Below are 144,179 nucleotides of genomic sequence, written 5' to 3'. Positions count from 1 at the left end.
CCAATCAGGGTTTTATTTATTAACAAATCAGAGCAACACATTTAACACACAGACCATCCCACAGCAGGTTTCTACCTCAGGGAAATTTCTAAGAGTCCAGAGTCATTGGGGCATATTGAGACGCCCCTCTAAAATGAAATTTAAGTCAAAACATCTGGTCCATCCCACAATCAAGAAAGAGACACAATGCCTAGTGGTCCTCTTTAGGCTTGGGGGTGGAGAATATATTCCTCACTTAGGAACGTTCCTCCTGCCCTTTATTCAGTGCCTCTTGTGGAACATCCCTGTGACAATGGCAGAAGGCAGTCTTCCCAATGGGCAGAACTCAGGGCAGTGTACTCACTTCTGTGGACTTTGCTTAGATAGAGAAATGACCAGATGTGTGACTGCACCAATTATTGGCTGTGGCTAACGGTTTGGCTGAATGGACAGGACTGAAAAACTGCTGAAGTCTGGAGAAATGGCTCCACGGTTAAGATAATTTTCTGCTCTTCCAGAGATTCCAAGTTCAGTTCTCAACACCCACACGGACTGGCTACCTATTGTCTATACCTTCAGCTCCAGGGGATACAACAGCTTCTCCTGGTTCCCACATACACACACACACACAATAAAAGTAAGACATAAGTTTAAAAGTAACAACTTTGAAAAGGAATGCTGGAAAAAAATCATGAGGAGAGGATAGCATAGTGTCTCAGAGGATAGAAGTATTTGACACAAAAACGTGACTACCTAAATTTAGTCACCAGATCCCATGGTGGAAGGGTAGACTCCCAAAATTTGTCCTCTGACTTCTGTATTTGTGCAGTGGAATGCATGCTCTTCACACACACACACACACACACACACACACACACACACACACACACACAATTTAAAATGCTTTAATAAATTAAAAAAGAAACAGGATATACCTCTTCAAACAAAACAAAAAAAATAGTGAAAATATGTGTACCTATGTGAATGTACACAAAAGGATGACTGGAGAGAATGGTGTGTTATTAAATAGAGAAGATTGACTGCTTGTGAATACCAATCAGTATCTTCCCCCACCCACCCCTCTCATTGCCCAGTGTGCTCACGTATAGAGAGCCCACGGTGATAGCAATGGTGGCTCTTCTGGACATAACGTGGGTTTACACTCAGCAAAACTAATCTAACTGTAACCATTGCTAAGTCCCCAGTCATCCAGCAGCAGAGACAAGACCTACATCGCATCCCCAAAGTGACACCATTCCTTCAGTGCTCAGCCATCCCATTGGTGACTGGTTGATTCCATGGAACTCATTCAACATGAAAGGAGCTGTGCTTTTCTTTTTTAACTACAATGTATACTCTGGTTATAGATTTGTCCTTCCCTTCATGTCCTCCTTCTGCCAAAATTACAATCCATAGACTTATAGAATGCTTTAGTCACCATCATAGTAGCCTATGCAGCACTGTCTATGGTCAAGGAACAAACTCCATAGTACAAGAAGTATTGCCAATAGGCACATGGTCATAGTAGTCACTGATGTTACCACATTACCCATCATCTTCAAGTGGCTGGTAAAGGGTGGAATGGCTTTTTGAATATGATGATAGTGCTCACTAAGTGGCAAGGCCTTGTAGGACCAAGGCAAGGTTCAAAATGAATGTAATTGGGAAGTGGCATTTATGTCACCTGAATTTTGTACCTAGTTTTTTCATCTAAAAAAAGGAATAATAGCCTCCTGGGGTGGTTAGAAGATTATCAAATATGCATGTATGTAGGTGTCCAAAAACAGCATCTAGAATACATTAAATATTAAAATTTGTATAATATTTATTTATTCTCTTTGTGGTGTGTATTCCTCAAACCCATATTCTTTCCAGGCAACCACAATAATATTTTTTTTATATTGACATAATTTTTTGTTGTTAGACATTTGTACACTGTGTAAAAATGTATTTGCTGTGACTGGTATAGTAAAAAGTTGAACAGCTAATAACTAGGCAGGAAGTATAGGTGGGATTTCCAGGGAGAGAAAGAAAGAGGAAGAGGAGTCTAGACGTGCAAGAGACTGGAGGAGACAGGGAGGGAGGAGGATAGATGGAAAGTGACAGAATGGAGATTAACAGAAATGGCTTAGGTTATAAAAGCTAGGTAAAAACAAGCCTAAGCTAAGGCCAAGCTTTCATAATTAATAAGTCTCCATGTCATTATTTGTGAGCTGGTGGTCCAAAGAAAATTCCAACTACAATTTTTTATTGATTCTCTGGGAATTTCACATCATGCACCCCAATCCCATTCCTTTCCCAATCCTTCCATGTCCACCTTCCACCTTTGTAGCCTCCCCTGATCCCACCAAAATAAAATAATAAAATAAATAAAATAAAAAACAACAACAAACATCTGCTCCTCCATTCCGCCCCCCCCCCACTACAATGTGTCACACAGTCTACCCTCTTGCCCAAACAGCTTTACTTTCAAGTGTTCATTGCTGAATGTGTTGTTGATCAGGGTCAAGGCCTCTGGCTTCTGGTACACACCATCATTACTGGACCCTCACCAAAACTCCTCCTAGATCTCCTGTTGTTGGCTGAGTCATGGAGATCCTTCAGCTATGATTCTGCAGAACTGGTCTGTTCACGCACTCCAGCAGGCTATAGATGGGGTAGATGTTGGAGTGAGAGCCAACTCAAAGCCCTGGGTATGGGCCTGGGCAGCAGGTGAGCTGGTCAGGCTGGGCCTGCACTGGGCTGCTCTCCTCAGGGTAGGGTCAGGACCAGCTCTCTTGCACCCATGCCATTAGGACCAGCTACCCCACTGCAGCAAGAAGGGGAGGGCAGTTTTCCCAGGGCTGCCAGAGGACTTGGGGCCAGCTCTCCCATGCTCATGACATTAGGGCCAGTCCAGACACTGGAGCCAGGGAAGCTCTCCAGCTGAGTCAACAAGCAAGGGGGCTGGATCAGCTCTCTGGTGCACAGACCACTGGGGCCAGCTCTCCCATACCCCTGGTGGTAAAACAGGCCATGGGCATCATCACATACCCTGGCTACAGTAGGGTCACAGACCCAGAAATGGCCTTCGGCTACAACTTGGGCCTGGACGTCGCCATGGCTTTGGTTGTCAGCACAGGCTATTCAGATCAGCATGGTCCTCAGACATCAACAGCCTCGGACAGTGGCCAGACCTAGGGCATTCACATTTGTATGGCCCTTGGTGGTAACACAACCATAGACATCAACACAGACCCCAGCTGCAGCTGGGTCCCCAACATCACCATGGCCCTGGGTGGCAGCATAGGCCACCCACATCAGCCTGTTCCTCATCACAGTAGCATCTTTAGTTACACTTTTATCCACAGTGCATGAACCACTCTCCTTCTCTCCCATCTCTCTACCACATACCTGTTCATCACAGTGGTGGCCACCCACCTGGGGCCACTTGTAGCTGGGTAGGCCACAATAATCTTTTTAAAAGGAGATTTGGAGGTTATGATATTCTCCTGGTTAATATCCTAAAATTTCCTGTAAAATTAAGTCTGTTTACCATCTATATCATCACATGTTTTAAAGAATATCTACCCTGGTCAATTTATGTGATACTGCTTCCTTCCTGTACTAGTCAAGGGGCCTGAAGGGGCCTAACAACCCACTCTAAAAGGCGATTGAAGAAACTTTACAGAAATGAAGGTGGGGTTAAGGAACTAGAAATTTGAAGGTCCCAGGCCTTCTAACCAAGCAGCAGCAGAAAGCTGTTACTGCCCTAGTCTCTCGGGAGAGAGGGAAGAACAAAGAGAGTGGTCACCACAGCTAGAACAATGAAGCCTTTAAGTCAAAGGAAGAAGCCACTGTGGAACCTCAACCTGCAGGACTTGGAGACAGAATGAGCACTCTGGTCCTTTCTCCTCTGAACTCCAGCCAGTGCCTGAAACAGAAGCAGGACAAAGCCACCCTGGTTTCCCAGAACGATGGTGTCAGTACAAGCAGCTCTGTCTTTAGGAATGCAGACTCCCTTTCCCAAGGTTTTAAGGAGAGAAATAATGAGAGAGGTAATTTCTATTTCTGTTCATCCAAATGGAAAGTGCTAGCGAGGCTGAATGGATAACCAGCCATGAGTTTCTTGCTCAGTCTTTGTGAGCTTCTTGCTTCTTTCAGTGATAATCTGCTGTCTACACTAGTACATTCTCTCCACCCCATATCACTGTTTTATTGCATGTTGTATACTCTTCCCAACATAACACATGTTCTGAAATAATTTTCTATTTCGTTTTTGTTCTCTTCCCTGCCCCCACTGCAACTCCACAAATCCTGCGGCTTTATCTTACTTTTTCAGTACCTAGAACAGTGCCCCATACCTAGAAAATGTTCTGAAAATATTTTCCAAGAATTAACATAAGAGAAAACTGTGCCATTTTGAGAAGATGCCTACAGAAAAAAAAAAAAAAAACCTTTTCACCACAGGGAGAAATACAGAATATAATTCTAGAAGTGATCAGTATTCTAAAATGCTCTAGATGGTTTATACCATCTATCTTAAAGGAATCATGGTGCTGTGGGTTCAGGAAAAAAAAACTCTAGTTCCACCACTTTGATTTAGTTGTGAAGACAAACTGGAAACAAGGAGTTGGGCAAGAAGAAGAACCAGAAACTACCTAGGATGTGTCTATCATGGTCTCTCTCTAAGAAACAAAGTACATTTTGGAATATGTGGTTTGAGGACTCTATTAAAGATTTTAGGGAAGTTTGTGAAGAGTCTGGAGAAGGCTGTCCTGTTCCTTTATATCATCAGTCACCTATGAGGCTACAGGCAGCAGATTTAAGGGAGAAAGGCTGGAGGAGATGTGTGAGACGCTTCAGCATCTACATCACAGAACTTCGGCTGGGCCACACCCTGTAAGTAACTGTCACTGTGGAAAGCACACCATATGAGGTGCTGTTCATTTCTGGGCAAATGATGAACCACAGTGTTGTAACTTGTCACACATTTGACCAAACAATTCCTAACCCTACTATGCTCGTTTGAGCCAGAGACACAGAGAGAGCGTGTCTGTTCCCCATTACTGACTCGCTGATCTGGCCGTAAGAGCAACTTGGGAAAGGGGTGCACGGACCATGTCACATCAGTCACAGACAACAAACTACCACAAGAATATCCTAATTCATAAATAATAGCGCTTCTGAGAATCCACATGACACCCCACATGTGGGATAGCATCTGAAAGTGCTGAGTACTGAAATCACATGCAGCCAGGCAAGTCCCTGCTGAATTCACATCTGAGGAGCTTTGCATGGATTGTTTATTCCAGCAACTTTATGGAGTAAATTATGTACAACAAATTGGTTTCAGATGGTGGACATGAAGTGCTGATGTGCAGTATAAGGAAGGTGCACTCCCGCTTTGACCCAACCTCTTCCCCTCTCAGACATCTCAAGTCTTAACTTGAAACGCAGTAGAGATTAAAAGCTAGTAAGTGAAGACTAGAGACCTGGAAAGTGGGTATTGATTGTTCACTCATCGTCTGTGTTGTGATTTGGGGTTGTTGTAAATGAAAGCATGAGAAAGTCCATCCCTCCTGATGCACAGTAACCCGAGTCAAACGCCTTCCTGACATCTGCCTGTCCAGGCATTCAGCTCAGTTCACACACAGAACCTCATGACTTAGGCCACACGGGCCAACATTTATACTCATGAAAGAAACTAAGGATGGCGTCACACACCTGAAATCCCAGTACTTTAGAGGGGATGCAGGAGGATCAAGAATTCAAGGCTTGCATATGCTACACAAGACATCCTGTTTAAAAAAGAGAGGAGGAGGAGGAGTATAATCCTAAGAGGAATGCCTTTTCCTATCCCTCTGAAGCTAAATTTTTTTGAAGAATTATGTTTAAATTAACAGTAAAATGTATTACTTGGTATACAGCTCTATGAATTTTACTAAATGTAGAAGCTCAGAAAACCACCACTACAGTCAGATCATTTCCATCCTCCACTGCTCTTAGGTACTGGCAAATCTTGGGTCTGTTATGTCCCTTTGGTTTTATGTTTCCAAGAATGTCTTCTAGCATTTGTCATGGCACTTTTCCTTCACCAACGTGTTGTGCATGCCAGCCCCTTCCTACTGCCATCTTTCTGCTGAGTATATGAACCATTTACCCTCTTTCTCATTGGAAAAACTCTAGGAAGTTTCTATTTTTGTTAATTATGAATAAAAGTGCTGTAAACACATGTGAAGCTATTGTACTATGTCTGTCAGTCTTTGTTTTTTTTAATATTTCTGTTTTCCTACTGCAAGCTAGCTTCTGAATCCTAAATTTGGATTTATCATAGTGCAGTCCTACTCTGGTACCAATTTCCTACATTAGTTACTTTTCTCTTACTATTATCAAACACCACACAAGGAGCAACTTAGGAGAAGAAGGTTTTTTTTTGGTCTACAGTTAAGAATGTAGCATGTCAGATAGAGAAAGCATGGAGCCAAAAGTGTGAGGCAGCTGTTAACACTGGATCTGTAGTGAGGAAGCAGAGTGCAGACAGTAATTGGTGCTGGGTTACCAAATCTCAAGGCTCACCCCACAGTGAGCATTCCCTAAAGCAGTGCCCCAGCTCCTGTAAGTTCCAGAACCTTCCACAACAATGGAACCATCCGGGGACCAACATTGTAAACACATGAGCCTATAGAGGCCATTTCACATTCAAACCACAAGTTCTAAATATCTTTCAAAGGTCCAGTCTCCAAGCACAATCACATGGAGGTTCTGGCTTCCATACTTGAAGCAGAGGGTAGTGGTGGGGGACATAGTTCAGCTTCACATAAGAACATTTCAAACGTGTTTATATTGTGTGCTGAGCATGTTCCCCCACTCCCACCCACCCTGCCCTGTAGATGTAACCAACCGTCTTATTAAATAAGAAACACAGAACCAATGCAAAGAAGAAAGCCAAGAGATCAGACACTGGGCTCCTTTTGGTTTGCATGCAATTTTTAAAATCAAGTGAGGGACTGGCAGATGGCTCAGTTCTTGCCTTGGAAGCATGAGGACATGAGTACAGTCCCCACAACCCACACAAATGCCTAAGGGCAGCAGTGTGTACTTCAACCCCCAGCAACGAGGACACAAGCATATCCCTGAGACCAGCCTGCCCAGCCTAGTAGGTGAGTACTAGACCGGTGAGAAATCTTGTCTCAAAAGAGGTAGAAGATATCTGAGGAACAACACTGTGGTTGTACCCTGGCCTCCACACAAAGGCATACACACGATCATATGCATACAGAGAGACCAGGAGAGAGGTTGCATTTAAATCTCTATTTCTGACAGAAAACATAGGAAGTGCTAATGGGGCAAATGTTAATTGACAGCTACTCTCTGGACTCAGGTCTCTACCTCACCAAAGTCTCCCATGTTGTGGTCGTGTTTGGTTGTGCCTGCTTCACTTGTTATCTGAATACTCACTTGAGCTCGTGCTATAGAAACAGACAATGCAGCAGACGCTGTCTTAGCTGTGAAGACACAAGAACTATGCTCATTACTATGCACTAAATGATTGAAATACTTCAATGGCATTAAAGAACAAAGTAACATAAGAGGTCTGAGTGAAATGTAATTGACAATCACCTTCAAATCACAACCAGCAGAGAAGATGCTTGGAAAGTCTTTCAGACAGATGTGTATGAGTTATAAACCCAAATATCCTAACACCTGAAGAGAAGCCTGTAAGAAAGTTTTTGTGTTGGCACTGAGGCAACAGTGAGTGCCCTCACTGTTAAATGTGTCCTGTCCTTGGTATAACTAGAATAAGGAGTCTAAACTTTCACATACTTCTTAACTTGAAGGATGACATCCAAACAATTTGTTTTCTTCTTTTAGGTATTTAAGCCTTGCTGATAGATATGATTTTGAAGAGTAGCCATGTATCTTGTGAAATCCTCCTAGAAAGAGTGGCATAAGGAAGGCCTGTAGCCATCTCTGGTCATGCCTATGAAAAAACAAAAGCCTTGATTTACAAGTAAGGAAATGATTCCAGAGATGACTAGGGTAGCGAGAGAGTAAAGAAAAGATGGCAGAGGCAGAAATCCGCAGTCAAGGGTTCTGGCTCTTGGCTGAGGAGCTGTAGCACCTTGGAAGCTCCACATGTTTGTTAGATGGAGTTGAACAGAGAGGCAGGGTTATTGCACAGCTGGACAAAGAGACAGGGTTATTGCAAGCAGATAAGTAAGGAGGCAGGGTTTATGGTATACAGCTGGATCAAGAAGGCAGGTTTGGCTAATCTGGGGGGGAGCAGTCTTCAGGCCATAAATATCTGTGGGGGAGCTATGGTGGACATTTCTACACACAATGTCAACACTTGCACTCAGTCTCTCATGGATGGCTTTACCATTTCTCCGTGGAACCATGGGGCTCTGGGACCTTTGATGTGGCCTGGCTCAGGTCAACACATACAGTACTCAGGACTTTACTCACTCAGGGCTTTCTCTGCTCCCTACAGAAACAGATTAAAGAATTTACCTAAAACCACAGAGTCCAGAAACTACTGCCTGGCATGCATTGACCTCGATTCCACATTCTGCCTTCACACTGTCATCTTCAGATCTTCTCTACATGAGCTATTCAAGAAAGCCATTCATGTTGTCACCATTTGCACAAATATCACATACTCTATATCTAGAGGTTTCCCTAACAGATGTATCTTTAACCAGGGGGAGTGTTGGTATCCTTCCTCAGCAGCTCTTTATAGCATACATTTTGTTTCACCTTCATGGTTTCATTTAACTCGGTTTTGTTAACTGGGAACAGAAAAAAAATATCACCAGTTTTTATTTTTATCATTTCACTTTATTATAAACCTGAAGTGGTACTGATTATGTTCGGATCTCTAAGTGGAATTTAACAAGCATTTTCTTCCTCTAATCTCTCCCCTCATGCATTCCCAGAAGCACACAAGCCATCTCAACCACTCCCCAGTTCCCTTTGGAATGCCCTGAATGATTCTGAAAGACTTTGTCATTCCCCAAACACCACCCTAAAACGAATCATTGGACTCCAAGCCGCTCTTCTTGCCAAGTTGAAGGGAGTTCAAATGTTCTATCTAACCCGCATCTAATGGCTACAAAGCTGATGATGTGTGTGCTGTTCTGAAAATAGCAAAGCAAAAGTTCTGTGTCAACAAGGGGTCTTCTGAGAACTTACTGTGCCTGCAATGTGTACATGTCTGTCCATGTATCTAAAAGTCAACTTTCATTTTAATAATGTACAGCTTGAGTTTTCTCACATCCAAAACAATTAGTGCTGCCTAATTCAAGAGTGTTTCTCTACTTTATACATCCAAGCAGATATAAGGAACTAAAAAAACAAACCAGGGAAAAAATAATAAAACATTTTGAATGAAACATTCTATGACTCGAACAGAGAATGTAGAAAAGGCATTTCCAACATGATAAAGGACTGGTTGGGATTTCCCAAGAAATGGCTGCACAATTGTAGTTTTCACAAGGACTACACACATATTCACAGGGTGCTTTGGCAAAGGGCACACTTCTCTCAGCTCTAGACTCCACTTCCAGACCCAGCTTATTCCTTGGCTTATATTACTAAGCTTCAAAATGACCCCTATTTCAAAGACCCTTGGGGACATTTCATGCCAAGTCAAGTCCCCATTCCTATTTTAAGAACCATGTAAGTTTATAGTCGCACTCCATGAATCATCTCAAAACATGACTGTACTCCCACCCCAATACTGTTTTGCTGGCACCTAGAATAGTGCATTGCACAAAACAGACACTTAGTAAATTGAGTACTTCTATGAAAAAAAAAAAAACTTCTAAAAAAGTCTCACAATGCCAGTGGTGCATTGTGGTAGGTTTGAAGAAAAAAATGACACCCTAAGAGACTGGCACTATTAGGAGGTGTGGCTTTGTTTGGGGAGGTGTGTTCTTGCTGGAAGAAGTTTGTCACCATGGAGTCATGCTTTGAGGTCTCATATATGCTCAAGATACCATCCAGTGTCTTAGTTCTCTTCCTGTTGCCTGCAAGATGTAGGCCTCTCAGCTACTTATCCATCACCATGTCTGCCTGCATGCTACCATGTCCCTCCCACCATGCTGATAATAGACTGAACCTCTGAAACTGTAAGCGAGCCACCACAATTGAATGTTTTCCTTTACAAGAATTGCTGTGGTCATGGCGTCTCTTCACAGCAATAGAAACCCTAACTAAGACAAGCAGTCCTACAAATCTCCCTAAAGCTCTGCAATTTTCAACATTTTCATTGCTTGAGATCCTAAATGGGTCTTTAGTTCACTAATTATAAAGCCACATGGCCAGGAAGAAAAGAAATCCCAGAGACCAAGAAGCTCTTTGTAGCTGGAGTTTTCTCTGATTCTGCCTGGGCCCACAGCTACTCAGATCTAAGTAAACACACAGAGGCTTATTTTCAAACTATATGGACTAATGGTTCAGGCTTCTGAACTTCGCCACATGACTTGTAGCTTACCAGTACTTTACATCTTGCTTCTCCTGGTGGCAACTAGCAGGGTCTCCTCTCTTTGCCTTTCTCTCTGTAGTTGGAATGCCCCACCTAACTTTATTCTGCCTCATTATTGACCAAACAGTTTTATTTATCAAGCAATCAGAGCAACACATATTCACAGCATACAGACCGACATCACATCTTACCTGTTCAGTCAGTTCCCATCTACAGTTCTGGAGCTAAAAGGAAAATTGGAAGTTGCTTTTGAGCTACTTGTTTTATACATGTGAAAACTGAAGTCGAAGCTCTCAGGGTAGGTCATATGGCTTAGCTTTAGCTGGGCGGTGTCACAGTTCCACTCTTCATTTTCAATATCTGCTTCTTTAGTAGAGAGTCTTTATTCTCTCCACAATGAGTACTTGACAGACTTGAGGATTTCTTCTTTAATCCACACCAGCACCAGTAATGGGGTATAGAAGGAGCTACAATTTGACCTTACCTACCAAGAGCCAGAGGTTTGCATAACTGAGAAGTGTGTGTTGGCAGATAGACATGGTCTTTTATGGAAAGGAAGGTCTTTTCCACCCACCTGAAAATGCAGAAAGGTTTTGTTCTTAATTTCATGGCTAGCCCTGGTAGGAAAATGTATGATTTCCTAAAACTATTAAAACAAAGAAGCAAATCCTTCCATTTGGCCACAAGGGGGCAGCTGGGACATTTCTTCCTAAATCTTTGAGTTCTAAACCACTGTGAAGAAATGGGCACTGGGGCCTCTGCTTGCCATGCAACTTAACATCACCTTTCAACTGAGTTCTCAACATGTCACAGCATTTTCTCACGGTGTTTCTTGGAGTGTATATTGTTTTGTTTTAAAACAAATTATTTTTCAATTTCTTTCCAGATCTAGAGAGCCCTCTGGTTTAGAACTTTGTGCCAAGATTACCATCTACAAACATCTTTGGAGACCAATAAATCGTTAGGCTAATTTGGAAAGCCGCAGAAAATGTTTTATTTTAATTATGTTTGACCCCAGATAAAAATGAACAGTAATGATCATCTGATTCTGCCACACTTAATAAAGCTTGCTCTAAGTGCTTTGAGATTCGCCAAATACTTGCCTCATCACCTAGGCTCCATTCGTCATTCCCATTTTTGTGATAGCCCAAAAACTTTCAAATCAAAATTTATTGTGGAATTTTATCACTGAGTTAAACAGTGGGAGGTCTGCAAACATAAAAACAAGCAGAGATTAGTGATAGTGAAATTCCATGTCTTTGTACTTCTGCAAAAACATAAATCCACTGCCTTTCAGGGACATAAAGAGTTGAGAGTTAATTTAAAAAACAAATACTAGGTTTCATATGTATGTGCAACTGGAGGGGTGGGGTGCATTTTACTGATAGTGACAGGTACTTTGATAATTGGGTTTTCACCACTTTTTAAAATGGACACAAAAATGTGTTCCAAGGTTTTGTGACTCCTTCCCCCAATCATCCTATTTAGAATTGTACTAAGCCCCCTACACACACACACATCACCCCCACACACACACACCCTCCCTACTCTGATTCCAATTCAGTGAACAGCATCTGACATGTTTCTTTATTTGACCTCTCACTAACACCCCTTCCTCAACTGCAACAAAATGCCTTATAACCCAAAAAAATTTTGCCTGCTTCATTTAGTGCTGCATTCTCTGTTTATACTTGTGCCTGGCACACTATGGAAACTCGGTAATTTAGCAAAATGGTGTGATTGACAAAGGGGGAAAAGTAGAGTATTCCTAAGATACATTTAAAAATGGCTAATTTATTTCCAATTTTCAGAAAACTATTTATAATAGATAATGTTCTCATTCAGAATTGAAATGTTTTTAAAGCAGGCATCTTAAACCCATCCTTGGGCTCTTGGTCAATGTGAGAACACCCTCTGGAATGCCCAGACATAGATGGATCCTGCTTCCCAGTTCATCAGAGCTGGGCCATGTTATTAGCAAAGGTGGTCCTCCTGAATTCCCATAGCATTACACAGAAAAAGCCCTACCATACTGTAAATGTCACTGACCTGGAAGTCACAGCCCATAGTTCTCCTTTTGCTTCTGCCACTGGCAAGCCAGGAGTTAGATCATCCATTTAAATTGCTAGTGTGCCAATGTCCTCATCCAAAAAAGAACAAAGGATATGAAACTAACCACCAATTCAAAGGACTTTTGAGTCTCATGAATTATAGAAGTATTTAAAAGTACAAAATATTTTTCAAATATTAAGTATTTTGAAAATCAGTGTGTCCTATTCTTTGTTAAATATACCTCTACTTTGTATGGCCACCCACCTTTTACTTTTTTAAGTCAGGGTCTCACTATGAACTGGAGCTCACTATGGCTGGAGCTCACTATGTAGACCAGAGCAGAGTCTCCTAGAGATCCACCTGCCTCCATCTTCCAAGTGTTTATCTATTCTTGATGGCTTAAGGAACAGCCCTAGGCTAGATGTGTAACCTAACCCCTAGACTTTCCCTTTGCCGTAGCTGATTTGATTGACACTGGAAGTTCCTGCTGGTCCTATCTCTAGGGTAAATCTTAACTGGAAACCAACATCATATAAAGGAACTGTGTCATTGTAAGGAGGAATGTGTGTCAAGCTACAGTCCCAGTGCTGGAAAAGGAGCTTTTGCAGCTCCCACTCCATAGACAAATAGACATACTCTTTTTTCAAGATGGTAAGGTCACACACTTCCCTCCTAGAAGCATGTTCACAGCAGGTCATCAATAAACACTTGAGTGGAAGAATGAATGAGTGACGAAGGGCTTTACGGCAATGCTCTCCTAGTTGTGGAAGAAGAACTCCAGTGCCCGGACACTCTTCGCACACCCATTCCTCACCTCCTGATGTACATTCTCATTTATTCATTCAGACTGGGAAGTCAATTGCTTTCCTGACTTGTACTTGCTTGCCATACCCAGGGGACACTACATTCTACTGCCATACGGTACCCTCTTGGCACACATCTGCAGTGATTCTATATCCTGAAGGCAGGACTTCTTTGCTTTGTTTCTGTTTCAGTTCATGGATTGTCCAGACCACAAGACCCTCACTGTGGCTAACTGAAAGCATATAATTTAGCCACAGCTAGAATGGACAAAGCTCTGAATATGCACAGAACAGTGTAAGTAATCCTCAACTTCAAAAATAAATGGCATGTTTCACAAATTTCTTTGTAACATTTTCTAGCACTTGGAAATGCACTTCTCTTTGGGAACAAGCTACTTATTCCGAAAGTGATTCCTTCAGAAATCTCCCTCTTTTGTGTTGTCTTTAGCACAGTAGAAACAGAGAGAGATGAGAGTCAGCCTCTTTCCTCCTGAAGAACATGGGGAATGGTGGCAGAAGCAAACAGTACCTCTACAGTGTTGCATGGGTGAAGACCAGACAGTCCACAATACCCTGAAAGCAAGGAATCCAAGGTGGGTCCTCTGCCTGGGTCAATCTGGAAGGTTCCACAAAGAAAAAAAAAATCAATCCTGCTGACGCTGAAGAATGAGGAAGCAGGCAGCAGGCAAATGAGTGGAGAAGGGTGTTCCTGGTATGTGGTTGTCAGATTGCCAAACCAACACCCAAGCATCAAGTTAACCCCTACTTTAGCTCTGCCAGTGGACAGCACTATGTCAAAAGTAGAAATGGAGTAGGATTTTGTAAACTAGCCTAGGAAAACTTGTGTTGGGTGATCAGTCTAAGATTCACAGTAAGACAGCCCTGGTGCTGGGTTCATTCACCACACTAACCCACCATTATCTACCACAACCACCAGGACAGCATCTAGGGCAAAGAAGGAAAGCAGCCCCTTCTCTGGGACTGGGCTGGTTGCTCTTGTGCTTTCACTATCTCATTAAGTTTTAGTGTGAATTTGAGGTCACAAGTCAGGCTTATTAGAGACTGCACCTCAGGACAAGTCCACACCCCGAGGAGCTTAAAAACTAGCTGTGTAGGCAAGGCTTGTGTATATAAAATAGCTAGGAGCTGAGGGAAGTAGCTGCCAAAACAATGACACATGCTGTAAGCACTGTACCCCAAGCTTCACTGCCTTCTCCTCAACAGAGCTCAGTTTCGTCCAACAAGTGTTTTACATTAAATGCCCACTCCAGGTCTGCTGATGACATCAGGCAGCACTCAGCAGCAAAAGGCAGTGTCCACAAAATTTTGCAAATTTAAATCAGTGTTCCTCCCAGAGATCTCACATTAAGTCAATGCTGAAAAGACTCTGGGGCATCTAATTAATAGCAATTCTTTTTTACTCGATATGGGGATAGGTAGCCCTGAATAGGGATGAGAATTTCCCACCAGTCAGAACTGCCCTAGCCACAATTAACCTCCTTGGGAGATAGCAAGTTTCCAGTAAAGCTAGAAAATTACTTGGCAATGATCTTGTAGAGGTGATGCAAACGTTCAACGACCAGTGGGCTCCCTGCCAATCCTGTGACTGTGAGAACTTCTGTGCGCGCGCACACACACACACACACACACACACACACACACACAAATTCACACACACACACACATGCAGGCATGTACATGTGCACACACACAGCCCAGTAGACATATCTGGGCAACCACATTACAACACCCCCACCACGCTGAGCAGCAGAAATTGTTAGGCTCATTTGAAATACCAGAGCCCAAATAAATGTTGGCAAGGAACTAGAGGATGGGAAGATGCAACTACCACCAAGAGCCTGAACAGACAGAATGTAGTCAGGATGTCCGAGAGCCTCAGAATGTCAGAGCACAAGGGATTCATGGTCATTAGACAAAGACCTATCAAAACATGTCACCCGTCGACGAAGTGAGCAGCAGGACTCTAGGGAACCATCAGAAATCCCTCTAGTACCACTCCTGGAGAGCCCAAGTCAGGGGCCATCCTGGTTGTACATGACTCTGAGGATCCTTCAGGCAAAGACATTGCCAAAGATGTATTCAGGAATACTTCCTCCAGAAGAAAAGCAGCAGTTTATGGATGGACCAGTCACAAGGGCCTCCTGAGTATGATGCACAGCCTCAAGGATGGACTGGAAAAGAGGAATGTTGTCTGAGGGTCCATCCCAAGAAGCAAGTTGTTTGAAAACCTGGCATGGCATCACAACAACTGGCAAAGGATGTCATTTCCTGATCCTGACACCGAGTCACTGCACTGGCTGTAATTCTTATTGTTGTAACTCTTCAAGTAAGAAAGAGAGCAAGGTTTGAATCTAGACCTAACCAATTCTGAGACGAGACACTGAACTCCTATGAGCTTCAGAAAGCAACACACTAGCTTAGCAACTTTGCACAAGGTCCCTTCCTGCTCTGAGCTCTCAGTGCCAGTGAACAAAGAAGAACTTCTCACAGGAGAAGAGGCTATTGGCAGGTCATTTCATACCTCGTTGGAAGAAACTAAATAAAATAAAATAATCTTCATTCCTACATTTCCATCATGACTTCTTTTCCCATCTTTCTCCTCCCCCTCCCCTCACTGAATTTGGTTTAATTAGTTAAGACAAATGAATGGAAATGAAATCAATACACCACATAATAATAGCATTTTAGATGAAATGAAGCAAATATATGGTGTTTGATCATTATGAATGTAATTCTACAGGCAAAGCCCATAATACTAACACAGGTTCTGCCCAGGGCCCAGAGAAATCCATCAAGAGAAGGCAAATTGTTTCTTTTCAAAAAAAGCTATCAACTTAACACTCCAAATCATTTGCTATTCTCAAGGGTCTCGCCTAGTATTGCAAAACTTGATAATTACTGGTTCATGACTGATTTAGGAAAAACATAGACTTAAGTAATCAGCCCAGAGCAGAGCCGCTGACCGCAAGGCTGGCAGGCAGCTCCCCTTGCTTAACATTATTCCTTTCACGAGTGCTTACCATTTAACAAAATCAGGCTCTTAGTGGTTTGAATTCTCATCAAGTACAGAAAAACCAGTTAAGGTTCAGCCACTGGTATCTTCTCTTTCATTCCGACCTGAAATCCAGGAAGCTGAACAAAGTGATTCCAGAAATCAGGATGGATTGTTTCCTGTAAGGTATCAGCTCTCAGACTCTGAACAGACACTACAAACACAGAAATATCTTCTCTGTAAGCAGACAGTACTTCTGTGGAAATTTGGAGGAAGAATTTAATTACAGCTCGGAGCCAACCCTGTGGGCCACAGGGAGCACATTCCCTTCACATACATTTGGCCAACAGACAGCAAGTGAGGGAGATGAGAGATGTTCATCTGCACTTACCCCTGGGGAAAAGTTGTTTGTTTGTTTGTTTGTTTGTTTGTTTGTTTGTTTTTTGTTCACGTAAAGGGTATGTAAATTTCCATCTGCAGAGGCAACTGTTCCCGCTCAGCTGGAATTGTTTTCTTACTCAAGATTAAGAAATTAAGAATATTTTCTTATTTGCTGAGGAATGACAAAGAAAGGCATACCAAAAATAGTGTCACTGATTCAAACAGACGGCCTCTGGCCTCAAAGATCGTATCATCAAGTTTTCTTTTCAAATCTTTACTTGTCAACTTTCTGCTTCCAAATAAATATGCTTTTGTTAGTAAAAAGCAGACCCTGCCACCAACTTGGTTTCTTTTAACAGTTTTTAATACACATATATTTTATAAAAATGTATACACTATAGATCTATTTACACACCATCAATATTCTTGTAGGGTTGAAGGACAAGTAATTAAGGAGTGAAATTTTAAATAAGCATTTTAGCAGGAGTATGAAAAGTCTAGTTGCAAAGAATAAAAATGTGTAAACAGCAGAATCCTATTACAACTTGACTATATGTTTATATATATGAGATTTATATATATAAAGCATATATACATACATATATATATATATATATATATATATATATATCTTTGAGCCAAAGATTCACTTGGAGAAATTTATCATTATGATAAAAACTCAGGTAAAATCTTTATGTATATAGATATTATTGTGGTACTACTTATGATAGAAAAAGCAGAAAAGTGTCACTGCAGAAAGAAAAATTATATAACTAATAACAGAATATTATGCAACTATGACAAATATCTATTAACACTGTGATAACATGAAAATGTTCATATAATATTAACTTAGGAGACAATAAATATATATCACATATATGTCCAAAACATTTGTTCATAACTATGGTTATAAAACTAAAATTTTCAACATTACAAAATATTAAAATGAAATTTTGGCAATAATTTTTTTCTCCTTTTCCCCACATTTTCTGGAATTTCTTCAATGTGCTCCTAAAGGAAGCATTTGCCATTTAATGGGCCAGTGAGATAGCCTAGTACATAAAGGTACATGTCTCCAAACCCAAGGACCTATGTCCCCGTCCCCAGAACCCTCACAGTGGAAGAGAGAACAGACTCCCAAGTGATTGGATATACACACACATGCACACACACATACACTAAAGAAATAAATGCAAAATTAACATGAAATAAGGAATTCTAAACAGATACATATTAAAAATAAGGTTCAATATTTCATACCAAAATAGATTACAGACAAGAGACTTCCCATGTAAAAACATATTTTAGTGGAATTGGTATGTGTTGGATTAGCTTGTCGATTCATTCATTCTATATGGTGATATTTTAATTGTACTGGAATGTGATTTTATTTGTATGTTAATAAATAAAGTTGCCTAGGGGTCAGAGCTATTAAAGCCATAGCAGAAACAGGGCGGTGGTGGTGCATGTCTTTAATCCCAGCACTTGGGAGGCAGAGCTGGGCAGATCTCTGTGTGTTCAAGGCATGGAGGCACACGCCTTGAATCTCAATACCAACCATAGAAGACCTGGAGGTCTGTACAGACAGGCAGTGACAAGGAGGTTATGTGGTTGGGTTTACAACCAATGAGAAGGCAGAACAGAAAGTCTATAAAAAGACAGATGCACAGGAAGTAGCACTCTTGCTGAGAGGAAGGACAGTAGTGGCAGTGAAGGGTAAGCTCAGCTCTCAGCTACTGCTCTGACCTCTTGGGCTTTTAACTCTGCAATTGGCTCTGTGTTTCTTATTTAATAAGACTGTTCATCTACATTTGGCACCCAACATGGCAAAAATTCATTAAAAACTGCTTGGCTTGGCTTGGCAGCGGTCTGGTTTCCCACAGCAGTGGGCCTGACTCCCTAGCTCGGGCCTAGCTTGGCCTAGGCCCCAGGCCCACTGACCATAGCTATAAGTGGTTACCCACAGCTGGAGCTACTTGCTTAAAGCTGGTGCTATGAACAACTCAGGCCCGCCCTGCCTGAGCTACCACTAATTGCAGTAGCTACACGCAACTGTGAATAGAGCTGCTTTTGGCTGAAACGCCAACGCACATGGCTGGAGCTTATGGAAGCCGGAGCCCAGGCTCAACTCGGCTCAAGCGGGAACACGTGGCTGGATTTAAACTTTTAGCCAGAACATGGCTACACTTTCTCTCTCTCTCTCTCTCTCTCTCTCTCTCTCTCTCTCTCTCTCTCTCTCTCTCTCTGCTCTCTACCAAGCATTCACACCTTGGATGCTAGGTGGCTGTTTTGAAATTCCCTCAGATTTCTACTGTTCTACGCTGACTTGGTAAGTCAATTAAGATATCAGATATTTTAAAGGAAAAAACTATTTAAATGAAAATTTTTTTCCACATTTAAAACAATGGGTTTTATGTGTACATTGGAAGAAAATTGGTCTTTGTTTGATAACATTTTAGGCAGTCTGAAAATGGAACAACTATATGAGAAGATTAATGTTGATGGAATTAAGCACATGATTACTTTTCTTATCCTTATTTTACTATTTAAAAAGATAGTCAATTTAAGTGCCAGGATAAAAGTTCTAGAAAAAACCCATTTAACATGTTAAAATGAATTATAGAGAAATTCAGATTCAGACAAAAAAAATTAACAATGAAATCATTTCAGGATTGGATTATAAGGTTACAGAAAGAAAGCCTGTTTTCACACAATCACCCTTAATTTATCCAGTAACTTTACAGCAGCTACCTGGTCAAGTGAATGCACAAAATATTTCAACTCCAGTTGAAATGCTAGATTTATGAAGATTTAAGGAGGCAATAGTATCATATGACATGCATTCCACATATGTAAAGCAAATGTTAAACTCCTGGTCAACTTAAAGTAGGATTATACCGCAGGACTGACAGGAGCTGGCACATGCTGTTCTAGAACCTGGACAACAGCTGTAGTGGCAAATGTGGTTCAAAGAGGAGGCTAAAAACATAGGAAAACAATGGAGGGATAAAGGTATACAAATCTTCCAGGATCAGCTTGTTAGAGAAAGCCGATATGCTGCAATACAAACACAATATTTATATGATAACCAAACCCTAATTCTATGTTGAACGGCAGCCTTGAATGCATAGGACAGAGTTGAGGAACCAGGAAAAAAAAACTGAGTCATTTACAAAGGTTATACAGGGCCCAGAATGGTCTCAAATTCAGAAGCTAGTCAGATAATAATCGAATCTTTGGCTTTTGAGAATGTGAATCAGCATGCAAAAAATATTCAGGCCGTTAAAGGCAAGATCTGTACCCTTGGAAGTTTGGATTAGAGACATGTTTAATGTTGAGGCTCATGACCATGATGATATGTGGTTAGGAGAAGCAATTTCAAAAGGTTTGAGGAATGTTAGATGTTTTGAATGTGGGAAACAAGGACATTTGAAAAGGGACTGTAAACAGGTCATTCCTAGAAACAATGTTTCTTCAAGGAACAATGGCAACAGGACGCCCCTTCCTTCTGGAGTATGCAGAAGGTATAGTAAGGGAAAACACTGGACCAATGAATGTAAATCAACAAGGGATAGGCAGGGTAATCCTTTGCCTCGGTCTTCAGGAAACTCCCAGAGGGGCTTCAGGCAGGCCCCCACAGCAAATCCAGTTCAGACTGGAAGTCACATATGAAACAAGAGAGTTACCTAGTCCATAATACACACTGTAGGCTGAATGAACCCTGGGGAGAATGAGGAGTCATTCAAGAACTCGAAGGAGGAGGAACTTCTAATAGATCAGGAATGTATGCAGCAGAGACTGGATCAGGTCATGGCAAGCCAGAATGGACAAAGAGAAAATATAGACGAGAAATCTGACCTCAGAGGGCAAGTGATAGAAATGTACAGTAGCAGAGACACACATAGAGAATATGAGGCTGCAGATTAGGCCCAGGCCCAATTTGCTCTGCTCCAAATATGAGAGGTTGGGATAGCACTTCAAATATTGCCAGGTACCCATGAGACTATCTCTAGCCTGCTGTCAACTTGAGGCATCTCCTCTAGTCCAACCAAGTCTGTGCAACTCCATGCATGGACCACCTCCACCCTTCCCTCTGGGTTGCTCGCCCTGGCCTCTTTCTTGACTTCCCCCAACTGTCAGATTACAGCATTTCTGAGGACTGCCACAAGCCATGTGACTGACAATGGCAGCTACTCTTCATCTCATGATTCTGAAGGCTAGATGTCTAAGACAGTGGTGTCAGCAACCTCACGCTCTGCAGGAAGGCTGCAGGACATTTCTTTGCCTTTTTCTATCTCCTGATAGTTCTGGGAAATCCTGAATTCCTTAGTTGATGCACACATCATCCCAATGCCTGCCTCTGTGTTCTCATGGCTTTCTCACAGTGTGTGTGTGTGTGTGTGTGTGTGTGTGTGTGTGTGTGTGTGTGTGTTCTCTGGTTATGACAATACTCACTGGATTAGGACCCACTCTAAGACAGTATTATTTCATTTTATCTTGACAAATCACAACTGCAAATCTCTCCTCCTAAATAGGTACTATTCTTGGGTTCTAAGTGTATATGGGGGGGGGGCACTGCTCATCTCTACACTCCCCTCATCCATCCTCAGAGTAGCCATCCATTCTAGTGCGTCCTAATCTAGCCTTAACCGATTGTCTCTGTTCAGGCCTCTGAATCTGCATCTGTAGCCTTAATCTCAACCCTCTCCAAGTCCCTGCTTCCATCTCCCACTGGGTTTGATATAGGCCCTTTAAACAAAACAATGACTTCCAAAAGGTTGTCCAAATCCCACATTACATCCTGTACTTTATGTTTTAATTGAAGTAAATGCATCTGGCCTCTCAAGTCAGAAGCACGAACTTTATCATCAACTTTTCCCTTTTCCTAGTCGACTCCACCACATCCATCAGGCAAAGGGCTCTGTGGAGTCCACCACACAACCTTCACTCAGTGTGACCTTCCCTCTACCTCCATCACTAAAGCTCTGGTTTGAGCTCTTGCCCTGTCCTTAGACTATTTGGACAAGAAAAGCTTCAATTTGTTAAATTACTATAGAGAGGCTATCATGTGCCTGTCTCTGGGCATACCAGTTGGAATTCCACTCAGTTTTACCCCTGTGGTGTCCAGTCCTTTACCTGTCCATTAGACTGAAAACAGACTTGCAAAGTCACACTGCTCCTTCTTTTGAGTCCACTTTCGTTACAAAATCAAGTCTACATCCTCTCCCAGGTGTGAAAGACTGCACAGTCTGCCTCCATGCACACACCTACCCTGCACCCGCCCTCATCCCTGCTGTGGTAGGCTTATTGTGCTTTCCAAGTCCATGGCTGGGAGGAGTGCTTTGTTTGATCTAAAGTGATTTTCATTCCTTCTATACCCCAGGAGACCCTTATCTTCCTTTAATGAGCCACTTAAATGATCCCTCATCCTTAACTCCCACCAGAATTCACTAGGACCCCACCATGCTCTGTGCCCCGCCCCCCACCTGACTTTGTTTAAATCTCTGTCAAACACAGTTACTAAAATTATTTTCAGTACTATCTTTTTACCCACCCATCACCATCCCTCACAGTCTATAGAGGGCCAGTACCAGGTAGTTTGCATTGATCCCTGTCTGTGTGTCACGTTCTACTTCTATATCTGAGTCCTACCTATCCTTTCAAGCCCAGTTCAACCCCAGCCTCCTCCTTGGCCCTTCTCAGACCAGTATCTCCAGACTAGCCATGTCTCTATGTCTGTATAGCCATCACACTTACTCCTGTCTACCAGCTTAGTCGGCACTTAACAACATGGTACCTTGAACTACCAAATGTTCCTGTCTTCTCCTCTGCTACTCTTCAAAGTCTATTCACTGAAGCTTAGTCTCACACTTTGTATCATATTTGGTGCTCTAGAATTTTTTGTTAAACTGTAACTTTCTCTTCCAGACAAAATGAGAATGATGACTCCAGAACAGGATAGAACAAGTGTAGGGTGTCTTTCCTCAGAAGAAATTAAGAGAAAAGGGGAAATAGATATAAGTGATACCAGAAGATAGAGTCCTAAATAAGAGAGCTGCAGATTTATTTTTTCAGATAAATAAATCATAGAAAAATAAAACAGCATACTGAGCTAAGCATGCCACAAGATCATCAAATATAGCCAAATAAAAGCAGATGTGTGTGCATTCACTGTCCATACAGAAACAGCAAAGAGAAGGCACACATGTGGATAATTTCCAACATATCCAACTCTTAATTTACATAGCTGCTGTACAATGGCTCCCCAGAAATGTTGGGAGAAAAATAACCAGTGTGTGAGTAGTTCTGCCTCTGCCCCTCACATGACCTCAGCTCCTGATACTAAGGCTAGTGGTGACAGTTAAATTCATACCGGTTTCCTCCACACTTCAACAGAAAACACCAAGCTGCTCAGAGAGGACACATGGCGTATCCATTCACTGCAGCATGTATTTGTGATGTGATACAAGCTTTGGGGCAGTCTCAGATACTTTCAAGAGCATTGACTTTATATAATTTCTATTGTGCTATGACTTAACACCCATCTTTCAGTGAGATGTGACTCCATCACAGTTTGATGTTTTGGTGGATACTCACCTTCCCACACAAGGAGCTCCCTGTTACTTCTCCTAACACTGCTTGGTTGGGGAATTTGGTCATAGTTGTCCCTCATTGCTGCTGAATTGCTGGATGTTCTAATACAAATGTAATCACCCCTTCTAACTGCAAGTAGGTAGTAACAATATAAGCTTTTATACTCTACAGTGTTTAACTCACAAAGCAGACATGCTTACTTACTAACAGGCCATTTTATCTGTGGTACCATCTCCATAGTCAAACTCCAAGGCTAAATTAAATGACTTGGATAATAGTATGTGTCTTGTACTTCTATCATGTTTTCTTGGGTGCACTTAAACTGTGAAATGACCAGAGGAAGGGAGAGGCTTTTGTTGACCCCAAATTACTCATTAAATATTAAATAATTGAATGTTATCATATCCATTTGAGAAGGAGTGGAGAGGCTCTGTTTAAAGAGTAATAAAAAAGATATTGTCATCAACATTTTTCTACAAAGATAATAAAAAATTCACTTGGGAAAGAGACCCGCCTTTATCAGCAGCCTGGGAGGGAACATCATACCAAGCAAAGATCCATAAACCAACTCCTCTAGAGAAAACAGAGATCCAGAAAGCAAAATCTCCCAGGACTAATCAGCAAAATATAGATATATGAGGAGATTAATCAAAATTTCTTCATGTTTAACTAAATTATCATATATCATCTCTAATTTTAAAACAACATTTTAAAAGTAAGATAAGCCTTTCACTGCTGGTTCTTAACATACCATTTCTTTCACTCCTTTTATTTCATTCATTTAATTCAGTCCACAAGTCAGCAGGGGTCAGGTGGCCAGGTGATGACTGAGCAATCACTGGGTGTCATGGACTTATAAAAATCAGCTCTTTGGATAATTTACACTAAAGATTAATACTAATAACTCTTCTTCCCTTAAGGGTGGTCTTAAGAGTGGGAGTCCTTCAGATAGCTTGGCTAACTTACATGTGGCTCCTGACAAGAGCAAATTATTTCAAACCGCACGTGTCCCACAGTGAAGAGATCAAAAGTTAGCACAATCTCAGTTTAAAAGTAAGCTCCTTGCTATTTTTACTTTATTGGTCAGCAAGTACTTTTAAACTTGCCAGTCAAAGTTTTTGGACATTAAAACAAATAAATCCACTGTTTTCTCAAGCATAAATGATATGCAGTGAGCCTCTGAACACAGAGGTTCCTCATTCTGCTTTGGGTTTATTTTCTTGCTCATGTTTAACTGAACTGCCTCCAAGTGATTTTTAAGTATTAAGGTGAACACAGCCGTCCTTTTTCAAGGATATTTTGGTCAACTGTTGTAAAGCAAAAATGCAAATCACTTTTAAAAAAGCCTGATGTAAAATTAAAAAGTACAAGTCAAAAATTACCCAAATCTTAAGCTCACATAAAAACAAACTAAATCAAAGAAAAGATATTTAAAATTCTTGACAGTAGTTTCAAATGATCTGTGGTACAAACTCCCCTATGCACAACTTTCTTAGATTCCATCAGCTCTTGTTTTTCTCTCGACCATAAACCACCATTTATCTAGAATGCATTCAAGCAGAACATTAAAATATGCAGGGTGGTGTTTTTCCTATGCCCTCCTTTCCATCAATGTACAGGTGTTTATTGAATACTTACAATGTTCCTATCACTGTGTTGGAAACAGTGGTCATATGAAAAGTACAGTCGTGGCTTTATGAGAGACAGCTAATGAGCAAATAAACTTCCAGAAATGCCATCCATAAAGCAATCCTGATCACTCTAATCTCCATCTGCTCATGTAGGACTACCAGGCCAGGCACTAACATCTGAACTCCTAACTGTGCCTGAAAAGCACAGTGAAACCCAGAAACATCAGAGAAGCCCAGGCTTCTGCCACATTCTCTTAGTTTCAGCTGAATTTCTAGTTTTTGGAACTTCTTAAATATGAGTAATAATGTATGTGTTCTGTTAATAAAACTCATTTCTATACACTATAAGTAAATGAAGCCTTAATTTCTTTTTATCTTGAACAAAGCCTAAAATAGAACTTATAAGGTCAACAAATGATTGCTAAATGATTGAGATCATTTCAAGACTTGAGATGCATGCTGTTCTACACAAGTCTCACAGTGACAGGTTTCAAATGAAAGTTTAATTTTGCTTCTTGATACCATAAATTCTATTTTTAAATAGAAATTATTCCAGGTAAAGAAAATCCTGATTAGAAAACATAACTTTACTCTAGGATGAAGAGCCTTGTAATCTTCCATAGAGCTTATCCAAGCATCCCTCTTTCCATCTTCACAGGAATCCCTCTCTCCATCTTCACAGGCATCCCTCTCTCCATCTTCACAGGAATCCCTCTCTCCATCATCTTCACAGGCATCCCTCTCTCCATCTTCACAGGCATCCCTCTCTCCATCTTCACAGGAACCCTCTCTCCATCATCTTCACAGGCATCCCTCTCTCCATCTTCACAGGCATCCCTCTCTCCACCATCTTCACAGGCATCCCTCTCCATCTTCACAGGCATCCCTCTCTCCATCTTCACAGGCATCCCTCTCTCCATCTTCACAGGATTCCCTCTCTCCATCATCTTCACAGGCATCCCTCTCTCCATCTTCAAGGCATCCCTCTCTCCACCATCTTCACAGGCATCCCTCTCCATCTTCACAGGCATCCCTCTCTCCATCTTCACAGGAATCCCTCTCCTCACCATCTTCACAGGAATCCCTCTCTCCACCATCTTCACAGGAATCCCTCTCTCCACCATCTTCACAGGCATCCCTCTCTCCACCATCTTCACAGGCATCCCTCTCTCCACCATCTTCACAGGCATCCCTCTCTCCACCATCTTCACAGGCATCCCTCTCTCCACCATCTTCACAGGAATCCCTCTCTCCACCATCTTCACAGGAATCCCTCTCTCCACCATCTTCACAGGCATCCCTCTCTCCACCATCTTCACAGGCATCCCTCTCTCCATCATCTTCACAGGCATCCCTCTCTCCACCATCTTCACAGGTTCCCTCTCTCCATCTTCACAGGCATCCCTCTCTCCTCCATCTTCACAGGCATCCCTCTCTCCATCATCTTCACAGGTTCCCTCTCTCCACCATCTTCACAGGCATCCCTCTCTCCATCATCTTCACAGGCATCCCTCTCTCCACCATCTTCACAGGAATCCCTCTCTCCATCTTCACAGGCATCCCTCTCTCCACCATCTTCACAGGCATCCCTCTCCATCTTCACAGGCATCCCTCTCTCCATCATCTTCACAGGCATCCCTCTCTCCACCATCTTCACAGGAATCCCTCTCTCCACCATCTTCACAGGAATCCCTCTCCTCACCATCTTCACAGGAATCCCTCTCGCCATCTTCACAGGCATCCCTCTCTCCATCTTCACAGGTTCCCTCTCTCCACCATCTTCACAGGTTCCCTCTCTCCACCATCTTCACAGGAATCCCTCTCTCCACCATCTTCACAGGCATCCCTCTCTCCATCATCTTCACAGGCATCCCTCTCTCCATCATCTTCACAGGAATCCCTCTCTCCACCATCTTCACAGGCATCCCTCTCTCCATCATCTTCACAGGCATCCCTCTCTCCACCATCTTCACAGGAATCCCTCTCTCCACCATCTTCACAGGCATCCCTCTCTCCTCCATCTTCACAGGCATCCCTCTCTCCATCATCTTCACAGGCATCCCTCTCTCCTCCATCTTCACAGGCATCCCTCTCTCCATCATCTTCACAGGAATCCCTCTCTCCACCATCTTCACAGGAATCCCTCTCTCCATCATCTTCACAGGCATCCCTCTCTCCATCTTCACAGGAATCCCTCTCTTCATCTCCACAAGCATCCTTCTCTCCACCATCTTCACAGGCATCCCTCTCTCCATCATCTTCACAGGAATCCCTCTCCTCACCATCTTCACAGGAATCCCTCTCTCCATCATCTTCACAGGAATCCCTCTCTCCACCATCTTCACAGGAATCCCTCTCTCCATCATCTTCACAGGAATCCCTCTCTCCATCATCTTCACAGGAATCCCTCTCCTCACCATCTTCACAGGTTCCCTCTCTCCTCCATCTTCACAGGCATCCCTCTCTCCATCATCTTCACAGGCATCCCTCTCTCCATCATCTTCACAGGAATCCCTCTCTCCATCTTCACAGGCATCCCTCTCTCCTCCATCTTCACAGGCATCCCTCTCTCCACCATCTTCACAGGCATCCCTCTCTCCATCATCTTCACAGGAATCCCTCTCTCCATCTTCACAGGCATCCCTCTCTCCATCTTCACAGGCATCCCTCTCTCCATCATCTTCACAGGCCCCATGCTTGTGGAAGTAAGAAAGGCTAATGCTCCCCTTCCAAATTACTATGTATCTGTTCCTAATTCTCAACTAGACTAGCAATAATTGTGACACAGGGGAAATTCAATATGTATAAGATTTGGATTTTACCCAAGGTCATCAAAAATATTTAGCTACATAAAATCTTGTGTGTTAATTCCCCATTTTACAGTATCTCAGAAATTTCTGGAAAATAAAAGATGCTATTCATCAGATGCTGACAAATAAAATTTGTTAAAAAAAAATCTATCCTGCTTCAAATAGTAAAAGGAAAATGAAAGTACTTTAAAAGTACAAAACCATACATATCCATATTTGGTTACTACATAACTAAAATATGCTTATAACTTCTCAAAAACAATGTTTTTTTATTGGTAAGAACGCTTGTCTTTATTACTTTGGGTTTTTTTTATTTATTAACATATTACCCAGCTATTGGGGCAATAAGGTAACCATGAAAAAAAAATAAAACTAGAGTTCTCGTGGTTCATCAAAATAAATGCCAAATGAACTAAATACTTATATATTTAAAATATGAGACTATAAGATTACAAAAGAAAATACATGTAAACATTTAAATGTTCTTAAAGTAGGGTAGGACTTCCTGAGCTTGACATCAAAATTAAATGCATAAGCAAAAATGCTTAAAATCAAATATTAAATTTCTAGATTTATAATTCCAGCAATATGGCATATTCCAAAAAGTCCTTATATAGATAATATCTTAAATTTTCACCATAAAGCCTTAAACAAACTTTAGAAACATGTCTTAGATAGCAAGAAAATGAAAAGGACCCTTCAGAAATGAAATTCACTTAAAAGTTAGATTCTAGAAAAATTAATCAAGCTTGAAAATGTACAGTTGCTAAAATGTTACATGTTGAACACATTGATTTCTGGAACTTCAGATATTTCTCTATTAATGTGGGATAAGATCAATAGAAATTAATGCTGTCATGTGCCTTAAAGCTGAAATCTTGAATGGAGATATTCCAGTGACCAAAGTGAGTTTAGTAAATAAATAAAAAGAAATAAACCTCTAATCCACAAATACACTAGATCATATAAAGGAGAAAATGTCATGGGGTGATATTCATTTGGGTTTGATAGCAGAACTCCAATTATCATATGCCTAAAAAGCATCAAAGATTAAAATAAAGTTGTGCTTGATTTTGTTGTACTGAACTTATTTCATGCAAGAGCAATGAAGCCCTTTCTATAGGAGGCAACTTTACCCTAAGCCCTGTAGATTCTCTTAGACAGAGCTTCAGTAACTGTGTGTTCACAAAAAGTAAATGGTAGTGAACAAGAGTCAGAAGTAAAACCAAGCAACTCAAATAGACCCATTACCGTACCTGGGATAACCAGATGCTAAGTTAAAGCATATAAGTTTGCTGCATTTAAAGAAAAACAATGCAGATAATGAAGAAATAAAAACCTATAAAATGGACATTCTTTATATAAATCTTTATGATAAATTATTACTTCTAGAATGAAGTAATAGCAGTTAGGATTAGAAACACAACTTGTCAAGTTAACAAACAAGACAGAATTTGTTGTACCCATTTCTCAAAACCCCAGAGACCACCAAGGAGCCAGTTTCCGATGCAAGCACGTAAGAGTCCTTTTATTCAGGTTCAACCTGGGCCACCGCACAGCAGATGGAAGGAAATGTGGCAACGGCCATGAGCCCAGGTGTAGAGAATTTTTATAGGGAAAAACCACAAGCTGGGAATTGTCAACTAGGGATTGGATAGAAGGGATATGGGGCAAGGCGATTTTTTGAAACTGTTGGTCTAGACTTTGGGCATGAAGCCACATTTGAAACCAATGGGTTAGACTTTTGGTGGGGAACCACAACCTGCTGAACAGGATTATCTAGATATCTTCAAGGGCCATAAACTACAGACAGGATGTCTGCAGGAGCATACTGCTCTTTATCTGTTTGAGTTGTCATGGTACATTCCTGAGGTTCTTCCTGGAACTGAGTACAGCAGGTGGTCTGAGATGGTGGTCCTTTCCCTGAGATAGAGCCTGTAAAGTCAAGTCTAGGCCTTCACAAATTAAAGCTAGAACAAGTAAAACCAACCAAGTGTAAACAACACAGCTGTAAGCAACCAGGTGTAAACAACATGGCTATAAGCAACCAGGTGTAAATAACATGACTGTATGCAACCAGATGTAAATAAAAAAAAAAAAAAAAAAAAAAAAAAAAAAAAATAAAACATGACTGTATGCAACCAGATGTAAATAACATGGGTGTAAGCAAACAACCAGGTGTAAACAACATGGGTGTAAACAACCAGGTGTAAATATCATTGGCAACAACAATCAAAGACTGGCAAGTGAAAGAGAGGTCAAGAGGTAGAGAAGAGTGTGAACACACAAATATATCTAAGATCACAGCTAAAAACAGACAGTGGACGATGAAACAGAATCCCTAGACTTAGAGAAGGGAATAAATCCTGATTCTAATTGTAACAATATCATGAGTGATCAATGAAAGCAGGCATGGTGAGAAACCATGGCTCCTGAAATGAAGAGATCAATGAAAGATCATATGTACAACAAAAGCAGTTCCAAAATATTTCAATAGAACTAGAAAATTCCTGTTACTTAGTCTTTCCTCTGACTATTTTAGCACACCACTGTGTGGCAACGTGCTGTACAGGTACAATAGACAGGGCATGCCATCTGGTCTGTGGAAGCACACTCTGTGCAATGGCAAGACAAATTGACAGCACACTTCTTGGAACACAGTCCTGTGGTTAAGTGGCATTGGAGGTGTGGAGACCAGAGGTTGACATTGTGAAGGCCTAGACTTGACTTTACAGGCTCTATCTCAGGGAAAGGACCACCATCTCAGATCACCTGCTGTACTCAGTTCCAGGAAGAACCTCAGGAATGTGCCATGACAACTCAAACAGATAAAGAGCAGTATGCTCCTGCAGACATCCTGTCTGTAGTTTATGGCCCTTGAAGATATCTAGATAATCCTGTTCAGCAGGTTGTGGTTCCCCACCAAAAGTCTAACCCATTGGTTTCAAATGTGGCTTCATGCCCAAAGTCTAGACCAACAGTTTCAAAAAATCGCCTTGCCCCATATCCCTTCTATCCAATCCCTAGTTGACAATTCCCAGCTTGTGGTTTTTCCCTATAAAAACTCTCTACACCTGGGCTCATGGCCGTTGCCACATTTCCTTCCATCTGCTGTGCGGTGGCCCAGGTTGAACCTGAATAAAAGGACTCTTATGTGCTTGCATCGGAAACTGGCTCCTTGGTGGTCTCTGGGGTTTTCTCAAAATGAGTGCAACAACATTAGGTGACCTCCTCAATTGGTCTCCACCTTGATTTTTTAGATAAGTTCTCTCACTGGATCTGATCAGAATGTTCTAGATTCATCACTGTAAGTATTAAGCACTTAATTATTTCAAAATAAAAAGTGTTATATCTAGTAAACAAGCAATTTACATTTTTAAAAATTTATAAATAGATTTAGTAGAAAAGTATGCCAAACATTAAAAATACAACAATCTATTCAAGATTATGGATGCTCAAGTGAAAATATGAAAGGGCCTTCAAGCTCCTTAGTCATGAAGTCAACATAAATGAGAACAGCATGTGACACTGTTTCATTTGGAAGAATGTCGACAATCAAATACATATTGAAAGATGAGTTATCTTTCATAAATACATACATTTATATATACACTCATGTATATAGCATTTTAAGTCTAGAGTCCACATATGAGAGAAAGCATGTACTATTTGTCTTTCTAGTATATTACATTTAACGTAATGATCTCTATCCATTTTATTTCTATCTACTTCTATCCATTTTCCTGCAAATGTCATAATTTTATTTTTCTTTACTGCTGTGTGAAGTCCCTTTGAATGTATATACCACATCATTTTTAACTCCAAGCTGTTTCCACTTCCTGGCAATTGTGAACAGTGCAGTAATAAACATAGATGTGAAAATCTCTGTGGTATTTTGAATTCTCTGGGTACATACCCAAGAGTGGTGTAGACAAGAAGAATTATTTATTAATGTACATTTTTTGTTTGAACTATTTGGTAACTCATATCAGAAACCCTAATCAGTACTAGCAACCTAGAAGTTGTGTTTCTAGAAATTTGTTCTAATTTGATAATATATGAAGAGTCTTGTTTGAAAACTGTTTATAAGGAATGGTCAGATATCTGAGTGTTAAAAGCATCAGCTGCTCTCCCGGAGGACCTCAGTTCTACTCTAATCACCCACATGGCAGCTCACAACTGTCTGTAGCTCCAGTTCCACAGGATCTGATGCCCTATCTTCTGGTCTCCAAGAACGCTGCATGCACATGATACACAGTCACATATGCAGGCAAGATACCCATACACATCAAAATAAATAAATAACTTTATTTAAGAAACTGTCTATAACAATATAAAGTTAGAAATAAATGACCAATAATTTAGGACCAGAAAAATAAATTATTGAAATATATATACAAACATTAAATGACAACATACAAACCTAATCATGCAAAGGAAAAGTGTTGATAATATGTTAAAAGGGAAAGAAAATCAACTGGACTACAAGTAGGCATACTATGACTATAGTACATGTATAATTAAAACAATAATAAAGAATATTCAATAAAATGTTGGCACTAGTTACCTTTAGATAGTTCATTTTGAAATTATTTTAGCATATCTTTTGGTTTGTCATCATTTTCTACACTATGTATAATGAATAATTTTAAAAGAAAAAACTTTAAATATAGTCCTTAAAATATAACATTATATATAAACCAAATCAGATAATACTGCTTTCAGGAACCTCATATTTTACTTTTGTGGAAAATTTGGCACTTTTCAATGGCAAGTGCTGAAGTCTCAAGGACTATAGAGTATGAAGTCAAACTCAAGAGTTTTAAACCACAACAGATGAGGAAGGTCACCAGTGAAATGGTTTATAAATACCCTATGGAAATGTGGCCATAGCTTTAATATAAAAAATTGACAAAGTCATAAAAATAAAAGACTTGCTGTCACTGAACTCTTAATAAATTTTTCTTAATTTGTCCATTTTTTTTTCTGATTTTCTCCTGATAGTAAGTTTTAAATATGAGCATCTTGCCTGGATGAGGAACTTTGAAAGCTATAAATTGTTTATACATTGTACTTCCACTATGGGCATTTGAACTATCCCCTGACAATACATGGTTAATAATGTAATGAGACGAAAGGAACCCAAGAGGCCAGGAAGATTAGTTACAGAACTCAGGGCCTTTCACCACTCATTCATTGTTTGGAACTTAGCCTAGATCAGCAATGACTAAGAATCATAACCTACACTTCATTCCCAGCAGTTGTATGATCCCTCTGCCTGAAGAAAGTGTTCAATCTAAAGAGCTGCCTGCTAAGGTGGTACTACAAGAGCCCTCAGTGCTACAGAAATGAAATTCAAACCATGACTTTCCCATTCTATAAGCAACTATGCATGTATGAAAAGAAGAAACAACAAAGTGAGGGTATAGGAAGGCAGATTTCCAATATACATCCTATCATTCAGCTCCAAGCTTTCACTTTCACTAAACATAGTAAACCATGTTGTAATTACAAAGAAAACTTGATTAGTCCAAAGATGTCTCATGTCATTTTAAATTTGATGCACTACTGAGAAAAGTTCAAGCATTCTATTCCACCTAAAGGACAGCTTAAACCCCCCGAGTGCAGCCCCAGTCAGCATCTCCCTTCTCATACATTTTACATTTTCAGAGCAAAACATTTTCCTACTCGTGTTAAAAGTTGTATTAGAAAATAACGAACAATTATGATGTAGCTTACTGACAAACATTTGCTAGAATTCTTTAATCATTCCTTATAGTTCTTCATAGCAAAGACCCAATGAGCTGTGTCTGACTCCACCTGGCTTTCATTCAGAGACTAAATTTATGAGGCAAGGCCTGGTCTTTCCTAGAGATACCACCGCTTTGAATGGTGATTGAATAAATGCTAAGTATGCATGGCAAGGATCCCAAAATCTGACAAATTGAGAAGATTACTTGTAGAAATTTAAATTCCAGTTGAGAGAGGCATCCCATAGTTCCCAAGGCCCATCACTAACTGGTATTTATTTATGACTAAATAAGATGAAATTAATGTGTAGGAGCCTAGGGGCAGGGGTGAGAGGTTACTGGGAGGATAAATCTGTCAGCCATTTGGGTAAATGCAACATTCAGAAGCAGTATTTTCAGCTACAATTTGATAAATTTCTAGCAGGGAAACATTTGTGTGTGTGATTTATGAAATGCAGAAGTCTAAAAAAGGACCACAGGAGTGACACAAAACAAGGGCCCTTGAAAATTCACTTGTTTCAAACCTCTTCCCACCAAACTCCTCAAGGAACATTGTATGATCAGAGAAAATGGAAAAAAGACGCTCACTGACACTTAGGGGGAGATGCTCCCAGAATGAAGCCAATTCTGCGTGACCCCAGGTGGTGGCCTGCTATTTTTTGCTCAATCAGAGCTCAGACTTGAAATATGAAAATAAACTAAGCTTAGAATGCCAGGCGCTCTTTAAAAATAAAATATTGCAGGGGGATGTGAGGGGGTGGTTAACAGTCTGGAAAAACCCTATAATGAACAACTAAGCCCTCTCCAGGCTTCTAGAAGGTATAGCCACAGAAGGATTCAATTAAAACTATTGTAGGTTCTACAGAATAACACAGTTACTTGGGGTAGCATAAATGCTTTCACCTTTGAGAAGTTTAAAAAATTCAGCTACTAGAGAAATAGTTTTCTGCTTGGGCTACTTGGGCTACTTGAGACACAAGCCCTGTGCACACTGAAGATTTAAGTGGCCGAGTACATCTTAGATGTGTGTATGGCTTGGGTTTCTGGATCATATTAAATAAAAACTGTTCAAGGGGTCTAATGAATATTTTGAGTTTCTTTTTTCTTTGTGGCCATAATTGTTTTAAATCCATCCCTTTCCTCTTATGTTCTCTGAAAAAACAACAACAAAAATTAAACACTTTAAGCTTGACTCTTTCCCTCTCAAAAAGACACTTTCTTGACAACTCACAAAATTATGATTTATGAGTGACTGCATTATTATGTGACAAGTAACCTGAGTGACTTGTTATTCTTTCAGTGAGAAACTATAAAATGCTGGAAACAGAAAACAACATCATCTAAAATACAGCAAAATCAAGAGTCAACCTTAGCATATGCCAATATCTCCTTCCAAAAATAAAAATATAACAAACAAAAAATATAAGCTTTTCCCAGTCAGCACTGGGATGAGCCAGCACAGCTCTGACAGTGCACAAGACCTGAGCCATTTGACTTTGGACCTGTTGGAGAGTTGAGTTGGTTCGGGTATGTAACAGACCCTTACTATCGTAGCTGTCACTGGCCACCTGAACAAGATACAGCAGAATTAAAAGCCTCCCTGAACAGGCAGGCTCAGGGCCATCTCAGTTCTGAAGGCCCAGGTTTCCCAGTCAGTGTTCTGGACATACACAGCACTGGTTCCTACCACAGAGCATGGCCCTGATGAAAGGCAGCCTAGCCGAAGGCTCACCTGGAAGGGTGTGGGCTCTCACCAAGTAAAAGCCACAACTGTGACAAAGCAACTCACTTGTGTGGATGTCTTGCTTTCTGGTTTCTAAGGATGTTCTCTACTGATTGGCACCTGTTTACAGTTTACTGCTGCTTCTTCCTTCTGAAGTTTACTTCTGTGTTCTTAGCTTCAAAGCACACATTTTAAATCACACACTGAAGTTCTTCTAAAGAGAAACTACAGGTAACCCCAGATTTTTGTGACTTCTGCAGCATGTCATAGACCCCAAATAGTGACTCTAGGTCATTATCTTCCTTTGTCATGTAATTATAAAAGAGTCAAAATTAGCATATAACAAGAAATTAACCCAAACCATTGCATATTATGGTAAACCTATCATTTGTTGTTACAATAAATCTCTAATTCCACACTAATTCTGTACACTGATGGCAGATGAATTTGGAATCTTTTGTAGACAAATAACTTCCTACCAACAACTAATCACTCTAGTCCAGTGATTTTCTTTTTAACTATGTCTTTTTTTTAACTATGTCTTATTTTTTAAGATTTTAATATAATTACATCATTTTCTCCTTCCCTTTCCTCTGATCCAGATCCCATATACTTTTCCTTATTGTTTCAAATTCAGGGCTTCTTTTTTCAATGTTATTATATACATACGTAGATATATACTTACATACATGCATACAGACACACACAAATACATACACTCATACATAACATAAATACACACACATACATACATGCATGCATACCTACATATACACACATGCATGCATACATACATACATACACAACACACAATCCTAAATGCATAAACACTACTTGCTCAGTCTGTATAATGTTACTTGTATGGTATTATATAACCAGTTGGTGTGCTATTTATCCCAATCTCAGCATTTCTTAGTTGCTTGTAATTCTATATATAGAGTTGAGAACCCATGGGCTCCCCCACCCCCATCCACATCCACATTTGCATGTCTATTATTGTTATCTTTGTTCAGTTCATGTTTAAGCAGTCCTGTTGGTGAGACTCTATGGGCATAGCTTCTGCCAACACTATAAACACAATCCCATGGCAAACTGCCTGATCCTCTGGCTCTTACACCTTTCCAACCCTCTTCTGCAATGGTTCCTGAGCTTAAGTGAAGTGTAGAGACCCACAGAGGTTTCCTAGTGAGAACTTACTCAAGGTCCCAGAATCTGAGCTTGCTTTACCCAGCAGGACTGCATAATGGGGTGATTTTAACCACGGGCATGTTTACCAGGAGTTTGGAAGGATCTATACTTGGCTGTGCAGTGTGCTTTGATCTAGGCAAGCAGGAGGTCTCTTGCCCCACCCCTTGGCATTGTTATAAAAAGCCCTTTTAAATAAACTGAAAAGGCCACTGAGTATTGACCCAGGTCTTCCCAAAGCTATCCTGTGTTTCTGTCTTTCTTCTCATCAACTAGATCTTTCTTTCTATCTAATATTTTCTTATCCCTTGCTCCTTCTCATAGGAACCTTTGAAAAGGTAAAAGCTGGCCTCCCACAGATGGCACCAGAGCTTGGGATATGGGTGCAGAGGAAATAAGTAAGAGAGGGTAGGGGACACCGTGGAAGCAGTTGGACACGTCTGGTTATAAATTAAAGGTTAGGTGGTCATACTCTATTCTTCAGAAGTAAAATTGTAAATATAAAGCAAAGTTAGACTGTAGCAAGTATCTGTCTTTGTCTCTATGTCTATGTTTGTCTGTTTCTCTTTCTCTAAAGTTGTAAAAACATTTGATGAAGTTTAGTTTGAGAAGTATAGGCTTAGGTATATTAGGATAGAATAAGCTTTAGGTCTAGGGGTATGGTGAAGGTTTCATAAGAAAGTCACTTAGGGTAAGAGTAGTTTTCCCCCTGAGTAAGAGCAGAACCTGGGACACACAAAGCAGTGTCCAGGACCTAGCAGCCACTGTAAACTTAGCAGTCCGAGTGGCTTAAGAAGCTTCAGAAAGCAGCAGCAGTAGAGCATGAGCAGCTGCCCCAGCCAGGTGTTGGCAGCTGAGACTCTTGGGGCATCATTGCAGAGACAGCAGATGCTGGGAAAACAGAACAAGCATCAAGGGTCTGCAAGCTTTCTGTTGAGAAGAAGCCAAAGTGAGGAGCCAAGCAGAGATGCAGCACTGCAAGAGAGGCACACAGCAGGCAGCAGCAGTGGCAGTGGCTTGGAATGTAGCAGAGATAGTGGACCGTAGAGGTGAGAGCCCAGGAGAGACACCACAGGAGAGGCAGCAGCCAGGCAGGCAGCTGAGACATGCCCCTGTGTGGAATGGCAGCGAGAAATGCTGAGGTGATGTAGAGCCATGCTCCAGGCTGAACAGCAGGGACACTGGAACCTAGAGTAGCTCGAGCTCCCAGTTTCAGAGACACTTGGTTGAACTGCAAAAAGGGTTTGGCCATGAATTTCTTTGTATTTGGAACTTTAAAACTGGTTTCAGAAAGATTTCAGTGGAACTTTAAACTGGTATTAGAACTGTCTTTTTGAACCTTTTAGACTAAAATGGGATGAACAGGAGTGGTTCAATTGCAATGGGACAATTTTGACTTTACTTATTCATATTGACTGTATCAACTGTGACTTAAGATGTTTTGTGTGTGCACATGTGCTTTATTAACTGTGGTGATTCACAAACTGTTGTGTAGAAATGGAAATATTATGTAGGAATGAATGGAACTGGTTTTGTGTAGAAATAGAGAAATTTGTTTTTTCTACACAGGCTCAAGATGCAGTTTGAAAAATTATAAAGAAAAGCAAGAGTTAATATTCTTCAACCTCTTTAATTAAAAAAAAATTTTTCTTGTCCCTTGAGTGGATTAATGTTAGCCTGTGTTGGTGTACCTTATGTTTTGTATAGTTCTATTAAGAGATTGTTTTAAAGTGTAAAGAGTTCTACTAAGAAATTGCTTTTGAATGTTTGCTAAAGTTTGTAAAGTACAAATAGTCATATTGAGAGTTTGCTTTTGGATGTGAGTTTGTAAGAATTGTAAATATGTATAGTACTAATAATGCTAATAATAACTAATAATATGTTAACCTGTTGATATTAATGAACCATGGTTTGGTGAAACTAAGGGAGTCTTTAGGTTTGATCTGGTTGCATCAAGAGTTTACTGATTTATTTGATGCAGTTGCATCAAGAGTTTATTAATTTAAAAAAGGGTTTAGTGCAGCTGAGGTTGCTATAAATATCAGATTCATTTAAAAAGGACATTCCATCTTAGTCATCCTCTACTCCTTTACTGGGAGATGTGGCAGGCCTAGGGAGCAGGAGTATTGCTGTAGCTGTTCTAGCTACTTGCAAGCTCTTAGTGGGGGAACTGACTCAAAGCTGCATAGGGTTAAGCTCTGTACTTTCCCCTGCCAGAGGCTGGTAGTCAGAGATGGGTAAAGTCCTTCTTGCTAGCTGCCAAACTAACACAGAGTACACTTGATGGAAAGTTTATCTCCATGACAGGTAAGGCTGATTAATGTAAAAGAAGATGACCTAAGACAGGCACAGTCTATCTGAGAGGTCTGAGGAGCCCTTTAAAATATTAAGAAGGGGAAGTTGTAGAGACCCACAGAGGTTTCTTAGTAAGAACTTTGTAGCTGGAAGATTTCCTGTGTCCCAGCCAGCCGGTGGTCAGGACAAATGTCTCCTACTCACGTCCCCCAAGTAAACACACAGAAGCTTATATTAATTGTAACTGCATGGCCATGGCTCAAGCCTTTTGCTAGCTTGCTTTTATATCTTAAATTAGCCCACAACTATTAATCTATGTATCACCACATGTTCTGTGGCTTTACCTGTGTCCTATTACATGCTGCTCCCTGGACGGTAGGCTGGCATCTCCCCTCACATTCTTCCTGTCTCTCCCTTGGATTTTGCACCTGCCTCTAAGCTGCCTTGCCATAGGCCAAACGGCTTTATTTATCAACCAATCAGAGAAACACATATGCACCGCATACAGAAAGACATTTCCCCATCAGAACTTACTCAGGGTCTGAGAATCTGAGCTTGCTTTACCCACCAGGGCTGCATAAGTGGATGATTTGACCACAGGCATGGTTACCAGGTATTTGAAAGGGTCTATACTTGGTTGTACATTATTGCTTTGATCTAGCAAGGGGGAGGTCTTTTTGCCCCACCCCTTGGCATTGTTATAAAAAGCCCTTTTGAATAAATAGAAAAGGTCATTGAGTATTGACCCAGGTCCTCCCAAAGCTATCCTGTGTTTCTGTCTTTTTTCTCTTTACTATCTTTCTGTCTAATATTTTCTTATCCCTCTCTCCTCGTCATAGGAACCCTTGAGAAGGTGGGAGTTGGCCTTCCACAGTGAAGGGGTTGTTTTGCAGGTGCATCTGTTGGGACTGGGCTCTACAACTCTGCATTCTGATTGGTTGTTTTCTGTAATGGTCTCCATCTATTGCAAAGATTTCTTCTTTGATAGGAGATGAGAACTATAGTTATTTATGGGTATAAGGACAAATATTTAGAGTGTAGTTAGGGTTGATGCTGGTTTAGCAAAGTGGCTGTTGTAAGATCCATGATTTCATTAGCCATGTATTTCTAGTACCAGAATACAATTTTCCTCTCGAGTAGGTATTAAGTCCAATTAGAGAGCTACTGCAACTGCCAAGATATTTGTGTGTTTATTGCATCCTTGGGGTTATCATGCCATGGTGTTAGTTTTGTGGTTTATAGGCACCGTAGCTAGGGAGGCTCACTGGTTGCTTTCCTCCTTCGGAAGCTTTCATGGCACCTTCTGGTACTAGAAACTGCCATGGAAGCTAGTCCTCAATGAGGAAGCTTTCAGGTCAGTTCTCTAGTCCCTGCATCTGAAGTGCATGGTGTCTTCATCAATAGGAAGACCTTACCTTCCACTTCTGGGGACCAACCAAGGGCAATGGCGATGGCCTGTAATGTTTGGGGAGTCTTTTGAACAATTATGACTGACAGCTCAAAAGAGCTTCTCATGCCTCCTGTTGGGGGTTTTACTAGATGGCCTCTGGCTCTTACAGGGAGCATTGTCCACCCAGATGGGAAAACTGGATTTAAAGTATATATGTATATTTATACAGAGAATTCTGTGTGATACAGGGTTGTGGTTTTTGTTTTTGTTTTTTTGTTTTTGTTTTTGTTTTTTGATAGTTAATATTGTGATTCCTTATGATCTTTCAAACTATTATGTTACCCTCCTATTTTCTCCTTCTGTATTTATCTCCCTAATTAGAGCTCCCTTCCTCACCATTTTTAGACTAGTCCATTGTTTTTTATTGGCTTCTCAGCCTGTGGTAGTTAGACTTCCAACCCTACACAAACAATGTTCTCTTCAAAGAGAAAAAAAATCCAGTCTATATTTTTCAGTTAAAATGAATCTATCCAATTCTCACTTGGCCCAGGTTGACTATTTTGATAAATAAAGGTCTTCATGACCCAACCCTAATTTATTTTTCCAATCTTAATTCCTTGTTTTTCTCCTAATTATCTGGATTTTCTTTGTGATGAGCTGTATGTGGCTTCCCTGAAGGCTCTGGGGGTCTGTGCAAAGCTATGGCTAACACTCTATTCAGAGCTGAAGCAGGTACCTCATGACCTCCCTGTACTGTGCCTGCCTCTTCCTACAAGTCTCTGCCACATGACATGAAGTTAGAACTAACTGCTTAGATAGATATCTGAGCCTTCACACTACAATATTCTTACAATGTTTCATCCAGTGCTATCTGTAAAAGAGCTGAGGATCCAGAAGAAATTCTTTAAAAACACATAAATGACAATCATTGATAATTTTGTATAGATGCTAAAGTTTTATTTTCTATTCATAAAGCCCAATTACAATATCCATATGTACTTAATAATTTTAAATAAAATATATTAGCCACCTCATAATCACCTAATTAAATTTAATTACCCAGTCAAACACTGGCATATAGGTATAGTAGTAAAATTAATAATTTAGTCTATATTACCACTCATAAATAATTTGGTTATTAGGTTTTACTTTTCACATAATTTACTGACTTAATAGACTACATAAAGACCAGATAGTAGCAAACTTTATAATGATTTTGTAATTTAGGAACACTCTATTAATCAGTTTCAAATGTATAACCAAGAGGTTTCTCCTATAAATATTATTTCCACAAATTGAGTGCTAGTCCACTTAAATGTATTATTATTAATAAATAATATCCAAATACAGCTTCACTATGATTTGCAAAGAATTTTATGGTTTAACCATATCTTAAACATTTTATATATTTTCAAATTTCACCATTTTCCAAATCAATTAGAAACTCAAAATAATAAGACATATTTAGAAATGTTCAGTTTGAGAAGTGTAATTGGAAAGCTAAAACATAAGCAAATGTACTTGTAAAAGGAAGTGGCTGACCATTTGTTGCTAATCATTTTTGACAAGGAGACAAGAGAGAGGGAAGTTTTCATGACTGTATTCTCCATGGTGTGTATTCTGAGATTCTTCAGCTAAAGCCACAGCTTCCAACACAAACATGAGCATTCAGTTATTCATCCAGCACATTCTCGTCAAGAATCACTCTCCATGACAATCAAGACATAGCACTTCTCAGGAGGAACTTAAGACACAGATGGAATGAATGTGTGATATCAGCTTATCATTACAAACAAAATACAAGCTAGATTTCTTGATTTACCACAATGATATATCCCTTTACTTAATTTTACAAACTGTGTCCCAGGTCTAGATAACTATTATATCTTTCAAATTTGTATTAAGTGTAGGATAAAAAGGGCCAAGGAAAAACACCCTGCCCCTCACTAGACTGGAGACCTGGGCCAAGGAAAAACACCATGACCCTGACTTGACCTCAGCACCAAAGATGGAAATCCTACCAATCCCTGAGCTTGCCCCAGAGTCAGACTGCAGAATCCCACCAATCCCTGAACACAGAATCCCCCAATTTCTGAGTTCTTTGAGCATGAAATCACATCAATTTCCTGAGCTTGCCCCAGAATCAGACTACAAAAATCTACTAATCCCAAGATACCCTGGAAAGCTCCACCCACCCCAAGAAACCCTATATAAGCACTCCCCCCTGTTCAGTTTGCTGCTGCTTCTCACCCAAGAGGCAGCCATCCTCCTGGATTCTTCCTTCCCAATCAATCTTTTGAGTGAGGTTTGTTGTGTGGTGTGAGGTTTTTGCTGGAGTGGAGGCAGTAACAAACTTTCCACCACAGCCAAGCAGAGCAGAGCTGTAACAACTTCACTGTGGAAACCCTCCCCTGTGGAGCAGGGCTGCTACACTTGCATTGGGGAACCCTTTCCGTGGAGCAGAGCTGTAAGCTGCTATGCTTACCGTGACTTTGTGGTGTTCCTTGACTCCCAACTGCCAGGATACCTTTCTACCCAAGCTGCAGTGCTTACATTATGTATCTCAAAAGATAATAGTCAGTATTTTAGATCCAATGATGTTAGAAGCAATTGATGTCATTAACACTTAGACATTATCAACTTCTCAATCTCCTTCCATTCCCACTCTCAGCCCTTACTCATTTTCTCCTATGTTCCCTCCAGTTCCTTTGTCAGCTAATTACACCAACATCCAGCTGGTCTCCCCAGAAAGCAAGCTGAGAACCACCTGTGCTTTCTTCTTCCCACCACAGCCATGTCTTGAGTATCCTTCCTTAACACCTAACCTTACCTCTGTAATGTTTGATGTTGTCCCTACACAAAAATGTCAAGCTGGCTTCCAGATACCTGGAAAGTCATACCTCCCTCAAAAATTCATTCAGCAATCCTTTTGAGGCAGGTGTGGGATGGACATAACTGCCATAAAATTCTTCCTAAGATTATCTATTCTGCCCAAACTATTCTGTCTAGCTATGGATAAATAAAAATCCACCTTTCCATTACTGTTTCCTCTGTTGCTGTTGAAGGAAATCCCCATCATGACTGTGCTTATAACACTTAACTTCAGACTCCTACACCTGAAGTTAGCCTCTCTTCAAAACCACTTCCTTTACTCCTGTGAGTCCCACACCAAGACATCACTGAACACTAGTACATGCTTGTAGTCCTTATGTAAAATATGTCACTTAACCGAATGTTGACTGCCTCCTGGGTGGGGGGTTCAAAAAAACAAAAAAGAAAAAGTTTACCACCATATAACGAAAACCTCTTTTCCTCCTGTTGTCCTCCGTGATGAGTAAATTTTTCTTCATTCCAAACCTACTGCTCTGGTTTTTTTTTTTTCTTCTCATTGATGATTTTTCTAATCATTGTTTGAATGGCTGTCGTCATAGTTGACCCCTCTTACTAGCTAATAAGACTCCTTCTTTTGCTCTACAATTTTTGGTACTACCTCCTTCTATAACTAGTCAGTGTTGCTTCTCCAAAAACTAAACAGATTCAGCCTCAAAACATCACAAAAATATTCAGTGGGGGTCTGGGTTGAGATGAGAGCCCACTTAAGTCCTGCTTACATGGCTAAAACAGCTTCTGCTAGCCTTCCCATCTGCTTCCTTAGGCTCCCATTGAAGCAACCATGTCCTACACAGCTCCCAACATCATTGACAATATCCCATAATTCAGTCTTTACCACGTGGCTAGGCTTATCATGGCAATAACATCACTCCTCACCATCAATGTTACTGTTCTCATCACTATGACAAAAATTCCTGATCAAGTCAAATAAAGGAAAGAAGTATTTATTTTGGTTCAAACTGTGGTTCAAGGTTACAGGTCAGTCACAGTAAGGAATGAATGTCAGAAGGGTATGAAGTGGTTTAAGGTCACAGTCCATCATGGCAAAGAGTGCATGTTGGAGGGGTGTGAAGTTTACAGTCCGTCACAACAAGGAAAGCATGTCAGAAGGGTGTGAAGTGGTTCAAGGTTACAGTCCATCACAACAAGGAATGAATGTCAGAAGGGGGTGTCACCAGACAGACAGAGAGGAAGTAGCATGGGCAGTACAGAGTAAAGGTAATAAAGTCATGGACAAAAAGAGGATTGAAAAAAATTAATCAATATAAGTTTAGAGCTAGTTCAATACAAGCCTAAGCTACTTACCAAGCTTTTGTAATTAATAAGAATTCTCTGTGTGTTTATCTGGGAGCTGGCTGGGCAGGATAGACAATTCTACCTACGCCTGTCAGATTGATGATCAAGGTTAAATTCCTCTTTCACAAAACTAAAGAGCAGAATGCCTGTCATTGTTGGTATTTCTTGGCTTTTCTCTTACTCTCACCACAGGCATAGAGGGTCACCTTCTCAGTTCCATTTTCACACCCCATGGACTGTCCTTGCAGTTCACAAACTGAGTGACTGCACTAACTGAGGAACTTCCAATAATGCAGGAACAGTTAAATTCACTTCCAGTGATTGCTCTTCAAATCCACCAAGTACTGAATTTACTAGTCATGGCTGAGTGTAGTATACTATGTTATACAGAATACTGCTGCTCTGTGAACAAATCTGAACAAGTTAAAAAAAAGCTCAAATGCACTGGGGATCCAGGGAAACGAAGAACAGAAGGAGGGTTTAGCCGACATGACTTTAAAACAAGCGTCTGATCATGGTTGTTCTGACTCCTTGCTTTCTGGAACCATTTGTAGCCATCTGTCTGACTCGTGTATTTGGTCTCTACATTTTAAAAATATTTGTCAGTTTTATTTCTTGTGGTATCAGCAGTGCCATCTCCGGATGACGCTATGGCAGGCTTTCACCCCACTGCCCCCAACAAACAATTGGTAAGGCCCATACATTGCCCCTCCTCGCTTCTGAAAAACTGCTGCTCTCAATCCCATCAGTTGAGAATAAGATCACTACCACAGTTTAAAGTTAAATTTGAAGTAAACTTTAATTAAATACTGGCCAGGTCCACACCCAGGTTCCCAAGAAATGGCCTTAAATCATGTTTTGCCAGGGCTTAAGAAGGCCAAACTAAGAAAGCACATACCCCGGTTATGGGGGAGGAATAATCACTCTTGATTCAGACTTGGTATAACACTCATTTATTCACACAGTAAGATTACAAGCAATATTCATCCTGTCTTCCAAATGGAAGCAGGAGTACCTCTCCAGGTGTACAGGTCCGGACTCGCCACATCTGTTCCTCTGGATCTTGGGTCAGCCTTCCTCTGGTCAGCCACGTCTGCACTGGGTACAGGATCTCACGTCTCTGGCAGAGGAGAGTCGTCTTGCGAGGGCATGATTAGCTCTGCTGGTCGGGTCTGAGGCTTCATCTTTTATACCCCTTTCTGGCTATGTTTCTAGTCTTATCCCTACTTCCACACACAGTTTATCATTACTTCCATTTGTGGTTTATTTCCATCATTCTATTGCTTATCACTCCTGACCAGGGTTGTTCACCCTAGGTCTTACATGTTCCTTACACAAACTCACAATTCATATTTCCCATCAAGTCCAATCAGGGCAAGCATACACCCTGGCCTATTTCCTGCCTGCATACCTCCCAGCTACATCCAATCAGGAGCAAGCATACATCCTGATGTATTTTCTGTCTGTGAACCTCCTGTCCACATGCATACCTCCCAGCTACACCCAATCAGGAGCAAGCATACATCCTGATGTATTTTCTGTCTGTGAACCTCCTGTCCACATGTTATCAAGCACATCCAGTACATATGGGTCAAACAAACTTGTTTAGGGAAGTAGAAACATATGACTTGTTATCGCCCATAAACAATAGCCTCCAGCATTTCAGGAACTTTCTGTCCTTAGGCAAGTGGCTTGCAGATCAGAGGCATTTTTGTTTCATGGATCTCTAAGGCATAGTAATTAAAACTTAAAATGTGACTTTGGCTCTTACACTACAAAAGAAGAAACCTGCACTGGCTTCACAAGATGGAGATTCTGCTGTAAGGAACATGACCTTGGATTGGAGAACTAGAGAAGTCCCTATCAGGGAATTCCCACAATGCAATCCTGGTCAGATTCTCCTGTCCAGAGTCAAATATCGACCAGCCAGGACCACTGCCACTTGTATGATGAGAACTGCATGCTCTGAGCCCTATCCAAAGGAGGATGAGTCCCAAACGAAAACTCCACAGCCCATGGTTTTGAGAAGAAAGTTCTTTCTGTTATATTACTACCCACAGCTACTACTTTCTTGTACTTTATCCAATAATATTTACCTTTCTACAACGGATGGAAGGGGAAGGGCAAAAAGAAAGGTGGGGGAATAAGAGGGAGGGGAAAGAGAAGAGGAGGTGAGGGTAAAGGAGAGGACAGACAGGACGGGGGAAATAAATTTATTTCTCAACTTCAAGCCTCCAGGCACACTCACACAAATGTATCTTGGCTCTTTTAGCCAAGGCCACCCCAGGGCAGGTGAGGGAGGCACAGCCACAGCGGGAAGCGGTCAAGGGGCACCACAGAAAGTCCCTCACACCATGCAGATGCCGCACGCACGCGGGAAGTTTTATTGGGAGGAGGGGGAGGGGAAGAGAGGAAAGAAGAAGAGAAAGAGAAAAGGGAAGAAAGGAAGAGAGAATGTGAGCACTACCACATGGAGAGGGATTGGGGGAGAAGAGGGGAGAGGGAGGAGGGAGGAGGGAGGAGGGAGGAAAAGAGGAGAGAAGGGGAGGAGTTTTTTCTTAAAGGAAACTTTACATGAAATGATGTGGTCAGGACGGTGGGCAGGTCCCCAAGGGGCAGGTCTGAAGGCTATCATTCCCTAACAGTATCAACACACATGAGAACATATGTACAAACATACAGAACAGAGAGGAGGGAGAGGAAAATCATTTTTAAAAATTGAGAGGTTGGATGTCAAGAAACTAGGTCTAGTGAAAACCTTGCCTTCCCTGCAGAGTCTCAAGGACTTTCCAGGAATTACGAGGGAACATACAAGAGATAGAAAGAAACTGACATTTACAACAGACCTATTGACTCACTTATTAATGAATTAACTAGTTTAGGAAGTGGAGCCTTCACAACCTAATTTTTTCTTAAGGCCTCACTTTTTAATAACTTTACATTAGAAATTAAATTCCAAACTGAACTTTAGTGGGGCATCTAAAAGATAGTAAAGGCTAACTGTGTGTATCTGAGTGTGATCAGTTAAATCATGAGCCATTTTATATCACAAGTAATTTTAATATAGCCTAAATATTCAACAAAAAGGTGAGCATTAAGATGAAGATGACAATATAAAGTGTCTTTACTATTCCACAGATATTGTTGAGTAGCTACCATGTAGCTGGATTATTCTTTTGTTCAGAAACACAAAAGTAAGATTTTTAATTTTATCCCTCAAACTGCTAAAACACTAGATATTAGTGTGAGCTTGGCCCGGTGTCCAAGGGCCTTGAGAAGCAGAAACAAGGACATAGCAGGGAAGACAGACTGACCGAGTGAGCTGTGACAGACTGACCGAGTGAGCTGTGACGGGGGGGGGAGGGGGGGACAGACTGACCGAGTGAGCTGTTTGTCCAAAGGGAGCTGAAGCTCAGGTGAAGACGCAGTGGAAGACGCGATGGGGCAGAAACCAAAACGGGTCAAAGAATTCATAGTAAAGAGACAGAAAAGCAATGGTGAAGCAACAGCATTCTCCATTCGGCTTCTTGGAGTAAATTCTCAGCTTGGGATGCTATGAGGATGAAACAGGAGAGGTAGCACCACGCAATGTTTCTGTAAAGGCTAGAAACACACCTCCGTCAAGTGCTCATTGTATGTTGGATAGATAGATGATGCTAATGAAGTCTAACTTTGTCAAATAGACAAGAAAGGCCAGAAATGAAGAGGGAGGACAAGCAGAGCAGGGCCTCACACACCTGTGATCCCAGAACTCAGAAAGGGGGCAGCAAAGGGATCTTGAGTTCAAGGCCAACCTGGGTGCTACATAGCAAGACTGTCTCAAAATAAATAAATTTGAAATGAGTCGGGGGCGGGGAGGGGGGAGACCTTCCACCTAGTCTTTGGCTCTGCCACTAACAAGAAGTGTGAATTTTGACAACCCCTCTAATCTGTAAGCCCCACATGGGAATATGAGCAAATGGGGCCTCATCTCCTTCTCTTTCCTTTTTACTATACAGTGAATTCATCTGTTTTTATGCCTTGAAAGTCCTTTCTGAGCCTGTCATTCTTCCAGATGAATTGAACAAATTCAATGCTGTTTTATAATTCTTCACCCTTTTAAAAATTTACTTTGAAGGAAGCATCTGCTCAAATAGAGATCTTAAAGAGAGAAACTAGAATCCAAGCAGCATCCTGGTCTCTCACCTCCTACATTGAATTAATTAATTTCCTTATTTGCCCCCGTTAATCATCAGTAAAACCTAGATATGCTATTCCTTGGATTTTGTCTGTCAGCACCATACTATAAATTCTAAATTGAAAGTATTTTATTTGGTTTTTCCACATTCTACAATTAGAAAGAAGTTAATACTAGTTTATCAAAATAATTAATATTTTAAATCCCTTAAAGAAAAGTGAGAAAATAATAATGTCCATTCTATTTTATGCTTTGGTCTCAGGAGTTGAATTGATATAGGTTAGGTCATACTCTAGAGAAAAATTATCAATCATTCTTCCTGATGCTATTGCCCATTTTCACAATTATGGATGTCAATAGACATAAAGTATGATATTGTTTGGACCATTATTTCCTAAAGATTAGTTTAAATATTTTCAAACCAATTTTAAGGCCTGATTTAACTATAATCAAGATAAAATTTAGTAATCATTAAAGGGCAGCTGAGACACATTTCTGCTATAGTAAAAATCCATAAAAAATGAAGGAAATGTCAATCTTCACAGAATGCTGCTATTGCTGTGTGTCTGTGTGAGGTGTGCATGGCTCCACCCTCATCTGGAGGTCAGAGGCGACTGTGAGGTCAGCAGTCTCCTCCCACTTCTGTGTGACTTCTGGAAATGGACTCTGGCCATCAGACATATAGCATGTGCTCTATCCACTGGGCCATCTTACTAGCACCCCATAAGTTATTTAGAAAGCTCTAGTTTGACGTTGCAAAGTAGATCATTGAAAGTTCTAAAAATCAACAAATTACTATGGAAAGGTTCCAAACTGGCAAAGTGGAATAGCATTGATCTAATTCTTTAAATTGCATATTGAGGGGAACTTAGTCATTTAAAAGGGTTTTTATTTGTAATTTCATGCTCAGTAACAACAGTCATCTTGAAACACCATCAACCTGGAGGAGGATTCCAAAAAAGTTAATTCTGAAAAGGGGAGATTGTAGCTGAAAACAAAACAAAGTTTGCCATCTGCATCCTCTGAGGTCACCTCCCAGGATCTGAGAACTTGTTAGAAAGCAGCCTTCTGCAACGCTTTACATCATGTGTTTGCATCTCTCCAAGGAAATTCTAATTACTGGTTCCAATCATTTCTGATTGATTTGACTTTTATTTGTCCAAGATATTCTTTGCTCTATGATGAAATCAAGCCTCTAATAAAATTCCAAATATTTCAGAACAATTTACCAACTCCAGATGACTGAAAGTTTTCTTATGTCCATCTGGCATTCAGGAAGAGAGTTTCACAGAATAGATTCTGAAGAATGATACATCTGGCAGTCACTAAAGCAGAGGACTCACCAATGACATACTTGAAGTCAGTTAACCTTGCACAAATGCAAACTTGTCAATATTCTTTAAGGCCCACGCTTCAATACATTTTAGTGAGTCCACCTTCTTCTTCTTTTTCTTTCTTTCTTTTTTTTTTTTTTTTGAGCCAAATTTGAAGCAAGCTTTATTAAGCACTGGCCAGGAGTATAGATACTGGCCAGGGAGTCCATCTTCTAACACAGGGGTTCATGTTTAGAGGACATTTTGGAAATCAATTACATAAACACACATTATCTTCAGTGAACATACTTAAAATTATTGGCAAGCCAAGAATCCTGGCATTACACTGTAACTGGGGAGGTGAAGGCAGTGGGATCAAGAATTCAAGGCCATCCTTTCTGACATTGCAAGTTCAGGACAAGCCTGAGATACATGAGACCATGTCTCAAAAATATATGTTATATAAACACAATATATGTTTATGGTGTATGTGTGTGTGTGTGTGTGTGTGTGTGTGTGTGTGTGTGTGTGTGTTCTATGTAGCTCTGGCTGGCCCTCTTACCTCAGCCTTCTAAGTGCTAAGATTACAGGACTGTGCTTCCACTTTGCTGTGTTCCATTTTGTCTTTGGGGTTGGAGGTTATTTTTTCTCTTAAGAAACTAATTAGATCTGCTAAAAGTTCACTTAAATTATTCCTTTCTGTTTGCTTTACACAAACTCCAATTCAATGATGAAAGACAAAACAGAGTGGGAGAATTTTAGAACTGAAAACTACTCACCACCACATTCAAGGACTTGCTTGAATCATAGCAAATATATCAGAAATTCATATGTGTGCTCATTGAGAGAATATTGTCATAGGCAATAATGTCCAATTTATCTACTCAAAAATATTGAGTTTTTTAAGCATCAATATGAAGCAAAGAAAATAAATAATTTGATCAGCATTATTCTTTCAGGTGATCAATTTTTATCAATTCACTAAGAATACTACTATACAATAATATATTCTTTCTGTGGCATAATCAGTTGATTCATCCAGTTCTGACTACAATTGTTCCTTCTCCTGTACCCATGTCAGAGAACATACTTTTATGAAATGAGAGGGTATCAACATTGCCTGGTTTGGCTACCTGCCATAACTGTCAGATAATTTGATAATTTTTGTCTTGGTCTCTAAGACTCCAGAAATAACCACTGTTGTTCCTTGTTGGACTCCATTAGCTCATATCTTTATGGACTCCTCTTAGAAATAAGACATACTTACAGGACAGATTTGATCCAAACACATGCTTCAACAATTAGAATCTTAGAGCACACTACAGTACATAGTTCTCAGTATCTATAAATCTCTGAAGCTGTGAGCTCTTCCCACCAAACAGAGCTTGAAGCCTTTAAAATTCTCAGCTTCTCCTGAGCTCAGAGCAATTTTATCAAGTCAAATTTATTGCATTGTCCAAATGCATTCTGCTCAATCCTGTTCTTCCAGCCTTAAATCCCTGCAGTTGATAGAGCTGTATTCTCTGTGGCTGGCTGCTTCTTTATGACCCTCTTGTACTAAGTTCCACTGGGAGTAATGCAGGGAAGCATTCACAGCAGCACTCCTGACACCGGACTGCCTGACTTGAACCCCTCACGTGTGACCTGGGCCAAGTTACTTAGTTACCATCTGCCTCAGTTTCCTTTTTGCATAAGAGCATAATGCTAAGAATCTATGACTTGAAGTCTGATTATTAGTTTCTGGGACAGTGGGCATGCTATATAATATTAGTTACTCCTACTTATTAATTATAGGAAGGTAGTCTATCATATGTTTAATTTTTGAAAAGTTAAATATCCAGAGCCTCAGAATTTTAGAAGAGATTTACAGATGTTGAGGACCCTATTCCAAACACAGCTTCATCTTAAGGTATTGCTTATAAGAGATCCACACATTCCCATGACCTAGACAGAAAACCACAGCAGATCAGTGCCCAAAGCCTGCTGCTTCTAAAATACCCCAGAGAGAAGGGGGATACAAACAAAACCATGAAAAAAAATTTTAAACATTAATTTATTTTGTCATGCAATAAAGGAACAGAGCAGTAAGAGATAGGACACCATGGTCAACAACATTAGCAACAGTAACATGAAAGTCCTAAAGGCTTTTCTTTATGGACACTTTTAGTACTCGTAAAACATCTGCAATGTAAGAAACATCACCCTGATTGCCTGCCTTTTAACCTATGAGGAAATCGAGGCCTGCAGAGGTTGAGTTCAAAGTTCACATAACTGGGAAAAGCTAGTCAAAACTTGAATACAGCCCTGCAGGCTCTAAGCTTCATGCTCTGTCACCATTGTCTGGGTTATCTTAGGGTGTGTCTGCCATTCCTCAGCCTTTCTATTTGACTGCAGGAGATTTGCTACTATGATTAGCAAAGTCAAGGCACACACTCCCCATTAAGTGTGTGGGCCTGTGGGGGAGAAACCTTATGCAAATCACATAGAGAAGAAATGTTCTACATAAACTGTGGTGTCTGGATTCAAAGTTATGAATGATCCAGGCAAAGGATAAAATGGTGTAAGGGCTTTTAGGCTACCCAGCCTCAGCTTGCCTGTAGCTTGCAAATGCAGGCGTTGAGACTGGAGGTCTCTTGGCATCATAGCTAGAAGAGCTGTCTTCTGGACCAGAGAAGGGGAAAGGTGTTCCGTGTCCTCGGTGCCACTAGCACACAAAAGCAAACCACTACCAAAGCCAGTAAGCCAGCGACTCTGTCATGTCACCAAACCCAGCAGCTGGTTTTTGACATGTTTGTTGTTTTGGTGCTGGCCCATTTCCCCTTACCTACACTGCTGAGCTTAGGGGTCTTTCTTCTGTGTATACTTAAGGACACTTAATGAACAGACCTCGTCAAGGTCTTACACCGCATGCCTTGGTTTCCAAATGAAAGTCAAGAAACTATTCACAGAAGAAAGATGAGGGTCAGTCAGAAACTGCACGGCAGCGGCAGCCAAGTGCAGACAGTGGACACGGACTGGCTGCCAACTGGGCTGTAATTAAGGAGGAAAGCGATCGCCTAGCATTCACAAAGCCCTGGGCTCGTTCCCAGCACCACAAAAAGAAACAAACAAAACAGCTCTTTCTTTCAGTTCCTATTAGTCCTCCATGAGATAACAGTCTACCATGAAACAACACCAATCAAGCAACATCACTGGTCGCTTCACATCTTCACTAGTCAGAACACTGTCAGGACAGGGAGCAATACCTGAATAAGGTCCTGTTCGGGTGGGACACCAGATGTTCTGATATCTAAAAACAATTATTTTCTATGTTTGATATTTTTCATGGGTTTCTTGTTCTAGCCTCAAAACAACCTCAAGGGGCCAGTAAGATGACTCAGCTGAGTAAAGGCACTTGCTGCCAAGCCTGACAATCTTGAGTTCAATCCCTGGGGTCTACATGGTGAAAGGAAAAAAGTGACTCCCACAAGCTGTCCTCTGGCTTCTGCACATGTGGCATGCATGAATGAGCATTTGAGTGTTTGAGTGCGTGTATACACACACACACACACACACACATCATCATCATCATCATCATCATCATCATCTTTAAAAACCTTAGGAAACTGAAAGAAACTCTGTCCTTCCATTTGACAAATGCAGTAACATTTTCGAAATGGTAAGTTTTTTTTCTCAAAACAGATTTTTGAGTAGAAAAAAGGACAAAATATTAAAAGGTCATAAACTTCATCAAAATTGAAAACATTGACTCTCAAGACATAGTGGTAACACATTGAAAAGACAAGCAGAAAGTGTTCAAATTGTATCTGACCAAGGACTGAAAAGATGACTGAAAAGCACTTCCAGGACCAATAAGACAAAATCAATACAGAAATCAACAAAAGATTTGGACAAAATATTTAAAAGGAAATTTTACCATAGGCAAATGAAAAAACGCTGTGTTATAGACATGAGAGAAATGCTATGTGAAACTGCACAGATACAAGTTAGCCACCAGAAGGAATGAATAGCTTTGAAAATGCAAGAACCAAGCATCAGTAAAGTTACAGAGCAAAGTGAGAATGGAAAATGGAAAATGTTGTAACCATTGCTTATAAAGGTAAACATACAATTCCACTCCTTAAGTATTTACCTAAAAGAAAACTGCATACCTACTTAAAAAATTTTCAATGAGTGCCCAAAACAGTTTTATTCATGAACAACCCAAAGAGCCATCAAAAAGCCAACAGAAAACTCGAGATATAATCACACAATGGAATGCCACACATCAATGAAAAAAATGAACTTCTGAGTCCTTAACAAGGCTTCATCTCAAAAGCATGCTAAGTGAAGGAAACCAGATCCAAAACAATTGTATGCTTCATGGTTCTAGTCACATGAACTTCTGAGATGAACAGCTGCAGGGGAATAGGGGTGCACACAGAGAGATCAATCAAGAGTTGTAGTAATCCAGATGGAAGATTCTAAATCAGGGTGGCTGCAAAGACGGCAAGAAGCCGTCCAGCTCTGAGTGTATCTCACAGGGAAGGTCGGTGCAGGTTTCCGAGAACCGAATGAAGTATGCTTGCAGCGGAGAAATGAAGGGGACAGACAGATGTGAGCACAAGGAGGGAGGGAATTCCTCTGGATTGAAATGGGGAAGCTGGCGGGTGGAACAGGCTGCAGGAGTGGATGAGGCCACAATGTGTTCAGTCTGAAATGCCCATCAGATGTCTAAATAAAGGTGGCAAAGCAGCAGCTGGGTGTGCAAGAAGATCGCTGGACTAGAGACAAACAATTGGGAGCCTTCTACCTTGTTGTTCCAAAGAAAAGGCTGAGGAGAGTTTAAATAAGAGAGGTGTTTTTATTTTACAGAAAAGAAGAATCTACTTTTTAAAATTAAAAAAAAAAAAAAAAACCCGCAGTTTGGATTCACTGATGACAAGTGGGGTCAGGAGAACTTACTAGAAACTTACAGCAAAAATCTTTGCTACAATCATGAAAGTCTTGCACACTCAATGTGTTCTGAGGACCATCTCAAACTCCTCTGGTCCTGTCCAGTGCTGGGTGGCTCATCACCACACTGCTACCTAGACATCGTTGTCTAGGTAATCCTACCCCGAGACAGAAGAGTGGCAACCCCCGGCAGGGCTCTCCGGTGGTCTCTGCCAACCCCCTGCTTCCTCAGTTTCTGCAGTCTGCTTCTGGACAAGCGTGTGGGGAGCCCCTCCACGTCATCAGGTCTTATTACTTCTGAAATTCATTTGGTAACTTGGTTCTTAAAAGGCACACCCAAAAGGGAACTACCAACTCTAGGGCTAGAGAAGCTATCATAGATCTGTGTGGTATGACTTGATAAAGTAGGTTTAAAAAAAACTCTCTTCAGATTCCTGAAATTCCACTATTATGAGAGATGGAAGCAAAATGCCCCTTGCTTAACTTAACTTTGGATGAGCAGTATTGGGGAGAAATGAGAAACTGAACATTAGAAAGGAGGGGAGTTGATAGACCAGCAACACCACACACACACACACACACACACACACACACACACACACACACACACACACACACGACAAGGTGAGGGCAGGGGACAGGCATGCATTCAGGCAGGCACACATTTAGTTTGCATGAGGGCCCACTCCCAACACGGAGCACCTAATAGGCCGGGAAATGAACACATTCATTCTCACCATTCACCATTTGAGGAAGCCGACTCCTCCCCCCGCCAAAAAAAAATTTTTTAAAAATAAAAATCTGAAATGAAAAGCAAAGGACCAGCTCTGTGAATAACCTTAATTTACTTTCTCAGGAATCACTTGTTGAGATTTTTTTTTTTTTAAGCCATTTCTGTAGAACCTAAAAAGCTCTATGGGAGTGATATTTGGGCATCACATATCAAATTCTTGTGAATCAGGGGACTGAGGGGCCTACCGCAGAGGACAGCTGGGCACCCCCAGACCCCAACGCCTAGAGGCGCGCTTTCCCGCGGGCTCACAGCCTGGGCTGGGCGCTTGCGCCTCCCTCTCTCTCCTCCGCCCTCCTTCGCCCTCCTTCTCCTCCCTTTCTCCTCCTCCTGTGGCTGCTGCTGCTGCCAGACCTCGCCATTTCAGACCCACCGGGCTGCCCGCCCCTGCGCACTCCTTCGCTGCCAGGGCAGGAGAGCAGCGTGGCCACCCGCAGGTAGGAGCCCCAAGCCCAAGTCGCAGGGTGCGCGCTGCACCCGCGGAGTGTGGTGGGGTGACCCAAGAACTGTCTGAGTCTGTGCAAACCGGTGGAGGAGAGTGGTGGAGGTGAGGGTCTGGGAATGAAATCTGTCAGCCTATGCCACTACTTGGGTGACATCTGTTAGGATGGGCAGAGTGTGAGCGCTGACTACCAACCCCGAGAACTTGGCTGGTGACCGTGGTCTTTAGGTTCAGTGACTGATGTGCGAGATTTGAGAGGCACCTGGATTGCGCAGCGGCTGGCTGGAAGCTAAAGCGCTCAGCGACTCCAGCTGACAGGAGAATAGTAGCTTACACCTAAGAAAACGGAGCTCAATTCCCTTCGGGCACCAAGCCAGCCCCCAAAAACTGGTACCCAGTGCTGCGGTGCAGTCTGATGTCCGACCCTAGGCAGCCTAGACCCTGTGCATAGCACATTTTGAGACCAGGGAACGAAGGAACAAGGGATCAGTGACTTTGAGCTGCTGATCTCCGATACCCTGCGTTTGGAAACAAAGTTGTGCTCCTAGAGCGCGGGTGGAAATGGAGGTTTAAGGGAAGAGTACTGGAGAAGTCGCTCTGCGGTGAGAGATATTCTACCAGAAACTTGGAGTTTGCTCTTCTAGTTTTGTTCGGGTATTTTGAACTTTGTTTTTAAGGGAAAGAAAGTCTGAGGCCACGTGATTCATATTGGTTTGCAGGTATTTTTGCTGAGGGGGGACGAACTTCATCAGCTAGAGGTGAGCCATGTGGGTACTCTAAGGTTCCAGAGAACAGACAGATGCTCCTGATTTCCACCTCCGCGGAGGGCCGGGGGGGGGGGGGTCGCATAGTGGTTTTTGGAATTGTTCATATTCTATAGTCCCTTTTGACTCCCCTTTTTCGGAGCCTGATGTGTAGGCGCGGCATAAGTACACGCTGAACGCCCTTGGTATGGGATGAATGAAATGAATAAAATGAGGTTCTGCAGCGGTTTCTCCTCTCGGTAGCTGGGGGCGGGAGTGAGAAAGCAGATTGGAAATTTGGTATCTTGGGCTCTCCACCCTCCCTTTCCTGCTTGTTTCTTCACTGCTAAAGTTTTGATTTTCCAGGCAGCAGACACTAAACATATCTTTGTGTTTCCCCTAGAAAGTCACGATGTTGCAAACACTTTTCCTGACTATGCTGACTCTGGTGCTGGTCAAGTCACAGGACACTGAGGAAACCATCACATATACGGTGAGGGGTGATGGAATCTGAGATGAGTGTACTGAGTGGTTGTCTATGACACAGACTTTACCTGCCTCTGCCAGGGTAAGCAGGCTGTGCTCTGTGAAGCAAAGTAACTTAAACAACACTTTAATATGACTCAGATTTAGGATTCCTGATAAACTGCCCTGAATCCTTTCAAAGGTGCATTCAGATCACAAGATGAAATGGGGATCAAACTAGAATGAGTTGTGAAATTAGACCCAAAATGAGCACTTCAATATTCAGTTCTGTAAAAGCTACATGTTTCTGTGACACTCAATGAACTGATGGGTTTGAGGAACCTGGAAGTCTGGGTACATGCAGATAAAATCAATGCATTCAGAGTAACACTCAAGTCAAATAAGAATGTATCATGTAAGGACACTGTCTCATCTGTGCCTGTGGCCTCTGTCCTCATGAAGCGATCTTTGCTGAATCCATGGAGGCTCTCTACTCATGTAAAAACTCTGGAGATAGTTTATCAGTCAGTAGGATACAGCACTTGCTAAAGTGGATTTAAAATACACTGTCCTGGTCTTGCAACTTCTATTGGCATTTCTGGCATTTCTGAGTCAAATTTGGTCAATTAATTAGTTGCATCAGTATAACCAATGTTCAGTAACATATTAAAATACCATCTGACCCATCCCATGCCCAGTGTGTGAGGAGAGAACAGGCCAGTGCTCACCTCAATGTGATGAGGTGCTGTGTCCTGTTTTGTGTTTTCTAACTTAGTGTTGTGAGATGAATGACATGTGTCCTGAGTAAGTATATGAAAAACACATTTTTCTACTTCTTTCCAATTTTTAAAATTAAGTAATCCTTCTAAAAAGAATGCAAATGTTTTTAGAATAAAACTCAGAAGTGAGCTAATATCAATTACTAATAATAAACATTATCTCTCTTTTGCATTATGTTATCTCTAGAGTATTGTCACCCATTCAGCAGATGTTCCCTTCTGCTGTTCAGATCAACTGTAAATAAAATTGGTTAGTGAAAATACTGTGTTAATTTAACATTAGAATAAAGAAAAATGAGAGCATGTGCTGTTTATCTTCAAATGAAAATATTTTGTTACTCAAGCTAAACTTACTACCTTCTCAGTGAGCTATTGTTCATCTAATAAAAGAATTTGCTCCTTTTTTTTTCTGAGACTCTGTCCTAGAAATCACTGTTTAGCCTGGTCTGGACTTAAATACATAATGTTTCCATCTCAGGCTCCTGGGCAGATAGTACTGCTTTTAGGATTGCTTATCTCATACTCCTCCTTTTCAAATCGCCTAAATCTTATTTGATTTTAGCAGAAAGTGTCTATTGTGGATTAAGCCCTACAGTCTTAGGATTGTTATTATGAAGGTCTTCCAGATATGATGTCCTTTTTGTGCTGAGATATAATAAATTAAGTCTATTCTTTTGTAACATGTGTATGACTAATAACTGATGGTTAAAAGACCAGAAGTGACTAACCATGTTTAACCACCTCAGTGTGAACACATTTTTTTGCATCCTAGCAGCCAAATGTGAGGTTTGTGATGCTATCCTACTGATAGTGGAATGGAAGAACAGAAAGGTTATCCACTTGATTTAAGGCTAAACAGCCAGCAAGTAGGGGAACTAACTTCAATCTAGGCTGGTTTAATAGTAGAGCCATATTAAATGTGCTAATGTAACATGCTAAATACCTAAAATAAACTGCAAATCTTCCTTATTCATCACACAATTATTCAAATGAGCTGCCGTCTTGGCATGCTTTGAAAGATTGGTGTCTATAAAACATACAATCTTATATTTCCCTTTCATATTAGAGATAGATAGAGTTCACTAACCTATTATTGGACAAATATCTTCATAAACAACTCTCTCGCTATCAAAAGAAATTAAGGCTATTTGTTTACTGGGAGAATTCAGCCTTCTATATCAGGGAAGATACTGTTGAAAACTACAAAACTTCTAAATAATATTGTCATGGATTTTACAAATCACCAAAGAAATAGAGCAAAAGTGGTTAATGTCAGTGCTAGTATAAAAGAGAATAGCTTAATACTGGCTCTTGATGGAGGTTCTGAGCTCAGATCATTCTAGAAAGGCCTCTCTTAGCCCCTTGAAGGAGGTTCTGAGCTCAGATTGTTCTAGGAAAGCCTGTCAGAGCCCCTTGATGGAGGTTCTGAGCTCAGATTGTTCTAGGAAGGCCTCTCTTAGCCCCTTGATGGAGGTTCTGAGCTCAGATTGTTCTAGGAAGGCCTGGCATAGCCCCTTGATGGAGGTTCTGAGCTCAGATTGTTCTAGGAAGGCCTGCCATAGCCACCAAACATCTGGGGGTGATCAGGTGAGACAAGTAGAGTGGATGGGGAAGAGGACCTGTGCATATCTGAGGTCACTTTGAGTTCATAGGTAGGGGTGCAAAACCTGACTGTCATGGCTACTGTGCTCAGAATGTAAGCATAGGGAGGCTTGCCTCGTTGTGAGGCCAGGAAGGCTTGTGTCATTATGGTAATAATAGAAATGAAAGAGTGGGCAGAGCTTGAAAGAAAACAAGTGGAGACATCAGAGCTGATTCCCCTGGGTCTTGCATAACATGATGGTTGCCCCTTAAACAGTGTTGGAAAAACTAAGACAAATTAGTGTAAGGGATAATGTGAGTTGAGTTTTCACCCTAGTAGATTTTAGTTATCACTAAAACAGCTACCTTGAGCTCAGTGCCTCCACCAGCCAGGTACTTCCTAAGCATTTATTTTCACAGTCAATTCTCACTTCTAGTTAATGAATTTGTCTACTTCACTTTTGGAGTCTGCCTTGGAGCATCTTCTTCACTTTGACTTTTTCAGATACCATCTGATCAAACTACTTCCTGAGTTTAAAAAAATCTACAGAGGCTTCTTATCTTCTCTAGTAGTGTTTCTCAGAGTGTAATCTACAGACAATCTACATGGCAATTGTCTGAAGTGCTTGTCAAGATTCCAGGCATCCTATTTAGACCACAGAGTCAGGTCCTTGAGAGCTGAAGAGTCTCCTTCAACCAGCACCCCAAATGATTCAGAGGTTTAGTAAAACCTGGGAATCCTGACCTTCACGGTAAAATCTAGTTCCTCCCTCTCAAGAAGAAGGTTTCCTGGATTCAGCCCTCCCTGCCTTGCTGACTCAACTCCAACCAGAACTATATGCAACTCTTTTCCTCTTCAATAATTTTATGACTCTGTTCATAATGATCCCTATTTCTAGAATTTCCACGGTTCCCTGGGAGAAAACTTGTCATTCAGTAAGACCCAGTTCATTTTTACCTTCTCTGCAAGGACTTTCCCCCTGTCCCCTTCCACACAAAAGCACCCCTGACATCATTCCCTACCCACCTGCTCCTCTGGCCCATAAACTGCCAGAGGAAAATGACAAGGTTACCTTGAATTCCAGACCTGGGACAATGCCTGGCATGAATAGCTGCTTGGTGGTTGTTCAGTGAGGAATGGGAGCTAGGGACAGAACCAGGAGTAAACTCAAAGTCAGAATATCAGGGAAGCTACATACTCAATGATAGGTTTGGAGTTCAGAGTGTGAGGGAGACACTGAGGCAGATTGCCTTTTTTTGGTGTAAGAAATGTACTAGAAGAGTTAGTAATGCCGTAGACAGACAGAAGGATGGCAGCATGGCAGAGGCTCTGAGGAGATTTCAGACCCTAACACTATAGACAGACAAATAGCAGGTGGAGGCTCTGGGAAGTGCTCAAGATCATATGGCAGAGTGGGCAAGTCCCTTATACACATACAGGTTTCATCAGGGAGAAGCTGCCATGCATGTGGTTGATGAGTACTCCATAGTACACACTTGTAGCCAGGCTGGCTCTGATTCATGGGCAACAGGGGAGTGGGGGAAAGCCTTGCATTTTGCTGAAGGAATGTGATATTGAGAGTAGACTCTTGATGATGGGGGGTTGGCATTTAGCGAATGTGCATCCATCATAAAGGGTGTGTCCCTAGTAACCCCTGATTGCTTAGTCTGTTAGCCTAGGGGAATGTAGACAGAATGAACTGAAACATAATTACAGAAGCAACCGTTGGTCTGGGTTCTAATATCCCCATTTATTTATATAAAAATAAATGGAGGAATAACTTTATATAGGGGGTTAAAATACTGGGCACTATATTCAGTCTGGTTGTCTCCTGCTGACTGGGGAGGGCGGTCGTGGAGTTAGAGAGGCACAGTAGCCCCTGTCGAAGTGCGGACAACACAGCTGTCGTTTGTTAACAGCACAGCGACACAAGTACAGCTTTCAAAGGAACATGAAAAGCATTGTCCCATGCATCACACTGCCAGGAAACTCTCTCTTGGAACAGTCAGGAAGGTGGCTCTTAGAAGAGAGAAGTGGTTACCAAAGCTGTGAAAAAGAAATTCCTGGATCATATGAATCAGTTAGCCAGCCTGAGCTGGTCTGATCTTTGTCCTGTCCTCTGTATCTGATGTAACAGAAGTACGTCCCATAGTAGAATATTCAAAAGCATAGAACATCTTGAAGAAAAGACACAGTAAGTGAAGGAAACGCTTGTTCCAGCGCAGTTTGGAAAACGCCGTTTTAAATCTTCAGTTACTCCCAGCTGTAGCAATTAAATCAAAGCAGAAGAGAGTATTTATTCTAAGTGCATGGACTCAGTTCAATGTTCTTTAAATTAGAAAAAGTTAGGGTTTGGATTAAACTATAGACACACCACAAATACAGTTCCTTTTGGAAAATTTAAAATAAATTTTTGGTCAATTTCAAATTATATTTCTTTTATCCTTTTCAAAAACTGTGAAACATTTGAGATTTGTTAAAGATGCCAAGTTAGTTCAAGTAGAGTAAGTAAACAGCTACATCAAAAACGTGATTTAATTCAGGATATGAATAACCTTTACCTTAGTATTACAAATATACCAAGCTACATTTCAAGTATCTTTCGCAACTAGCAGAATTTAGGAAATATGAAAGCACGGTGCTCCCCTCTAGACTGGAGGGGCTTCTTTTGATGAATGAACCACATCACTGTCCTCACTTCCCACAGGCTTACTGGGAAAACTCACAATTTACTGGTGGTAGTTGTTTATTTAATTATCTATCTAGAGGACTGAGGATCATAGTTACAGTGAAATTTGTATAAGGGGCCCAATTTATAAATAGATTTAATTATCTGCCTACCAGAATAAGTTTTATACTAAGTATGTGAGTTAGCAGGAATATCTCAAGAGCAGTAAACTTTTGCAACAGACTCTTTCCTGATGTTAAGATGGCTAGTACCCAGCCGGTGAAGGCTTCGCTCAATAGGAAAATAAGTTTAGCATTTGGAGAAATCAAATCACAGGTTTCAAATATGTAATTTACTATAATAATAAAATAAAATCCTTGAGCAGTGAGATTACCATTTGGTAAAGGTGCTGGCTGCCATGCCTGACAACCTGCATTCATCCCAGGCCCCACAGAGTAGAAAGGGAGAACTGAACGCCCAAAATTGTCCTCTGACTTCCACACCTGAGCCATGGCACACATAAGCCTACACACATACAAATAAATAAGTCCCTAATCTAGCTTTTATAAATATTATTAAGAGAAAATCAGCACTTAAGGAAGCTAGAGACCCGGCGATGGCTCAGTCATTTGCCATGCAAGTACGATGACAAGCATCTGGGTCCTCATCACAGATGTGATGGGCACACATGGCACCTGTCTGTAATTCCAGCCTTGGAAGGAATTGCCCAAGGATTCATTTGCCAGAGAGAGCCAGCTAGTGAGACTACCCATAGCCAAGAGCTCTGGTTTTGACCGAGAGACTCTGCCTCATTAGGAGATCATTCCTGGCATCAACCTCAGGCCCCCACATGCATGTATGCACACACACACACACACACACACACCGACACATGTGCAAACTTACTCACAGACATGCATGCCACACACACATGAAAATAGAAGGAAAAAAGCATATGCTTAAGGAAAACTTATTGTAATAAGAGAGAGAACTAGAACATTAATTTTATCTCCATACTTAGAATTTTGGCCATAGTACTTATAATTAAATAAGTTTGAATCAACTACATTATAACCATCTTTCATAAATTTCCCATATAAAAATCTCTTTTGTCTAAAGACAATAACCATTTTTAATCTTTGTTACCAACTATACCTTTTATATATATGTTTTATATCTTTTTTAATTTGATAGAGCCTTTTACACCTAATTTTTTTAAAAAATCTTGAAAACAATTATCTTTTAAATGAAATCTTAGCAAATCATATTTGAAACACAGAAAACATGCATAATGTACCGGAATATCTAACAGGCGGAAGTATAAACAGCATGGAGATCACCTACGGTCATTGTGAAAGAGAAGTTACATTTATAATGTAACCAAGCACAGGTGGTCATTTGTAAATGTCCCTGTATGTCTTTGAACAAAAACCTCTCTATCTTAAAATGTATTTAAACATGTATACATACTCACTCGTGCACATACCCACGTCTTAAAATCAGGTATATAGCACTCAGTTATAGCAACTACAGGTCCTATTTAGTTTTTTTCTTGGAATACAGAACGGCAATTAAAGATAATTTATATACATGTGACTTATGAGCACAAGCCAAAAAAACATCTGCAGCACATAAACAATGACAGCACACTGGAGTGACATGATTGCACTCAACCCTGAGAGAGACAGAGCATCGAGTGAAGCTCTGTGTCTGAGCAGACAGTGCTGCAGAAGACCCCTGTGGCCTGCAGTCAGTTTGAGCAGTTTCAACCAGCCAAAGGTTTTGCCACATGTAGCTGAGACTGAGACCGACCAAAGGGGTTATGGGTAGAAACATAGACCTTCATGTCTTAGGTGTGTAGTTCCTGGGATTAGAAGGGAAAGGAAGGAGGTGTGGCTGAAGAGAACCTGGAGACTACAAAGTTTAGGAGCCTGCTGATTGACCACAGAAGGAAGTTGCCTGGGAACCAGCGGCACCTCATACTGCCCAGTTCTGGAGCAGCCCTGGAGGGAAACCCTGGAGGGCAGTCCACAGGGAGAGGGAAGGCCATGAGGCAAATGTTTATATGGAGGCCAGACATGAAGGGTGGGAAGCAAAGAAGGGAAAAATTTACAGAGATGCTCTCACAGGGGTGGAGGGGGCAGCAGTGAGCTGCCTGGAAGATCAGTGGAGCAGGGGCCAAAGAAAGAGAATCTGGAGACAGGAATTTAGGAAAAGCAGGCACTGTTCTCATGTGATCAGAGTGGAGTGCCTGGCTAGAAAAGAGGAAGATTTGTTATCCCCCACAGAGAAAAGTTGCAGTTTCCAGCCAGAGCCAGAGAAAGAGGCTTTTGGGAGTGGGATTTTAGTAGAAATATGGGGAAAGCGTTGCATGATTGCCAGAGAGGAAAGCAGTTCCTATGGTCAAAAAGGGCTCTGGGAGCAGACCCTCTATTTGCAGGGCACTGTACTGTCTGGAAGAATTCTGATGCAAAAAAATTCCATTAAGAGGTTTCCAGCATCCATTTTCCTTCTGAGGGTATGACAGATATCACAGAGGGTAAGACTCGGCTGGTTTAGGGCGATGGAGTCCAGTCCAAGCTCACAGAAACATCTGACCCAGAACCAAAATAAAGTCAGCAGACAGCCAGAGTTCCTGGTGAACCCCAAAACCTCACCAGTGGAGAAGAGATGAGGGTGTTGGGATGGAGAAAAGCGGCAAGGGTAGAGGGGCCCCCAAAGGACGATCTGCCTCAGCGGTACCCTCTTCGGAGTCACAGCACTGTTACAAATGTCCTAATATTTGGGGTTTGAGGAGAGATGCTGAGACAGTTAGTAGGAGAGACATCAATAGACAAACAGAAGGCATGGCCAAGGCTCTGAGATTCCAAACCGCTATGCCATTGACAGCAAGACAGCAGCTCTCAGGAGAGCTCAGGCCCAAGTGGCAGAGTGAGGGGTCCCTTCAGATATGGTTCAGGGGAAGGAGACAGGACAGGCAGTTAATGAATAGTTCACAGTACACAGTTGCAGTCAGGCTGTCCCTGACACCCACAGGCAGTGGGAGAGGAAGGAGCATTGGGTTTTAGGGAAAGAATGTGTGACCTAGATGATGGGGCCAGCATTTAGTTAACTTACAGCAACTGCATCGGGTGGGTCCTATGAACACTTACAGCTTGAACTCCTCTAGCCTGAGCATGGAGAGAGAAACAGCTACAGGTAGACAGGCTCTGAGCAGCAGTGCGCGGGATCTACTAGCAGATCATCAGGAAGATTTAGAAAGATGCAAGAACTCAAGATGGGAGAAAACAGGAAACCCAGTTGATCTTTATTCAATCTTTGGTTTTTTTGTAAAATTTACAGTGGGAGAGATAAAAACGATCAGTCAGAAATATTGGGGTGAGCAGTCTTAAATGAGAGAGAAGAGAATTTCAAGAAGATGGTGATGGACAACTGTCCCAAATACACTGGGGATTCAGGCCAGCTGAAGAAAAAGAAGGGATCCCTAAGGTGCCCATTAACCATACTTGTCTTAGAGGGGAGAATGTGGAACTAACTGCCCATCTCATTTCCCTGGGATTCTAGGCATCAGATAACCCTTTTACAGTAGCTTCTTAGGGAAGCCGTTCGTTGTCTCCTGGCTCCATGTTTGATGTTTTCTTTACAGCAATGCACCGACGGCTATGAGTGGGACCCTGTGAGACAGCAGTGTAAAGGTAAGCTTGCCTCTCAGATACTACCCAAGAACTGCTCTGTCTCCATCTCCTTGTTGCTCTTCCTGTCCTGAGTGTGCTAAACCACACGCCAGCCTCTGAGGAGATGGCTGACTTATTGTATTACTGACTACAGATATCGATGAATGTGACATTGTCCCAGACGCTTGCAAAGGTGGAATGAAATGTGTCAACCACTATGGAGGATATCTCTGCCTTCCTAAAACAGCCCAAATTATTGTCAATAATGAACAGCCTCAGCAAGAAACACCAGCTGCAGAAGCATCATCAGGTGCCACCGCTGGAAGCGTGGCTGCCAGTAGCATGGCAACCAGTGGTGTGGTGCCTGGAGGTGGTGTCATGGCCAGTGCTACTGCAGTTGCTGGCCCTGAAGTACAGACTGGCCGAAATAATTTTGTCATCCGGAGGAACCCAGCAGACCCTCGTATCTCTTCCAACCCTTCCCACCGGATCCAGTGTGCAGCAGGCTACGAGCAGAGTGAGCAAAATGTGTGCCAAGGTGAGCATGACTTATACTGACAAGAAAGTTCTTGCCCAAGGGCACCTCCTGGTGAGGATGTAATAGCTCCCATTGACCAAGGGCTTCCCACACAGGACATGGTGCTAAGTGTTTTGTCTGCAGTAGCATATGTCATGTCATCGTTGCAATACTCCTGAAAGGTTCTTGCTCTCGATGTCATTATTATTTTACGGATGAGGAAGCTGTGCCTTAGAAAATTCACCAGTGGTTCCCAACCTCAGCTGCTCTATTTATAGTCACTTAGGAGCCTTTTAACGCTTCTCAGAGGCAAGCCACACCCTAGCACAATTAGTAGCACTCCCTAAGGATGAATTCCAGGCATCAATATTTTTTTAAAGCTCCCAGTGTGATTGCAGTATGCAGCCAAGTTTGAGAATCGGAGGGCACACAGGTGTTAGGCACAGAGCTGGTTTTTAAGCCCAAGCAGGGTGGTGCCAGAGTCATAGCTGTCAGGAGAGGGATCCGGTTATTTGTTTGGAATTTGAAATTGTGCTGTTGATCTACTCAATAAATGTCCCCCTTCCGTCTCTTAAGCTTTTTTTGTTGTTGGAGTTGCCACTAACCTGTTTTCCTCACTCAAGAGGAAAGAAAAGGGGGTCTGCTTCTCTCCACCTTGGAGGGCGGCTCTGCATTTACAAGGCCGTTTCTTTTAAAGGTCTTATTTCAGCACATTTTCCTTCTGTCCCTTGCACCATGGCACCATCTGCCTGGGTTTCTCTGTTTATTTTCACAGAGTACACATCACTGTGTATTCTAGAAACAGCTGCAGACGCATGCTAGCAGAGTGATAAGAATCTTGGGCTTTGAAGACATGTAAGATATTAACTAACTGGACTGTGCTAAGGGATTGTTTGCCTTTTCCTTCTTGGCGAATTCTCTCAGGACTGCTCATGTGATGATTCTTCTATTGAGAACGAGTTACAGGAGAATCCCAAACTCCTTTCACACTGCTAGGGGCTGAGTAGGCAAACCCCACAGGATGCACAAGCCTGTCATCACCATACACACTGGGCAAGGGACAGGGCCTAGGGCTCTGCCCTTCTGCTTTGTCATGAATGAAGTCATGAATCCCTCAAGAGTTAGTGCTGTCAAGCATTAGTGGGACATGTTCTATTCTTTAGTACTTTGTTCTGTCTTCAAAATGGAGACAGGAGCTTTTGAATGGCTTATAAGTTAAGTGAAGAATTCGCCCTGCTCTGGTTTTTATTATTTGATATTTTGTGGGCAAATTTTAAGTCACCCCACATCAACAGGAAACTCATGCAGTGATGGTGTCACCTTTCAGTGGATCTCAGAGGAGCATCTGTTTTGTATTATTGTCATGAGTCAGAATTCCAGTATTGATGATGAATGCTTTAGCATCTGCTTGATATTCTGGTATCTAATTTAGGATTATACAATGAGATAAACTGATGAGGTTATATGAGAATATGTGTATTTTGATGAACACTGGTGAAAAATACCTTCGGTTTATTTCGATATACCATCTCTTAGTTGAGTTACTTAATTACATTAACTTGAAAGTTTTGATGGTATTTTTTTCTGAAATAAAATATCTTTGATGAAGTTGTTTAGATTTTTACATTCTGAGTTATTTTTAGCCCTTTAGGTATTGTATATTTTGATGATACTTGAAAGAAAAACAGATAAAGCGAGGGTTATTTATCAAAGCAGTTCATGGTTCATCATTGACACTTTTGTGAATTGAGGAACAATGTCTAAAACTGAATGAAGAAATTTTAGAATAAAATAAATCCAATACACATGTTGGGTATAGTAGAAACACAGTTGTGAATAGTGAAAATGAAATCCTATGCAATTTTCCTTTAAAATATTTAGACTAGTTACCTGTAGTTCTGTGTCTAGGGGCGGGGCCCCTTGAATTTTCCCCCTTCCTTATTAACATGCCCATTGATACTGCCATTGTTCCAACCTTGTTTGTGCAGCCATTTTTAGGAAAGACTGTTTTACAGCAGACGTCCTGGCATTCTGACTTTAACCATCTTTTAACTGCCTCTTCCCCGACAGCTACAGGAACTATGATGTAGATGTAGATGTAGGGGCTGGGCTCACCCCAATCTGTTGACCTCTGCATTGTGTCCAGTTGTGGTTTTCGCTGATAGTCTCCATTTGCTGTAAAGAGGGGCTTCTTTGATAAGGGGTGGCAGCTACACTTACCTGTGGGTATAAGGAGATTTAGAACGTAGTAAGGAATCATGCTGGTCTAATAAAGTGATGGTAGTTGATTCTTTTCTAATACTCAGGATTTTACTAGCCCTGGAAAGCTGTCTATGTTTATAGTATTGGCATGACTTTCCTCCTGTTGAATGGACCTGAAGTCCAGTTAGAGAGCTGTTGGTTACCACTAACATGTTAACATCACATAGTGCACCTTTATGGATATACTTCTGATCATTGACATGGTTCATAGGTGCTGCATCTGGGTAGAATTTTTTAATTTCTTCCCTCCCTTGGCAGCTTTCATAGTATTTTCTGGAACCATGGAGGCTAGACCACAGGAAAGAGGCTTTCAGCTCAGATCCAGCTTGAGTCATCTGGGTCATGTGCCTTCAGTGTGTGGTGTTTTCATCAATAGGGACCAACCTCAACCCCTGAGAGGCAACCAATGACTACATTAATAATCTAAATCTTTTGGGAGTCACTTGGACTACCCTGACCAACCATTCAAAAGGAGATTTCTTGTGCCCATTACCAAGGTTTTTGTTAGCCTGTGATTCTTGTGGGGAACACTGCAACCAAGGTGGTTTAACTTCCTTTAAGACACAGACACACACACACACAGACACACACACACACACACACACACACACAGACATACACACAGAGCACACACACACACACACACACAGACATACACACAGAGGCATACACACATAGACATATATGCACACACACACACAGAGAAACACACACATACACAGAGACATACACACAAGAACACACAGATACACACACTCTTCTATGCATTCTGTATAATTTTATGTAAATATAAAATAATGATTCATTGAAGCTTTATCAAGCAACCTTGGTGTTCTTTGTCCTTCATTCCTCCTCCTTCTATACTGACCTCCTTCCTCCCCACTGGGAGTCCCATTCCCTGTTTTTCCTTTCCCATTTTACATCACCTGTATCCTCCCATCCCCTACCAAGCGCAGCACCTTTTCCAAACCCAAATCCACACTCCACACCTCCAAGTTATATCCTCACATCTGAGGATTTGGGGCTAGGAACTGCAGAGAAGAGAGAACATGTCGCAGTGTCTTTCTGGGTCTGGTCATCTGACTCACTATAGTCTTTTCCAGGCCTATCCTCTTACCTGAAAACTTCATGATTTAATTTTTCTTTACAGGTGAATAGTATTCCAATGTGTTCATGTGCCACATTTGTGTTATTTATTCATCTAGTGAAGGACATTTAGGTTGTTTCTACTTCCTGGCTATAAGGGATGAGCCCCCTTATTCATTATCCAGTTGAGAGTGGGCAACCCCCAAATCACACACCACCAACAAAACTGACTCAGGGAGGAGAGAGAGGAGGGAAGTGATATAATTCTATTTCAATTTAAAACATTTTTTAAAACCCACAGGAACAGACATATTTAATTAATAAAAAAGGAAAAGCTCTTTTTTTTACAAAGCCAGCAGCCACGTACGTAGGGTGCAGTTTCACAGCACTGCCACGCTGTTACATGCACTCTGTCTAACTGGAAAGTTGTATCTTTAAGTAGTCATTTAACTATTTTTCAGGTTACTAGATGAAATTTTACCTTATGTTTATTAAATTAATTAGAATACCAAAGATATATTTAGACTACCTTACAAAGTTATTTTTCACATATTAAAATACCATAATTCTCAGTTCTCTGGCGATTTTTTAATTACAAATTAAAATTATTAAGTACTTTGCTCATAGAAAACATAAATACATAGCTATCTATTATATACACACAAGAGTATTTAATCTAAACTGTTCTAAATAATTCAGCAATTTCTAAAATTTGGACTTGGGAGTCTGTACTATGAAAAGCAGGGTTAAAAGTTTTTAAATGACTTAAGGCTTAATCTGGATTTCTTCCCACCTCCCAATTTTGCAAAGTGCCAATAAATGTGGATTTACTTAATTGTTGATAAAAGGGGTTATTTCATATGATAACAATAGAATAATCTGTCTAGGGATCTGACTAATATAAGTCGAGTCACACTTGTGCCCGTTTATTATTGAGCTAATCAAATATGCAGCCCAGCTCCTTCTAATTGCCTGCAGATGTGTGACGTTTTCATTCCAGGCCAGCAGCACAAAATAACATTTTATAACCAGTGTGAAAGTGTGAGGGCCTCTGCTTACAGCAACAGTGTGCGCCAAGGACCTAGATCCCTGACGTCACAACGCCATTCCAGGAGCTCTCTCTTAATGAACTTCCCTGCTCCCTTTTAAATGATGTATAAGTGTGTCCAGTAAGCCCAACTCATTTACCATGGTTGGCTGGATTAGGATAAATGAAAGCTTACACATGAGTCATAGTTGTACAAAAATTATTTCTTCTTTCTACGTATATTTTTCAATGGGTATACATCATCACATAATCCAAAACTGAGAACTCTTTATGCAAGTGCTGTGGTGTCTATTGTGTTTCTGTCTTAAACCATGCTTTCAAATGCACCTTGCCAATCACACTTTTAATGGAACTGCCATTGAATATTTTAATAAAAATATAGCCAACTTTCTATGTCAACAGTTTAATGAAAACATGGAGGTCTTACTCCTTTCCACATGCTTTTCCAGAGTTTTCAGTCTTGTACAAAATCAAAAGGCTTGAAATATGATACAACATCCAAAGATCAAGTCATGGCATGTTGATTTTTTTAAGTAATTCTTGACAAAGGAGAGTTCCATAGGGGAACCAGACACACTGCGAGTTGTGTCTGGCATTATCTTTACAGATACACAATTACATGGTCACTTCAGTGTTACGTATCTACAGTCCATGCATATCATCTACCTCAGAGACAATAGAAATTTGTCTAGAAAAGCAAGTTGGATGAATAGGACATACATTAGAAACCATCAATTACTCACCTCTAGCTTCCTACGTTGTTGCTATGTAGTCCTCAGAGGAATGGAATTAGAAATCACTAGTTGAAGTCAAGAATGAATTTTTCTATCATATAGAATTTTCTGAGTACTAGCTTTGTAGGAGAAAAAATCATTTTGAAATTGGCAGTAAGAGAAAATATAAATTGCCCAACTTAAAGGAATTTGTTTGTTTCATTGAACTTACAAAAAATGCGGCATTTTACATGGCTTGTAATAAAATAAAAGATATTGACTTGGTCACCTTTCATAGTGAGGACTACCAATTAATGAAGGGAGCTAACTAGGCCGTCAGGAATGAACTCAAGATGGTCCAGTGAATAAAGGCACTTGTCACCAACTCTAACAGCCTGAGTTTGATACCTGGGTCCCTAACAGTGAAAGGAAAAAGCTTACTTCCAATAGTTGGCCTCAAACTTCAACATGCAGGCCATATCATGCACATGTAAGCCCGGGCACATGCACTCTTGCATACACACACACATGCAATCAATAAATCATTGTAATAAAAAAATTTTAAAGATACCCAGTGAAATGGATTATAGAGTCAAGTGCAGAAGGCAGAACCTGGTTGTATTATAGATAATATATACATAGATGATATAGATAGATAGATAAAGATAGATGCATAATATAAGGCACCAGAGAAAATGTGAAAACATACTTTAGGGTTACCAATTGTTTTTGTCTGAAAGTTATCACAATGTTAAAATGGAAGTTCTTGTTTCACTGGAATTACCGAATGCCAAAGTGGATAGGACAGGTAGCCATCCCAGCACGGCCCCAGATGTCATGCGTCTCTCAGCTTAGAGACAATCTAACATTAGAACAATTTGTTCAGGTAAAGGTAATGCTGGTGAGATGGGTGGGTGGTTGGCTGCTCAGTTATAATGCAATATGACAATAATCCTAAATATCAATCGATATACAAAATATCCTAAACAGAGGTAGAACATACATACAGTATGACAAATATAATTTTACATTTGTATCAATATACAAACACTTCAAATAAGAATAGAAATATATGTACATTACAACAAATATAGTTCTGAGAGCCTGGATAGCTCAGTCGGTACAACAAATATAGTTCTGTATTTGTATCAATATAGAAATTATCTTAAATAGGAATATAAAAATAGTTTACATTTGTATCAATATACAAGAATTCATAACAGTGCAATTTATCTAAGGCTGATATTTTACTAAATTAGTTTACTAGTATGTACAATAATCTACCTTAATATCCTACGCCTATCCATTCCCCTTTTTCTTTTTTTAAGAATACTGAGTTCAATATTTTCTTCCACCTCCAACCCTATAACCATTACCCATAACCCTGAGAAGCATGAAACCTTTGGAAAAAAGGGGCATCATTTTTTTTTAGAATTGTTTCTTGCTGTTCAGGGGGTGATGGTATCTCTGTGGGGTCCTGTAAGGAAGCTCAGATAGTTCTCAGTTAGACTAACTGTAGATTCTGCAGCCAGTCAAAGAATAATGGGTAAGGTTGTGTGAGATTCTGGCTAGATGTGTAGTATGATGGACCATCTTATTATGGAATTATCTTGGAGGGTTTTCAGCCTAAAGTTGATCATTGAATAATGTTTGTGAATACCATGGCATTATTCTGGACTGGGTAGAGTTGTTGTTGTGGGGCCCCATTTTCCTTCTGGAGATTTCAGAGATTGCTATTGGAAAAGACTTATTTTTTACTGTGGAAAAACTTGGATATTTTCAATATCAAGATAGAAAGTTTGGGATTTATACTGAATAAAGAAGGGATTCTTCAAAGGTGAGGAAAAGCATAGAAAGAAATAGAGTCTAGATGACAATGGTCCCTAAATTATTGGTTTTCTTCTGTCCCACACTGGGCAGCTCTTCTGATATGAGACAGAATCTCTTAACCTTTTTCTTTTAGCAATATGCTTGGGTTTAGAGAAGGAGAGAGCCACATTCCAACTCCAAAGCCAGCTTGATTTATAATTGAATAGGGACCACTATTCTAGAGTTAAAGAGATATTGATGTTAGGCAGTGATATATTACCCTGTAGAGTATATTGGTGCCAATAGGTTCTTTTCTTCTGTTGTATATGTTTGGGTATTTAAGGCCTTATGATTTTTGGAAGATGGGTGTTTCTTCAGTTGGTTGGTTGGTTTTTGTGAGAAGGTCATACTATTTTTCTTTTGTCAATTTTTAACTGTATTTTCAGTGATTTTATCCTATTTTTATTATCTGACACAGCAGCAACTAAAACACTGAAAACACCTGTGCTCTTACAAAGCCTAGAGGAGCCACGCACTCCAGCCGGTCATCTACTCAGGCTTGCAGACCAAACCTCCATCCTCTGGTGGACCCTGTGTTACGCTCTGCACGTTTACAACTAAAACACTATTTTGAAAAAGAAAGAAGTAACTATTCATGTACTTCTTTAAAAACCTTGAACTAACATGTTCAGCTTTTTAGATGCCAGGGAAATATTCCTTTTATTTCTTTTATTTTAAATGGATGTGATCTCATAACCAAAAGAATATTTATAAATTATAGTGTAATCAGGTGGCTCCACATACCTGGCATTGTTCTTAAGAAGCAGCTTTAAAATGTTCCCCTTTGTTGCTCTGACTAATGTCGTTAGGCTCTTTGGATGCTTGGGTAAGTTTTGTGAGAAAATGCCTAGCTTCTGTTGCATATAATTATACAGCCCAGTAAAGAACTTTGATACAAGGAAATAGATATTTTGAGAAAGGAAGACTATAATTGTGTAAATTACGATATTAAACTGAAAAATACTTCAAGCAGAAAGAAAAATGGTCATTTAAAACTGCTTATGGTTTTTCATTGTTAATTAGGTTTGAGTATCTGAAAAGTATCTAAAGTCAACTTAATAGATAGGACTGAAATGTATAGAGAAATGTTGACTAACTTTTAAATAAATTGCATTGCAATGGATGATTGATTTCCTCCTAAATATATAATACATTTTATCATTTACTTTTCAAATTACTGTACTCATTGAATTCCTAGTCAGTTTAAGGTCATTTTAATATGCATTTGTTAAGGATATATGTATGCATCTGATTCATATGGAGAAATGCCCTTAAAATTTCTTCATAATAGCCAGGTGGTGGTGGCACATGCCTTTAATCCCAGAATTCAGGAGGCAGAGGCAGGTGGATCTCTGTGAGTTGAAGGCCAGCCTGATCTACAGAGTGAGTTCCAGGACAGCCAGGGCTACACAAAGAAACCCTGTGTCAAAATAACAAAAATAACAAAAAAAGTTCTTCACAATCATAACAACTGGTGTAAAAGGATAGAAGAGATCAATATGATGGTTCTCCTTCCTGAGAAAACTGTGCTGTAGGGATCTTGACTCCAGTGCTTTCAAAGAATGATCCCTCCCTAAACCAGAAGCTCCAAACACATTTGGTCACTTACTAGAAATGTGGATTTCTGGGTCCCATACCTACAGAATCAAAAAACTCTAGAAGTAGACCACAGACTAATCCTGTTTCTGATACCTGCTCAATCTGAGAATGAATGTTCCAGCTCAACCTAAGCTTTTAGGAAGCTGTGTGAGCCATATAAGTCAGAAGGCAGTATCAGAATACCCATGGAATATGAATAGCAAAGAGAAAGTATAAAAACATACATGCTGCTGTTGGGTAGGATGATACTGTATCTTCCTTCTCTTCCTACTGCAGTCATTGGCACATGGTCACAGGGCCATAAGCCACTGCTGGAACTGTGTTTCCAACCCAAGGACATGATAATGCACAATCTCCAGGAAAGGGAGTAAACAGGGGAGCCCCACAGCTCTCTGTAAAACCTGAGAAGGTGAATTCTCCACATTGCCAGAGTGAAACTGTAGCTGTGTTCTGACTGTGATGAGTGGCCCTCAGTGACACCTGTGTCTTTTTTATGGAGCCCCCAGAAGCTCATGACACAGACTTGTGGTGTGAAGCAGTGTGATTTGGAGGTTCAGTGCACACTGAGCCACAGAAGAGATGGAAGTTGTCTCTGGCTTTGGCCCCAAAGCAATAGGGAATCTTCTCAGTATCGGCAGTGCAGATGGCCATCCCACTCTGTTTGTACTCTGTGAGCCATCAGGCATCTGAAAAGTATGTTGTGTCTTCTTTTCAATATAAACTTGATCAAAGATGTGCTTCCCATCACAGGAGGGGATTTTTTGTAAGAACTAGTTAACACTTCATCTGTGGGATGAATTTCCTTCTCTCCACATAAGAGCAAAGCAGCAGCAGATTAGAGTACAATTGCAAGCCTGGGTAACTTCAAGAATATGCAAAGGAGTTGGCTCATTTTTTCTTTGTCCAGCAGAAAACCCCAAGCTATATTCTCTGAAACCAATAAGTCTCCTTTTGGAAGGATTGTCTTCGCACTTGTTGAGTTGCTGGCATGATTTTGTTCTTTGAAACCAAAGAGTAAACAAAATTTGTACCAAATGTGTTTGATTTTGCACGAATGTACAAATAAGTTAATCATGCCACATCTGAAATCCATTAGCACATTGCCTTTTCTAGGAGGTAACTGCAAATTGTACACTCAAAACCAAAACTGATCAAGAAAACTGCATGCAAACACTGGCAGAAAAAAACACTGTCATTACAAGAAGTTAAAACAATTGCAGGTTTGTAGTTCATCCCTAATTGATATGTAAACATTCAGTGAAAGCAAAGTGAAGAAGTACCAAGATTTTGCAGCCGCGTGGAATTCTTATTCAATCTGAATGGAGATTAAAAGGACAAAAGTCAGGGGTCAGTGTTGCATAATTGGGTGCTAAGTAAAAAGAGAGAGAGAGGAGAGACCACTTAAATTCTAAATTTTACCTACTCTTCAAAAAGTTGTGCATTATTTTCTGACAAGTCTTTATGTAGTGACTTCAAGTCTGTATCAGATATACCCTTCCTCGGAAATCCGGTGCCAATGAAAACTTGGGTTGGTGGAATTTTAATATTCATGATATTTGAAATAAAATAATCATAAGGCTGGAATTTTTATTCAATATTTTTATTGCATTTACTTAAGAAATATGTGGGTGTCAGTGTAACATGGCACATGTGTGGGGGTCAGGGACAGCTTTCAGGAGTCGGTTCTTTCTCCCACATGTGGGGGTTGAACTCAGGTTGTCAGGCTTGGAGGCAAGTGCCTTTATTCACTAAATCATCTCTCTACACTTTAATTTTTTAATTTAAAAAATGTATAGGGCTAAAAAGGAAGCCCAGGGCCTTGTGTATGCTAAACAAGTGTGCTATAGCTGGCATCTAGACCCAGCTGTGCTTCCATAAATTTATTCTATTCATTTATTTTTATGTGTATGAATGTGTTGCCTGCATGTATGTCTGTGCACCACATGCATGCTGGTTGGTGCCTTTGGAGGCCAGAAGAGGGCCTTGGATTCTCTGGAACTGGAGTTAAAGATGGTTGTGAGCCACCATGTGTGCTGGGAACTGAACCCAGGTCCTCTGGAAGAGCAGCAAGTGCTCTTAACTGCTGAGCCATTTCCCCAACCCCGGTGTTTGTGTATTTTAATTGGCAAGTAGTAAATCTATATGTTTTGAGGGCACAGTGTAATTTTTAATAGTGTGTCCATTAAGCTAAATAATGCATCCATTCATACACATTTTATGGTATGAATAGTTAAAATCAACTTCTTATACATTTTGAAATATACAATAAATTATTAACCCTACTTTCAGCTTGTGGAACAGATCTCAAAAACTCCTTCTGCCAGACCAACTAAACTGTACCTTTTTACTAGCATTTCCTCACCACACCCCTTCCATAACCCAGCCTCTCATAATCACACTCTTTCTTTCCTAAGTTTGGGATTTTTACGTTCCACGTATGTGAGATTTTGTAGTCTTTCTATAAGGCTCACAGATATTCACATGAATTCTCTGATATCCTAAACTCTTAGTGAAGGATGGTGAAGCAAGAGAAAGGAGGAAGGATGGCAGATGGCAGCAGCTGGCCTCTGCGGGAGATACCTCTGGACCTGCCTAGGGACCAGAGCTTGTCTTCTACTTTTAGAACCCAGAAAAGTCACTAAGCCAAGTGATGAGTAAAGGAAGATCACTTCTGATCTCAAGATGGAGTAGGAAAGATTTAATTGCTAGGAGGCAAGAAAGAGTACCAGGGTCTCAGGACTTCCAGAAGAGCTGAGACCTCCTTATACTTACACAGTTGGCAAAGCAAAGTGAAGGAAGGAGTAACTGCAGGCCGCTGTGTGTCACTAGCGGCACGTGTGCCCAGCTTACAGAAGAACCAGGCAGAAGCTGCACCTACCTGTGTGCTTGCTATGGTTCAGTCTAAAAGGCTCAGAGGTGAAGTAGCTTCCACTCTCTGCAGCTGTGTGTGCTGTCCTCTAGTCCTGCTCTAACCTGGAGAGGAGCCATGAAACACAATCCAAAATGAGGAAGATCTCAGTAATCCTATCCAGTGTCCTCTCTGGATACCAAGTCCTTCACATCCTGGACTCAGGAAAAACTTCTATTGATGTGATTAGATATCACCATTTTTCATAATTTGAGACCTAAAGAGATACTGCTACATAAAATGTGTTTCAATCCTTTTTCATATTTATTCCTGAGAACTTTGTGATGATAGAATATTCCAGAAGAAATTGTTGAATGGTGGTTAAGAAACTGGCCTGTGTGAGATGGATGTCGCCTTTCTTGCTTGGAGCAAGTATATTCTAGCAATTTGTGCTTACATGCATGTGCACATACAGACACCTATTCCCGCACATGTCTGTATACATGCATGCACAGAACATTCATTCAGCATTATTTGCAGCAGGAAAGTACCCAGATTACACTGGTCAGAGATGAGACTTCAGACCTGCTCTCAAGATCCCATCAGAATAACCTGCACACTGCCTCTCACAAGAGAACAGGGCACCCTGGACAGCTACAGCACTTTGTTCAACAAAGATATTTCTTTGGCAGTTTACCTAGAAAGGGTCAACAACACAGAAACGAGCCGGGCAGTGGTGGCTCACACCTTTAATCCCAGCACTCGGGAGGCAGAGCCAGGCGGATCTCTGTGAGTTCGAGGCCAGCCTGGACTACCAAGTGAGTCCCAGGAAAGGTGCAAAGCTACACAGAGAAAGCCTGTCTCGAAGAAAAAAAAAAAAAAAAAAAAACAGAAATGAAGCTGATAGGCACCACCCTGGCTCGGTCATCACACATTCTGAAGCACCAGGATTGTTTCTTTGTTAGTCAGAGAGACTTTTAGTAAAGAGAAAAATGTTTGAGAAACCATGAAGTAGACTAGAAAACAATATCTTGACTGAGAGTAGTGTTAAATCTCCAAATCCTTACATTCCTTGGACTTTGGTAAATTACATAGTCAGGAGGAAGTTCAGGATGAAGCCCTGCTCAACAAACAAGGCAGAAAATTCCAGTCATTCACGATGAATTAAACTTCACAGTAAAAACTGTGGGCCCTTTTTGTTAAAATAGTTCATGACCTGTTGGATCACAATAGCCCTAATCCAGGGAAGAAGCTAGATTCAACCTTTGTTTTGAGCTTCAGTTGTATAATCCCCACCCCCACTTTCACCCCCTGCCCCCAGATTTGGTAATGTGGGAAAGGAGCTAATGATAAAAGGAAGCTAAATGAAAAATGAAAATTTAATTGTGGTACAATTTAAGATGCTAGTGATATTTAAAAAAAAAAGACAAGAAAGATTATTTGGTGAATAGCTCATTCAAAAAATGTTAAATAGAAAAGCTTTGTAAATTAGAACTCAACTCTAAATAAACTGAAAAACCTTCTTCTTGGTTTTTCAATTAAAACATGAAAATGAATTATGTAAGCATAGCAACATAGTCATTTATAATAATGCAGCCTATCACAAGTGGTTAACACCTCAAAAAGATTACCAGGATGTTACTCTATTAGAAAAACCTGTACTATTTGGTTGTTACTATAAGATCTAGCTACAAACAGTAGTAGAATTCTAATAGATGGCATTGAAGAATTATTGGAAAATCTGCTTGTATACAAAATCAGAGACAGGCAGACATACAAAAATGTGAATCTAGTACAAAATCACTTTAGTCAGGTATCATCCTTAGCAAACTATAGTTTCTTCTCTCAGATTCATAATGTCCAGGTACAGTTTATATAGAATAATGGAAAATAAGAAGATCTCAAGAACAAGGAGTATATGAATGATATTTGATTTTTTTTTTGCAAAGCTAAAACAAAAATCAGGTAACAGTTGTGAAAAATTGGTAATACTTACTACCAGTAATGGGTCTTCCTCTTAGTACAAATCTTGAGTTTGAGTTTCCTTTGTAATAAAATAAGGGAATCTAATTTTTAAAAATTATCTCAATAGATGACATATCACCATTGTGTCAAAGCTATTATTCAGCAGGAAGAAAATGCAACTGTCCCTTAGAAGCAATGGGTTTCTTCTCTGTGTGTTAGATTGAATCAGGGCTGTCCAGAACAGAGCTGACAGAGCACAGAGAGAAAAAGACACATCATGGGAATTGTCACGTGATTATGAAGGCCAAGACGGCCCACAGGATAAGGTCTACAAGCTAATGAGCCATAAATGTCAGTGGTGTGAACTGATTGAGTCTAAAGCCCTTGGAAGGAGCGATCCACTAGTATAGGTCACAGAGGTCAAAGGTCTGTGATCTAGGAGCTCTGATGCCTAAAGAAAGATAATGTTTCTGGCCGGGAAGCAGAGGGTGATTTTTCCCATCCTTTGCGCTTTTGCTTGGGCCTTCGGTGCACTATATTACATCCATCCACACTGGTGAGGGCCACCTGCCTAATTCAGTCTGCCAACTCAAAGACTCTCTCTTTTGGAAACACCCCCAAGAACACACCCCAGAAATATTTCACCAGTTATCTGGGCAACCCTTGGTTCAGCCAAACTGACATATAAAATTAACCATCACACCTCCTCCTCCTCACTATAACCATTACCCCTAGCAAAGTGCAGTTGTCTAGAATGTATGACTTGGGTAAAATAATTACTACATAGTATTTGAATAAGATGATAAAGCCAGTCATAAGATTTCTTGGGTTCCTCTGCTATGTGACTCAGATAACTAAGTAAATCAGTTGTGAAATTTTATTAAAAATACTTTAAAGTTTATATAGAAATATTTACATTCAAAATTCAGTTTAATGTACTTTAAAAATTCCTATTTGCTACACATTCAGGATCAAAGACTCTCAGACTTTAATGAATTTACAAACTCTGAATCTACATCCAGTCTGACATTATACATCTCTATAAAAATCTCCATCTGGATTATGAATGAAAAGCTTGTCTCCCAGAGCTGGCCATAGGCTTCCTGCTGTGAAGCTGATTTTTTTACTGCGTCTTCCAGGTCAGTCTTCTGAAGTCACCAGTCTACTGTGGGAATAATCAGATCTGCATGTGATACTTTTTCTCCTTGATGAGATGCTCTGTTTCTTCATTAGGAGTTAACTGTATCAACAACTAACTACACAGATATTTCCGTTGCTTACTAATAAAGAGACTTTTCCTCTCTGCAGAATGCTTGGATGCTTGCGTGCTCAGGGAGATTCCAGAAAGTAGCCTCTGGCAGCAAAGAATGCTAGAAACTCCACAAAACTAAGCAAGACACAAAGATTTCCATCCAGGTCCTCCCCTAACAGATTCGATGACATATTAATCCAGTTCATCTCTCTGAGCTTCAGTTTTCTGAGCTCCTAAACTGAATTTCCATATCCAGATAGACTGCAAACAGTACAGAGAGAAACAGGTTTCAGCTAAGTGGTACGGTGCCAACGTTCTGGCTCTTGACTGATAAGTACCTGACAGTTTAAATTGTTTCTGCTGGTGGGAGTTCTTCTTGCTTCAGATGGTATTTTCATCAGGAAAAAAAGGAAAACATGCCAGGGCAAATTAAAATATGCTCTGAGAAGAAAGCAAGAGCATCCTGTGATATAAAACTATCAATGACTCAGAAAGAGAAAACTAGACATTTCTAATGACCTGAAGGCTTATCGACAAAACAGTTTACTCCTAGTACTGATTGTCTACTGGATATCTGGTCTAAATCACTGAAGCATTAAAACTAGATCACTGCTCTCTGTACCCAGGCCCCAGTGTGGGTAATTACTGTGGTGGCTTGGAAATGAATTGTTTTAATTTTGGTGCACGGTAAATAACTTTGCATTTGTTAACAGAAACTTCTTTATAATGTAGAAGTACCAACATAAAGGATGACTAGCCTTCTGCTGTTTTCTTGATTCTGAGTTAAAATTTCTCACCTTCACTGAGGATAAGGAATGCCTTTCAATAAGGATGGGTCACTTAAAGTCTATGGATTTCTTATATTTTGGATTTTTTTTTCAGCTTTGCACTCACACCAGATTCACAACCCAGTTTATCTTGCTTAGCTTCATAAACCATAGGAAGGCTACATTTGAGTTATCCATTGCAATACATAAAATTACTCCCAAACTTAGAAGCTTTAATCAACAAACATGGATTATCATGTGACTTTTGGGGTCAGGGATACATGTGTGACATCACAGCTTCTCTAGTTGAGTCTTAACAGGCAGCAGCTATCTCTAGGCTAGCCTAGGAGGACCCACTTCCTCCTTCATTTGTTTGTGATTATTAGCAGGACTCAACTTCCTGCTTCCACCTCTCATGAGTTCTTCCATTACAGTTCCTTTCTACATAACATTTTTTCATGGAGCATCCAACAATGTGAAGCTTCTTTGGAGCAAAGGAGAATGACGATTAAGCTAAAGTCATGGTCCTTTGTAACCTAATCAAAGAAATGGCAGCCAATCTATTACTTCAAAATAAGTCAGGGGATCCTGCCACACTCAGGGAGAAGAATGCCAGGAAACTGGCATCACTGGGAGCCAGGTCAGAGGTGCCCACGACAATCTAATTAAAACTCCAGAACTGACACTGGCCAAATTTTATAGTTAAATCTAGAATTTTAAATGGTTTCATAAAATAATAATTGAAAGCAAAATGAATACCCCTTGTCAGGCAGTGTGAGATATGGGATGCCTCATTCAGACACCCATCCCAAGGGCAGTGCATAGGTGAGGTCCTGTCCAATAGAAAAGCCTGCTTGCTTCTGTCTGCTCCCTTTGCCTAACTAATTTTTTCCTCTTTACTGACTTGAACTTCTCAAATACTATCAACTCCTCCAAATCTTTCCTAAAAGATCCCATCTCCTTGGATTTTAAGACTTTCACTCCACTGTGCATATAAACAATATCCATGAAATAAAACTTAGTGGGAAAGTACAGCAGCAATCCTCTTTAGTTTTAGAGAGTAGTGTGTGGTTTGTGCCTGTTGTATAAAATAAATACAATATACACTGTTTTAACTCATGGCAACTTTGGGTCTAGACATTGCAATAGCTATGCGTTTCTTTGATAATTATTTTTCTCTCTCATTGAAACCTCTGTTCTGATTTGGTCAGTTTTCTTCTCACAGGTTATAGCCTGCACCAAGAATCATCATCTTTACGTTTAAATATATTCTTATATTTTCTTTTGTCGTAAAAGTTTGCTAAGAGACATGCCCTCAAACATAACCTAAGGTTGCAGTAGATACATAAGTTAAAAAAATCAGGAACAACAAAATTCTGCATGAACTTTCTTGGGGTCCTGAGGAGTAAGGATCTTGATAAGAGACAGGATGGTGGCTTATTTACCAAAAACAGATAAGGGGTAAAGCTGAGTCACATTCTAAGGAAGAGAGAAAAGATACATGACCAAGCCCAGAAAAGTCAACAAAGGTAGAATTCAAAAAAGATTTGCAAAATCAGCTGTGAAGAGAGGACCACTAGTCATACTGTTTCTCCCAGCAGAATAGTCGGGAGCCAGCCTGTGAATTATCTAGAGAAAAAGAAAAAAAAAGAAGAGTCTAATTCAGCTATATTAACAATAATAACAAAAATCCAAAGGAAATTGCCTTTCTCTTAAAGATGAAGATAGATCAAATGTTTTAAAATTCCTTTTTAAAGTATGTAATACAGTTCTGATAGAGCACAGTATGTTGCCTCTAAGCTTACTGTGGTAGATTGTTTTCCAGAGTTGTCTACATATCTCTGATGTCAATAATAAAAGCATCTACAGGCCTGCTGAATGGGTTGTTGGGGCCTCAAAGCCAGGTGCAGGCCGGCCTCTGGCCTCTGGTCTGCAGCATCCCAGAGAGGCTAAAGCAGCAAGAGCTGGCTCGGCTCTCAGCAGGGATCCAAGTTAGATCTGGTTCCCTTCACCACGAGGCTTAGAGGCGGTGGCGGTGGCGGGAGCATTATGCTCCTAAGCTTTCCTCATATTCTGCTATCTGTTTGCTAAGACATCCTCTTGACCTGAGCAGCCTCACTGAATTCTTCCTTCTTCATCACTAATTCTAAAATGACAGGTGAGGGATTGTCTTTTCTGCCACTTACCATGAAACCCAGCTCCAAACAGTGGTTGTAGGTTTCTGAGTTTAACCACACAGCTCACAACTGAGTGGATAATCAATCATCCTGTGACTAAACCCATCTGGAACAAATTTGAAGAAGTGGTCATGTAGGTTTCTTTGGGGGGAAAAAAGAAAGAAAACTAAACTGAAACCAGAGTTGATCTTTTCAAATTTTTAGAAGGAAAAAAACCTATAAAACCCAGCAATGGCTTTCCCTCCGGCGTTTGTGCACACACTGTCAGGTTTGTGTGGACTTGTACACTTTGCAGGGCGTTTAACGACTGAAAAAGCCTCTGTACACTGCAGGAGTTCACTCCCCAGAGAATGAGCTCTCAGTCTATGGTAAAAAGAAAAAGGAAAAAGAAAAGAAGGAGGGCATGGCGCCTTCACCTCCTACGGCTTCAGGCTGTGCTAATCTCCAGCATGCAGGCTTAACCGAGGAGTTATGGAGCCCAGAGAGCCTGTTCCAGGCCCTTCGTGGCTAGATCACTTCTTTTCCCTTTGCATTGTAGACATTAAAGGACAATTTTAATTTCAAGGACCTTAATTTTTAAAATACTTTTATTAGTTTTTGAGAATTTTGTACAATATGTTTTGATTATATTCAGCATCCCCACCTCTTCCCAGATCCAGTCCCCCTCCCCTACCCACCTAATTTTGTGTCTTTTTTAAAAAACCCATTGAGACAATTCATGCTGCCCATTGTGTGTGGCTTTGCACTGGAGTATGGCTGATTTACCAGGGGCTATCTTCTCAGAGAAACCTGACCCCCGCTCCGGCAGCTAACAATTGCCAATAGCTCCTTTGCTGTGTCTGAGACAGTACCCTCCTCCCCTTCCATTTGGTCTGGCTTGAGCTTGCACAGGTCTTGTGCATGCTGTCACGCTGATATGAGGTCATATATGCAGCTGCCCTGCTGTGTCCAGAGTCACTCACTCTGTGACTCTACTGTTTCCACCCCATCTTCTGCAGTGACCCCAGAGCCTTAAAAGGAGGGGGCACCATATATCTGTTCTGTTTAGGGACAAACATTCTGCAGTCTCTTGTTTAGTTGAGTCTCCTTGTTAGTCACCATCCTCTACAAATAGAAGCTTCTCTAGTGAGGGTTGAGAGATGCATCAACCTATGGGTATAACAACAAATCATCAGGAATTGCTTTAATGCTACAGAACCTTGGTCTTTAAAAACTCTTTCTCTGCTACAATACAAACTGGGAGCGAAATTTTAAAATACATTTTTGATGTGTACTGCTAAGTCAATACTGTTCATGCATTCATTTATTCAATGTCTAATCCTGCACGGATAGACTCATACACCAAGGCACTCAGTTAGCATCTGTTGAAACACTACCAAGTACGTAGGTACACTGCCTTCCTTGAAAAAAACTTTCCAATTTAACTAGAAAAATAAGAAATCATCAAATCATTTGTTTTATTCATTCATTCATTCATTTATTATTTTGTTTTGGTTTTTTGAGATAGGGTTTTTCTGTGTAACAGCTCTGGCTATCCTGAAACTCACTCTGTAGACCAAGCTGGCCTCAAACACAGAGATCTGCCTGCCTCTACCTCCTGGCTGCTGGAATTAAAAGATTGTGCCAACACTGCCCTGCCAAATTTTTAAACATTAAATGTTCCAAATGATTTAGCTCAACATGTCAATAAACCTTGCTGAGAGTGTTGTTCGTTTTTGCTCTTTTGGGAGGCCCACCACCCAGCTCCCAAATAAATCACACAAGGAGGCTTATTATTAATTATAAAGACCCTTATCTGGGCTCGTTTCTTGCCAGCTTTTCTTAACTTAATTTAGCCCATCTACTTTTTGCCTCTGGGCTTTTCCCATTCTCTTACCTCTGTAAATCTTACTCTTACTCTTCAGCTTGCTGTGTAGCTGGGTGGCTGGCCCCTGGTGTCCTTCTCTAGCTACTTCTTCCTTTTTCCTCTCATATTTATCCTATATATTCTCTCTGCATGTCAGCCCTGCCTATCTTTTCTCTTGCCTTGCTATTGGCTACTCAGGTCTTTATCACATCAGGTATTTTAGACAGGCAAAGTAACACAGCTTCACAGCATTAAACAAATGCAACATAAACAAAAGTAACACATCTTAAAATAATATTCTACAACAGAGAGCACCATTTCCAGGTAGGCAATGGTAAATGGTGGCTGCAGAGCAGCCCTGAGTTCGTCAGAGGGGACAGGCTACGGCGATCAGGTGGCTGTTAGGACTTTTTGAACAATGCTTATCATGCAGGATGATCTGGAATAAACAAACGGGGTGAGGGGCTGATGAAGCCAGGCAGGCTTTGCTGGGAGCACACTCTAGAGGCCACACAGTGTGAATCCTGGTGCCACCGTTTACAGTAAGAGAAAAAGGCAACTTCTGTGAGCACAGCAGGAAGCAATACTAGAAAGGTCACCAGACGACATTTAGATAAGACCTTGATTCCTGGTTAAGCCATTTAGACTTGATATGGTCATAAGAAAACTTTTGATCAAGCAGTGACATAATGAAAATACCACCTCCAGATAACTATATAATAAAGAAGAAAAGTCTACATAAATGCTTAAATGTGTTAAATTGTCCCAATTTTCACTGTGGGATAGAGAATGTGTCAGTCTGATTGATAGGCAAGTGAGTGTCTCCAGAAAGAATTGTGTGGCATTTGAGCACTGTATATATGGTAACAGTGCTAGAAGGAGGTATAATATGAATGGACTATTTTCAGGATCATAGTAACTAGATTAAAATTGATCTCTATTTCTAATAAGTGCCATTTGCTATTTTGCATCTGAGTGCTTCTCCTAATTCAGTGATTCCAAACAAGTTAACTGCAAGGAGGGTCAACAGCAATATACTTATTAATAACAATATATTTATTCATAGCTATAAAGGTAAATATCAATTACACATCCATAAGATGGTAAGATTTCTATTTCCACGCTTCATGAAATTATCAATTAAGAGGTAACTAACCCTTAAATAATCGTTTGAGCAACCAGCCATTCTGCCTCATGCCCATATCACCATACAGGTGTTCATTCATTGTGAAGTCTAACTAGAGAACTATTCAGCAAGTCTCTACCTACAAACTGCCTAAGCATAGACTGTTCACAGTCATACTATTGTTTGAACACTAAGGCTGGCCTCTTCAAAATGCAATGAATCCAAGGCTAGCTCAAATGTGAGGTTTTTGTGAGTATATGAAATTATAAACAAAAGGCAATTATCTGCCCCATCACCCCCTACCCTACCACTCTTCAGATAAGAAGGGATGAAGAGCAATCAATCTCTTAAAGAAAAGAGGAATTCTGCTGGCGTCTACAGGAAGTACATCTTCCAGTTGTTGTCTTTATTAACAATAATAATTTTTAAATTGTACAGGAAAAAGAAGCATAGTTTAGGAGGAGGGGCAGGGCTGGTCTGATGAGCTGATAAAACATAAATTTGAGTGAGTTCATAAGAATATAGGGTTTGTGGAACAGGCCAAAGAAACTCTAGCTGAATTTAGATCTTATTTCACTAAGTTGCTCTCCGAAGACTCATACACAACCAGTTTACAAAGCCGACAGCGGTCTGTTGCTTGGTCTGTGTAAGTCATGGTCATGCTTGAGTTTTCCCTCTGTGGGATAGGAGTCTTCTGAGATGATGTGTTAATTATCTGGGTTGCTTTTATGTTTCATATTGGATTTGGGAATAAGATGAAGGAGATGGATTTAACCTTGCTTTGTCACAGTTGGTGAAATGTCACCAACCACAGATAAGGTATCTCACTGCTAGATCCTTAAACCTGTCTTCAAAATGCAAGGTTATTTGCCAAGCCTGAACTGAGCACGGACAAAGCACAGTAGGTACCAAGAGAACAAACGTAAGAGCTTACAGGGACTGCCCACGAAGCACTCACACATGAGAGCGGGCTAATTTAGTATGGCATTACAACTGTTAAGCCCCACTTTTAGGATTTCCTGAGGAAAGTGACACCAGATTTTGTTCTTATAAAGTTGTAGGGATCTGATTTCAGAGGCATGGGGGAATGAGAGAAGAGAAAAAAATTTTCAGGCCTAGTGAGAAATGTCTGCTGAGACTGTAAGTTGTTTGGTGTGATCTCAGTGTACAGGGTGTGAATCGACAGGAGTCAAAGCATGGAGAGCCCCACATGCCATGGTAACAGTTTGGGTTTTATCCTAAAGACAGGCAGACATGACGTGATGAGTGACCTTAGTATAAGTTGAGAGGTGCCGGTATCATCTTGGCTCATAGAAGGTTTAAATGTACAGTGTTAACTTTTAAATTAGCTTTGGAATTATAATTTATTAAAAAGATCACATAATTTATTCTAAATGCTTAGAAGTGATCTTATTTTCCATTTGTAGTCATACTATGTAGAGAATTAGGTACGAATTTCATTCCCAAAGCAGCACAAGTCTGTCTGTAAGTCTAACTTCTCTTTATGTGACGTAGCAGAGACTAGGGCTCAAGAACAGCTGTGGAGTTCAAGGCAGCATTATGGCCCCTTGGTAATGGGCAAGTCATTCCCACCACTGCTGGTGTTTCCCACTTGGACCCCAGCTGCTGTTCTTGAAGGAGTTTTTACTATTTGAAATCAGCTCTGTTTTAGAATATGTTCTAAAACTGAGTGAAACATTGGTTTGAAAACCAAACTGAAATTTGGAGTTTGCAGAGGCCAGGAAGAAAGTCCATATAAATGCATTACTTGGCACAATGTTCTCTAATTATGCAAAAAGAAATCATTTATCATAGAGACGTAAAATGGAAGCATTAAGTATCATTTACCATAAGTGCTTTGCTTCTTTGTACTATAAAATATTAGGATGTATACATCAAATCCAATGGAGAGCTCGATTGCTAATTACATAAGCCACTTACATGTGCCTTGCGTTATAAAGCTGCAGTTACCTAGTGGACATTGCCAGAGTTTATTGGTGAGAATAAAACTTGTATAGAGGCTTGGGCCAGATAAGGCACCATGAGCCAAGTGTCCCTTCATCCTTACTGTGGCTTTAATTAAAAATGATGTGGAGGACAACCAGCAAGTCTCACCAGATAGTTCATGATTGCTGCTTGTCTTTCTTAGCAAGAAAGTTTATGGCTACAGCTGTCCAAAGGCCAGCTGGACAATGGGACATATTGTTGGTGAAAGGAATCTGGGACAAGAATTATAAAGAAGGTTGACATGTGCTGACCCCGAAGGGGAATCTCTCCTGTGAGGTAGAGAACTGGAGGATGGCCCACCAGCAGAGGCAGGCAAGTGGCAAGAATGTGTTACATATGACTGTAGCATGGGTGGTATGGAGGGTTGTGTAAGATGCACTGGTGAACAGGAGCCCAAGAAAGGCCATTTTGTATATGGAACCATCCATAATGTCTCAGTGAAGGTTCAGAGCAATTGTGCAGAACTGTATAAACTTTATTATCATCCAAGTATATAGCCAGAGCCAGGTTTGGGGATCTATGAGGGCCTGGCAGCCCCAGCCTCACTGGCAGGGGACATGCCCTGGGTCAGAGTAAAAGTAACTACAAACAGCTATCCAAGAAGAGGTGTCCAATATCTGTGTCCCTCACTGAGGGAGCAGCAGGCAGGGCTTTCTAATTAGAGTGATGGTCTCAAAGATGATGCAAAATTTAATATTAAACATAAGAAATGCAGAGCCAATCCAAGATGACAGAGGAAGTCACTGTTGGTTCTCTTACCTGCATTTTAAACATGGGAACAAGAGACTATATACATGAATGTATGATTCTCCTCACAATGTTTGGTGTCCAAAAGTAAATGAAAATTAACTTTCAAAACAAGTACTTCTTAATATGTCATGATCTTTGTCTGTTACCTGTAAACATCTCAAAACCTGAAAGCAGCTCTCAATGAAACATCCCTCTCTGCTGTGGCCAAAGGTTTGCTTCACTGACACACAGGTCCAAGTGCTATAGACCACAGCTGTGTTTTGATTTGAACCTCCTCATTGGAGAAATCAGATACCTTGCAAATCTAACCCATTCATTTCAGTTTAACTCTCAGCTATATCCTTAGGGAAAAAATGCAAGATCCTGGTCCTGTTTTCATGTGTAGATATTTTGGTGATATTGGGGTGTATTCTCCATTTCTTCTCTAGTTCTGAGTTAAAATTTCACCATTGACTTGACAGTCCCTATAAATCCCTTAACATAATTAAATAAAAGTTGCCACTAAAATGTCCATTTTCATATCTTTTTAATAGCTAGAACTTATGTAATAGTACCTTCTATTTATTTTTATATTTCAATACTAATTGGAGCTCTGGTTGGTACTGTCTGCTAAGTCTTCTTTATAAACACTAATACCTCCTTGTCATGAAGGGGCACTACATAAGTAGTGCTTTCCCATCACAAAACATTATAAAATATAAAAAATGCTAGATCTATTTTATTTTGCCAGACTCCTTTTTGTTTGAAAGTTCCAATTTCCTCAATGTAAAATAAATATAAGGAAGTTTGGCTTTACCTGTACTTGTATCCATTCATCTGGAATACATCAAAAGCAGGGGAGGTCACGCAGTGTTGATGATCCTCCTGATCAGGCTTCAGCTATGGTAGGTCATATTCAACCATGAATAAGCAAAAAAATGACAGGGTGTCTAATTATATGCAAATCAATAAGAAAATTATGTTGAAATCATAATGTTTGCAGTTTTCTTATTTCCTTTAATCTGTATCCAGCAGAAATATTAATTTGATCCACTGTCAGCTTTTAGCCTTTCCTACTGTGCAATTTACTGAGCACTCACTACAAACCAGTACTGTTTTTTACTGTATTATTTCAGTTAATCACCACAATGACATTATGCAATTGGTACTATCTCTACTTGATAGATATGGCAGTGAGACTTTCCTAGGATACAAAGTAAAACTGTAATTCTGTTTAGAGTTGAGGCCTGTAATTAGAAAACCGTGACCTTGTTCTGGGGTGAAAACACAGTGAAGAGAGTTTGTGCTGGAGGAGTGTGGGCATCTGGGTTTGGATCCTAAGCACTCAGACAAGAGCCAGGAGCAGCAGCATTGTATTCCAACACTTTGTAGAAGGGGAAGCAGATCCCCAGGGCTCTCTAGCTGAAAAGCGGAGCTCCAGGTTCAGTGAGAGACCATGTCTCAAAAAATAAGGTGGAGAGAAAGGAGATAGAACATTGACTTCTGGCACAGGCAAGCACACCTACATACACAGGTATACACACCTATATGAACATATACACATACATGCAACACACATATAGCACACATACACACTCACCCAAAGGAAAAGAATACCCATGATCTTACTCACTCTTCTTTCTCAATCATAGTTTAGAAAAGGAGCTCCATAGGAAGAAGTTATTCTGCAATTCTAAAACTTTTTAGACAGGGTTTTTGCGCCTTTGAACTTGGTTCATGGTACAATAAGTTATACAAAGCATTTTTGTTATATTTGTAATAAAGATACCATCTCAAATTCAGAGATGAAATTCAGGACTTAAATACTAGCAGGGAGAGAACAGCTTGATTCCTCAGTGACTGACAGTCACCAACAGGGACATCGATATACCTTTCTGGCAGCCTAATCATCATCTACATTACCCACATGTGTACCTGAAGCCAACAGCTTTCATTTAAAAGCTTCCATAAATAAAAATTACATTCCTAGGGAAAAATAATACTAAGGTAATTTTAAAATTAACAATATTAATTGCTCAAATGTTCTATTTTCTCCCATAGTTGTGGAATATGATAGACTCCGTACATGTGTCATACACAGCAACCATTAAAGTAATGTAAGAGAGCCAAAAACACACAGGCTTTTTCATCTGCATTTACTCATGCCAAGAAATTCCCGTGAAGACTGGATTATTCAGCATCTACCTTTACCACATCTACCACGTGCCTGGCACAGCTCTGTCTGTCTTTGTTTCTCTCCAACTGAGGAACATCATATAGTGCATGTCTCCCCATGAGATTTTCTCCAGTTTATATTGCTAAGCATTCATGAAACTACTCTGGCAAACAAGGAACTTCTCTCAGGTACACAGCAGTGCCTTTAAACATCAGGGACTCCCAACTCCTTTCCTCTTAGCCAGAAAGATGAGTCCATTTGCAGACTCCCCTTTGATCCAATCCAGTAAATGGAGGGAGAAGTTTGATGAAAAATTAAAAAGGGGAGAAGAAGAAACAGAGACCTGAGACCCTGACCTCAAGTAAACAAGGACAAGTTTTTCATGGAAATGAGATTTGAGCAGGGAAATGACACTTTTGAAAGCAGCACCCAAGAACTCATCAAAGAAACCATTATTTCAGAATTGAAAGAGTTCTCAGAGAATAATAATACTGGAAAAGTTACCATTCCCACCAAGGAAATATAAGATACAAGGCCCAAGGTTTATTTAAAAGTTCAAAGACCATTTATATGTTTATATGTTGTTTTGCGGAAATCTTCAGACTCAGAACTCCCACAGAGCCAGCAGCTTTATTGAACAGGATTTTCTTGTCTCACATCACCTTTACACTCCTCCACATCACCTTTACACTCTTCCAACTGATAGTTATGAGTTGCTCAAACTTTCACAACATTCACAGCCTTTTGACACAAAGATGGGAGGGATCCCACACTCTATGTCAACACAGTTTATTGGAAATTTAAGAATGGTAATGGTTGAATGGTTCTTTGTGAAATATAAATTGATAGTTGATAGTCATTCAGATTTCATATTTTGATCACTGAGTAATCTCATGCCTTGGCATGATAAAAAGCAAAGGGGCTTTATAGTATTGGGAAGAGAGCAAAAAGTCAAAGACACGTGAACTGCTTTTCTGCTCAAAGAGAAGGTGGAAATAAACAGGCCCTTGAGATAAGAAAGTTCCTCGGTGTAGTTTATCATCAAGTTTGTCAGATGTTACAGGATAAATACAAAAGTTAACTTTCTAACTACACAAAGACACACATGTGTGTGCACATGATGTGCCAAATGAGAGAATATGCTTAATCAGGTTGAATTCTTATACATTACTATTAGGATAAATGTAGTGTTTTTTCTTTCTTTTTTTTTTTCTTCTCTCTCTCTCTCTCTCTCTCTCTCTCTCTCTGTGTGTGTGTGTGTGTGTGTGTGTGTGTGTGTGTGTGTGTTAACTTAGAGGAAAAGTTGATTTACAGTACAAAGATATTTACCCACAAGATTAAAAAGTCATTTCCACTGCCACATTTACATGTAGCACCTTACTGTCCTTGTCAAACACAGACAAGGAGGCAGATTCCTGCCACCTGCCTGAGATCCATGGTGTACTGCGTACATGTTCCCAGAGATGAAAAATCCATTGCTTCTGCACACATTAAGGCATCTAATAACTGTAACATCTTTTCTTGAATGTTAAACTCTAGCTTCTTTGGATTCCTTCTCATTCCTTCTAGTTCTGCCTTTTGGAAACGGTATGGCTAAGATCTTTTCCTCTTGTCTCTAACAGCTTCTCAGGATGCTAAGGTCCCCTCTGAGCCCACTGTGGCTCCTCTGGGTTGAGCACAGGGAAAAAATTCAAGACCAATGGGAGAAAGTATGGAGTAGGCCATTTGTTCCCACAACTTTGGATGCCATTCAGCTTGCAGTATTTTTCCTTTTCTCTTTTACTACCTTCTCTAGGCCATGGGATGCTTAGAAATGTCTGCCTTCTTTTCCCAAACCAGAGCTTTCTTTTCTAGTTTTATTGCTGTTGTCATTGTCCTTTTGTTTCTGTTTCTGCTTCATCTCTATTGTAGTTGGGGAACATAAAGAATAGTTAATGCTCAGCCACTGAGCTACACTCACTGGGAAACATAATCTCTGTATTGCAATTCTTTGAAATTTATTTAGACTTGTCCTATGGCCAGCACATGGCTATTTTCTTTTAATGTTCTCTCAGTACATAAAAAAAAAAAATTGTATTCTATACAATGGTGTGCATTTTTCAACGTTTTTAGTCATGTTATTTTTATTTTGTCTTTATTTCTAAATAATGTTGATTCTTTCAGTTCCTGGGAGAAATGTGCTAAAATCTTACCATAATTGTGCTTTGTTATTCTTACATTTATCATTTTTTCATTTGTGATTAAATGCTTTTAAATTTAGAGTTTCTATATCCCCTAAAACTTTTGCTGTTAGTACTATTTCTGATTTATTCATTAATGATTTTTCCCTTAAAGTCAATTTTATCCAATATTAAAATTGCAGTGCTAAAGTTTTTCTGGTTAATATTTGTATAGTATTTTTTTTCATCTCTTTTTCTTTGGCATCCATACATTTAGAGTTAAATTATGTTATTTTAAACAGTACTCTTATGTTCTTTAATTACCTGATTATTTAAAATTATTGGTATTATCATTACTGAATGTGTATGAGGTGAGAAATATGATGTGAACATTGTGAAATCAGTTCTCCCCTTGCACCTTGACATGGATTCCAGAAATGGAGCTCCTTCCATCCACTTTCATAGGAAGCATTTTTTTTTATTGCTGAACAATCCACCTGCTCAATTTCTGTTTTTGTAGAGACAGCATATAGTCCACTCTATTAACGATCCTTAATATGTGTAAACCCAGAACAGCTATTCTGCCACCTGCCTTCACAGTTCCTGCACATTTCAACTTCCTCTTCTTCTCCTCCTCCTCCTTCTTCTGCTCCTACTGCTGCTTCTGCTTCTGCGTCTCCTCCTCCTTCCTTTCCTCTGCCTTCTCTTTAAATTGACAAAGTATGTTCTATGACTCTCTTTTCTCCTCAGTCAGATTTCTAGTTCCATGTTATTACTATTCCTTTATGTTTCCCCTGGGAATTGCTCAAACATGCATCCTGGCTTATCAAAATCCAATATAAAGTAGAAGTTTTAACCTTTACTGAGGCTCTGAAAATACAGTGAAAATATTTAAGCTCCACTTATCCTTTTGTGAATCCACATACATTTTCAAATATTTTAAATACATGTGGTGTGTATGTGTTTGTATGCATTTATGTTCATATGTGTTTGTGTTCATATGTATGAATTTTCATATCTGAAAATGCAGGAGCCCCTGCCACCAAGTGTGGAAAATTTTAGCTGTCAGTCCTTACATTCCAGTTTGTTTTGAGAGTTTCTTATTGCTTACCTTGTGAATGTCAGACAGATGTGCACTCTCCTATGGTCACCCTGAGGGGACAGATGTGCACTCTCCTATGGTCACCCTGAGGGGACAGATGTGCACACTCACATGGTCACCCTGAGGGGACAGATGTGCACTCTCCTATGGTCACCCTGAGGGGACAGATGTGCACACTCACATGGTCACCCTGAGGGGACAGATGTGCACTCTCCTATGGTCACCCTGAGGGACAGATGTGCACTCTCCTATGTCACCCTGAGGGACAGATGTGCACACTCACATGGTCACCCTGAGGGGACAGATGTGCACTCTCCTATGGTCACCCTGAGGGGACAGATGTGCACTCTCACCATGGTCACACTCAGAGGACAGATGTGCACACTCACCATGGTCACCCTGACACTCTGAGGGGACAGATGTGCACTCTCACCATGGTCACACTCAGAGGACAGATGTGCACTCTCCTATGGTCACCCTGAGGGGACAGATGTGCACACTCACCATGGTCACACTCAGAGGACAGATGTGCACTCTCACCATGGTCACACTCAGAGGACAGATGTGCACTCACCATGGTCACACTCAGAGGACAGATGTGCACTCTCACCATGGTCACACTCAGAGGACAGATGTGCACTCTCACCATGGTCACACTCAGAGGACAGATGTGCACTCTCACCATGGTCACACTCAGAGGACAGATGTGCACACTCACCATGGTCACCCTGACACTCTGAGGGGACAGATGTGCACTCTCACCATGGTCACCCTGAGGGGACAGATGTGCACATTCACCATGGTCACACTCAGAGGACAGATGTGTACTCTCACCATGGTCACACTCAGAGGACAGATGTGCATTCTCACCATGGTCACCCTGAGGGGACAGATGTGCACACTCACCATGGTCACCCTGAGGGGACAGATGTGCACATTCACCATGGTCACACTCAGAGGACAGATGTGTACTCTCACCATGGTCACACTCAGAGGACAGATGTGCACACTCACCATGGTCACCCTGAGGGGACAGATGTGCACACTCACCATGGTCACACTCAGAGGACAGATGTGCACACTCACCATGGTCACCCTGAGGGGACAGATGTGCACATTCACCATGGTCACCCTGAGGGGACAGATGTGCACTGCTACATCTCACTTTTATATGGGTTTAGGGGATCCTCTGGTTCACACTTTTTCCTGGCAAGAGCTTTCTCCCCTGAGCATCTCCCCAGAATTCTCCACATATCTATTTTAACATTTTATAAATCATGTGCATTCCTGTATATTTTAATTTTAAGTATCTTATGCCTCTGAAAACTAATTATTGTGTTTTCTATTGTCATTATTCACTTCAGTTTACCCACATATCCATCTTCTACTCCTCTTTATTCTGAAGAATTCAGAATCTATAACAGAAACACAAAGAAGTTATTGCAACGTTTTTTAGTCTAGCATCACTAACCTTCATCTTACCTCTTTGTTATATTGGGAAGTCAGAAAAATATATAAGAAACATTGTGTGTAAATACCATATGATTTAATGAAGTGGGAAGGAAAGCATAATCAGTAAGGTATCGTGCTCCAAAAGCAAGAGTCACAAAGACATACTTTGTTGGAGAAATAATGCCAAGTTATACCCACCATTTAATAAAAATCTGCTTAATGTCAAATGAACAACAAGAATACAATCGGTTGCGTATAATTAGGAGGTCCCCAAGCTGTGCTTGTTATAATTGGCATTGCCATAGCCAGGGGCTTGTGTGATGATTTGCCTAAAGGAAAAAGCCAGGAATGTGTTTGCTTTGAGATGGGAAGACTGAGTAATCCAGCTGTAAGGCCTCCAGGCAGGAGACCAAAACTCAAGTCACATTACTCGTGGAGGACTCAGTAGGCTCAGGAAGTAGAGTTGATCTCCATTCAGCTTATCAGTCACCAGAATTTGATTTGGGGTCCAAGAAACAGCCAGTGCCAAGATACCAGCAAAACACAACTGGATACAAATACATCCCTTCGTCAGTAGGATCATAATTATTCCCAAGACTATCCATTTTTAAATGGATATGAAAAAATAATAACCAACCTTATAGAATAAACTTGAGTTGTCACACAGAAGGGCTTTCATTCCTAGTACTCAGCCACCCAAGAGTAAAGACTGATATTTCAAAATACAGTCATACTCCCCAAGTTTGCAGTTGGGTCACTGGGCATAGTTTCTCCTATTCTAGGGCACCTTCCCCAAACATACTTGGTGAGTTATTATGTTTGAGAAAGAAAAGAAAGAGTTCATCTGGGTGTGATACATTCACGCAGATGCCTGGAAATACCCCAATACCAAAATATTCATCTGTAAAAAATGTCACTTTAATGCTCTGAGTGCAATCAGCTGCCCTTTGCCGGTGCATGAAGAGCACTAAAGAATGAGCTCTTGAGCCTTTGTTTTCTTGCTGTTCTGTTTCAGCCTGTGACTTATGGGCACGTCTGTTTTGTGAATAATACAGATAAGTCACAGGTTAAGCATTCATATGAACCAGGTGGTTTTCTTTCCACATTTATGAATGGTACACTGAATCTCATCTAATCAACTTGTATTTGAAATCTATTGTTCCATGGGAAACTAGGTGAGCAAGCATTCATCCTTATTGTTGAAGAAGCAACCCCAATACATGTGGCATGTTTTTTCACATGGGAACAACATATTACAAGATTGTATTAGAGCATGGTACAGTGCCAAGGATTTCCAGGACACTTGATTTGGTCACCTTCTGAAACAAAGATTAAACCACCAAGAGGGTTGAAAGCTGATTTTGATGATGTTTTTATTTATCACTGAAGGCACACCAAATTGTTGTTTATGTTTTGCCAGAACTGATAAGAATCTAGAACTATAAATCTGCTGCTGGCCATGATGATGACAGTTCTGCTCCGTTAGTAAATATCTCTTTTCTCCACCAGAACTGCTTAGTTTGGGTGAATTCTAGCTGAAGGGTGAAAAGCCAACTGGAACTGGGCATTTTGCCAGATAAATCTGATCCCAGCTCTGGAAAGGAAGCAAACAGGGAACTAGAAAGTCTTTGACAAAAATTGTTGATAAGTGGCTAAAGACTGGGGAGGGAGACAGAAAGCATAGAAACGTAGAAATCTAAGCAAAGAAAGACACAGGGAAGAACCCAGATATGACATGATTAGCAATCCTCTAATCCTGAGAAAAAAAATTAAAATACACATGACTGCAGGCCAACCTTCGCTACCCACAGTTGTGGGAGAGAAGCCTGTAGAGAACTAAATCACAGAAGGAGCAGAAGGGAAGCCTGGGATTCGAACCTCAGGGTTTTTGTAACACCAGGAAGTTCTGACTCTACATGTAACTAGCATCCTCCTTCCTTACCTGCTAGCTCTAGACAACGGGATCGTCTGTTTCTTGAGGCTTCCTGGAGTAAGTCAGAGGCTGCAGAAATCTGACTGCTTAATAATATCTCTCCATATAGCAAAGCGTTTATCTGCTTTATGCTAATTTGCTTTAGAATTTTAATAAATGTCTACATAAAGCTATATTAAATAGTATACACTCTCCTCTAAGTAGATTTTAATCAGCAGCATTAATGGATGGCCAGGATTAGAATTACCAGCAGCCACCATTAGAGAGGTAGAACAATGCCCTCAGCTCTTGTTAAGGAGTTCCCACCTTCTATGATGATTTTGAAAAAAAAAAAAAAAAAAACAACTCTCCAAATCCCTAAGACCCTCAGTCAATCCCTCCTACTGAAAAGGTCACTGATACCACAGCTCTAGATCACACGGCAGCAACAGAATCAGTCACTTCAACCCCCTTCCTCCTTTCAGCGTGCTGACTGCTAGTAAATTTGCAGTGCCTTCCTCAAAAGTAGTTGGGAGTCATTTCTTAAACTAAAGCGACACGAAGTCGAGAGCCAAAGTGGTACTCCTGAGCTCTCAGAATGCATGTCACCCTTGCCCATAAAACACACAGAAGTGACTCCATGTCGTGGTAAGTTATCAAATTATGGAAAGAACATTGCAGAGATTAAACTGTTGCATAAGAGAGAGGGAGCAACATGAGTCAGGGATTTGGAAACTCTGAGTCAGAATACAGAGAAGAAGCCAAAACCAGAGAACAAAGGCCTGCGCAGGGCCTAGCAGACACCAGTGAATGGACACCATCCCTATGCTAGCCTGCTGACAATGTCAGATTCTCAGTGCCACTGACTGGGGAGCCTGCTAGAGAGCTCACCAAAGATTATACTAGATGATCTAAAGCAACTAAGGATGTCAGTGTCAAGAAGCAGAACACCTACAAGTGTATAAATCACAAAGAGGGGGATGTGGACACTTTTCTTTTAAATGAAGGAATCAATAAATAATGCCCTTAGTTATTCTCAATATATCAGCATGATTAAAAGTGTTGTGGAGTTTTAGGAAGCATGTTCTATTGTTTTGTTCCTTGGTAATATTAACAATAGCCCATGGCTGCTTCTTTAATAGCTGTTTGATATAGTGTTCAATACAAACCTTTAATCCCACATTGAAGTCTCTGAACTTTGCTAGTGACTTGAGCAAGCATTTTATGAGCATATTCTGCTGGACCCAGCACTGGGTTCCTCACACACAGCCCCTGGAGCTGTGTTAACTCCAGCTCCCTGCCATTCTTGGGGAAACTCACTGAGTCTCCTTCTGGTAGGATCTGCCTTCAAAAAGACGGCTTCTTCTTTCCACTACCAGATCCTGTATCTCATTGCGTTCACACAGCAGCTCAGGACCCACATCCTCTGCAAAGCTCCCACTGCTGCTCACTCTGGGCAATGTCGTCTGAGAGTCCTCTGAACTCAAATGCTTTACTTTGTTTCCATGCAGAAGCAAATTGTTGATTCTGCTGTGCTCCTCGGGCCTACCTTTTACTCTGCTTTATGAATTTTTTTCCATAGTTTAAAGCACTGGTCCTACTTTCTGTAAAGCCTGAATACCAAGGTAATGATTCATTCATCCGTTAATTGGGTAAACATTTACTGAAAACCCCATTGCATTCCATGCACTACAGTAAGGGGTGGGGGAGGGGGGCAGAGTGAGCTTAACTGTCAAGGACAAATGATAGAAAATTAAAAACAAAAACAAAAATTCCTTTCCCCAGAGAATTTGTTCCTAGATTCTCAGGAAAACATGGCTGACCTGAGTCATTTTCCTGTTAAATACAGCAGAGTTCTGCCCACGCAGATGGCCTCCCTAACAGATGTAGGAAGTTAATTCTGCTCACAAACAAAAGAGGTGATTGTGCTGCTCTGGCATACTGACATAACACCACACTCAGCCTTCTGAAAACAGACAAGTAGAAAAGGCGCACAAAAGAGTTTAGAGATGTTTAATGGTTTGACATGACTTTGTGTGGGTGAATAAATAAGCAATAATAGGGTCTTCAAAATAATAGCATTATGGCATTTAAATAGACACTATAATTGAAGACAGTCCACAGAAATTCAGTCTGTTGATATTCTTCAGCATTAAATAAGCTGCTAAATGTGAGGGCTGGGGAGAATAAATACTCTACACTGTGGTTAGAACAGCTACAAACAGGAATGCAGATGAAGCTGCCTCCTGGCTGTAGAGGTTCTGCTTTTACCATGTATAAGTCCAGGTTAAAGGAAAGTTTAATTCACCAGTTAATGCTCACCAGATAAAGTAAGTTCTATTGCAGCTTTTTTGTTTTGAGTAGAGAAAGGAGAACAATGTAGTTGGAGTGGCAGTAGCAGCACTTGGGGCTTTGCTTTTATTAAATTACTGTAACTCACCAAATATCTTTATTAAATAATTCTTTTCAGAAGCTAACTAGAGCAGACTCTTAGAAAGGAGCCTTACAGGTTTGTATGTTTAAAACCTATTTCATGATACATTGATCCCAGTGGAAATGTTAGTCTATTTCTCAAAGACACTTCCAAACAAATGATGGGAAAATAGGGAGGAACTTGCAGGACACCAGAAACGTGTTGTGGTGGAGGTGGTTTGCAAAGGGTAGTTGCAAAAAGAAAACCTCCCTGAGCAGTGCCAAGCCAGCAAGTCCTTGATCTCCTGCCAGCATGGACAGGGGGAACCTGCCACGGTTGGATCTACCAGGATGCTATCTCTCAGGGCTGTTATCACTGCAAATGTTGGCAGATGTTCCTGACATAAAACAATAGGAATTCTGCTGTCATTTCTGCATTAGTGAGCCATAAAGCTCCAAGGAATCCCCAGTAGAAAGGTTTTCATCAAGTGTATGAAAGGGAGCAGATAACTTCACAGTAGGGTCGCTGCTCCAGAGCCTTTCACCTAGAAAGGTTGCTTTGTGGGAGATTGTAAAATAGCATCACAGTGATAGTGTTAATGTATTTCAGAATAACAAGAACAACAACAAAAAACTCATTAATGTTTAAAATCAGGTTCCAAGAATTATATGTCAAAGAAAGCCTTACTAGGTTTTATTCAATGAGCAGCCATACATCACAGGAAATATCCTCATCCTCTTCCCCTCTTTTTCAGGACAGAATACCTCTTATTGCTCCCACACCCAGCTAAGTAGAGAAGTTATCTCAGAATGACCCTCTTTATAAAATGAAGGCTTACTTTATGGCATCATAGCCTAAGTGCAACAATTCAATTCTCCTTGAAATCACAGAAAAATCAAAAGCAAAATAACACAAAAGGCCACTCTGCTTTAGATGGAAAGCAGAAGGCACAGTTAATTCTCATTGCTGAGAACTCATTTCTTTTCATTGATTTTCAGCCCACCACCCTGAGTCTACCACAGTGATGATCTATGATCCCCTCCCCAGCAAGTCTATCTTGGTTCCATGTAGAAATGATCATCTAGAAATTACACATTTTGTGATAATTTTATTAAAGCTTAGTCTTCTGATGTTAGAGAATAACAAAACTATGTCGTGTGTCGTCCCCCCCCCCCCCCCCCCCCCCCGCTTTTAAACTTAACTTCCTAATGGATATGCGGATTTTTTGAATGACTGTGAAGGATATAGACAAGGCAAAATGAATTCCACCTCCAAGCAGCTGTAAATGGTCACACAAGTTCCTACCACACTTTTGTCAGGAACAAACTCTCTAAGCTACCTTTCTTTAGTAAATTTCCCTCTTTTCTAGAACTCTGACTTGCCTCCTACTAAAGACACACATAGCAATTTTCCCCAGAAGTAAAATGTCTTAGGAAACCATGTATTTTAACCTACACTAACATATCTCTCCTAGAAGAATATGATCAAGTTGATGCTTTTCATTTTGAGCTTTAAAATGAAAACTTTATGCATACATGTTATTTTACCATGTAAGAAAAAATGCCATAAACAGCAACAGAGAATATATAATAGTAAGATTTAAGAAATTCTGTCCATTTTGAAAGCATTTGTAGCAAAAGTAGGAATCATACAATCTAATTTAATTCTCTCTCTCTTTGCATGTGAGTGTATACACATGCATATGTTACTGGTGATCGAACCTCAGGCATTCCACACACAAAGAAAGTGCTCTGCCAATGAGCTATATTCTAGTCTCATTTTACTTAAGTTTTGAGACAGAGTCTAAGTTACCAAGGCTGGCCTTGAACTTCCTCTGTAGCCCAGGCTAGACATAAATTGGAGATCCTCCTGCCTAAGCCTTCCAAGTAGCTGTTGTTTATTCTCATAGATACATCCCTGTCTAATAAAAGTATAAAACTGCCTTGGGGAAGGATTCATGCCTACTGGGAAAGCAATAGGTGATAGATAAAAGGAAGAAGATAAAGTAAGACTTTAGCTTTAGCCTCAAGCAGCTAAACGGCTAAGATAGGCATGAGAATTACTAGGACTTCTTAAATCTTAAGTGTACACACTAGTAGTTCTGAAATTATTTTATAAGCATTTGAAATAATTTTTCATTTTAAATATCTCCAATATAACATATTATAATGCTTTTAGAGAATAAAGAAAAATTCAATTTAAGAAAAATGAAGTGGCAAATGAAGAGAGCCTCCATATCTTCACAAACAACTGAAATTCTTTCTGTATTGCATGTCTTTCCCAGATATTGATGAGTGCACCACAGGGACCCACAACTGTAGAGTAGACCAAGTGTGCATCAACTTACGTGGCACCTTCGCATGCCAGTGTCTTCCAGGGTATCAGAAGCGAGGCGAGCAGTGTGTGGGTAAGTTCCTGGTGCAGTATGAACACTCCTGTCTTGAGGATCAAAACAAAGCCCTCCCACTGTAGTGGAGAATGATACCTAACAGCTGCTTCCTCTTCTGATGATGACCTGTATAGTTCCCAGCTACCAAGAGGAACCTTAAGGTTGAGCCTATCCTGAATACTAAAGTGCTGTAGACTAAGTGAAAGCATAAATCTAGTCTGAATGGAACCATAAAGACAATTAAGAACTAATTTGTTTTTGTTTTTGTTTTTTTTGTTTTTGTTTTTCGAGACAGGGTTTCTCTGTGTAGCTTTGCGCCTTTCCTGGAGCTCACTTGGTAGCCCAGGCTGGCCTTGAACTCACAGAGATCCGCCTGCCTCTGCCTCCCGAAAGAACTAAATTTTTAATTATGGGTTGTGTCACTAACGTACTGGTGACAGAGGCTTCTTGTGCCACTGCACAGCAGACCATGGTGCATGGGAGAGATGCTAAGGTCAAATGGCCTGCTACCACTGTCATCGAGTCTGTGGTTACTTATGTGCTCTGTGTCTCACTATGTTCATTTGTCTTGTGGAGATCACACTAGTTCCAACTCAGGAGCTCATGATGGCAGTGGTTAACACATGTGTGGTCTTGTGCCATACGGCTAGCTAGGATCAGACAGAGTTAGCAGAGTCTAAATCACTGGTTCTCAATCTTCCTAATACTGTGACCCTTTAATATAGTTCCTCATGTTGTGATGACCCCCATCCATAACATTATTTTATTACTACTTCATAACTGTAATTTTGCTACTCTTATGAATCATAATATAAATATCTGATACACAGAATATCTGATATACAACCCCAAAGGGGTCATGAACCATGGGTTGAGAACCACTGGTCTAAAGCCTCTTTACATTGCCATCTTTGATGGTATTTAAAGTGCAAAATGAAGCTCTGTACCCGAGGGAGTCTGAGAGGATACCTCCTGGAGGTCTAGGGCCATGTCAGCTTGTGTCACTGCTGGGGCCACAGTCCCCACAAAGTGCCCGGTACATGTAGTAGATGATCTGCATACATTCTGAATGAATGAAGGAACACAGTTTGAGGAGGCCAGCTGGCATGCAATGAAGTAGAACAGCACTCTGGCTCACTCAATCAAGAGGCCCAGGAGAAAAGCCATGAACCTCTGTGATTGGCTCCTTCTGCCTGTCTGTTTACATACCTGACCTCTTACCACAGACCAGTGGAAAGGCCAGATTTTCTCTTAGGAGCAGAGAGACAGGCAGCCAGCAACTTCTACCTGAGAATGTGGGCTGCTGACATGAGTATGTCAGCACTCAGCTCCTTGTAGACCCTGGCTAGCTCTGCCTGCCGTGGGCTGTGCCTAGGTGCTGGAATAGGTGCCCAGACTCAAGGAAGGACCAGGGTTTCTAATGCTGGAAGCTACGACACAAAACAAGAGTGCTGGGAAACTCCACAGATGCCAAAACTATGCTCTTTGGGTTAGTTGGGAAAATAAACACTGAGGGCCTAAAAGTACAGTAGTAATACACTCTACTGCAGGGTGAACTGAAAACAAAGGAACGCAGAGAGACAGGCTTTATGGGAAAGCAGAAAGATGAACTCACATCTGATCATGTGTGTGCTGCTATTGCCCTCACCCACAAAGGTAGTTCTACATTCCTTAGTAGAACAAAGGGTTTCTTCATCCGTTCTATTGCATCCACACCCTCCCTCCCAAAGACAGTTGCACCACAGCTTCTTCTCAATGCTTATGGTTCTGTGACACACATTTACACACATTTACACACATTTCTTTACAGAAAATGAGAGACTCATCTACAAACCCTATTCCACTCTCAAATCCCGACATAGAGTCACTTCCCCTAGGAGCCATGATCTATCCAAATATAATTAGTCACTTCTTCCTCCTACCAATTAAGATTAAGTAGACCTTTTCTGGAAATTTCCAATCTGTTGCAGTCTGGTACTGCAATATAATATAATAAAATATAATAAAAGTGTTGTGCTGTTTTCAATTGCCATGGCTAAATATATACTCTTAAGTTTCTTTACTTGTTATGGATTAACTCAACCCACAGTGAGTAGGCCACTAAGAAGCTTGCTCTCTCTGTCCCTTGTATACCTTTTTATTATTGATTTTCACTCTGTGGAGTAACATGTTTATGCCTATATTCCATGCAGACAGATGCAGAATATACGTATAGATATGATTATGCAACCTTATTGCCAAGTGCAATGCTGTAAAACAAAAGTCTACTAGTTGAAGAGACAGGCACCATTGAGCTGAGAGCTGACTGTGTGCCAGGTACAGCTCTAGATGCTAAGAAATAGGATTAAGCAAACAAATTTTACAGAATCATTGCCCTGGAGGAGCTATTAGAAAAAAATTCATATGTATTGACTAGCGACAGTGGCACCTGGCTATTACAGGAAGCACTATAAACAATAGCTCTTAATTAATGTAAGGTTCCTATTCATCAAATAATGTGATTGGGCACCTACAACACTAGTCCTTGCTCGTGAGCATTAAGCATATAGCAGAGAGTAGATAAATATCATCCATCTCCACATCAAGGAGTGAGACAGCTCTTATTTGACTCAGATAATAGTGAGAGACTATAATAACATAAGCAAATAAACACATATCTCAATATAAAGCAACAACAGAGGCTACAAGGAAGTCTAAGCAGGATAAGGATATAGATGCGGCACAATACACTATCATATATAGTGAAAGGGGTATCCTCCCTGAGTGCCATGCAACAGACACAAAGGCTATGTGGATGTCGCTCTCTAGTTATTTCAGTTTGCTGATTGATTAACAACATTTTGCATCTTTCTGATAATACTTCATACTTCATTACCTGGTATGCTCCAGATCCATGGCCTACCCTGTACCATGGACACTTTCCAACCATTCCACCATATGGAATAAGAAATGGAAGCTTCAGAAGCCAAGACATGGAATTGCCAGACCAGAGTCAAACTCAGGTTAGCTTCAGGCCACTGAAACACACTATTGTAAAGCAGCAACGCCATTTTGTTCATTTTTATTCTCTTTTTACCATAAGGTAATGTCACTCTATAGTGCTGTATTGTATGTGCAAAATTGTCCTATTAAACCACACATGCTACGCTGTAGTTGTCATGAAGTGTAGGCATGAGGTAATGACATTTTACTATGCTTCTAAGAGGGTCTGTCTCTGCAAGTTCTCCGCTGAGCATTTTATAGTTGGAAATATTTATCAAAGAAGCACACAGGCTGGAACACTTCATCCAAACGTCAGGACATGCTCAAAAGGTCACTTGTGTAGTGTCCTTTCCTTTCACAATGTTCTTTCATTTGACCCTCACAAAACTTCCTAAGATACACATGGCAAGCCTTCCTATCACGTTCTGAACAAACACCAAGGTACAAACGTTTGAAGGGCTTAGCCACAGTCACCAGCTGAGCACAGCCCATAACTCTCCTCACATAATTGAAAGTTGGATCTTCATTCTTTTTCATTTTCCTCACTTTAATTAAGCTTTTTGGCACCACAAACTGACATCCTTGTGGGGGCGGGGGGAGAGAGAGGGAGGGAGAGGGAGAGGATCATAATCTTTTTTCTTTCTTTACATTTCAGCACATTCATTTATTGCTAATATGGGTGTGAGGTTGGTCTTTTGTTTTGTTTTGTTTTTTGTTTGTTTTGTTTTGTTTTAAAGACAGGATTTCTATATGTAACAGCCCTGGCTGTTCTAGAACTTTGCTTTGTAGATCAGGCTGGCCTCGAACTCATAGAGTGAGTTCTGCCTGTCTCTGCCTCCAGAATGCTGGGCTTAAAGGTGTGAGCCACCATGCCTGGCTTGATCTTTGTTCATTATGTCTTACTCAGCTGATGGCCAAAGTATCTTTAAAGTACATGTATGCTAATTTTAAGAGAGAGGGTAAAAGGAGAGATTGAGGAAGGGAGGGAAGGAGATTAGTTTTAACACAATAACTTCCTGAGATATGTTTTCTACATTATTGCCACTGAGAATTCAGTAAGTCAACAACTTGGTTCTAGGTTTTTAGGTTTGGGGTTTTTGCTTGCTTGCTTGTTTTGGTTTGATTTTGCTGCTTTTTTTTTTTTTTTTTTTTTTTTTTTTTTTTTTTAAGACAGGGTTTCACTATGTAGCTCTGGCTGTCATGGAACTCACTATGTAGATCAGGCTGGCCTCAAATTTACAGAGACCCACCTGCCACTGCCTTCCATGTGCTAGGATTAAAGGCATGCACCACCGTGCCCAGTTAACAATTTGGTACTATGTCTGTGCCATCTACTTAGATATAGATGAATGCACCGTGCCTCCATATTGCCACCAAAGATGTGTGAACACGCCAGGTTCCTTCTACTGCCAGTGCAGCCCTGGGTTTCAGCTGGCAGCGAACAACTTCACCTGTGTGGGTAAGTCCTGTGAGAACTGCTGGGCTGACTGACTGACCAACTTATGCCTCAAGGCAAAGGAAGCCTCATGGTATGATGTATTGTTTCTGGTGTTCTGTGCTCCCAAGTGAACTGGTTTCCATCAGCCTCTCTCAGGGTCATAAAGCTGAAAAGACAATAGCTGATGTGCTTCTTAACACATCAGGATATGAATGGGAAACATTTTAACTTTGGTTCTAGTTCTCCTCTATGGGTGTGTACATATATATATATAGGTATAGGTATAGGTATATATGTATGTATGTATGTATGTATATATATAAATGTAACTACAGATTAATGAATATGCATACCTCAGTTAGTCAACAGTATGTGACAGAATGCTGAAGAGGCCAAAGGGTTACTGGAAGTTCAAGTGCATCAACTTTCCACTAACAGTGCATGTGACCCTTACATACCTCTTCTCCCCTTTCAGAGTGCAATGTCACACATGGCACATGATTGTAAGACTGGCACAACCTGGGAGGAATCTAGTGCAGGAGGGGGAAAATGCCCTTTTCACGGTATTTTCTCTGTGTTGGAGCATAACAAAACTCTGCATGGGTCTCAAAGGATTATGCTATAATTGTCAAGGAATTTAACAGGAACCATTTAAAAAGTAATAAATAGCCAGATAACTCTTTACCACCGCATGCTGAGAGACCATATCAGTTCAAGTATCTTATAACAATTATTTATGGATTTGGATTTTGAATCTGAACAATGTAAGAAAATAGGTGCTAGAATGTATGTTTATTGGAAATATTCGATTCTTTGGGGAAAAATTTATCAAACATCAAACTGTCATTCCTAGAAAAAAACATATTCTGGTATTTCTAAAATAAAAGTGTGTGACAGAATTTTGAAGTTGTTCCAACAACTGTGAAACTGAATGGATATTCTCCAGTGAGCGCCTACAACAAGGGACCATTTACTATCAAGTGATACAGGCACAGAAGAGCAAGGCTGAGCCTAAAAATGTCCAGCTACAGATACACAGAGATATATGTAGATTTAAAACCTTTCCTTGCAGATATAAATGAATGTGATGCCAGCAACCAGTGTGCTCAGCAATGCTACAACATTCTCGGGTCATTCATCTGTCAGTGCAACCAAGGGTACGAACTGAGCAGTGACAGACTCAACTGTGAAGGTAACATGTTTGCCAATTATCTTATAGAAGGGGCAACCTTACTGACATTTTGTTGCCTGGTTGTTCTGCTGATGAAAAAAAAAATCTTACTCCCACAAATTCTGTTCTTGAAATCTTATAAAGGCAGTTCAGTGAAAACCATGGCTTTTGAGCCTGTTACTGGAAGAAATGAGAAGCACTGAATAGCTGGAACACAAGGTGTAGCCTAGGAGTGTCTTGATTCTCAAAGTATGCTCCAGTGGCAGCTTCTGCTGGGAGCTTGTGAGAAACTGAGAATCCCAGACCCCATTGCCAATTTCCCAAGACAGAATCTGCACATGTAAGTTAACAAAAAGCTGAGGGTGTGGTAAAAAACCAAGACACCTGGACCCTAGCTTTATCCACGCACTTTGTGGGTTGAACACATTTTTAAAGAAGTCTGGGTTGCAGTTGCTAATGAGTAAAAAGATGGTCAGTCAGTGGAATGAGTGACCTTGAAAGTCCAGTGAATATGCTCATCCTGGGTAATTCTAGGAGCTTAAGGCATCATGAGGGGGATGCCATCAACATTTGATGCTCATACCTCCTTCATGATTCTGTCCATGTTTATTTGGGATCACATAGGTCATAACCCAACCAAAGAAGGCTCAAGTCATGCAATGTTGTTTAAAACCATTAAGGAGTCAGCTCAAGACTGCTGCCTCTGTCCTGCTTAGCAAACTATAGGGCAGTTGCTAATTCTGAAATGTAAAAGATTCTTCCTCAGAACTCCACACCATGCCAAGATGTCACCTCTGTAAAATTGCACAAGTGTGGAACTTGAAGTTTAAAGTTCAAGAGAGCTCAGCAGCAAGGTCATACCATAGGCAAATATAAATCTGCTACCTGAGTAGGTCTTCAGAACCCAAAGTGAAGAGTTTAGTCATGAGCCCATTTACTTAGTCCACTTAGCCTTGGTGAAAACTGCTGTAAGAAAACCTCTGCAGGCTGAGAGGGAAAGAGGAAAACTAACATGATGCCACAGTTGGCCCCTGCATTTCAGATAGAGCCTTGAATTTCTTCTATTCAGAGTTTGCATTGCTTTGACACTCTCTAGCTTATTTAAAAGTATGTAATATAAAACTAGTGCAGGAAAGTTTCTCAGCTCTGTGTCTATGCTTTTGTCTGATTCTACAGACATTGATGAATGCAGAACCTCAAGCTACCTGTGTCAATATCAATGTGTCAATGAACCAGGGAAGTTCTCATGCATGTGCCCCCAGGGCTACCAAGTGGTGAGAAGCAGAACCTGCCAGGGTAAGCTCACTGTTCTCATACAGCTGAAGTTCAGAGGTAGCCAGGAGAATGGGGAGAAAGTTACAGGATTCAGACCTTGATTGTACAATTTGAGTTCCTGACTTATAACATTAGTAGAGTACATTTTATGAAAGGGAGATTCAATGACTTTGACTTTTTTAAACTTTAACTTCCTTTCTTAAAACTGTGATTTAAATAAATGTTACTATTTCTTAATATATTAATATCTGTGAAATTACAAATTCATAGCAAGGTGCATCTGAATATTAAGGCTGTATAACACAAAATACTCATAATAAATGGCTTCCCATTTAACAGACCCTTGGTCAGTCAAAGTATAGCATTAATACACAGGCGAATCTCCATAATATATTCTTGCAGCCCACAAGAATTTCCAATAATCTACCAAAAAAGATTCACTTACTAAAATATTTACCTTGAGTTTTGCGTTTAGAGCCCACTCTTACTACTTAGGCTAGACATACCTTAATCAAGCCTCAAAGGCTCCAGCACATCAAAATTCTGAATTATGTACACTTGGAGGGTGATAGAGGGTCTTTCTAGATAACCCAGGCTGACCTCAAATTTGTAGCCCTCCAGCTTCTGCCTCCTAAATGCTGAGATTACAGGCATATGTCACCACTCCCAGCCAATTAATGTAGGATTTTAGATGTTAAGGAGAACAAAACTCATGATGGATATTAAAATGTGTTTGAACAACTCAAAAAAAAAAGCAAGCATTGATCTAATAATGGCTAATGACCATGGGCCCAATTTCAAAAATAAATGCTCAGATGCTCCTGGTGTCTTCTCATGGGTAGAACAGAGAGCTCTCTGCAAACATACGGCTCAGAGTCTGACAGGAAGATGGGAGAACATGCACCCCTCCCCTCCCCTTCAATGTTGTATACAGTTTGAAATTTCACTAATGGAAGAAAGATTATCAAATAAAGACAAAAATATAGATAATCCCAGAAAATCTAATATAAACACATTTACACAAAACAGTGGAAAAAAGAAAAGTATGACTGATCCTAGTCACAGAAAACCTGTGTGAATCTAACTCTACTTTGTTCTGTCTGTACAGTCTGAACAAATCATCAGACTTCTCTAAGCCTTGGCTTTCTCTTTGGAAAAGCAGAAGTGTGGGAATGAAACAAAATAATACATTAAATTATTTACACAACTCACAGTGTTTTAATGAAATTTATTTAGCAATGTAAATGAGCAATAGTAAATCTCTAGAGAGTCCCTTTTACTTGGAATTAGAAAGACTACACATGAGGACAGGAAAGATTTTACCTTTAAAAGGACAGTTGGAGGGCATGTAGAGTCTAGTCAAATGGCACAATTGTATGGGAGCAGCTATGAACTCAAGGACATCCAAGACCTGGGATTTTGTAATATGGAAACATACCCCAGCTGGTAGGTATAAGTGTAAGCAGAATGTCATCTCTTTCACAATGAACATCTTTATAACCTTACCCAGGTTACTAGAAATTCTGCAAATGTTAATTGTGGGAAAACATTGCATTCCAATTATCTCACTTAACCTAATTGAGACATGAATATTACATACAGGAAAATATTAGCCAGTCAAATATTTTAACTAGTTCCCCTGGAATCATCCAAACAAATGTCTATGTGTTTCTAATCACAAGTGGATTTGATAGTCAGCAAAGACAGATTCAAATTAGTGCATAATAGGATCTTATTTCCCTGCGCTATATCTTTGGGAATATTTCTGTTATAATTGGGGGCAAAAATGCAATGAAATCAAGTGAGAGTTCACAGTGCTGTCATGTTGAAGATGCACAGAAGCAAAATGCTTGCTTGTGCAAAATGTCTTTTCATCATGCAGACTTACATTCTTTTAACATTTAAAGCAATTGCTTCCATATATTGAAACCCCAATTTGTAAGAACAGAATAAAATCTAACATATTTGGATTCTTATCTTCTCCCAAGAAGTTCAAAGGGTCTGATATAAATGTTCCCATGACTGTAAGTCACAAAAATCAGAGCACTATGCACGTGTTTATCTAGAGAGGGTCAAAATAAGATGTACTTACTCACACATACATATCAAATATTTTAATGTTTCTTCCTGAAATTTTTTTCCAGAATGATATAGCTATTGGTTATGCTAGATCCTAAGTTACTGAAAGTAATAAATGAAGTCATAGGCTCAAGTTTCCTTCTGCTACTGCCATTCTCCACAGTACCAACCAGTGTCAGGATTCCTTATATCTGAACATCACCATCATTTTGCAAAAGGGTGGAAATATTTAAAGGATACATCAACAGCGACTTCCAGGGAATCTAGATTTTTTTCTTTAGCTACAGTCCAGCCAAGAAGACAGTTCTTATAACTTATTCTCAAAAACTGTAGCTTTTCCAGCTTCCGCCTGGATTGAAGAAAACTTTTGCCAGGTGGAAATTAAAAGAATTGGTTTTTCTCCAAAGACACTGCATAGAATTATTCTCACAATGGAACTATCCCTGTTATCTTATGACCTTGAACTTATCTCTGGTTTTCCTCCATATGCAACCAAGATATCCTTGTCACTTAGCTCCATACAGCTTGTATGAGAAACAACTGAATTAATATTTATCAAAGTCAGGTGATTCTTGCCTTAACAATAGCTAATGGAAAGATTCAGCTGCCCCTCCATAAGAGTTTACAAGCTAGGAGTACAGCAAACAGTAAGCAAAACACAGATTTCGATAAAGTAAAATAGAAAGCAGCAGAGACCCTAAAGGGACAATACCAGGTTTAAAACTTCAAAATTCACAACCTAGCACCCAGCCAGCTGACTTGAAGCAGGATTAGGTAAATCACTTAAGGAAAGATAAATGAAGGAATTAAAATATTTACTTGTAGGAAAGGCATGATTCATAAAAGGCTTCCATAAGACAAAATAGAAACTACAATTCATATGGAAAGAGGTAGGAATTGCATAAGCAAATGGACGTTAAGTATTGCTATTGACATACAATAATGCTTGTTAGTAACACACTTTCTTCAACTGTCTTCTTGGGATCCAACTAGCCAAATCTAAAATCAGCCGCTGTCTAGACTGGTTGAACCGTCACTCTCGTTCCTAAGACTCTCTCCTCACCTGGCTGCTTCTGTTTATGTTACCTTCCTTACTTGCCTGCCACCATGACAGTTCCTTCTTCCTCACAGTCCTAATCTAGCTCTGCTCTATGAGGTGGGACACTTCATAGCTCACTTTTCAGTGCCTCGTCCGGAGGGCTCAACCCCCTCCCAGAGCACTACTGCCCCTTCAATAACTCTCTCTCTCTCTCTCTCTCTCTCTCTCTCTCTCTCTCTCTCTCTCTCTCTCTCTCTCTCTCTCACACACACACACACACTCTCTCCCTCCCAAACCCTTTCCCAGGCTCCTGAAATAGCTGCCCTCCCTTAGAAATGTTCCCCTTTTGACCTGAGAATTCATTTACACACCACCCTTAAAGGCCCACTTGAGATGCCCCTCCTTCATTCTGGTCCCTAATCCTCCACACACAATCAGCTGTACTTCAGATTTGTAGTGCTCTTACCTACCTGTTAATTGCATTTTACTCTGTAAATAACTGTTGGTGTATCTATATTCACAACTAGGTTATCAACTCCTTAGAGCAGGAGATGAAATTTTTTATTGGTGTTTTGTTTACTATTATATAAGCAAAGTCATAATTAGCATTTGACTTTGAATTTAACAGCTGGACAACTGAAGAATGATTTAAAAACTCAGGAAATGTCATGTACTAGTTAGTACTCAGTGACTCAGCTCTGTCCATACTGATGTCAGTGCATCAAATTGAGGTCGAACTTGAAAGAATTGGATGGCTAAGCCAGGGCCCTAACAGGCTCCCCTAGCAGCCCTGGCATGAACCAGGCCTTAGTTTCGGTTCACTAGAATGGGCTGGAGCTGAGCAAGCAATTCTCAGGAAAACCACAACTTAGGGGCAACTGATCAACAGGTGCCCCCCAGCCTCCTGCTGGCTCAGCAGGCCCCCAGAAGCCCCTTCTGCTGGCTCAGCAGATGTCCCCCAGACTTCTGCTAGCTAAAGATAGTTTTCCCTACCCTCCTGTCAACAAGTCCCTAGACACTAGACTCCCCGACCACCACCGCCAATGGGCCCCTAACCAGTACAGCCTCCCACCAATCAACTCCCAGATTAATCTTTCCTCCACCAATCAGCACCAGATTAATCCCTCCTCTCTGGAATTTCCCTAACTCTGCTTAAAAGAAGCTTGTGACTCCCCCCACCCCAGGTCGCTATTTGCCACACCATCATTCTGGAAATAAACACTCTTGCTAAATTGCATAAGTGACTGTTGGTCTTTCTTGGGGGCTTCCCTCAGACCCTAACAAAACTCAAGTCTTGTGTCTAAGAGCAAACTGGACAAGCCAGATGTGATGGTATACACATGTAATCTTAGATTAGGAGGCTAAGACGGGAGAATTTTGAGCTCAAGGCCAGATTTCATTATACTGTGAGTTTCACACCAGCTTGCTCTACATGGCAAGACACTGGCGCACACCCAAAACAAATAAAAATAAATAAAAGTAAACTGACTGCAGTCTAGATTCCCTCTGGTGCTTCCTTACAAACTAGAATCTGCCACACACACAATTTGCTTAGGACAGTAAACTCTTTAACCCTGTGACTGCAGATATTAATGAATGTGAGACCACTAATGAATGCCGAGAAGATGAAATGTGCTGGAATTATCATGGTGGCTTCCGTTGTTACCCACGAAACCCGTGTCAAGATCCCTACATTCTGACATCAGAAAAGTAAGAAACATTAGAACCTTTACATTAACAGTGGGGAGTTTTCTGGTCCTCCTACGGTCTAACATCAGAAAAGTAGGAGAGATCAGAACCTTTACATTAACAGTAAGGAGTTTACTGGTCCTCCTGAGCCAAACCGGTGACTTCTTCTCTGTTTGTCTCTAGCCGGTGTGTTTGCCCCGTCTCAAATGCGATGTGCCGAGAACTGCCCCAGTCTATAGTCTACAAGTACATGAGCATCCGATCTGACAGGTCTGTGCCATCAGACATCTTCCAGATACAGGCCACAACTATTTATGCCAACACCATTAATACTTTTCGGATTAAATCTGGAAATGAAAATGGAGAGTTCTACCTACGAGTAAGTATGTTTAGGTGGTATTAGCTAGTGGGAAGATAGCTGTTTATTGTGTGCATTCATGTGGGAATTAATCTAAAACCTAAAAAGTTTCACAAGTAGGCACATGTCCAGCCTTCTGGAGTATATGTGGTAATACTATCAGATATTAAAATCTACTTTTTGCAAAAGAATGAGATTCTGAAAGATTAAGTAGTCTCCTAAAAGCCACCCAGATCCCAAGCCCTAGAATCAAATAAAGCTGTGTGTGATTCCCAAAAACACAAGCATGTCCCAAACAGGTACTGCAAATGTAAGCTGTTTAACTGTACAGAGAAAAACACTCCATAAATTTTTCTTGTGGTAAAGTTTATGGATTGTTTTGATGTTTACACATTTAACCTGTCCCTTAAGAACTTCCTTCTCGCTCCAGAGTAGCAGGGTTCCATTTCTTTGCCAGAAAATTAGAAGTGATTAATTTCTCAGAATCAATTTCTAAAGAGAAAAAAAAAAAAACAACAACTCAAAATCCTATCCATTGCTTTTATTTCTCCTAATAGGAAAGAGTAAGTTTCATTAACATACAGTGTTTTAAACTTCAGCTATACTAGGTATTTGTAGAAGCTGCCTCAACATGAGTTTTACACAGTTCAGATGCCTATTAATCACTAATCAGTAACTGCATGAATGCACAACAGCTCTTCTCAAAAACTTCAATAAAGTAAATTTCTATTTTGAACTTTTAGCCATCACTTAAGAAGATAAAAGCTTCTTATCCTAATCATCATGCAGTTAGATGAAGTCCCAACATGTTTTTTTTTTCCTCTACAGTAAACCTGGCATTTTGAAAATTATTTTTATTTATATCTGCTTTTATTTTTCTGACTTGATTTTTAAAGCATAAATAACATTTTTCTCCAGAAATCCTTTCCTTGTGAATGATGTGAAACATTATCAACTTAGTATAGTGTTAGATAAATGTTTTGCAGTTAAAACAAAAACATTTAAAGATAGGTGTGAATGTACATGCCTGAGATCCCAGCATTCAGGAGAGGGAGTCAGAAGGACTGCAAAGATGAGGCCAGCCTAGGCTATCCAGTAAGTCTGAGGCTAGCCTGTGTCTGAGGCTAGACTGAAGTTTTGAGAAAGAGTTCATCTCAAACTAAGAAAAAGAAAAATAACAAAATAATAAAAATATATGCTCTAAGAATATTTATCACATAATTAAAATAAACTCCCACAAAAATTCTACACTGAAATTCCACCTGTAGACAGCATTTAATGCATAAGGATCAACCAGCAGGCATTACTTGAGTACCTACTGTGTTCTCAGCCTTGTGCTGGCTGCTTTGAGAAACTAAGAAGACATTCAGTGCATGATTCCTTCTTTCAAAGAGCTTTTTACTGTGCTAATTTTACCCCAAGCCAATTTACTGTTTAATTCTCTGGCCCACATAGAGGCCACGGCTATGGATAAGATCACTCATGAAGGGAATAGAAGGAATGGCCCAAATTGCTCAGAAGAGGACCCGAAGGAAAGAAGGGCTCAATCATGAAGCTTTCCCCTATAAACTGACCTGAGGCCTATTGATCATCTCATCCACCATGATCTCCATGTCACCCTGCTACCAACTCCCCAACCCCTAGCCATGCCCCGACATTTCTTGTCATCAGTATCACATGAGAACTTGGTCTTCGGTGACCCGTTCAGTAACTGACCGTCCTCTTCTCACCATGCTCTCGTTCTCACTGTGAGAGCTCCTGTCAATAGCAACTCACATTCCCAGCCAACAGCCCCAGATAAATGCTGTAACCCACACATCTACTCCATACAAGCTTCTAAGTCCAGGTTGCTAACACTATAAAAGTTTAGTCTCTACTTTCAGATAGATCCTTAGTATGTTCAACAATCTCATTGCTTTTCTTGTTTCTTTCATACCATTCTCTTCAGTCCTTGTTCTCAAATGTTCTTATATTTAGTAAGTCCTTATACCCGACTTTTGAGTAGGTGAGTCACTTCCTGCTTTGAAACCACTGACACCAGCATTAACACTAACAGGCATAAATTTCCCATTCTACGCCATGAAAATATACATCTGTGTTCTCCATCTGGTTTCCAAAGATATTTTATATTTGTCAGTCAAGATCAACCCAGCACCATGTATTCCTCATTCCATCTCCTCTGAAACCCTAGTATGTCAGACCCCCACCCCCATCTCCAAACTTTGAATCCCTCTACATGTTATACTGTCTCTTTGTCTTTCAGTAAAATACTTTACTGGCATTGCTTGGGGGAAAAAACACCAATGCTATCCATAATGTTAAATCCAAGGACACTTTTCAATTCCAATATTCGATTCTCCTTTGCTCTGTTGGATGCTGCTGTCTACTTACATGTTCTCCACTTAAGCATTTATTTCTTCTCATCGTTATTCTTTTTCTAATTTTTGAATTATTTGTACGTATTTTTATAAGTATATGAACACATGTGTTCCTAAGTGCCTGCAGAGGCCAGTCAGGTGAGGGCCTCAGGTCCCTTGGATTTGGAGTTACAGCAGTTGTGAGCCACCTGATGTGGGTTCTTGGATCTGAGCTCTATTCTTCATGTTAGAGCAGCAAACAGTCTTAACCAGCAGCTATCTCTCTAGCCCTTTGATTTCTCTCCTCTGTCAGTTCCTTCAATGTCATCCTCTCCCAGAACTCTGTAGTCTGTCCTAGTTTAATGTGTGTCTCTTGTAGTGATAGCTAAACTTTTTGTTTGTTTGTTTTGTTTTTTGTTTTTGTTTTTCGAGACAGGGTTTCTCTGTATAGCTTTGCACCTTTCCTGGGACTCACTTGGTAGCCCAGGCTGGCCTCAAACTCACAGAGATCCGCCTGCCTCTGCCTCCCGAGTGCTGGGATTAAAGGCGTGCGCCACCACCGCCCAGCAATAGCTAAACTTTAATTCATGCTTCTATCCTTTGTATCCAGATTCATTTGTTACTGCCCCCCCATGCCCATGCATCTCCTTCCACCCTCCAATGTGCACTCCGTGTGCAGTTCTAAACATGTTACTTTGCAGAACGTCTCTTGCTCCATGGTGAGTCTAAGGCAGGTTCTCAACCTTCCTAATGCTGTGACACTTAACACAGTTTCTCATGTTGTAGAGACCCCAGCCATAAAATTATTTTTGTTGCTACTTCATATCTGTAATTTTGCTACTGTTATGAATTATAATGCAATTATCTACTTTTTCTGATGGTCTTAGGTGACTCCTGTGAAAGGGTCAATTGACCCCAGTAGGTCTCAACCCACATATTGAAAACCCCTGCTCTAAGGCATTTGAAAGCCTTACCTCAGTGTTTCAGGAATATGTATATATACCTTTGCATTCATACTTTTTATACCCAGACAGCCTAACATTTGTCATGTTCTATTTAAATTAACTGCTCTGTTTGTTTGTTTGTTTGTTAGTTTGTTTGTTTGTTTGCGACAGGGTCTCTATGCAGCCCTGGATGTACTGGAACTCATTTATGTAGACTAGAATGTTCTTGAACTTTGCCTGCCTCTGCCTCTGGGACTCAAGGCGTGTGCCACCATGCCTGGTTATTTATATAACATAACTTCACTAGAATGTAAACAGTTTCTATTGCTGTGAAGAGACACAATGACCATGGCAACTCTTATAAAGGAAAACACTTAATTGGGTGGTTTACATTTTAGAGGTTCAGTCCATTATCATCATGGTGGGACTTGGTGGCATGCTGGCAGACATGGTGCTGGAGAAGGAGCTGAGAGTTTTACACCTCGATATGCAAGCAACAAGAAGTGAACTGTCTCCACCGGGCATAGCTTGAAGATAGGAGACCTCAAACCTCATCCCTACAGAGACACCTATTCCACAAAGCCACACCTCCTAACAGTGCCACTCTCTATGGGCTTAGTGGAGCCAATTACATTCAAACAATCACACAAAAGCACAATGTTAAGGAAAAATGATAACTTTCATTACCAGTTCCAAGATTATCAAATTCTTATATGAACTCTTTAGAAAGGCTAGAACTCTTCAACTCATGAGTAGAGAAATGTGAAATGTTAACACATGTTAATAAGAAATGTAGGAAAATAAGAGTTTTAAAAGCAAACCCTTACCCTGGAGTCAATGCAGATGAGGGGTTAAGGTTGGAAGCAGGCAGGGACCACACTGTGCTTCTCTAGCCTATCATTTCCCTGATTATCACAGGAGGTATGCCAACAAAAATATAAACTCTAACCCTGAGGAAAAATCATTCTCTCCACCCCTCTTTTCTTGTTATTTTAGCAAACAAGCCCTGTGAGTGCAATGCTTGTGCTTGTGAAGTCACTATCGGGACCAAGAGAATACATCGTGGACCTGGAAATGCTGACAGTCAGTAGCATAGGGACCTTCCGCACGAGCTCCGTGTTACGACTGACAATAATAGTGGGGCCATTTTCATTTTAGCTTTTTATAGATTCCACCATAGGCATTTAAATAAGCCAAAGAATATTGTTACACTAAAGCACTGTTTTATTTATAGATATATCTAGTACATCTATATCCAGACAGTTACACTATGGTAGGAAGTGGGCATTTAATCTGTAAGATTCAAAGTTTATCTTTATCACTGAGTGTAAATTAGACATTAATCCACCAAACATTCTTCTTGAAGGGAGCTAAGCATATATTATTTGAAACTTGGATTCTTTCCTATAAAAACGGGACCAAGGAATGATATTGTTCTGTGGTGTGTAGAGAAATATACATTTGCACAGACCATCTCATGAGGATTGGCCATCTTAACACCAAGAGCAAGGAGGAGGGGTTTTTTTTTAACTGCTTTGTAAGAAAAAGGAAAAAAAGTCAATAAAGATATATTTCTTTAGAAAATGAGAATCTACCATGTTTGTGTTGGTCTGTATTTTAATGATCAGTTTAGAGGTACTGTTTATTGTTTAGCAGTAAATTATTACTGGGCAATATAGTAGTTTCTATCAGACTCTTAAACTTTATCATAAATTTCACCCACAATTCCAAGTGAATCACATATCTCTTCAAAAATTATCCTTTTGAGAGGTCTATGAGAAATAGTAAAGAAAATAGCTTTTTGCAAAACCATGTTAGAATTCTCCAAAGAAGCAAGTACATATAATAGAATCCCTGAAGCAAGAAAGGCACCCAAGGTTCAGAGAGAAATGGAGAAAAAGTATTTTCCTGGAGACGTTCCTTTTTCTAAGCTTAACTTCTAACAAGCCTCTCATTTGTCAGTAAGATTCTAATCCAGGCACTCGCACTCATGGGGGGAGAAATGGTGACTCTTCACCTTTAGGATTAACATTAGCCTTCCTGCTCAACTCTATGAAAAAGGTTCATGTCTTGTTTGTGTAAAATAACGCTCGTCTTTGATGTATCATATTTTTAACTAAAAATAAATATTCTTCTAGAAGATTACCCAGTTTTCAAAAGTTCTTTAATGTGGCCAGTAACAGCTGATATAATTTTTATAAATTGAGAAAAATCACTTATAGCTGCCAGAGCAAGAACAATCTTATATTTTACATGCATATAAATAATAAAGTAGGCAATGAAGACACACAAAGATTATTAAAATCATGCCACAAAAAAAATTGGTTTCAGATGATTTCAAAGAACAAATGAATGACCCTGTCACAAGTAACCTCACTGCTGAAAACAAATGTCCTTCAGAGTTGACTAAATGTGCAAGAATTATCAAAGAGAGAATTCACCAGGGAACAAAATACCAACTCCTTGTGTGTAAGGAGTTGGGGTAGGTTTCACGCACTTCAGGATACAGAAACACAGAGAGTGGAAGATCCTGCTGAGCAGCCACAGGACTGCTGAACTGTGAACACAGCCCTCTCACCTGCTACATAAGAGTCTACAGTCCACATAAATTAGAGATTGGCATAAACTTTTCCAATCCATATTTTCCCTCCTATGCACAAAGCCCTCAAGTCAGATCTTAATACAAAAACACTTAAGGAAATGAGAACCTACCATATTTGTGTTGGTCTTTAATGATCAGTCTTAAGGCAGATGTTGATTGTGAAGCATTAAATCACTACTGTAAAGCATACTAGTGTCTAAAGGACTCTCTAAAAGTTTGCCACAGATTTCGTCCAAAGCTTAAGATATTTTCCAAGATTTTTTCATCTTAAAAAGACAGGCTTGAGCCAGGCAGTGGTGGCACACGCCTTTAATCCCATCACTCGGGAGGCAGAGGCAGGCGGATCTCTGTGAGTTTGAGGCCAGCCTGGGCTACCAAGTGAGCTCCAGGAAAGGCGCAAAGCTACGCAGAGAAAGCCTGTCTCGAAAAACCAAAAAAAGAAAAAGACAGGCTTGTCTCTAGCTCTCCAGGACACTGCAGAAGTAATGGGGATCTATAGAATATTCATGCATAAATGCTGGCCTTCCAGCCCCACTTCAAACACTGCATATGTTATCTGGATCAACAGAAGCCATTAGCTGCCAAAAAGATGATTTCCCTTTTAGTACAAAGCCTGCTCCAACCCACAAATCATAGACATATTGAAAGACTGACACACTGCAGTCCCACTGAGGCTATTCCTTTCTTTAAATTGTGGTAAATGCACACGACACATGATACACTGTTTTAGTGTGTGCAGTTTTGAAGTACACACTTCAGTGCATACAGCACATTCACCAAGCTATGCGACTATCACCACTCTCTAGATCCATAACATTTTATTCACTAAAAAAATAAACCCATTATAGTCACTCCCAGTGCCACTTGCCCCAAGCTCTTGTAAGAGCTACTTCTGCCTTTTTCTCTGTGTCCCAGCATGGGTGTGTGGGTCCATGGAAAGAAGACCCAGAGGCAACAGAAGAGTGAATATAGTCTTTCATGGCTGCAGGGGCATCCAGCCTCAAAGGACTAAAGCATTTCCCCTTCACCTAGGGCAGTTTTATTTCCATTTCAGTTCAGCCAATTAATTTCCATATGCTCAAAACAACCTGAAAGGAGCTCCCAACAATACAATGCCACGTGCAAATTCCTCGATTTCTCAGGTACCACAGGTTTTCCCCAGGTTTCCTGAACCAAGTTTTGCATAAACCTTTGTATCCTTGGGAGACTCTGAGACAAGATTCACGTGAAGGGCAACAAGGGAAACAAAAGGTGTCTGCTAAACAAAAGATGGATTAGGGCTAGGTGCTACTCTCTGGAGCCAGGCCAGGTACAGCTCAGCAGGAATGCCACCACATGTCTTGATTTGTCAATTCTGACATTTCCAATAAATAGAAACATATATATGTGGACTTTTGTGTCTGGCTTCCTTCACTCAGCATGTTTCAGAATTAACTGGCAGGCATTTATATTCAATTCTCACACTACAGTTTATATTTGTAATTCATTCCCTTTGTGTCCATTGCATAGATACATATTTTATCAATTATTCATCAATTCATCAGCTATTAGACATCACTTGATATATTATTTCTGCCTGCAATTCTTCTCATCATACATTTTTAACAAGAAACTGATTATTTACCCACCCATTTCAGAGCCAAAATTAACCCATTTTCAGCTAAATTTTGCCTAGGGAAGATTATCCAGTAAATATTTTTTTTTTTTAATTCACAAGGACAAAGGCTTTCAAAGAACTTGGGGAGCTAACACATGAGTTTCTTTTTAGGCACAACAATCCTCAGCACCCATAAAAATCATATGCTCTCCTTGATTGTAGTTTGAAAATTCAAAGTCAGTAATGACTCGATTAACCCAGGCAGTAAACAAATCCCTGCTTTGTTCTCCAACTGTATGGGTGTATCCTTCTGTCCTTAAAAGTCATTGATCTTAAGCAGTTCCCACAGGTGGGAACTACAGCAGTGATTCACTGTCAAAGTTATAATTAGGTTTTTTTCTATTGGCACACGTTCATTGAGAATTTCTACTGTAGTTCCATTCAGCACTGGTCAGTAGAAGGCAGAAGAACCAGGATTCTAAGAGACTTGAGCAATTCCCATAGCTTCTTGGTGCTTCAGTTACTTTATCTATAAAATGAGAAGGTTGAAACAAGGTATTTTTCCAACTTTAAACCCCTTTTAATTCCCACCCAATGGATGCGTTGAGAGCTCCCTCAAAGTACCTGGGTGCTCTGTGACTGTGGCCATTGTTGAGAAGTACTGGACATCTGTGGAAGAAAATGGTTACTGTCGAAGAATAGTGGGTTTATCTTCTGAGGACATGAAAATAATACAGTTCAGCTATGAATTTTTAAAATTTACAATATAAAATGCATTTGTACATATTAACTCTTAAATAATGTTCCTTTAGAGGATTGGAGGGACAGTGTACAAGGAAATCAGAGGATAATACATGGCTGTCTGTCCTTCCACCTTGTGGGTACTGGGGATTGAGTTTAAGTCATCAGGCTTGTAGCAAGCAAGCACCTACCCACTGAGATGTCTCACCCATTTCTCTCCACTGCTACTAACTGAAACAGTATTACTCAGTGAATGTCATTTTATCTCGCTTTACACACAAAGGAGCCAGTTACATGTTCCCATGACACAATGTACTTCCACAGAAATATCTGTGTTTTTCCCCAGTGAGTCTCAGAAGTGAGAACTGACCCATTCTAAAGCTCATAGCCTGGCTGAGACTTTCATGGTTTCTGAATGGATGGATGGTCTGACAGTGTCAAGAAAGGACCAGTGATTAAGTCCTCTCAGTTGCCAAATCCCCTTCCCAAGCAGCTTGACAACATGCAACTTCCATTCCAAAAATAACAACAACAACAAAAAAATCCTCTCCTGTCACATACCCTTCTTTTTAAGTAATCAAAGGACTCATGAACTTATATCTGATTTTGTTGAGTCCTCTGGCTTCTAAGACTTGCTCAAGGCTATAATACGTTAAGCAAGATACCTGAACTTAAGAGTTTTCCATAGCCATACTCTAAATCTTAACATCACCAGGCAAACCTTTTCCTCCCAAGCTCCTTCCTAGACAGTCCACTCTGCATCATTGGCCAACCTTGCTACTTACATGATCTGTTGTCTCAGCCTCTGTCACACAGTCAAGCTGAAATCAGACATATTCAAAATGGAGAGTTATGTACTTTCTCAAGCTGTAGCAAATTTGTTTTCTTTAACTCCAAAAAGATAGAAGTGCTTTACATAAAATTACCTTAACACATTGAAATGCAAGGAGTAATCACATAGAGTTGATTCTACATGAAAGGACAGCAATTTCCTAAAGAAATGGAAGTGTGTTTGTAAAGGTTGGAATGGAATACTCTGCACGTGGGAACTCTTAGATGCAGAGTAGAGAAGATGGGCTAGGTTTAATGCTCTGCTGGCCAAGGAATTGGATGAAAAGGTTTTCAGAGCCCATACCACCACAAGAATCAGAGTAATGGAAGGATTAATACCAAGAATACTGACATTCATAAGTTACTACTGAGGGAGGAAATATGTACAATAAACATCACAGAAAGGCTTGCTCCTTTAGAGGCCTGGAGAAGGACATCACGGTGAACATTTCAACCATCAGTGATGCCTTTAACTCCTTTCAAGATGTGTTTGAATAAAAAAGAGAAAGGAAGAAAAGAAAAAAAAAAAAAAAGCCTGGGTAAAGGTCCTTGTTACCAAGTGTGAAGACTTAATTCAATACCAAGGACTCACAAGATGAAAGCAAAGAATTGACTGTGATAAATTGGCCTCTGACCTATACACATACACAACACACACACACACACACACACACACACACACACACACACACACCAGATACATAAATAGTCTAATTTTTTAATTTAAAGAAAATATTTAGCAATAATTATTTCAAAATATCAATTCTAAGAGGTCAGACACTACTAGTTCATGTGTTTCCTCACTCTATGAGAGAAATGCTCTAATGAATTTAAATGATGTACTAGAAAAAAAATGCTTAATTACTAAGGCCATTGAACATCATCCATCATCCAATGGGTTTATTGTTTTGGAAGTTGCTTCACAAATCAGCATATTGTTGTCTTCATGAATTTGAGCAATTGTATATGTTTTAAAGAGCTCTATGTGCTTCTAACTTTCTAATGCTCCTTCTAAAATATAGAAGAGCTGATGGTCTGCTCACATGTTATGTATAAGCAGGCCACGAGGGACAGAGCCCACCATTAACATGTTGAATTATTTTTAACACTCATACTTCTGTGCCAAATTACCATCCCTGAATGATGGCAAGTGTCCATGTCCTCAGCTGGGGGGTGCACCTGCAAACTTCAAACCCAAACTGTGACACATCTGCTTCTAAAAAGGCCAATCTTGTTTCATCTGGCCCGCAGACTGAAATATCAAGACTGCTGAACAGAACAAGGCAGAAAGTGAGCTGCCTCTTCTATGAAGTCAGTGCAGAGGTCTGGTTAAGCCATTTATATTGTAAGCACATGTGCATGTTAACACAGCACAGACTCTCTTAATAAGCCAGAATTGGAATTTAAATGCAAGGGAATTTTAAAGACCCAAATGTGATACTCAATTCTTTTCTAAAAATCTTCCCATAGAAATGCAGTTTCTGAAGGATCAGCATTATGTACAAATGTATGCATACAATATGAATAAATGATTTAGTGAGTATATATGTGCCTCCAAATTATTTCCTTTAAAAACTAAACTCCGTGCTTTTGTATTTTAACATTTAGACTATGTTTCATGTCGTAAACTACTTGCTTAAGCCAGTTGTCTCAGTTTGCACTATCATAAGCATATCCCGACAAGAACTACAGGCATGGAGGTGGTTTGAGAGACTGTCTCTGACAGCACGTGAGGAAGGAAGGAAGGAAATGAACCAAAGAAGAGAGATCTCTTGAGCCAATGAGGATACACCATGTGGACAACTGGAGTTCAGTTTTGGAATGTACCCCTGCTAAAATCCTGGGAAACTCACACCACAAGTGTTCCATGAGAGACCAAACAGACGGGGGCATCACCTACCAGTGTACATGCACAAACATGAGTGATCACTCTGACACTGGAAATATTCCTCTGGCAGACGTGAAAGACTCCTTCATATGGAGCACTACCAGAAAGCTACAAACTGCTGTGAGGTATTGCTTTTATACACTGATTTAATAAAACATTGATTGACCAATAGACAGACAGGAAGTATAGGTGGGGCGAGCAGAGAGGAGAATTCTGGGAAGAGGAAGAGCTGAGTCAGGAGTCACCAGCCAGACACAGAGGAAGCAAGGCAGAACTGAGAAAAGGTACCAAGCCACGTGGCTAAACATAGATAAGAATTACAGGTTAATTTAAGTGTAACAGCTAGTCAGTAATAAGCCTGAGCTAATGGTCAAGCAGTTATAATTAATATAAGCTTCTGAGTGATTATTTTATAAGTGGGCCACAGGACTGTGGGGGCCTGGTAGGAACAGAGAAACTTTTGGCTACAACAAACTTCTATCCTAGCTCCCAGAAAACTTACATGGTATAGATGTGGGGTGGGACACTGACATCTGTTCAAGGTCAGTTTCAGTCCAGATCACCGTGGCAACCAAAGTCTGTGTCACTCCTTGGCATGGTACCTTTGTGTCACAGAAATCCACCCCGACCCTTTACTTTTCATCCTCCCATCTTTTTTTTTTTTTTTTTTTTTTTGTCTTTCTCTTCTAAATTTCTCTCCTTCACAATGGTCAACTAGCAAATTAGGCACCATCATGCTCACAATTTAGGCCTGAATTAGGCGGAAAGACACCTAGCAGAAAGTGTCGTGTTGCATGGTTAACATAACATCTATCTTACCTTGACTTCGTTCTTAACCAGACTGTGGAGTGTTATATCAATTGGGGTGCTCTTTGAGGTCAACTTCAGGGAAGCTAACAAAGCTGAACTATCAAGAGCCCTTCCACATGCCAGCCCTGGGAAGGACCCTTGGAAGGACACTAGCTATGTGTTCACCTGGTCACATAACACACTGCAGCTGACTTGTAGGGCAGCACCTTCATTTTAGGTTCCCTGTCACATTTCCTCTCATGTCACATGGCACTGGCACTGTTCACAAGCAGGTTTTGGACACAGTTAAGGCAGGAAGGAACATGCAGTTTGGTTTTAGCAGGGAGCATTTATATAATCAACAGTCACTACAGTATATACTAAATATGCTCCTGTCTGGGTACAAATAGTTCCTAGATTATTTATACCACCCTTTGTAGAAGAAAGGAGGGAGGAAGAGGAGAGGGAAGGGACACAGAGAAGGGAGAGGAGAGGAATAAGAGTTTGTCAGCCAGAACCTGGAAACAACCTAGATGCCCATCAACGGAAGAATGGATGAAAAAAATATGGTACATATACACAATGGAGTACTACTCAGCAGAGAAAAACAATGAAAGCATGAAATTTGCAGGCAAATGGATGGAACTAGAAAAAATCATCCTGAGTGAGGTAACCCAAACCCAGAAAGACAGTCATGGTATGTACTCACTCATAAGTGGATTCTAGATATAAAATAAAGAACAATCAGACCACAACCCATAGAACCATGGAGACTATATATATAGCATGGAGGTTCCTAGGACGACTGTGGCTTATAATAAATTTCGGTTTTACTCAATTATTGAAAAAAAAAATAGCCAAATGAATGGAAACACATGAACTATGAACCAAAGGCTGAGGGGCCCCCAGCTGGATCAGGCCCTCTGAATAGGTGAGACAGTTGATTGGCTTGATCAGTTTGGGAGGCAACTAGGCAGTGGGACCAAGTCCTATGCTCATTGCATGAGTTGGCTGTTTGAAACCTGGGTCTTATGCAGGGACGCTTGGCTCGGTCTGGGAGGAGGGGACTGGACCTGCCTGGACTGAGTCTACCAGGTTGATTGCAGTCCTCGGGGGAGGATTTGCCCTAGAGGAGGTGGGAAAGGGGTATGTGCTGGGGGTAAGGGGAGGGGGTGGGAGGGGGGAGAATAGGGGAACCTGTGGCTGATATGTAGAACTGAATGGTATCGTAAAATAAAATAAATAAAATTTAAAAAAAAAAAAGAGTTTGTCAGAGCCAAAAGCTAGTCCATGGAAAATTCTTCTAGTCACTAGAGATATGAAGTGGTAAGCAGAAGATTTTATCCTTAATGCACAGTCATGATATACTTTATGTTATATACACAATTATTAATGTGCCATACCGTGAAAATATTTTTCATATTCCTATAAGATCCCTAGAAACTGATCTGACAATGAGAAATGAATTGCACCTTAAAAAAATCTTCAGATAATACCAAAAGCCAAAGTTCACTGAAGGAAGAAATGAATTTTTTTTTTTTTTTTTTTTTTTTTTGGTTTTAGGTTGTTTGTTTGAGACAAGGTTTCTCTGTGTAACAGCCCTAGCTGTCCTGGAACTAACTCTGTAGACCAGGCTGACCTCAAATTCACAGAGATCCATCCACCTGCCTTTGCCTCCCAAGTGCTGGGATTAAAGGCATGTACCACCACCACCCAGCAAAATGAATATTTAAAAAGAAGCAGTGACTAGATTCTTGAGTTAATCAATAGTAAAAGTTGATGGAGTGGCCAAAGAGAATAAATCAAAGGGAAAAGTGCTTGCTACACAAACGTTCAGACCTAAGTTCAATTCTCAACACCCATGTAAAAAGTGGTGTGTGTTTGTAATCCCAGCCCTGGGGAGGCAGAGAGAAGTTATCTGGAATTTGCTGGCTAGCCAGTCTAGTCAAAGTGGTGAGCCCCAGGTTGCCACAAAAGACCCTACCTCAAAGAACAAGGTAGATAGCTCTTGAGGAATAACACTCAAGGTTGACTTTTGGCCTCCAGATACACACACACACACACACACACACACACACACACACACACACACACGCGCGCGCGCGCGCTATAGAGGAATGAGTCATGTAAACAAGACTATGAACAATTTTAAAAATATAGCATGACTGCACATTAGAAAACTGTTTCTGCTCCAACCCATATGTTAGCAAAACTGAACAGTAGCACAATACAAGAACTGGCAGCTCACTACTGACCAACCTCGCCGTTTCAAAGAGTGTCATATGAATTCCTGTGCAGGAAATTTATCATGGTCTGAACTCACAGAACTGACAAGATAGAAATTTGACAGAGGTATCTTAAATTAGGCAGTAAAAAAAATTGCATGACTAGTAATAACTATTAATGAAGATAAAGAAACTTCTTTAACTATTAATTTAAGAAAATCTCAACCATATAAGAAGCAAGATTTGAATATCTTGCTATTCTCCCTATAAAAATGATGTGAAACCCTGTGCAGATAAAACTGTATGGAAACATGCTACAAGAAAATGGTCAGCAATTAGCTAGTGGGTAAGGAGGTATTTTTGCAGATTTTATTAATTTTGCTATATTTGTCAGTTTTTAAAACTTGTAATTTCTCTTATCATTTTAAGTAAAAATTTACTCACTTCTAATTTTGTGCACCTTTTACATTCATTTCCTCATAATGAGCTCAAAATATGTTCAGTTTGCTCAAAACTTGAATGCATCCCTGGTAACAACAGCACAAATCTGTCCTCCTGTCATATAAATGGTACTTTTGTAGAAGCTATAAAATAACACTTTCTTGGTCCATTTTGTTATTTCTGAAACAAAATACCTAATGTTGGACACTTTACAATGAAAAGAGATCTCTTAAACCAGTGGTTCTCAGCCTGTGACCCTTTCATATAGTTCCTCATGTTGTTATGAACACCCAACCATGAAATTACTTTGTTGCTACTTCATAACTGTAATTTTGCTACTATTATGAATGATAATGGAAATCTCTGTGTTTTCCAGTGTCTTAGGTGACCCCTGAGAAAGGGTTGTTTGACACCCAAAGGAGTTGTGACTCAAAGGTTGAGAATCACTGTCTTAAAACTCATAATTTTGGATGCTAAAAATCTAAGTTAGATAGACTCATCTTTTCAGTGTCTGGTGATGGCTGTGGAATAATCCTCTTGTACACTGTAAAGAGTTGTCACTTGAATTGGTTTAATAAAACTCTGGTTGGCTGGTAACTGGGCAGGAAATTAGAGGGAAAGCAAAAATGAGAATACTGGGAAGAAGAAGGGCAGAATCAAGGAGTCTCCAGCCAGATGCAGAGGAAGCAAGATGAGAATGTCGACTGAGAAAAGGTACCAAGTCACCTGGCTAAACATAGATAAGAAGTTTGGGTTAATTTAAGTGGAAGAGCTAGTTAGCAATAAGCCTGAACTACCAGATGAGCATTTATAAGTAATATTAGGCCTTGGAATCAATTATTTAAAAAGTACCTGCTGGGTATTTGGGAACAGGCAGGCAGGAGAGAAACTTCCACCTACATGTGTTACTTAAACATTTGGCAAGACTTTCTACATAAAACCTGAGAAAGCTTTAAAAAGTTATTCTAAACACACAAAAAGAGAGTCAAACACAGTTTCTTGGTAATGTCTTTTCTCAGGTAGGTTCTGTTTGCAGGCAGCCAGCAGGGGAGTGGCTCCTTTCAGAGAAGGCTTCCTGACTCAGAGTTAGGGGCAAAAACTGTGTGGCTCTTTTAAGAGGCCCTGACACCAAACACTTAAATGGAGATGCAGATGTCACATTACTCAGTGGCAGCATGGACCCAAAAACTTCTCAGAGCTGAAACAGTAAACATGGCTTTCAGAGCTGGAGGTAAATGCAAGTCTACCATGAGACTAGCTTCTCAAGTAACAAAGGATTGGGGCAGAGCTGCCTCTTTAGTCCTAGCTACGCCCACTTAGCAACTTAAATACTCATGTGGTCAGAAAAAGATAGAGATATGCAGCAAAGACAGATTCTAAAACAAACAAACAAAACAAAACAAAAAACCTCTAAACTGGTTACAGTGTGCTTAAAAATCTATGCAGGCTTAGGAGAGTAAAGAGAAGGTATAGACAGTCACAAAAAAGAAATGTATAGTTTTAAAATAATAAAGTAAAGTCCTTTAAAAGGAAGTAACATAAAAAAGCCATGTAAAGATGGAAAATACACAGGGAGTCTGGACACTGTATGTTATTGTGTTGTCTTTGAACTGTTTGAGAGCTGAGGGAGGAGCAACAGCTGCTGAGAGACATTTGATTGTAAATGTTGCTGGATTAATCCAACCTATATATTATGAAAATGCCTTGATTTCAAAATTTCAGTCGACAGATATGTTACTTTGGATGAGAAGTTATGCTTTTATTTCCACAGGAAATAAGAGGCTGTGGATTCATTCTGTGTTAAAAAAAAAAATCAGATTTGATCAAGGAAGACCCCCTGAAAAATCTCCAATGAGAACAGATGGCCCAGATAATCAAATGTTTCAGATTGCCTCTGTTGCAGTTTCCTCCAAGTTCTGCATCCAGAAAGACTTCAAGGTTGTTGGCTGAGATGATCCAGCTCATAGACTACTCCAGTCAGGACTTGACCATAATCCTAAATTTTCTCAGGGTCCCATAAAAAAACAGCACCTCCAATCAGTGGGAAGTGGCATAGAAATCTCTGCCCACACACACCCCCAAATGGATTATGGATGTTTGTCTTTGTTTAGGGGCTTTGGTTACAAATTATTATTGGTCATAGTCAATCTCTTTCTAAAGAAGAAAGGGAGATATGATATAGAAATGATGGGGAAAGGGGTAGATTATTAAATCTACTTCAATCCAAAAAAACAACTGTTAATCTTACATATTTTATATCAGTATGGATTTTAGTTTATTGATATAAATTTAAAGTTAATTTTGTTATACTGTTTGTATATTTCTATGTAGTTGGAGTTTTCTCCAGTCCCGCTCAGATCCACAGCCACTCAGACCCAAATAAACACACAGACAATTATATTATTTGAACTGTTTGGCCTAATGGCTCAGGCTTCTTGCTATCTAGTTCTTAAATCTTAAATTAACCCATTTCTATTAATCTATAAGTTGCCATGTGGCTCGTGGCTCACCAGTATCTTAACATCTGTTTCTCATGGTGGTGGCTGGCAGCAACTCTCGACTCAGCCTTCCACTTCCCAGAATTCTCCTCTCTCCTTAGCCCACCTATACTATACTTCCTGCCTGACTACTGGCCAATCAGTGTTTTATTTATCAATCAGTCAGAGCAACACATTCACAGCATACAGAACATCCCACAACATTTCTACTCTTGTTTAGGGTAATATGTTTATGCAGCTCATTTAAAAATGTAATATATAATTAAGAAAATTGGGTTAGTAGTCATCTATAATAGCAAACCTATAGTCATGTTAGGTATGTTTTTAAGGTCATAAGAGATATGTTTCAAATAGATAGGCAATCTTCAAACACTTTAAAGACCTACAGAATATGGCATTTAAAATATTTTAAGAACTTAGACTTTTCTTGATAGTGAGACATGTCTGCTCCTGGCAGCACCAATTATTTCAACGAAGATGATAGGAATCGAAGAAACTCCATATGGAGTTAGGTTTTTTTTATGGCAAAAGCTAGCCATATGGGCAAAGAAAGTGCCCTGGCCTTGACTGCTGACAGTATGCTATACAAATTGGACAAGCAGGACACAAAATAAAGTGACTACAGAACTTTGCCAAGACAATGGGGGACAGTCCTTCAAAAATCCTGCTTCACAGATAACTCTGTCAGATATGCTAGGCCTGTAGGCTGAAGATGGATGCCTCAACATTACAAAGGAACTTTGGGTGACTGTCCAGGCAGCCTGATGTTCTTGCCATTAGGTAATATTACATCCTTCTGGGGTCTTGGATGGAATTGAAGATTAGATAGTTATAGTTATAGTTTTCTTTAGGTATAATAAAAGATAAGTTAGATACAAAATTTTAGACTTACCAAGGTAATTAATTATTTTCAATTCTGCCAAATGCAAATAGATTATATAGTGTTACTGTAATTCTTACTTAATAACTGTTTTTTGTTGTATATAATCTTACTATGTTAAAGTTAAAATCTTCCTTTTTAATTAGACAAAAAGGGAGAAATGCTGTAGAATAATCCTCTTGTTCACTGTAAAGATTTGTCACTCAAATTGGTTTAATAAAACAGATTGGCCAGTAGCTGGGCAGGAAGTTAGGTGGGAAAGCCAAATTGAGAATACTGCAAAGAAGGAGGACAGAATTAAGGAGTCTCAAGCCAGATGCAGAGGAAGCAAGAGAAGAACATTGTTTTGAGAAAAGGTACCAAGCCATGTGGCTAAACATAGATAAGAATTATGGGTTAATTTAAATGTAAGAGCTAGTTAGTTATAAGCCTGAGCTACTGGCTGAGCATTTATAAGTAATATTAAGTTTCAGAGTCAATTATGTAAGAAGCACCTGCTGGGTATTTGGGAACAGGTGGCTAGGAGAGAAACTTTCACCTACAGGTGACACCATTTTGGCTATGCCCTAACATGACTCATGCACTATAAGGCATAAATGAATGCAAGAGTAATATGGAAGAGATCATATGGTCAGAGATCTATGAGATCAAGGCAGGGCCATGCTTTGCTCTCCTATAACAACCCTTCTCTCATAAACTAATTGACTTCTTCAAGATTCCATGAGGCCAAGTTCATCTCTTTATAAGGATGGTTTTTCCCAATAAGTTCCCACTAGACTTGGCTTCTTAAGGTCTCAGTACCATTTAATACCCACTATTACTCTTTATAACATTATTGTGAAGACCTTTCAATATTATTATTTTAAGAACCAAGCATCTGCATGAGTTTTGGAAAAGATTAACTACTTCTAAAACACAGACGACACTTAATTTGGGTCTTACAATATTTGAATAAGCAGGAAAGGGTACAGAAGAAGACCTTTTATTTCAGCCACACTACCTCCACCTATTACCATTATTTAATCATCTTGGTAACAATTGTAGATTTAAAGATATTCAGTTGTAACTCAAATTCACAAGTTTAAAATATATTTCAAGGTCTGGAGAGATGGATCAGAAGTTAAGAGTACTGGCTGCTCTGCCAGAGGACCCAGGTTTGATTTTCATCACCCACGTGACAGCTCACAAATGTCTGGAACTCCAGTCTTGTAAATATGATGCCCTCTTCTGGCCTCCTATACATGTACCATGCAGGCAAGTATGAGTGAGTGTGTGTGTGTGTGTGTGTGTGTGTGTGTGTGTGTGTGTGTGTGTTTCTATAAGTGGCTTCCTTGGAGTGTCAACATTCTGTTCACTTGTGTTTTACCAATGATTATCTACCTTTGTTTCTTCCTTATATCTATTAACCAGCTGTTATTGAGAAAGGAAAGACTTTAAGGATGCCTATACTCTGATTATATTCCACCTCTGGATCTTGCTTTATAGTGTTAGCATCTTTTACTGAGCAACCACCATGCATCTAGACCTGGGCTAAGTACTAAGGAAACAGAGTAAAAATGACATACAAGTTCTGCTCACAATAAACTTAAAATATGCTTATAAAATTAAAGATAATATTTTGAGTCCAACTTTTTAAAGTAGCCATCATTTCCTGAGCACATGCAACTGACAAGAACTTTCAGCTCATCATTTCACACTTCATACTGTGGGAAGGGGATGATGGGCCCTATTTTACTAGTGAAAGAGCAGTTTCAATGATTTGGTTAGGACCGAATATCAGGCACAGTAGAACCAAACTGGAAACAAGAACCAACTTAAATATTGGCCAAGACAACTGAGGGCACCTAATCCAAGGACGCAGAGAAAGCCCCTCTGTGCTCTTCAAGATGGTGGAATCTGGTTCCTTCAGGAAAGGGCTCTTTTAGCACAGGGAGGCTTACACGGGAAAGCAGAACACAAACACAGGGGAAGAAGCCCATAAACCTTGTGATTCATAACTTTCAGCCAAGGTCCTGACTCCTACCACTGACTCACGTGACAAATCTCACTCCAACCAGCTATTTATTCCCCTTTTTCTATTATTTTCTCTGTATTGCATTGACTACACAAGCAGACATCATTCCTAGTTTTTTATTTTCAAAATGTATTTCAATGTGTTGGGGGGCAGAACATAATAACCAAATAATCTCAAGAATGAAATAATTTGTAAATTACAGCTGTGGCAGGTACTAAAAGAAAGGCGTGAGATATTCACAAGCCTATATTAGAGATACATCTGCTGAAATACTCAGACCTCCCTGCCAAAGTGTCTCTTCTTAAAAATTAATAAGAATTAAGCAAATTTTGTTTTGTTTTGTTTTTTTGTTTTTTGAGACACGGTTTTTCTGTGTAGCTTTGGAGCCTGTCTTGTAACTCACTGTAATCCAGGCTCAGAGATCCAGAATTCAGAGATCCACCTGCCTCTGCCTCTTGAGTGTTGAGATTAAAAGTATATGCCACTAATGCCTGGACAGAACTAAGCACATTTTAAGGTGAATGAGTGTGTGTGTGTGTGTGTGTGTGTGTGTGTGTGTGTGTGTGTGTTTAAATTGCTTAGGTTTGGCACATTTTCTTCTGCTGAGTGAGAACTTATACAATTAACTATGAGGAAATCTATAGGCATTCTAGGGCCATTTACCTTAGCAGAAGTAACTGTTCACACAGCACCAGTTACATATTCTCCCTAGTTCTAAATCTAGGCCATGGCAAAACAACCACAGGGGACTGATAGCACTCGCTTCTTGTTCCAAGAAACTAAACAATAAAATGAACTAGAAATATTAGTCCCTTGAGTAGTAGTTTCCATCTTTTTCCTGAGAGGTATTTCAAAAACTCTACGATGAAATTACAGGAAAAAGCATAACACAAGCAGTGCCATGGCCGTTCACGACACAGCAGTCCATGACCACTTTGGAGGAGGGCAAACTAGATGTCTGCTCCAAGTGACCAGCAAAGCTGTGTTGTTGATTTTGCCTCTCAGCAGTCTGAGCGCCAGTTAGAAGATCCTGTTTTCAAGTCAATGAAGTCGTATCTAGACACTTTCTTATTCTACAAGTGTTCAGAGGTAGGTGGCACAAGTTTCCATGACAAATTAAAGCAAATGATGCATAAGTAAAAAAACAGCAAACGATGTGGCACAAAGCTAGTTAGCTCTGCCAGATGTTGCAGTAGCAGAGGAAACCCTGCAAATCAAACACAATGGCCTGTTAGTGTCCCAATAACTTCAGCCGTCGAGTTATTTGGTGTGGAAGCAGTTCAGGTCTTGGATCCTGACAGTTTTATAGACCATGGTCAAGCTTTTCAGCAATGTTTGGGGCAGCTGTGACTAGCAGCTAGATTATACACAATGACTTTCCACTTGTAGATACACAATATTTACTTTTCAGAGAGAGCCAGTAAACTGTCTGACCAATTAGGCCACAGACTCTTTGGGTCTCATGAAAGCTAAGAAAAGACTGGATGTAAAATCCTCAGTACACCTTCAGGCTGAAGTTTCCTCTAATGTGTCTTTCATATAAGCCCTGGGAAAAATTGCCAATGACCAGTAGTCCTCATCACAGACACAAAGAAAAGCAGTCCGTGCCTCTAAGTGGAGAGATCAGCTGTGTGGGGTTATGAAGACCTACACACTGGCAATCCATGGAACATCCTTTAGAAACAGAGACAGAATTGTACCGAAAGCCTCCTAAATTCCCATAGTCTCCTTGTCACTTAGCCTATCATCCAAGTTCATCCACAATCAATATCTCAACTTTTCAAAGCAGTATTTCCTTAAATGAATCTCTAATCTAGCTAACTGGTACCTGCCTCTCTGCTTCTGCTCAAACCACTGCACAGAGAATATCATCCTTCTGCCCTCTGTTTCATCTTCCCCATCCTAAACCCCAGACCTCCACTTAATACCCACTTAAACACCTCCTCTCCATGAATAACTCCGGACCACAATCATGTCCCCTTTCTCTGACTTCCTAGGATTAACTATATTTACACTCACTTGATGCTAACGATGGCATATAACCACTGTTAATTCATCCCTTAACTTCTTTTATATATGTCTTTTCTCACTCATAATTGATAACCACTAATTAACCACTTTGGCTTTATATTGCAAATTGAAAAGATCTATACATGTGTGTGTGCGTTGTCCTTCAGTTTCTAATGCCAGACTATCTTTCTTATATTCAGCCAGGTTCAAAACTATGGCCTCTCCTTCCACATGTGTCACATCCGGCCACTAGAGCTTGTGAATTCTGTCATTATTGTATCTCTTGCAGCCACCCACCTTTTCCGTCCCCACTGCCAGCATCCTTGTTTAGGCCTTGATTTCCTTGCCTGGACTGTTTCAAAAGTCTCCCACTGGCCTTCCTGAGTCTAGTTTCCCTACTTCCAATCCAATCCAAACACCCAGCTGGATTAATCTTCCTAATACAACTCTGACTCACATTACTTCTCAAAGTAAACACTCTCCACAGTATCCCATAGACTATCAAATAAAGTATAAACGGCTCATTCTGGCATAAACTAGGCCCAAGGTAGTGAGTGCTGTGATATGTCACCCATCCTCCTCCCCCTCACATCAGGATATTTATTCTCCTAGATGTCAGCAATTCTGGCTACTGACAGGTCACAGTTGAATCCCTTTCCAGAAATTTCCTTTGGCAATAGCAGCTGTTTGTCTCAAGTTCTATCCCCTCCCAGGAGGCAGCCCACAAGCAATGCTGACTATGAGAATGCAAAGACTGAATCCCTTGCCTCAATCTAGAACAACTTTGTAGTGCTCTGTCAGCTTCACACTGAAGGTCCTTTTCCAACTTCATTTTAGCTCAACTTTTCCTCTACCCTATCTTACTTCCTTCATTCTTTCAGTTATTAATCCCAAAGGAATTTCCCAACAAAGACCATATACTGGAATCTCCATCTCAGAATATGTATCCAGGAGCTACAATATAAGACACACAATTCTTTCATAGAATTCATTTTTATTTTTCATGTAGCCTATGCTCTAGTCAAACTGGGTGACCTACCATTCCTTGGGGACACTCACACACCACCACTATTTGTTCACCTATAATAGAACCTTGCTGGTTGTCTAACAAGAATTTTTCAAAGACTTGTCTAACAGGATATAAATGAGTAAGTGGCCAGTAAAATACAATATAAGCAGTTGCTATGGTTCAGATGTAGTTGGAGTGTCTGCTAAAGATTCCTGCACTGGAAGCTGGTTTCCTAATGTGGCAGCATAAAGTAGTGAAACCTGTAGGAGGTGTGGCTTGGTGTAGGGTGGGCAGGTCACTAGCGATAAACAGCTTCCTGCGGGGCACCAGTTAGTTAGTACACACAGAGTGGCTCACTGGTTTTAATGGTCTGGATTCTTCCCAGTCTCTGTTATCTTGTATTTCTGTGTGATATGTCCTTCTCAGCCCCATTCCCACCATGATATCACCTCCTTACTGTGTCAAAGACTAGGGCCTCATTATAAGCTGACATGACAGAGTCATGTGGTCTTGAATTTTCAGCCTCCAAAACTTTCAAGTTAAATACAATAAACTTAGTCTTTATAAGCATCCAACTGCAGGTGTTTTGTTACAGCAACAGAAAATGAACTAATGCAGCACTAATTTCCCAGCTGAGATCACAGCACAAACATAGAAGAGTATGCTAGACAGGGAAGGACATGACCAGTTCTGAAAATAGGAAAACTCATCTACAAGAACATTCCAGAATGACTGAAGGACAAGGGTCTTGAGAAGTGGTAACAGAAGAAGAGGCATGAGAAATCATCCAGGCCACAAGAAGAAAGGCAATCCTTATAGATGGACATTTAGAGCAAGGGAAATGCCACATGGCTTGAAGGAAAAAACATGAAAATAAATTTGCACTTTAGGAAAAACCTTCTAGGTATTGTACAGAGGAAAAAAAATAGCTGAAGTTTGAAAAAAGATGTAGTCATCCAAGCAAGAAAAATATAATGGAACTGACCCAAAGAAACCCATTTCCTCTGTGAAGGCTAATGAAAAGAAAAAAAAATCAACATGACTCCAGGTTACTGATGTCTTTCTGGAATAATTAGCTGGATATAGAAAACTGAGAAAGATAGAGATGTAGGAAGAAAGATAATAATTCAATTTTAGTTGGATATGCTAAACTAGGGAACAGCAGGTAGACATGGAGGACTGAATGTGAGAAGAGAAGCCTAACAGGAGACACAGATCTGAAGTATCATCAGCAGATATATGGTCATAGAGAACTGGAGGTGAGATTCCAAAACGCCACCAGGAAAGCAGAAGGAATCCCAGCAGAAAATGGGGCCCAGGAAGCCAACAGTCTCAAATATTCCTCAGGCCAAGTTAAGTAAGACCCAAAAAATATATCCACTGGTTAGAAACAGCCTTGTGCTACTGCTCCAACTACCCCACCCCCACCTGAGCACCACCCAGCCAATCTGGAATGTTCTTTCCCACAATTAGAAACAATCCCACCTCTCAAGGCTGAATTCTAATTACCTCACATTTGCCTGCCGGCTTACCAAACATGTCACAGGTTACCTCTCTTACCAACTGAGATTTTGAGGGTTAAGTCTTTTGGCACTCTGTTAGCTCATTAGAAAGTGGGAACTATAGTTCCAGAAAAGAAACTAAGTTTGTGTGTGGTTGAAGGGAGAGAGGTGTCATGAAAGAAGAGAACCAAAGAGTGGAAAGTGCTTATGAGAGCTATCTGAGGGGTTGGCATAGTGCTGGCCATGTCAGCCAGAGTAGAAACATGCCTACTTCACAGATGTAAATGTGATGTGTGACGTGACGGTGACAAGACCTCTCTGCCTTCTCACTGTGTTTTAATTTAGTGGCCCAGTTTAATGTTACCACTGGAGCAAAACATCTCCCTCTTCCAAAGCCAGGCTGACCTCACTGACTCCAAAAGGGAGGCCCTGAATAGCCTGTGATAAGCATAGTCGTCTTCTGCTTTTTATTTGCCTGAGTGTAAACATCTAAAGAGGGAAGCCTGTTTGAATAGGCACAACTGCCAGCTTCACTTACCCTCTCCTATTTAATGAGCCTGTTTTGTTTTATGGGTGCTTCAAACAAGCTGACAGGGAAGAGGCGGCCGGCTGCACACAGCCAACATGAAGCAACTTGCTGAGCTCTCAGTGTGAGGTCGGAGGCTCGCTCTGCTTCACCCCCTCAGACCTGCTTTTCCATGACTCCCTTTTCAAACACAGATCAAAACCCAAACCGGTAGAGGAGAATTCTTGCTCTTCCAGAGTGTCAACAGAAGAGATTGTTTCAAGGCGGCTTGAAGGAGACACAGTTGCCAACATAAAAACAATGCACACGGTGGTCATGTGGTAGTTTTCAGAGACATTCAACTCAGAGCTTCAAACTCTGGCTTCCCAGCTGTGTGAGCAGAGTCACTCGGCCCTTCCTCCACTCTTGCCTCAGCCACATTCCTCGTGAGGCTTCAAGACTTCTTGACATTTCCAACACTGGCAAATATTTACTCAGTGCCCAGCATAGCATTTTGAATATGGCTGGTCGTTAACAGTGGTAATGCTCAACATCGGTAACAAATATGCCTTTAAGTTACAGCTTTTCTCAGTTGTGGGAGATGGGGTGGTGAAAATCAGTATTAACCCAGACAGAAATTCCCAGCAGCTTGAATCTGAAATATGTTGCCTGAAGGAACATCAGGTCAGTAAGAAGTGAGCAAATACCCATTAGCAGTAAGCCATTCTCCCTGTGGCCTCTGTACTCAGCACCTCTCGTCATTTCAGCACTGCTCCCACATTAATACTGCTTATAACACCACATACTTCCCTCCTGGATGGCTTTACACTTGTCCTGTGGTTCCCATCAACAGCCTGAGTGGGCACGATAGGTGATCACCTTCTTACCGGTCTACCTGACAAGAGCCCAGGGTCATGTGCAACTATCAAAGGAGAGTCTCAGGTGGGACAAAGAGTCACACACATCTGGAGCTCTCAGGTGGGACAAAGAGTCACACACATCTGGAGCTCTCAGGTGGGACAAAGAGTCACACACATCTGGAGCTCTGGAAGGAAATTGTGGATTTAGTCCAACACCAGCATTTGACATGATTAAAACAATGTTTAAACAAGTAGAGACATGGGAAAGCTTTACCAAGATTGCATCCCTACAAGTACCTTCTCAGAATGTTTTATTTTCTGTGTGTTGCCTCTATTTTTAATGTTTACAATCTATAACTTGACACAATATTATAGCACATTATATTTAACTATCTTAATCACCCCAAACTTTAGTGCTCACAGCTGTAGATCCTTTGAGGGAAAAATGGGTAGAAGTTAAACAATTGAGGTAGAAAGAACATTTACTAAACACCAACTATACATAAAAAATTGAGAAAGTTCTTTGATTAAGCCAAAAACAAAACAAAACAACAACAACAACAACAAAAACCTCTCCTATACCTAGTCATGCTGATGACAGGTAGGATTTTATAGATGCTTGATTACACTGAGTCCTCACAACAATCTATAAATTAGAACTACTTATCCTGTTTGAGAAATGGAGAAACCAGAACTGAGGAGGTTAAGTAATTTTCCCAAGGTCCTGTAAGTCCTATAGCTAGTAAATGGGGGAGCAAGAAATTTAGTCTAAGCTGTCCAGCCCCAAGGCTAATCACCCTGATATGACACTGGCTAGGCATAGGCTTAATACATACAGATTAAACAATGTGCAAAACATTGCTTTACAAACTGACTTCCCAGAGATGCTTAAAAAAAAAGAATTGCTATACACAAAATTTGAGGCATTTCTTTTCTGATAACATCATAGAACTGCTGACTTAAACCAGAATAAACCAGTGTCTTATTTTTCAAGATGCTTCTTTAACTAATTTGTTGCATTTTAATTAACCAGCTAATTTTTCTATAATTAACATAGTTGCTTCTAGCTTAAGAACATTAACTATACAGTTATGATATCTTTGAAGAATTTGGGTTTTTCTTCCAGATTATTATTTCATTTTAAAGATTTATTTTTGATGATAGGTACATGTGAATGCACATATGCCCACAGAGACCGGAGAGGAAGCCAGACCCCCTGAAGCTGGTGCTGTAGGTGGCTGGGAGCTGCTCTATGCAGGTGCTGGCAAACAAACTCAGGTCCTCCAGAAGAGCAGCATGTATTTTAACCACTGTGCCATCTCTCCAGCTCCATGATGATTTCATTCTATTGATGCTCAGAGTACTAACTTGAGCATCTGGATCTTTAGGACATTGTTCATAATTTATTCTATTTCTAATCATTTATTAGTGGAAATTATGCTTGATTGGAATAAGCCAGGCAAACTGGAAGTAAAACACATTTTCCAATACTGGCCACTTAATTAACCAGTGAGGAAGGAATGTCAGGTGAGCCCTTCTGAAAAAGGAATCAAGTTTTTAACGGGTCAAATTAAGAGATAGCATCTTTTTCAAATATTTGTTCTTTTAAGCTGCTTCCAGGTAGGGTGGTGGAACTAGACCCTGCCTTCTTGTGAGCCAGTGAAAAAAGTCAGAACAAGAAAAAGCCTACTCTTTCGAGGAGAGGAGGAACCCAGGAGGAATGAAAAGTTAAAGGTGAGGAGTGGTGAGAAAGACAGCAGAGAGCTCAGTCAGAAACAGCATCGTGGACAGTTCCACCAAGGAAGCTCCTGAGGCATCTGGTCGGCTCCTTGGTGCAGCACTCTGGGATTCAGCCAAGTGGGTTGCTCAGTAAGAGGATCCTCCTTTTCCTCAAGAAAACAAAGATATCCTAGCCAACAGATATACAAATAGTACCATAGAGGCACACAAAACCTAGTGCAATGGAAACGCCCTGAAATCTATGATGGTGACCCCAGCAAACACTCCTAGTAATGGGGGATATGGAGCCTGAACCAGCCATCTCCTATAACCAGGCAATGATTCCAGTGGTGGGACTGGGACACCAACCCAGCCACAACACCTTCCACCTACAGTCTCCTGCCTGCAGGATGTGCTGGGGTAAAGGTGGTGCAGAACTTGTGGGAGTGGCCAGCCAATGACGGGTCCAGCTTGAGACACAATACCTGGCACTGCCGGGAGGGCCAGGAACCAGAGACTGGACAGCCAGAGACCTAGGACAGAGCCAAGCTGGACCGGCACAAAGTCAGTAACAATCATTCCTAACGATACTCTTACACTTGTAGACCAGAGCCAAGCATAATCATTATCAGAGAGGCTCCATCTAGCAACTGATGGGAGCGGATGCAGAGACCCAGAGCCAAACATTAGGTGGAATTCGGGGAATCCTGTGAAAGAGGAGGAGAAAGGACTGTAGGAGACAGAGACTAAAGGACACCAGGAGAACACGGACCACAGAATCAACTAAAGCGGGGCTCATAAAGGCTCACGGAGACTGAAGCAACAATCAGGGCGCCTGTGTGGGTCTGGCCTTCATCCTCTGCATATATGTTATAGTTGTGTAGCTTGCTGTTCTTGTGGGACTCCTAACAGTGGGAGTTGGGATTTCTAACTCTTTTGCTTGCTCTTGCAACCCTTTCCCTCCTACTGGGTTGCCTCATCCTGGCTTATTGTAACTTGTTATGCCGCGTTCAGTTGATATCCTGTGGTGGTATTGTGTTCACCAAAATATTGTGTACTCTAATAAAAATATCTGGGGTCAGAGAACAGACAGCCACTAGATACAAAGGCTAGAAAGTGGTGGCACTCACACCTTTAATCCTAGCATTCCAGAGATAGAAATCCCTCTGGATCTTTGTGAGTTCAAGGCCACATTGGAAATAGCCAAGCATGGTGACACACGCCTTTAATCCCAGAGAGCCAGCCTTTAATCCAAGGGAGTGGTGGTAGAAAGGAGAAAGATATATAAGGCGTGAGGACCAGAAACTAGAAGGTTTTGGCTGGTTAAGCATTTGGCTGGTTAGATTTTGGCTGGTTAAGCATTCAGGCTTTTGAGCAGTAATTCAGCTGGGACCCATTCCGGATGAGGACTCAGAGGCCTCCAGTCTGAGGAGACAAGACCAGCTGAGGATCCATCGAGGTGAGATAGCTGTGGTTTGTTCTGTCTCTC

General features: G+C 40.5%; 1 protein-coding gene across 2 annotated transcripts; it reads left to right on the top strand.

Moving 5' to 3' along the window:
* Positions 1 to 55,788: 55,788 nt before the first annotated feature.
* Positions 55,789 to 120,169, top strand: Efemp1 (EGF containing fibulin extracellular matrix protein 1). 2 transcript variants are annotated; one of them, XM_028891514.2, is made up of 11 exons: positions 55,789 to 55,917; positions 57,069 to 57,158; positions 65,806 to 65,854; positions 65,988 to 66,371; positions 103,143 to 103,265; positions 107,569 to 107,688; positions 108,740 to 108,859; positions 110,015 to 110,134; positions 114,818 to 114,941; positions 115,104 to 115,299; positions 119,576 to 120,169. In XM_028891514.2, the coding sequence occupies exons 2-11, from the start codon at positions 57,078 to 57,080 to the stop codon at positions 119,735 to 119,737; spliced, it is 1,479 nt and encodes a 492-aa protein (XP_028747347.1). In that variant the 5' UTR covers positions 55,789 to 55,917; positions 57,069 to 57,077; the 3' UTR covers positions 119,738 to 120,169. The 2 variants fall into 2 exon arrangements, with proteins under 2 accessions (XP_028747347.1, XP_028747350.1); XM_028891517.2 differs by lacking the exon at positions 55,789 to 55,917 and adding an exon at positions 55,946 to 56,027.
* Positions 120,170 to 144,179: the final 24,010 nt, after the last annotated feature.

The sequence above is a fragment of the Peromyscus leucopus genome, chromosome 10 (genome assembly GCF_004664715.2).
Source record: "Peromyscus leucopus breed LL Stock chromosome 10, UCI_PerLeu_2.1, whole genome shotgun sequence".
Lineage (NCBI taxonomy): Eukaryota > Metazoa > Chordata > Mammalia > Rodentia > Cricetidae > Peromyscus > Peromyscus leucopus.
Note: the sequence above shows the minus strand (reverse complement) of the source record. Positions and strands in the feature narration are given on the sequence as shown.

Excerpts from the sequence above, each read along its gene's own strand:
- Efemp1 (XM_028891514.2), top strand. The coding sequence starts at position 57,078 with ATGTTGCAAACACTTTTCCTGACTATGCTGACTCTGGTGCTGGTCAAG. Across the intron at positions 108,860-110,014 it reads TGACAGACTCAACTGTGAAG|ACATTGATGAATGCAGAACC; the intron begins GTAACATGTTTG and ends CTGATTCTACAG. Across the intron at positions 114,942-115,103 it reads TACATTCTGACATCAGAAAA|CCGGTGTGTTTGCCCCGTCT; the intron begins GTAAGAAACATT and ends GTTTGTCTCTAG.